General features: G+C 42.7%; 4 protein-coding genes across 13 annotated transcripts in view; 2 read left to right on the top strand and 2 right to left on the bottom strand.

Moving 5' to 3' along the window:
- MUC4 (mucin 4, cell surface associated) overlaps positions 1 to 11,474 on the top strand; it is a 51,883-nt gene extending 40,409 nt beyond the window's left edge. Inside the window, exons 13-22 of the mRNA XM_059388335.1 lie at positions 1 to 162; positions 1,208 to 1,345; positions 2,742 to 2,923; positions 4,604 to 4,763; positions 5,628 to 5,807; positions 6,269 to 6,342; positions 7,449 to 7,513; positions 7,598 to 7,836; positions 9,854 to 10,016; positions 10,884 to 11,474. The exon at positions 1 to 162 is cut by the window's left edge and continues 72 nt beyond it. Of these exons, the coding sequence (XP_059244318.1) occupies positions 1 to 162; positions 1,208 to 1,345; positions 2,742 to 2,923; positions 4,604 to 4,763; positions 5,628 to 5,807; positions 6,269 to 6,342; positions 7,449 to 7,513; positions 7,598 to 7,836; positions 9,854 to 10,016; positions 10,884 to 11,079 (1,559 nt within the window). The 3' untranslated portion in view covers positions 11,080 to 11,474. The remainder of the gene's footprint in view (positions 163 to 1,207; positions 1,346 to 2,741; positions 2,924 to 4,603; positions 4,764 to 5,627; positions 5,808 to 6,268; positions 6,343 to 7,448; positions 7,514 to 7,597; positions 7,837 to 9,853; positions 10,017 to 10,883) is intronic.
- Positions 11,475 to 16,869: 5,395 nt separating this feature from the next.
- Positions 16,870 to 29,438, bottom strand: MUC20 (mucin 20, cell surface associated). The gene is made up of 4 exons (XM_059391158.1): positions 29,279 to 29,438; positions 24,388 to 25,722; positions 22,020 to 22,111; positions 16,870 to 20,339 (listed from the first exon to the last, which is right to left on the bottom strand). The coding sequence occupies exons 1-4, from the start codon at positions 29,373 to 29,375 to the stop codon at positions 20,271 to 20,273; spliced, it is 1,593 nt and encodes a 530-aa protein (XP_059247141.1). The 5' UTR covers positions 29,376 to 29,438; the 3' UTR covers positions 16,870 to 20,270.
- Positions 29,439 to 66,304: 36,866 nt separating this feature from the next.
- RUBCN (rubicon autophagy regulator) lies at positions 66,305 to 121,521 on the bottom strand. 10 transcript variants are annotated; one of them, XM_059391150.1, is made up of 22 exons: positions 121,264 to 121,521; positions 104,608 to 104,761; positions 94,345 to 94,428; positions 92,866 to 93,040; positions 92,132 to 92,238; positions 90,933 to 91,089; positions 89,770 to 90,303; positions 88,404 to 88,448; positions 86,215 to 86,310; positions 85,395 to 85,510; positions 84,470 to 84,680; positions 83,862 to 83,966; positions 81,257 to 81,331; positions 74,994 to 75,054; positions 74,121 to 74,253; positions 73,099 to 73,244; positions 72,458 to 72,522; positions 71,728 to 71,966; positions 71,129 to 71,190; positions 70,506 to 70,659; positions 69,338 to 69,431; positions 66,305 to 69,114 (listed from the first exon to the last, which is right to left on the bottom strand). In XM_059391150.1, exons 1-22 carry the CDS (start codon positions 121,326 to 121,328, stop codon positions 68,936 to 68,938), a joined length of 3,057 nt encoding a protein of 1,018 aa, XP_059247133.1. In that variant the 5' UTR covers positions 121,329 to 121,521; the 3' UTR covers positions 66,305 to 68,935. The 10 variants fall into 10 exon arrangements, with proteins under 10 accessions (XP_059247133.1, XP_059247134.1, XP_059247131.1 ...); XM_059391151.1 differs by having other exon boundaries at positions 83,862 to 83,963; XM_059391148.1 differs by having other exon boundaries at positions 66,306 to 69,114; positions 94,345 to 94,431.
- A 12,207-nt stretch (positions 121,522 to 133,728) lies between these two features.
- FYTTD1 (forty-two-three domain containing 1) overlaps positions 133,729 to 144,179 on the top strand; it is a 32,503-nt gene continuing 22,052 nt past the window's right edge. Inside the window, exons 1-2 of the mRNA XM_059391147.1 lie at positions 133,729 to 133,989; positions 139,522 to 139,650. Of these exons, the coding sequence (XP_059247130.1) occupies positions 133,884 to 133,989; positions 139,522 to 139,650 (235 nt within the window). The 5' untranslated portion in view covers positions 133,729 to 133,883. The remainder of the gene's footprint in view (positions 133,990 to 139,521; positions 139,651 to 144,179) is intronic.

Below are 144,179 nucleotides of genomic sequence, written 5' to 3'. Positions count from 1 at the left end.
TTTCCCAATGGAGGGGAAACGAAACCTTGGATAACAAGCTGGTCTCCGAGTGTGACGGAGACAAACAGTGCATCTATGACAGCCTGGCCACAGGAAGCAGAAGCACTGGCCTAAACACAAAGATCCTCTTCAGAAGGTACCAGAAGATGAACACCACCCTCAGTAAGTGGCATGAAGCAGAGGGAGGTGTTGGCGGGGTCAGCTGACAGATGAGGAGCAACCCCTTCATGACATTCCTTCAAGTTGCACATTCAAAAAAATTAACAGATTCTTTCGCTCTGTTATTCCTCCCATGACTCCCCAGCTCACTGTGATGACTTTCAAAGCCCTTTCCAACATGACCCCAGTAGCAGTTAAACTTCTCCTCTACTTCCCCGTGCCCTGCTCCCTCTACTTCAGCCCCACTGGCTTCTCTGTGCTCTTCAAACACACCAGGCTCACTCTTGACTCCAGACTCCACACACACTGTTTTCTGCCCAATCCCCTTCCTCCAGACCAGCCCCACGCTCACCCCCACCCCCTTCAAGGCTCTGCGCAAATCGAGTCGCCTTCTCAGCAATGCCTTTCTTGGCTAGCCTTCTAAAATTTCACATTTACCCATACTTCCTGTTCACCTTCCCTGCTTTGTTTTTCCTCCTTAGCACTTAAAACTATCTAGCATATTTTCTAATTTTCACAGGTATCTTTTTTTTATTATTTGTTTCCTGCTGTGTCCTCACTACCTAGAACAGAGACAGCCATATAGTAGGTGCTCAATAAAGGTATTAAGTGACTGACTGAATGAATAATGACATGGAAATAGCATTTCCACTGTATTCCTCTATTTCCTGACATCTGGAAATTAACCCATCTGGAGATTAGCCTGACCATTTCCAGCCCTCTCCCAATGGGAAAACTCTGTGGTGGTCTGAATGACACTAGTCTCTGATTCACATTATACCATGCCCAGCATAGCACTCTGATTAGGAAGGAACTTGACCTGACCCCATCTTGTGGGGGGGGGGGGAGATAAAGAAAAGCTAAATAGAACCCCGTCCCGCTCTACAGAGATCTGAAGGCAGGTACATGGAATAATTCCTGCTTCCAGAGGTGGATCAGAGCCCTGAGAACACCTCACACAAACCAGAAGACTAGACAAAGAGAGAGGAGCCCTGTGAGGCAAGAAAGTGTCTTGTCCCAAACCCCGAATCCTCTCTTTGTGTTTCAGATAAGTACCCACCCTCTATCAAGGGTCAGCATGTGCTGGAAGCCTACATGGGGCAGACCATGCGGGTTCAGTACACCAGCCACTCTAAGAGCGTCACATTCACTTTGAGGAACAGCAGCACTGACTTCAGGATCTTTGGTAAGAGCACTTGGCTGCTTAAGAGGTCAGAGTCAAGCTGGAGGTAATTTGGCATCATTACACGCTGGGGAACTTCACGGCACTTTTCCATCGGTATATCTAGGACCAGCATTTCTGAGAATGAGCACTCTGATTCAGATAAGTGTCCCCAGTGAATCACAGTGATGGCCTTCTGGCAATCTGCCCAGCTAGCTATGCTGCTTCAGGGCCCATACAAGTGATTCAAAGGTCATTTCACCTCAAATCCAATGACATGCAATCATCTTTAGCCAGCTTTATGAAATCACCAAATTATTAGAATAAAGTCTAACAATTTAAAAAATACTAATCTACAGCATTTTCAAGTCTCTTAAAAGAAGGATATAAGGTAAAACAGGGTTTAAAGATACAAATACCTTCATCCGGTACATTTCTCATTATTTTTATGTTGGCCAACGATGTTTGCCTCGTGGCTTTTCCGTGCTGGGACCAAGCAAAGCCTCATTCTCCCTGTCAGTAATGGTGTGGCGATCCCCAGTCCTAGAACCATGATCTGGGTCAAAAAGTCAAAGCCCACAGGACGCAACTTACCTTCTGTGGCCAGCACCAATTATGCTACTGACTGATCTTTGCTAAACCAAAGCCATCAGGGACCCTACTTGAAGCTCAGAGCACCCCTCTCCGCCTCATTTTCTTTCTGTGCGTTAGAGGACTTCTTTGTGTGCACCCTCCCTGGTGCTAACCAATGACATCAGGAGATTCTCCTCCTCCCCTGGGCTCCTCTCCTGCAGAGGGACAGCCTGGAAGTTACTCCTGTCTGTCCCCTACTTCCAACAACTCTCAAACCTCTGTGTTAAGGAGACTTGTTTATTTTCTTGGACACTGTAAGTAAGACAGGTTTGGATCAGAAGAGTCCTTGCTGATATGTAGCAATGTTTTCACTGTAGTCTGGTGTCAAAGGTCTACAAAGTGAGATGGGTGGGCAAGAAATCAGGGCAAGGGATGGGGCTGCCGGGAAGGGGAAACCAGTTTCATGTGCAGTGTAGCCTGGAGCAGGGTCAGGAAGATCCTAGCTTTATGGCCTTGTTCTCTGTCCCTCCTGGATGTCCCAGTCTGAGGCAGGCACAGGCATGGTTGCCCTTTGGGGTCTCTTCAGGGGGCAAGTGCCTTCCTCTGTGTGGAGTCCCACCCTACAATCACTTAGTGGGGCTCATGCTACCTCCAGCTTGGCGCGTGACCGGAATCGCTCCAGGAACCTAGCCTAGCTCGAGGAAAAGCCTGATGACATTTGAGGGGTGATCTGAGAGAGGTTCAGGAAGGCCAACAGGAGCACTCAGGCTGTCAGATGCCAAGATGTGTCAGACCGCACAACAGTCAAGGCTCCCAGCTCTCCATGGTCTTGTCTTCCCTGGGGCAGAGAACGGGACACTGCTATGGACGCCAAAGTCGTTGGAACCATTTGCTCTGGAGATTCTAGCCAGAAACGTCGAAGACAACTTGTCCTCTGTACTCCAGCCAAAGACAGTGGTCTGTGCCTGCAGGAAAGAGAGCCAGTGTGTATATAACCTGACCAGCTGGGTGGGCGGTTCCTCCCTGGAGGTGAGTGTTGGGAGGAGCGGGGGAGGGAGGTCTCCTTGTTGAGGAGAGAGGCAGTGGGAACTGAAGGGATGTCATATTTCAGTCCCACTGTGGTAACGTGTGTGTTGGGAGCTGTGGTCAGCAAGGAGTATCAACACCAATCTCAGGTTTTTATCTCCTAGCTCCCATTCTGCTAGGTTTACAGGAAACATCTACCTCAGCATCCTTTAAAACTCCCCAGGGGTTCCCAGCTTCATAGTTCTAAAGACTCATTTATTTATTGAGAGAGAGAGAAAGCAAGTTGGCAGAGGAGCAAAGGGACAGGAAAAGAATCTCAAGCAGACTCCCTGCTGAGCAGGGAGTCCAACCGGGGCCTCGATCTCACGACCCTGAGATCATGACCTGAACCGAAATCGAGAGCTGGGTGCTTAACCGACTGAGTCACTCAGGCACTGCCCCTCCTCCCCCGACCCCAGACAGTTCCATGGTTCTAGAACAAGGCATGGAGAGGTAGGGGCAGAAAGGCATCGTTGTGGTCCCTGGGCATGAGACTACACAGGTCACAGGTTCCATGTTCCCTCCTCTTTGGTCCCAGGGAGGTGCTCTCTGGCGTCTGTGCCCCACTCAGACACAGAAAACCCAAGTTCCCATCTGCCCAGAAGCGCCACACAGCCATTTCTCTCTGGGGTCTCTTCATTATGGTGTTGGGAAGAGAGGGACACGACGAGCCCAAACCCCTTTGTTTTCTCTTTTACTGTCTCCTTCCAGCTAAAAGAAGCATCTCTTCATTTTGGAGAAAATCTTTATTTATACAAGTCTTAACCAAGACAGCTGGCCTCAGTCAATGAATCTTGCCCCCTTTCTTTATTTAAAATTTTGTTTTCTTTTTCTTATTTTGTTTGGGTTGTAAAACAGGAGCCATAAAGGAAAGTGTTTGGCTGGCAGTACCCCTCCACCCCCTTCAGCCCTTACACACAGCCTTCTCCTCAAAATGAGCAAAGAATTCCTGCTTGAATGGGGTAGAGGTAGAGGAGCCCGGTGGTAGAAGATGGGAATTAAGGTTCTGACTGTGAGAAACAGATTAAAATCAATATATTATTTTAGGTATCCCAAAATATCCAGTCTTGGAAGTAGAAAGTGTTGGGGTGTTGCATTTTAGGGAGATTTCTAAAGTCATCTCCGTAGGGGTGCCAGAATAGAGAGGCCAGGGGGCTGGACAAGGTTTGGGGACTCAGTAGCTGTCTGCGCCATTTTCCCGGTTGCTGTGTGTTCTCACAGTGCTTAGCAGTGTGTCTCTGCCTTCTTGGTTGAGGAGTCAGCAAGGGAAGATGGAGCAGGAAACTGAGCTTCTGTAAGATCCAGTTTTCAAGGGATAGTAGAGTATTTATTTAGGCCCTGTCCTACTGTAAAAAGGGCTTCCGGCAAGGAGATATGGTGTGGCTGAGATCCCAGCGCTGGCACCAGGTGGAGGGGCCAGGGGGTAGGGGTGTGGAGGGAGGAAAGGCCTGGGGAGGCCTAGTGGGCTTGGCAAGGATATACAGGACCACAGCCTGGTCAAGAAGGTGCTCAGTAGATGCTGGCAGAATCAAGGTAAGGACTCGAGGTCCATGGGTTCTCAGACCAGAGGGGTCAGTACAGAAACACCCAGAAGCCTTCAGTGGTCCAGCCTCCTGGCTACCCGTAATCAGCACCCCGTTCCAGGTGGCCGGCTGCAAGTGTGACGGGGACACCTTTGGCCACAACTGCGAACGCTCCAAGAACCTCTGTGAGGAGCCTTGCTTCGAGAGTGTGCAGTGCATTCCTGGGAAGGGCTGCGAGGCCTGCCCTCCACACCTGACTGGGGACGGGCGTCACTGTGCAGGTGAGCTGGGGACAGGGCTCCGGCAGGAGGAGACTCTGGGGACAGTGGAGGCCTGGAGGGCCTGGGGCATGAGGCAAAACATCTCTCTCCCTTTTCCAGCAAGCGTTTAGAATACTCAATACAGCTGGTTATGGTAAGAAGGTCAGGATGTCCAGGGAGGTGTGAGGCTGAAGGAGAAGAGATTGTGCACTCCCTGGGGGAGTGGCCGGGGGTGGGCAGGCTGAGGTCCTGATGGGGGAAACTCAGGGCAAGAGACTGAAGATGGCCTGGCAGGGGGCGGGGGAGGGCAAAGCAGACGTCCAGCAGCAGCCCGGGAGCCAGAGCAACCTGGGGCTCCCAGGCTCCTCTCATGTATCTTCAGACACAAAGCTCAGCATCTCCACATCTCAGTTGGGACATCTGGGGGGCTGCCATGGGCATCTGGTGGCAAGGGTGCGTCCTCTCTTTGAGTCTTCCTCCCATCCCCTGTTCCTCGACCTCTGAGCCACTGGAGTCCTGCTGACAGTGGTCACCGGGAAGTCTTCACTAAGCCCCCTGCAGTGCTAGGAGGAATTCTAGAGGCCCCTGTGTCTTCTGAGAGGCCAGAGCGGGTAGACTATAAGGCAGAAGAAGGAATGGAAGTGCAGAAAGCAGATGTGCCGTTCTCTCAGCAGAAGTGGGAGAATGCCGATCTGGCAAAGGAACTTTCTGGAAACGGGGGAAGGATAGTTTAGGGTTCAGAGCAACTCAGAAGCAGAATGTGGACTGAGTGAGCTTTGGGGAGAAAGAAACCAAGCCCATCCTAGAAGGAGCTTTCTGTGGGCTGGGGCCCCCCAACTGCTGTCTGACCTTGTCTGCTGACCCCACCCCCTGCTCCATCCACAGCTCTGGAGACCTCTCCCCTCTGTCAGAACAAGTCCTGCCCTGTGAATTACTGTTACAATCAGGGACACTGCTATGTCTCCCAGGCGCTGGGCTGCCAGCCCGTTTGCACCTGCCCCCCGGCCTTCACAGACACCCGTTGCTTTGTGGCTGGGAACAACTTCACTCCAACCCTCCATCAAGGTAACTCTAGATGCCTTCTGCCTCCACAATTCTCTCACCCTGAGGGGAGACGAGGAACCTGGGTGGGGGAGCAGAGCTCGGTTCCTCCATCTCACAGGGCAGAACCTCAGATATCTCTCAGGTGGGCCCAAGTTTCCAGCTCTGGAAGCAGGTGGCAGTGGGAGGAGAGGGGGAGTCGGGAGGGGGGCAGCTGTCACAGCATGAACCCCAGGCTTCAACAGTGCACTGAGGAAAGACTGGAGGTGGCTTCGTGGCCCAGAGAGTCAAGAGTCAGGAACCCTTGACCACAGTTGGAAGGGCCCTAAGGTGAGGCTCAGCAGACTCAGCCCTTTCTCCTGATTCCTCTGGTGACTTTCTGTCACCGTAGGATGGGTCGGTCTCCCTAACTTGGCCCAATGGCCTTTTCGGGTGAGTCTATGTAAACTGTGAGGTTATTGTGAATCTGCTTCTTCCATTTCCAGACCTTCCCTTAAGAATCATCCAGCTCTGGGTCAGTGAAGAAGAAAATGCCTCTGTGACAGATGTCAATGCCTCGGTCAGTGTGCAGGCCAGCTCTGGATGGGGGAGAGGGCTCTCGGCCAGTTGAGGGCAGAGTCTTAGCCCTCAATGATGTGTTCTGCAGCTAGCCATCCCTCTAGATTCAGTTGCCAGAGGAGGCCAGAGCCTCCTGCCCTGGCGAAGCCTGGGGGTGAGGAAGGCAGGAAACTCCAGGACAGAGATCTCCAAGAGGACTGGAATAACCAGACTAGGGTCTAGGGGGGCCAAGTCCCCCCAGCCTCTCCTTCTAAGTGTTCTTAGAGACCTGCACTGGGGTATCATATGGTAGAAACACAAAAAGGCATTTCACTTCCAGGAAGCCTTCCCAGACTTCCCAGAGGGAACCAGCAGCTCTCTCTTCTTGGCTCCTAGGCCCTTGTCCATTCCTCAACCACAGGCAAAGTCACACAGTAGTTGAATTACTGAGGGTCTTGAATCCTACACACCCAGGTTCAAATCCTTGCTCTACCATTCCCTAGAGCAGATGTAATCATGAGACAAATTATTTGCTGTCTCATCCACAAAGCAGAAATAATAGTAGTACCTATGTCTGCGGGCTGTGTCAAGATTAAAATGATAATGTATGTAAAGAACTCACCACGGTGTCTAAAATACAAGTGTTCAAAAATTATAATAAGAAGTATTATCACTACTGCTACCGTCACAGCACTCTACACTCTGTGAGGTAAAGTCTGCTGTCGCTCGCCTATTGACTCCGCCCCCCAGCTCCTAGCTGTCCCCGAGGTCTGGCTACACATAATCAGTGCTCATTATCCATGTGGGGAGAGAATGAGAGGGTGAACCAGGGAACAGAGGCAAATGTAGGGACCATTCATCTCAGATTTTCCCCTTGTCATTGGACGCAGGAAGGTAGGCCAAGTCCTTCACTCACCAATAAACTCTGACTGAGCAGGGACCCATGCTGGTCAGCAGGCTAGGCTGGGTTGTGGGGCTGCAGAACGGGATGAGAAGCATTCTACTGGTCCTGGTGTTCATGTACAAAGAAGGAGCCAGGCGGGGATAAATAACCACAGTACAGTGGAAGGGGTCTCCTTCTTGGACTGGGCCTCACTCCCGCTTCCCCACCCCCATCCTCTGCCCTAGGTGGCCTATAGATTGCGCAACCTGAATGTGCGGGCCTTTCTCCGGAACAGTGAAGTGGTACCTAGGTAAGTGGGACTGTCCCCACCGGGTCCCCAGGTCTCGTCCCTCCACTTCCACCCTTCGTGCCTCACTGTACCCCTCCCACACAGTGATTCTGAGGCAGCGCCGGAGTCCAAAAGTTTACTCAGACGCTGGAGGGTCATCTCAGAGTTCCAGTACCTCCCTCAGGGTCCTGTCATCGACTTCCTCAACACCCAGCTGCTGGAGGCAGTGGTGGTGGCATTCTTACCCCAGGCCTCATGGAGGCAGCGGAACAGAAGCAAGGAGCCCAGGACCGATGTGAACTTCCACCCCATCTCCAGAGAAGATGTGAAGAGTCTGTTAGCTTGTGAGTCACTGTCCTGGGGATGGTCACAGAGAGAACTGAAGGAGGAGGTACACGGGGAAGGCTATCCCAGATCTTCAGCCCATGCAACCCATGGTGGAATGGTTTTCAGAAAAGCCAGAAGGAAGTAATTTAGGTTTTCTGTTGGTGATTTTTGAGAGAGATTGTTAAACATTTGAGCCCACCAGCTTTCCAGGTTCAAGAGCAGGAGCACAAAATCCTGCTTGATGAATCCCCAGGGAGACAGTTTCACTGAGCTGTGACTCTAATGGCCATCTTCCTGACCATCGCTGCTGATGGCTTTCTTTCTTTTAATAAAATTATTAATGATTTTGTTAAAATACCACTGCACTTTATAAACATAAACAGGGACATCTCTTTTGCTTTTGCCCTCCAGCTAGAGGATATTAAGTAGAAGGCTGGAGACCTGGCCAAGGGACAGAGATTTCCCCTCCTTGAAAGGTATAACCCTGAGCAAAAGTCATCCTCAACCCAAGACTTAACACCCCCACATCTGGAAAATGAGATGGGATTTCTGAGGTCCCCTTTAGCTGGGATGGTCCCTGATTATCCTGGAACAAGAATGAGATCAGTTGGTAAGCACACTAGAGAAGGAAGGGAATAGACCACCCTATTTTGGGAGTGAGGCAGAGAACAGGTCAGTGACCACGCCAAACCCAACAGAAGCCACTGTGTGACTGGAGGGTGGGACCAAGCAAGAATTTCTGCTCAGACCCAGGCTGTGCCTCCTCCCTCCTCGGGACAATCCTCCAACTACTTTGTGTATGTGTAATAAGGCGTTAGGGGTCGGTTTAAGGGAACAACCAAGCCAGACCTGACTATGCCTTTTGTTAAAGAAAACAAACCAAAACCCCCCAATAATTTTTATTATATAAGCATAATGTGCTTCTTGTATAAACTTGAGGAAACACAAATTAACAAAAAGAAAAGAAAAAAATCACCTGTATTTCCAATCCCCAAAGGCAAGTCCATTTTTGCACACAGCCTTCTAAATGTTCTTCTATGCATAGAAATCTCCACACATACCAATATTTTTTGTAATAAAGGGATCAAGTAGGGCAACCCTCTTGGGTACCCTCCCTCTTCAGGAGCTTTGTACTAAGGCTCAAAAAACTGCTTTGTTGCCCACCAAAAAAAGGGGGAGGGGACCAGTAGTACCTATTGTTTGATAACCTCATTGCTTAAGCAATTGTGAACCTATTATTTTTTGTATTGTGTATTGTATTTTGTATTGTGTATGTATTCCCATTTGATATATTATTTTATCATACATTTTAATATAGTATGCTATATTTTATTTAATTTATTTTAAGATTATTTATTTTAGAGAGTGAGCAAGAGCAGGGAGCAACAGAGGGAGAGGGAGAGGGAGAGAATCTCACTGCACACTGAGCCTGATGAGGGGCTCAATCTCACGACCGTGAAATCATGACCTGAGCCAAAATCGAGAGTCAGACGCTTAGCCGACTGCACAACTCAGGCGCCCCTAGTGTGCTGTATTTTAAACAGAATGTTATACCCATTGTGACCATGTATTGAGTGCTCATTGTGTTAAGCAATGTAATGAGTATACTAGTATATATTCTGTCCTTTAGAATGCACAGCAAGATAGGTCCTAAGATTATGATTTCCTTTAAAAGATAAGGAAACTGAAGCTGAAGGAGTTAAGGAATTTCCCCCAAAGCACGCAACTAGTTAGTAGGAGAGTTTGAATTTCAGCTTGGGTCTGGTTTACTTCAAAGCACGGTCTCTTAACCAATGCATTTTCCACCCCATGGTGCTTACCGGTTGTAAAATATCCCTTATTTAACGCAATCCTGCGTATTACACCCATTGCTACTACACACCGTGCTTCTCCAGACTTCCATGAACGCACGCATTGGTGTGCTTTTCCAGTGGCTCCCCAGGATAAATGCCCGAGAACAGAAACCTTGATGGGAGAGGTATCGATTTGGGGTTACTGATTGCTCTGCCCGCTCTCCCGTGTCCTTCCTGGCAGTGAATGTGAGCATGCTGAAGAATTACTTCAACTGCAGCGGCTACAAGGACTACAAACTGGTCTACAGTCCCCAGAGTGGCCTCACCTGCGTGTCCCCGTGCAGTGACGGCTACTGTGAGCATGGAGGCCAGTGCCAGCACCTGCCCCAAGGGCCCCGCTGCACGTGAGTTGGGGAGAGGGCAGGAGAAGCCAAGCTGGTGGACTCCAGCCAGGCAGAGATACTGCAAGGGGCCCCAAAATGACAAGGTCTCAAAGTTAGGTGGGGTCTCAAAGTTAGGGCAGAGCTTCCTTTACAACAGAGAGCCGGGATCATGGAAAAGACAGGTGAGTGCTTACTCTGTGTGGAGAGTTAAGATGCTACATTATCTCTGAAACTCAAACTCAGCCACTGGGTAGGCATTAGTGCCATTTTAGAGAAAAAAACAGGTGAAGAACCCGCCCCACATAGCTGGCAGGTTTGGTAGGGGGATGTGGGTTCCAAAGGCAAACTCTTCCACCCGATTTGGCTTCTGGGGTGAACATTCTGCTGTCTCCTTGTGGGAAAGGCACACACCGCTTTGTGTCTGGCCTGGCCCTGCCCTTCGTTAGGAGCACCTGTCGGGGGAGGCCCTCTCAAACAGGTGTCTGAGGACCCCGTGATTCGTCAGCTGTCTGAGGGCCTCCTGTGAGGGGAGCGCACTGAGTCTACAGGCCAGCTAAGGAGAAGAAGGGCAGTGCTACCCTGGGGCCCTCGAGGCGCATCGGTGCCCTGGGTCTTCCCTCGTGTCCACTACGACCCCAAACTCCTCCCCACCCCCCAACTAGCATTCTCCCCTCCCAGGTCCGAGGAGGGCTGGGAGGAGCTGGGGGTCCTATCTGCACCTGCTCGCCAGCAGCCGGCCCCACCCCGCCGGCCAGGTGCAGCTTCCCAGCCCCGCTACCTGGTAGCCACCCTGTAGGCCCGCCACCTTCCCTACAGGGGAGCCTGGACTGTTGTGGGAAACCTCCTGGGGCCTGCCCACTGCCGATGAGTCCCTGTCCCTGTCCACAGCTGTGTGCCCTTCTCCATCTACACGCCCTGGGGAGAGCGCTGTGAGCACCTGGGCATGAAGCTCGGCGCCTTCTTCGGAATCCTCTTCGGAGCCCTGGGCTTCCTCCTGCTGCTGGGGGCCGGGGTGTTTGTGGTCCTGCGCTTCTGGTGCTATGGCAGGAACCACTACTCCTACCCCCTGGACTCAGAAAGTTGAGGCCTGGCCCCAAAGGGGCAGCAGCGGCCTAGGATACCTCAGGACCCACCCAGCCTCACCCTCACGCCTGCTGGCCATGCTGTTCCTTTGAGAAGACCAGAAAGAAGAAGGTGCTTGAAGGCAACTCAGGATTCTTCAAGGGAATGAATAATAATAAAGACAAGACCACACCTTGTCAGTAGACCCCAGGACAGACAGGAAGGGGTCATAAAGACCACCTAGTTAAAGGATGAATTGTCTCACAAATGTACCCACAAGAAGGACACTGATGCACAAACCCACACACATCAGAGTTAAGAATGGAGTGATAACTCTAAGTTAAAAACCACTTGTATTAAAAACAAACAAACAAACAAACAAACAAAAACCCAACCCTCCAGTTTACTTCTAATTAAAGTCTATTACAGTAAAATCCTTCAGACTTTTTGTGTTCCCAAAGCCATGGGCTCCACTTGGGATTTTCCTCTGGTGGCTGAAGAGCTAGGCACAGGGAGTGGAGGAGCCGAGGTGGGTTCAACCCAGGCCCCTTCAGCCCACAGTTACTCTCTGTGGGGAGGCTTCTTGCTCCAACCCAGGCAGATCCTTGCTTCAGCCTCCACACATCATTTTTGTCCCCTTCCCAGGGAAAGAAACACAAGCCAAAGCCTGGCCTTCTGAGGCCCCCATATGGAGTAGCCTAGACTCACCCAGAAACCCTCGCTGCCTTGCTGGTCTCTGTCCCTCAGTTCCAAAAGGATAAATACACAGTGCCTTTACCTGTCTGGTTCTTGTCCCCACTGTCTGTGCTCCCCAGAGGAGGGATTAAACCATTCCAGCCTCTTTTCCAAGAACCAATCTGAGAACCATGCCACCCACCCCTTCCTTTGACCTGGAGTACCCAATCCCTAATATATTTTATCCTTTCCTGTCCTTTCCTGAACCCCTCTAGAGTCTTCTGAGCCTCTCTACCCCACAGTCCGTTGGCCCCATTCTGCCCATTCCCAGCAACCCGACCAGTTTCCACCTCATCTTCTCTCCTAGCCTACAGAACTTGACACCTCTCTGGTATAACAAGTCCAACCAAAAACTGGTCCACAACTCCTGGGTCTAGAGTACCTCAATTCCAACTCTATGCAGAAACTGGGTAGCTGGCTCTTGGTCCTAAGTCCTAACTGCCTGAAGGGGGACTCTGATTAGCCTAGCTATGTCAGCTGTTCATCACTGGTCCAAACAAGTGTGGCCATAGGGTCGGAAAGCAGGTCCCATGATGTGAACCCGGCGCTCAGTCTCACTCTCGCAGGTGAGCAGGTGGTGTGGGAGGAAGCTCCGGAGAAACATGATCTCTGACCTGAGCAGAGACTCCTAACTGTCTGCATTTCAGAGAGAATGACTACTCCCAGTAGACAAAGCCCCTCCCATATGTGTAAGGTTGTGGCTTTACCCTCAGCTGTCCCAAAGAATAATCAAGTCTCCATAGAAAACCACGTTTATTTAGGGCTCCTGGCTGGTTCAGTTGGTAGAGCATGCAACTCTTGATTTTGGGTCATGAGTTCAAGCCCCATGTTGGGTGTGAAGACTACTTAAGTGACACACATACACACACATTTATTTAATCCTAGCATTCATTTTTTTAAAAGTTCTTCTTAAAGGTTATATTTATTTGTAAGAGAGAGAGCGAGGGAGCACAGGCAGGGGGAGGGGGCAGCAGGCAGAGAGAGAAGCAGACTCCCGCCGAGCAAGGAGCTCCATGCAGGACCCTGGGAGGCTTAACTGACTGAGCCACCCAGGCATTCATAATCCTAGCATTCACTTAACAAGAATTAAGCACGCAGCCCAGATGGATTCACTGGTGAATTCTACCAAACATTTCAGGAAGAAATTCTATCAGTTCTCTGTAATCTCTTTCAGAAGACTGAAGCAGAGAGAATACCTCCTAACTCATTCTAGGAGGCCAGCATTACCCTAAAACTAAAACCAGAAAAAAAAATAATAAAGAAAAAAATTATACAGCAAGATCTCTCATGAACATGGAGGCAAAAATCTTCAAAAAAACATTAGCAAATAAAATCCGACAATGAATAAAAGGAATTACACACCATGGCCAAGTGGCATTTATTCCAGGTATGCAAGACTGATTCAACACTCAAAAATCAATTAATGTAATCTATCACATCAATAGAATAAAGAAGAAAAATCATCTGATTATATCAATAGCTGCAGAAGAAACATTTGACAAATTCAAACACCCAAATTCTTAGAATAGATGGAAACTTCCTCAGCTTGATTTTTAAAAAAAAATCCTACAGCAGGTCTCCTGGGTGGCTCAGTCTGTTAAACACCGGACTCTTGATTTCGGCCTAGGTCATTATCTCAGGATCATGGGATCGAGCCCTACACTGAACTCCACACTGGGCATGGAGTCTGTTTAGGATTCTCTCCCTCCCTCTCCCTCTGTCCGCCCCCTCTCTGACCATGCTTGCATGTGCACACACATAATCTCTCTCTCTCTCTAAAAATAAAATTAAATTAAATTAAAATTTAAAAACTACAGGAATCACACACCAGAGGAAAGTGGTACTGAGGGGTGGGCAAAATTGTGAAGATGAAGAGGTAGAAACTTCAAGTTATAAAATAACTCAAGGGTTGTAATGTACAGCATAGGGAATATAGATAATAATATTATATTAACTATATGGTGACAGATGGTAACTAGACTTATGGTGATCATTTCATAATACGTATAAATGCCAAATTACTATGTTTTATACATGAAATTAATATAATGTTGTATGTCAACTATACTTCACATTCAAAAGAAAAGAATGAATCCTAGTATAAACTGATGACTTTGAGTCATAATGATGTGTCAACATGGGTTCATGGATTGTAACAACGCACTCCAGTGGGGGGTGCTAGTAGTGGGGGAGGTTGTAAGTGTGGGGAATGAAGGGGAGAAATGGGAAGTTTGTACTTCTAATTCAGTTTTGCGAACATAAAAGTACTCCAAAAAATTAGGTTTATTAATTCAAAAGATTGTAAACACTTAAATAAAAAGAACTAAGCACATATGTCTCTAGAGAGAGAGGGATGGCCTGAAGGGCAGTGTCCAGCACTTAGAAAAAAGGAGGTATAAAATGAGGAAGGAGGGGCCACATAAGCATGGTGGACTGGTGAGACAGACTTTACTGGGACCATTGTAATCCCAAAACTAAATTATGCAATGAGGACTTTGTAGTGTGGCTCCAGGTCAGAGAGAGGAAGGCTTGCTTTAAACATGAAGTCCAAAAATTATATCTCATCCTCAACCCAGTGAGGACTCTTGGCAAGGGATTGATCCATGCTGTGCAAGACATGGTTGGTATAGATACCGTGGGTCCTCAAGCATGGGAAGAGGAAGCCTAAAAGAACAAAAGCAAGGTGGCAAACGGGGAGCAAGTCCACCCCAACCCAAAGTCCTTTCCCTCATCTGTCTTCAGTCATTAAGCTTCTTCTCCTGTCACTGGGCAATGGTGGAGGGGTGAAGGTGCGGGAGGACAGAAGAAGTGTTGGAGGACAGAAAAAGATAGCCGAAGCCTAAGAGAGGTTCAGGGGCTTGCTACAGAGAAGGAACCCCACGGACTAGGAAAAAGTTATAAAATAACTCAAAAGAGTTGTAGGAAAAAGAGAAGTAGGGACACTTGTTGAAGAGGAGACCTTCCAAGTAAGGCTGTTGGATTTAGCAAATTTAGTTTTGGAATTTAGTTTCAGATTTAGCAAAATTAATTTCAGTAAAATCACAATGAATTTTTTAGTACAAGATGTCCCATAAAGTGTTTGGGATACCCATATGTTTTTAAAAGTATTCATTGTTTATCTGAAATTATCATTTAACTGTGTGTCCTATATTTTATGTGGCAACCTGGTCAAAATGGCTGAGACACTGAGCATGTAGAGAAAGGGTGTCATAAAAAAGGAAGGAGGCTGGAGAGCTTGGGTGGCTCAGTCGGTTAGGCATCTGACTCTCAATTAAGCTCAGGTCATGATCTCAAGGTTGTGAGGCTGGGCTCCATGTAGGGCTCCCCACTCAGTGGGGCATCTGCTTCTCTTCCATTCCCTCTTTCTCTGCCCTTCTCCCTGCTCTCTCTAAAATAAATTTAAAAAAAAAGAAAAAGTAAGGCGGTGTCTGTGTAGCAAGAAAAGGTCACTTGATGAGTGGTACAGTCAGATCAAGGGCACAACACGAGTCTTCATCAGCCCACCTGCTGGATCTGTGCAATTTGGATTCGGTCACTTATACAACTGGAATAAAGAACTGATGGTAAAAAATAGATAACTGGCATGATATGCAAATGTACATTGATACCAAAAAGTGATGTCCACTCATTTGAATTTGGGGTACACCCGTGGGATCAGTTGCTATTCCCTGCTTTCCACTCACTGGTGGCCAGCCCCCCTACAGGGGCTGAAGGAAGGACTGGCTATGGCAGGAGCTTCAGCCCAAGTCTCTTCGGAATAGATCCCCCTCATGCTGTCCTCATCACGGCCTGTGAGTCACCGGTGACTTTAGACAGGCTCTCTTGTTTGGGTCCACACCCACCTTTGTCTGCATGAAATATGTGGCATTTCCACCTCATAGACACACGCACATTTGAGTCTTATATAACTGGAGAATTTTCCCCAGGCCTTCTGGTTCTTGCTGGTTTGGTAACATTACTTCTGCTAATTCTGGTCATCGCCAGTAATTCTCTCCTCTCTCTCTCTTTCACGCCCTCCCCACATGCATGTGTGTGAGTGCACACGCTCGTACGTATTACACACTTTAATTCCCAAATGCTTCTAACTGGTGGAGCCTGTATTTTACATACTTTTTGGCTTCCAAGAATAGCCATCAGTTTTGAATGTACATGTATGTCCTTATATGCAGGTATTTAAGATGAATTATCCACTTTATCAGGTATCTCTGATTCAAATAAATGCCAAGCAAGAAAAGAAAAGCTATTTAAGAATTGGAATTATGTAATGGGTGTTACATACTTACGCAAACTGCTCTCCACCCATGCCTGTTTATAGTGTGGCTTATTCATAATGATATCATTAGATTTATATTTTGTTTGACTTCAAAAAATTCCATTTTCCCGACTTTCAGAGCCCAGTACCCATATTTCCGGGTCAACTGCACCCGCAGCCACTCCTCTCCGTGGTTCGGCGGACAGTCAAGTGCCGTCTCTGTGCAGGGCTCTGTGCGAGGTTCTGTGGCCACAGCGATGACTCCCTTGCGGTACTTGTCCTGAAACATCTATGACTTAACAAGCTTGGAAGCAAATAAACCAGGATGTAGCGTAGCGTGTTAAGTGTTGTAACAGAAACATAAAGAGACTAAGAAACTAGATCCTCATTAGGGGATTTTCGGAGAGCCACCACAAGGAGGCACTGAGTGAACTGGGCTTTGGAGCATGAATAGAAGTTTTCCAGATGAAGGCACCAGAGAGAGGGGGAAACTTCTGGGGGCAAGAATCATGATATGCAGACTGGATCAAAGGTGGCGTGACTGCAAAGTACTGAGAAATTTCCTGTGGAAGGAACATAGGACATAGGAGATGGGTCTGTAGGACACGGAGTTGAGAAGGTGGCCAAGGCCATATCACAAAGACCCTAATATACAAAGCTGGGAGTTTTATTCCTTTGGTAAGAACAGGACTAACTTTGAATTTGGAAAGGGAACCTCTAGAGACAGTGTGAAAAGTATTTGGGAGCAAACACACACACACACACACACACACACACCCTGTTATTATTAACCAAATGACTACACTGGGATATCCTGTGTTTTGTCTTGACTTTTTCCTTTATTGGCTGTTATAAATGTAATGAATTTATGTACGCTGTAATGAACAGATTATTTATTGTCTTTGCACAGATTCTTAATTATTTCCTTAAGATAAACCGTTTGGGATGGAATTGCTCGGGGAAAGGGATGCACATTTTTAAGGCTTTAGAAAATCAAAATGCCCTCCAGAAAGGCTATACCAGTTTCATTCACGCCAACAGTATTTTAGAGTGTTCTTTCCCCCCACACCCTCCTCATGGAAATTATAATTTTTATAAATCCTTACCTATTAACACAATTAGCAATTAGCAATATCTCATTGTATGACTCCCCCCCCCCTTTTTTTTGCTAGTGAAGTTTCTTTTTCATGGAAAACAGGCACTTATACTCCTGTTTCTGGAAGACATTTATACTCTAACTTTCGTGCAGGCATGTTTGCCATTTTATTGCTTCTTAAGAGCTCTTTGTATATTAAGGAGGTTCTGGTTTTGCCAGAATATGGTGTAAATAAGTTCTTTCAATTTGTAATTGTGTACCTGTCTACCCTCCCCTACTAAGTTTGGCCTGTGGGGAAGAGATGGCTTTGCATCCCCCATGGCATACAACATGTCTCTCTTCTGTTGTGGGTGCTCAGCAAATATGTTGGGAAGAATATTTGCATTATTTTTGTTCAGCCTCCTTTATAAAATCTGTTCTGCTTCCCTCTGCAAGAGACAGGGTATCAGTTAATACACATATTCCCCTTATTCATAGCAATTTTTGAAGTTGTCCTGTTTCCTCCGCTCAACAATATTTCCTGGGCACTTTAAAATTTTTTTTTAATTTTTAAATTTTTTTATAAACATATAATGTATTATTAGCCCCAGGGGTACAAGTCTGTGAATCACCAGGCTTACAGACTTCATGGCACTCACCATAGCACATACCCTCCCCAATGTCCATAGCCCCATTGGGCACTTTTTTTTCAGAATTTCTTTTTTTATTTAGTTATTTAATTGACAGTGAGAGAGGAAGACAAGCAGGGAGAGTGGGAGACGGAGAAGCAGGCTTCTCGCTGAGCAGGGACCCCAATGCGGGACTCAGTCCCAGGATCCCGGGATCATGACCTGAGCCGAAGGCAGATGCTTAAGGACTAAGCCACCCAGGCTCTATTACTGGGCCCTTTTTATTGCCAGGCATTGTGCTAGATGCTAGGGATACGGGAGGGAGCGAAATCTTCCATTCTAGTTGAGGGAGACAGATGAAAGGATAAACCAATAAAATATGTATTATGTTAGGTTGTAATCAGCATTAAGAAGATCAAAACAAGGGGGTGGCCAGGGGGACCCACCGAGATGGTGAAAGAGTTGGAGGTGTTATGGGCTGGATATCTGCAGGAGAAGCCCTCTGAGCAAAGTGACCAACATGTGCAACGGTCCCCAGATAGGAGAATGCATGCAAAGCCTGATGGATTCCTGGAACAGCAAGAAGGTCAGCATTGCTGGAGCGCAGGGAGCAAATTAACGAGGCTGGGGGAGGGGCGCAGGTCGCACACCTCTTTGTCTAAATGAGATGGGAGAGTTTGGAGCCAAGAAGTGGCATTGTCTGACTAACACTGCAGAGCAACAGCCTTGGCTGGTGTGCTGGGGCTACAGTGCGGTTGAGGGGTAAAGGTAGAAAACAGAGAGACCTGCTAAGAGGGTCTGAGTAATCCCGGCAGGAGGCCATGGTGCCTTGCACCAGTTGAGAGCAGCAGCGATGATGAGGAAGCATCAGATTCCGGGCTTATTTTGACAAGAGGAGAGCAACAGCATTCTGCGACAAGTTAGATATAAAGTGAGTGCGAAGGAAATAGGGGAATAAAGACTGGCTTTGAGAATTTGGGCTTGAGCAACAGGAGGATGCAATTAACATAATGAAGTCTCAGGCAGAGCCGGTTTGGGGGAAAGATTAAGACTCTGACTTTGTGGGGTGCCTGGGTGGCTCAGTGGGTTAAAGCCTCTGCCTTCAGCTCCGGTCATGATCCCAGGGTCCTGGGATCGAGCCCCGCATCATCCCCCCACATCATCCTCCGCATCACCCCCCCCCATCATCATCATAATCATTGGGCTCTCTGCTCAGCAGGGAGCCTGCTTCCTCCTCTCTCTGCCTGCTTCTCTGACTACTTGTGATCTTTGTCAAGTAAATAAATAAAATCTTAAAAAAAAAAAAGACTCTGACTTTGCAAATATTGAACGTAAAACATCTCAGACATCTCAGACCAAGTAGAGAGGTTGAGTGTAGACACTAACAATAGTTGTACATAAGAAGTGGGATTTTAGAGATGTTTTTCTTTCTTTACCACTCCTCTTGCTGTTTGTCTTCTTTTCTTGGTCCTTTTGAATTTTTCAAAATCACAAAATCATAAGCAAGGGGTTTTTTTTGTTTGTTTGTTTGTTTTTTGGTTTTTGTTTTACAGTGGAAAAAAGATTAGCTACATGTAATATTTTTAGGGGTAGAGTAGGGGTAGAGGGATAGGGGGAGAGAGAGAGAGAGAGAGAATCTTTAGCAGGCTCCATGCCCAGCACAGAGCCTGAAGCAGGACTTGACCTCACAACTCTGAGCTCATGACCTGGGCCCAAATCAAAAGTCACACACTCAACCGTCTAAGCCATCAGGTAGCTGCATTTAATTTCTTAAAAATAATAGTAATAATTTGACTTAGGAGCTAGAGGGGAGGAATAATCGAGTACTGCAGACCTTCTTGTGATCTGCTTGTATCCAGAACTTGAAAGTCAAGGCAATCCAAAAAACATTCTCTGTGATCCTACTACAGACCAGGCACTCTGCTCAGGTTCAGGGGATGCTGAGATAAATATGGGCCCAGCTCTGAAGGAGCTCAGAGTTCAACAGGCTCTGGGGCCAGCCTCAGTAAGTGCTGGAATCGAGGTCCCAACCAGGAACCAGGGGAGAAGGAGGGAGGGAAGGAGTAAGGAGGGATGCATAAAATCCCCATATCATAAAAATGTCAACACCAAAAAAATCCCATACTGATCAAATAGGTTGCCTCTGGGCCACACTGTGTGCAATTTTAATGGGCTGATGGGAGCACCAAGAGGGTGGAAAGATGGCTGATCAGATCACTCTTTACTGAAACGTAACACAGGTGGCAAAGGAAGTCCAAGGATATCTTTGGAACAAGGGAAGCTCCACTCCCACCCCCCCCCCCCCCTCGCGCGCACACACACACACACACACACACACACACACTGAGGCATATGTGAGCCAGGGTCCCGCTGCCATGGCTGGGTAATGCCTTAGGTTAGCTGACCTCTTGGGAATCTTCCAGGTATATCTTAGCTCGGTAGCTCCAGTCTGTGTATGGGATGAGGGGGTATCCCAGGCCACAGGCAGGCAGCACTGGCCCCTCTGGCACAGCAGATGTTCCTTAGCCCCTCCTGATGCGCAGCAGAGAGACGTGGATGGGAGGTCCATGGGTATGCAGTTCCTGGCAGAGCTGGAGGGCAAAAGAAGCAGGGATCCTTCCAGCCCAAATCTGGCCCATGAGCTCACCACAGGGCATGGACAGGAAGGGACAGTGGGACAGGATGTACGAGGAGGCCAGCAACCCTTCCCGAGCCGCCCACAGACTGGGCATGGACTAGATGCTGCATGCACAGTATGTCATTGGACCTCCCAACAACCCTTATAAAGCAAGTAGTAGTAACTTCATTTTATAAGGGAGGAAAATAATACAGAATAGCTTACCCAAGGTCACACAGTTAGGAGCTGAAATTCACCCCTTGATCTATATGGCTCCAAAGTCTGTTCTTTGTCTGAGCCCAGAACTCTGTGTCTGTGCCCCATTCCCAACAAGAACTCCTACCCAACACCAACACAGCCTGATTCCTGCCCCTCAGCTCTGGACCTGCTCCTTTCTCCCAGGCCTCTTTCTGATCACGGAAATAGTTTCCAGTTTGGGAGCTCAGATCTGACACTATTCTGGGTTCCCTCCTTTTTTTGTTTGTTTGTTTGTTGTTAAGATTTATTTATTTTATAGAGACAGAAAGAGGGCGGGAGGGGCAGAGGAAGAAGGGAGAGAGAGAGAATCTCCAGCCAACTCCACGCTGAGCACAGACCCCAATCGATCTCACAATGCTGAGATCGTAACCTGAGCTGAAACCAAGAGTCTTAACCAACTGAGCCACCCAGATGCCCCTCTGGCTTCCCTCTTTGACTAGGATTCACACTTGCTACTTTGATTATCATGTGCTGTAGGCATTCGTCATTTCTCTGGCTGTCCCATTTCAACCCTGCACCCACCCCAGGGAACTCCTTATGGAGTCCTGATGGGTCCCTTTCAGCTAAGAGAACTTCAAGGGTCCAGATATTCCCTCTTCTTATCTCCTGGCTTCAAGATGTGGGCACAAGAGCTAGGCTGAGCTGACCTAGTCTAACCTTCCAATGATTTGCACCATCCCCAAAAGCTCTGGCCCCAGAATTCCACCACTGGAAGCTTTGCCCAGTGATCTGGGTCTTAGGGGAATTTTCCCAACTTATACAAAAATATCCCAGTCTTGGTCCCCATCGAGAATACACATCATTGGGGTATTTTCTGCCTAGCATTCCTAGTTCCTCTAGGGCCTGTCCTTCTCATTCCATGTGGTTCAGTTTGAGCTGTCAGTTACGGTGGACCTTGCAGGACCATAAGACTAGTCTTTCCCTAGTATAATATGCAGGTATTGGGAGAGGAAAGTACCTGTGACTCTGGGGCTGTCACAGCCACCTTTCCTTACATATGGAGAGAGATTCTGAAGAACAAAATGCTAAGAGAAGTCGAGAAAGAAAATATTGATGATCGTATCTAAGCTGCTGGATCTAGCCATAACTGAAAATGGACAAGTCACTTCTAGGTTTCTCAGTCAATACCTTGCCTTTTTCTGTGTAAGCTCCAATGAGCTGGATTTCTGCTACTTGTAACCCAAAGTCCTGCCCATTCATATAATTGACCTTCCAAGGGCTAGAAGACCTGGCCTTCCGAAGGCCTGAGAAAATTAGGGGTGAGGGAAATCATTTTTTTACAAACACAGAAGAGAATTCCCAACTCAGGAAAAATAGGCAGAAGCTAAGCCAAGAAGATTAGATTTAGTTCCTGTAACTCTCCTCTACTTTCCTGGCCCAGAAAGTTCCCACTCACCTGCTGCATCAGCCTCTCTGCTACTCTGGGGTCAGTGAGGTCTTCTGGGGAGGCCACTCTCAGCTGCAGGAGGAGAAAGCCTCCATCCCCACCTGAAAATTTAGAAAAGCAGGAGATGAACCTATCGGTAAGTCAGTTCAGGAATGGGGACATGACCTGTGCTCCCCACCCTCTGTCCCCCACTCTGCACCTCTGGGCTCACTCTCATGTGTAAATGTGTCCGTGCTCACATGGGATCTTACATCTATTCACTGCAAAGAGAAAAAGGATTCCCTCTTTCCAATAACTAGGCTCCTTGTAGTGCCTTCCCAACAAGAGTGAAGGAAAGGATGTCTAAAGACCCCATCCACATTTGGAGAAGTCAAAAGAATAGTGCAAAGAATGAGAAATGAAAGTGAAATCTAGAATGTTCTCAAGGCCTGGGAGTTCTGGATGAACTGCTGGGAAAGGATCCAGACAGGGAGAGCACCGGTGAGAGGCCAGCTCTCAGAGGGGAAACCTCAGCCAATTTGTCCAGGTCTAAGTTGGCAGAAGCTTCAATCCAGTCTTCCCAATCTAGCCACTCTGGGGGCAAGTTCTGCCTTTGGTGGGGCCCTAACCCCCTTGCCTTCCCCAGCCACCATGGAGTCATTTCTTCCTACCAGAATACTGTTAGATTGCACTTCTATATTTACAGAGATAGAGATAGATACCAGTATTGATACTGTATCAATATCAATATATATCTCTTTCCCCCTTGTTTTGGCCGCCATATGCATATTTCATGGCTGGACTATTCACAAGAAAGTGTGTATGAAGGTAGCTGGGGAACCGCAGTGGGACAGAAACATTTTATACTGATCCCTTTTGTACCTACTGAATTTTAAATCGTGTCAATGTATCATCTAATTGACAAATAATAAAGAAGAGAATTTTATTTTATTTTTTTAAAGATTTTATTTATTTATTTGACAGAGAGCGAGAGATTACAAGTAGGCACAGAGGCACAGAGAGAGGGGGGGAAGCAGAATCCCTGCTGAGCAGAAAGCCCGATTCGGGCCTCGATCCCAAGACTCTGGGATCATGACCTGAGCCGAAGGCAGAGGCTTTAGCCCACTGAGCCACCCGGGCACCCCAAAGAAAAGCATTTTAAAAGAAAAATACATTAATCAGTTGTGCTTTAAAAAAATAAAAAAATAAAAGCCAGGCTCTCTGCTCAGCGGGAGCCTGCTTCCTCCTCTCTCTCTCTCTCTCTCTCTCTCTCTGCCTACTTGTGATCTCTCGCTGTCAAATAAATAATAAAAATCTTAAAAAAAATAATAAATAAAAATAAAAGCACAGTAGGAGACTATGAGATGGAACCAGACTTCCATCTGGAGTCCCACTGCTGTCTTTTCACCATCTTTAAATCTGTTTCCTCACCCGTCAGGTGGGCTACTAACATCCACCTCAGAAGGTGGTTTTGAAGGTTTAACTAGAAGAGAGAACACACGCAAAGCTCTTAGTTCACTGCCTGACGTCAGTGAGAACATTCTGGGGCCAGCACTGCCTGGTGGGGCAATATGTTTCTATCACCTCTGCTGGAATACACATGATGTTTGGTAAGGGGGTTGTGATTAATATTTTTATTTCACCTCCCCACAAAGGCAGGACAGGCTGAGGCCACCACGGGGGTGAGGCCACAAGGACAGTGTTAGGAAGACGAGGTGGAGGCTCCAGGCTGACCAGGAGCTGGGCTGACAGAGCAGCCTCTCACAAGCAGCTTTTTCCCTAAAAAGTATGTTTTCTTAGACATGAAGCTTTAAACCCCAAACCTTCACCCAATTTGTTTGTTTGTTTGTTTCAAGTCATTGTGGCTCCAACCCCAACAGGCACAACCAGTAAGTCCCACTTTCATGGGGTCTCAGCGGTTCAGAGGGCCACAGCTTGAGCCAGATGTTCACATGGTGCCTCTCTGTGTGGCTCTAGCTGTACCAGAAGCTTCAAGAGTATGAGGACTGTGGCTTTTGAATAAAATTTGGGGCCTCGCCTGGTGCATAGTAGTCACTCAACTATTAATATCATGGAAGGATAGAGCCGGAAAGGACCTTATTGTTCACCCATCACAACCCCATTTACTGGTGGAGAAACTGAGGCCAGAGAGCAGAGAGGGATAACCTCCAGATAGAGAGTAGGTGATAGCCCCACAGTTTTCCCATATACCTCTCTAACTCTGCTATATTTCTGACTTTGGCAAGAATTGCTAGAAGATCATGAAGAGCTTCCATCAGGGACTGGACTCGGAATAGGCCCCAGAGCCTTCCTTCCTCCCTACCCCTTATTAAGCACACAGACACCCTGGAAACTCCAAACCCCACATCCCCCAGATCCTAGCCATAGGAGCCTCTACCTGCAGTAGCTTCTGTGGTCCCCCTTGGCTGAGCAGTGGTGGGCAGAGCAGTTGGCGTCTTCCCTCCAGCCTTGCTGGTTGTCTTCAAGGTGGCTAAGGTTGTGGTCTTGACTGAGGTGATGTTTGCCTCAAGGCTTCTATTGGCCATAATCAGGTGGGCAGAAGGAAAAGTGCTCCTGCTGATGGAGACAGACCCATCGATTGTGCTGTCTGTGGTATGAGGCTGTGAGGGGCTGGAGTTCTTGCTAGTGGCTCCGTGGCTGTGGCTGTCAGCCGCAGCAGGGGGAGCCACTTTACCTACCGTTGACCCGGTCTCTGTGGAGATCGCAATCACTCCTGAGACCTCGGTGTGGCTTGTCATCTCTGTAGAGAGGACAGCAGTTTCTTCCCAGGGTCCAATGCTGACTGTCACCAAAGTTGTGCTGGGGGTCATGGGCTCAGCTGCTGTTGTTCCTCCTTCTATGGTGCTATTAGCAGGTAACGGAGTCTCAACTGGGGTATCAGGTGTGACTGGTTCTGTGGCACTGGCTGCTGATGAAATCTCTGTGGAGGTCATGGTCTTGGTGAGGTGTGGTTCTGCTTCGGTGGAATGAAACAAAGCTGACACATCAGGGGAAGATGGGGTCTTTCCTCCTGAGGGGTCGAGAGCTACGTTGGAGGTCCCAAGGCTGGTGGCAGTTGTTAGTATTTCTGTGATGCTGCAGTTGGTAATCTCCATGTCAGTGAGGCTGTAGGCAAGCCAGTCTTTAGCTGAAGCATTCTGGTCAGGTGCCAGGGCCTGTGAGACGGTGATGGCCAGAACTGAGTGGTCTGAGAAGGCGCTGCTATCTGAGGCCAGGCCCTCGTCTTCTGCAGAGGTGTGAGCTGATGTCAAGACATCAATTATGAACCTCTTCACCTCTTCTGAGCTGTCATCAGTACAAAGGGTGTCAAAGACAGCTTCCACAAGATCACTGCCTATGACAGTCTCCACTGTGGTCCTTCCAGTTGCCATGGGCCTGCCACTTGTGGCTGATGCCTCCATAGGAGTGGTGATCATAACCGTGAACTTGGACGGTGTCATTTGTGTGAAGACCCTGGTCTCTGTTGCACGAAAAGTGGTCTTGGTTTTCCTGGTCTCTGCTTCTGAAATGGCACTGGCCAGAATTAAGTTCCTATCAAAGGTCTGGGTGCTCAGGGTTTGAGTTTCCAAAGGGCTATGGCTTGGCACAGAGGTCTCGACAAGGTCAGAGGTCTGGAAGTCTCTCTCTGAATTTGTCCCGATTCCCGGAGTCATGGCAGTCTCTTCTATGTGGTTTGTCATCACCAAAGGACCTGGTCTGCTGGTGCTGGGGCCTGTGTTAGGTAAGACCAACTTTGTAAGCCATGAGCCCCATTGGACTAATTTCACACATGTTCTTGTGTTTATGCCCTGGGTACCCTGGGAGGAGGGTAGGGAGGGGAAGTTGCTTTTATGGCATTTTTCATCTATACATACAAGGAAGAGGGAGGTGGTATCATCAGGAAGACCAGTCCTCTGTGTCAGCCATGGAACTGGGGTTGCCTGTCTAATGTCTCCTTTTTTTTATTTTTTAAAATTTTATTTATTGATTTGACAGACAGAGATTACAAGTAGGCAGAGAGGCAGGCAGAGAGAGGAAGAAGCAGGCTCCCCGCTGAGCAGAGAGCCTGACGTGGGGCTGGATCCCAGGACCCTGGGATCATGCCCCCAGTTGAAGGCAGAGGCCTCAACCCACCGAGCCACATAGGCACCCCAGCCTGTCTAATGTCTTCTGATGACCCTAAGTGCTTTTGAGGCAAGCCTCAGAATCTAGTTGATTATTGGTCTGAAGCCATCAGAGGGAGTGCATGGGGCCAGACTCCAGCTTCAAGGGGGAGCAAAGAAGGCAGAGGTCCAAGTGAGCCAAGAACTACAGAGCAGGGACCACAACTCTCAGAACCTTCTGAAAGAATCCTTGTGACTTTGCCATTGATACTTTTCTCATCCAACAGATGTTTCCCCATGGGAGTAAAAACCCTTCAAACCCAGAAAACAACTGTGGTTTTGTAGTTAGAGGTACCTGGGAGGACGGGGGGAGAGGAACCTCCAGAGAGAGAGTAGGTGATGGTCTCTGCAAAAGAGAAGGGAGCAGGCGGAGTCCTTTGGAAAGGGGCAAGCTTCCCATCCCTACTCATCTGACATGGTGGGGATGGGACCCCAGAACTACTGAAATGATGCACCATCCATGTTCCACAGGTAACAGGGAGCCAAGGGAGGAAAACTTCACCCTTAAAGAGATGCTGCTAGCGTTTCTCCACAGACCAGAACATCTCTGGCCACTCGACAGCCCCTCGGAGGTTGTGTGAGCGGTGGGTGGCACTCCTTTCCTGGGGAGGCTACAGCAGGATCTTTTCATGCACCTACAAGCATACCTCTCCCACCTACGGAGGGGGAAGGGCTCTCTCTGTAAGTGGGCTAACGACCCTTTCAGGGGAGGGTTGCCAGATTTAACAAGTAAAAATACAGGATGCCCAATTAAATTCAAATTTGAAATTCAGATAAACAAGGAATAATTTTAATGACAAATTATGTCTTTAGTATGTGTATTTCTCATGTAATATTTGAGACATACAGAAAAAAAGCTTTGTTTCTTGAAATTCAAATGTAAGGGGATGCCCTGTGGTTTTCCAGTAATCCTACTCTTGGAAGGACAAGAACCCCCTTTTCGGGGTTCCAATGATTTGAGATGGTCTTTACTGAGGTCTACTGACCCAAAAGTACCCAAGCACCCCATGGAATTACAGGAATTACAGCCTCTACCCTGGCTATCAGGACTAGGCCCCAGGTCCTCAGCTTGTCCTCTTGTGTCTCTCCCTGAACGATAAAAGAGCGCTGGGCCAGAAGAACAAAGACTGGGCTCCAACCCTAGGCCTATTGCCTACTAGCTCTGGAGTCCCATGATTGACTGGTTCAAATCCTGACTCTGCCTCCTACTAGCCAAGCCAGTCACTAGACCTCTCCAAGCCTCCCTTGGGAACAAGGGTTACCCTACCTGCCTTGCAGGTGGTAGTGAGGACCAGAGGAGAAGAGGATGGGAAAGTCTTATATACCAAAGCCTGCAAGGGTCACTAAGCATCCCTCCCCAGCCTTGTCCTCTCCAAGAGCCACTTGAGAGCACACAGCCTTCTTTAATGCGGTGAGAATGTCAGGCTGTCCCCATGCGCAGATTTGGAGAGTCATGACATATCCACTCTCATTAGTTGTTCACAAATCATGCTTTTACAGGAATATACTTTCTTCTCCCCACTTCAAAGCCCAAGATATTTCTCTGAGCTTCCTCGGTCTCTGCCCGGTGGAATCAAAGTCTTTCTGTGTCAACCCACGCAGTGGTCTTGGGGTCTGACCACTGACTTCCTCTGAAGTATTTTCTTCCTTTTCCAGGAGCCCCATGATATCATCCTGCTTTGAAACCTCCTTGTGCTTCCCAACCCACAGCCACTTCGTACCCACTGGGACCCTCACACCCCCCACCCAAGTCTCCGACGCACCACAGGTCTGCTCAAGCACAGCAAAGCCGACCCGGCCCTGTGCTCCTGTTGCTGCTTTCCCGGTCATGACTCAAACTGGCAGAGAGGATGGTGTGTGTACTGGGACCCTGAGTTTGAGTCCCTGCTCTGCTTCTTACCAGCCATGGGACCCTGATCAAGCCTCTGGGCTCCAAACCTGCATTTTCTCATCTGTAAAACGGAGCTAAGGGTACATATTTGTTGTACCCTTAGGTTGTAAAGAGTAGATTAAAATAAAACGTAAAACGTGTAGCACAAGCCAGGCAGATCATGAAGGCGTACACGAGACAAAGTTGTCTAGAGGCTAGGTGCTTGCAGAATCAGGTGGCTTTGCAGGTGACTTGTTGAATCCTGGGAAGCCTCAGTCCCATCACCTCTGTGGGCAGGGGTGAGTAGGAATAAGACTCGTGTTTCTCTCTCGGGTCATTGTGAATATTAAAAAGAGCACGGGGGCATATGGGACATAGCTGTACCTTCTTCTCAATTTTGCCATGAAACTAAAACTGCTTTAAAAAATAATCTTTTTTAAAAAAGATAATGCAGAGGACTCCTGGGTGGCTCAGTCATTAAGTGTCTGCCTTTGGCTCAGATCATGATTCCAGGGTCCTGGGATCAAGACCTGATCAGGCTCCCTGCTCGGCAAGAAGCCTGCTTCTCCCTCTCTCACTTCTACTTGTGTTCCCTCTCTCACAGTGTCTCTCTCTGTCAGGTGAGTAAATAAAATCTTAAAAAAAAAAATAATGCAGGATGCTGATAGAAGGGGAGTCCATGTCTAGTGGGTGTACAGAGGTGACATGGGAATTTCGGTATTTTCTGCTCAATTTTGTAGTGAAACCAAAACTGCTCTCCAATAAAAGTCTATTAAAAAAAAGAAAAGACAATGCATGCAACAAGCTTAGCAAGGTTCCTGTTACACCTCTAGGTTAGTTCTCTTCTTCCGTAACAGCCCTGGCCCCCTCAGAATCCACCCTCCCCACGCAGTCAGTAACAGACTTTTCACACACAAAAACTAGTTTTTAAAGGAAATCTGGGCTGGGAAATAACCTTGGAGGAGTTAGAACCTGATCAAGCCACTTTCTTTGGCTTTAGTCAGATTTATCCCCTTCCACCACTCTGCCTCACTTGCCCCCCCAACTCCCACGCGGAAAAACAAACCCACAGTCACAGCACGAGGACGTCACTCATTCTATGGACTGCAGTGTCAGATGCGCGTCAGCTGACACCATGTTTATAAAGGAGTACTTCAGATGCAACTTTATGGTTAATTGTAATTAACCCAAGAGGGCTGCTGGTAGAGCAACTCACACCCAGAGCTCTATTGGGAGAGAAGCCCCCACCTCCTTACCTGCAGAGCTCCTGGGGGCCCCAGCCTCCCAGCAGAAGAAAAGGGACAGGGCCAAGCCCCAGAGAAAGCCCATCCTCAGGGGAGTTCTGGCCACCATCGCCCAGCACGTCTGCCCACTGCCTCACGCTGCCACCTTTTCCTGCTTCCTCAATCTGGGGAGGAGGGCGGGTCACCTGCCTTGGTGTGGCTGGGTAGTTTCCAGAAGGCAGCCAGGTACTCACAAATGCCCCAGTGGAGAGCTAGCAGGGTGCATGTCACGGGCTGTCAGCAAGCTAACCCTCCCACCCACTCCCGGCCCAGCGACCTCTCCTCTCTGGACACTTGGAGGAGTTTGATTGTGAGATGTGGAATCATTTCCACAGTGATATTCACCGCCTCGGTCCTGCAGCCAGGGAGGCCAGGGAAGATGGTGTTTCATGTTTCCCCCTTTTCTACAACCCTTCCTCCTCCCCCCACCTCTGTGCATGGGACTTAGTCTTTTAGTTCAGTAGACCTGGGCTTCATTTCTAATCCTAGCCTTTATTAGCTCTGTGATCCAGGGCAAATGAATGAAGCTTTCTGAGGCTCAACTTCCTGATCTATAAAATGGGCATCGTCCTTACCTTGCTGGGTTGTTTTGTGAGGATTACACGAGAAAGTAAAGTTCTTACACAGCTCCTCCTGCATACTTGTGGCTCATGGAGTACACCTGCACCTGAGCTGTTCAGTATGAGAGCTCTCAGGACGTAAGATAGAGTCCCATGTTGGGCTCTGCATTCAGCACAGTGTCTGCTTAGGACTGGCTCTCCCTCCCCGCCCCACTGAAAATAAAATAAAATAAAATAAAATAAAATCTTAAAATAAGTAAATAAGTGAGAACTCTGGCATCTACCGTGATCCTCAAGCAACAGAGAGAACGGACAGCCCCCCAAGGTCTGCAGGAGGCAGGGCGGAGCGGGACTCTGACCTCTAACGTCTTTCTAATGACTCCTGTGATTCTGCATCCCTGTCAGAGTCAGGATCACGTCCAGAGCCAGACTGGAGTGTGGGATGGGGAAGGCTCACTAGCTGGGAGAAGGGAAAGCATAGGTGTGCAGGTCAGAGTACAGGGCCCCGGGAAGAGGGAAATGTAAGGGTGATGACTAGGAAGCTTATGGGATTTGGTCACAGGAAGGGGAGTGAGGCTGAAGAATATATTTCCAAATGCCCTAGAAAAGAATTTTAGCCCTTCCAGAGGCCAAGGAATGAGCTGTCATGGCCACTACCAGTGGCAGACAAAGTACCTTGGGGATTTCAGGATCAGAGTTTTGTGATGAAAACCACTCTAGAGTAGAGTGGCTCAGCATCGAGAAATCACAAAATCCCACTGCTGGAAGGAACTTCAAAGTGCAATCAGAAAACCTAAGTTCAGTTTCCGGCTCCATCCTTAACTGTGGCCCAAGAATTGTGTAATTTTGGACAAGTTATTTGCCTTCGCTGGGCTTCCATCAATAAGATCCCCTTGGCCACGCAGTCTGAGGTTCTGCATTTGGGTGTGAGACGCTGTCTTCTAGAACTTCACCCTGCGCTGGGATTAAGAACTCTGCTGCCTGGAGGGCGTCATCCCAGAACATGGGGGGAGAAAGACTCTGTGAGAAGAGGCTGAGGGGGTCCACCCAGGACACCGTCCAGCATGCAGTCTGAGATCTTGAAACCCAGTTCCAACTACACCATTGATCTGTAGAGCACTCCGGACAGGCTGAGCCCTTCTACCCTCCCATTCAACCTAAATCCTTCACTTTATCAAATGGGAGGATGGATTTGCCTTTTGGGGGTTTCTGGTGTGGAGGGGAGGCCCCGGGGCCACAGCAATGACCTGAATTCTGTTTGGCCCGTCTAGTAGCATGCATGCGTGTGTGCAATCCACTGTGGGGCTTCACCCTAGAGAAGACGGAAGAAACTCCAGCAAAAACAGAGAACTCTTGAATAAATACAGAGAACAATCCTGTGGTGGCCAGAGGAGAGGCAGATAGGGATGTGGGTAAAGAAGGGAATAAAAAGAAAACACCTCCAGTTACAAATAAATAACTCATTGGAACGAAGAAAGCAAGAGGAAGGAAGGAAGGGAAAAAAAAAAAAAGAAGAAGAAAAGGAAAAAGAAAGAATGCATAGCTCCTTTCTGCTAGTTCCCTCCCCTCCTGGACAGGCTCTCTGCCCCACCCCGGCTGGGAGAAGGAGTTCCTCATTCCAGCAGCCAGTGGCTTAATCCACAGACTGAAGCATGCCAGGTGCCTTTCTCATGCCCATCACAGACTTGTCACCATTTCCTTTCTCTTGCTATCATTTAAACCAACAACTCATCTCCAGCCCAGTTGCCTATGATGGGATCTAACCAGGAACCCACTGGCAGGGAAGCCCCGTTGAATATTTCCCTGAGTTTGCAGGATTTTGTCTGGTCCATCTTCCTCTATGTCTGGGGGGATTTCCAAACCTGAGCACATGACTACTGACCCTGGGGCCATAATAATCAAATCCTGAAAGTTTCTAGACCTTTTTGTTCTTCCCAGCCAAATTCAGCTCTCACCCTGAATGAGCATCAGAAGCTGATTTCATTAACTTAACGAACATATATGGAGCACCCACTATTTGCCAGCCACTCTTCTAGGCATTTAGAATATGTCACGGAGTAAAACAGATCCCTGACCTCATGAAACCAACTTCCTAGTGGAAAGAGATGGCAAACAATAAACACAATAAATAAGTGAACTACGTAGGAATGAATACTATGGGAAAAAGAAGAATCAGGTATTGGGGAGGCAGGGGGGAAGTGCAGTTTGCTGTGTTAAATAGCAAGATCTAAGATCTAAGATCTAAGTGAGATCTAAGTGATGATCTGAAATGGGTGAGACCGTTAGCCAGGTGGATACCTCAGAAAGAGCATTCCAAGCAGTGGGAGCCCAGGGAAAGGTCCAGAGGCCTAAGGCAGGATCAGGTCCAAGGAGCATCAAAGGGCCTTGGACTGGAGCCACGCTAGGGGGCAAAGTGGGGGTGAAGGGGGACAGAGTGATGGGGAGGGTAGATGAAAAAGGGCCTTGTCAGCCTTAGGGTTGATACTCTGAGTGAGATGGGAACCACCCCTGGGAAGTTTTTTAGTAGAGGAGTGATGGGATCTCAGTTTAGAAGGATCACTCTGGCAGCTGGGCTAAGAATGGGATGCTTTTTCCCTAGTCCAGGCAAGAGATGAGGGTGGCCCTAAGAGGACATGGTGGGAGTTGGTCAGATTCTGGATATATTTTGAGAATACTGTCCACATGGTTTCCTGCCAGATTGATGTGGGATGTCAAAGAAACAGAAGTCAAGAATAAGTACAAACTTTTCAGGGTGCCTGGGTGGTTCAGTCGGTTAAGTGTCTGATTCTTGATCTCAGCTCAGGTCTTGAGCTCAGGGTTGTGAGTTCAAGCCCCACACTGGATGAGGAGCCTACTTTAAAAAAAGAAAGAAAGAGAGGGAGAAAGAAAAGAGAAAAAAGTACAAACTTTTCAGCTTGAACAACTGGAAGAATAGAGCTGTCAGTACCTTTTGGGTCTGGCTTTTTCATCAGAGTATTTAGAACCCCTCCCCCCACAATGAAACCAATGCATATTGTAGGGATGAATCTGTTTCAGGACAAGTGTTATCAAGTCAAGTCCTAAGCACCAGTCTGCCAAGAGTCTGATAAAAGAGTCAACTTGGCCAAATATCCTTGAAATATAAGGTTGTAAACCTGCTCGACCACTGAATTATAGGCCACAGCTAGGTTGTTCTGGATTTGTAGGGAGAAAAAGACTTTTGCTCCTCCAACTTGGGTCCAGTGATTGAGGACCCACCAAATAAATGAGAAGAGGCAGATGAACAGGAGAAAAGACCAAGTTTATTGACATGGGCCCCAGGAAGTTGCTCAGTATTGAATAACTCACTGAATAACTAGAGATCAAGATTTGTATATCAAATGTAATGAAGGAGTAGGAGTGAAAGAGGTGGGGGAGGGGTTTAGGGCTTCCCTAGGAAGTTATAGAAAGTTCTATTAGGCAGTCTGTCTCCATGGCAGCTGAATGGGCTAGGAAATCACTCAGAGGAAGATTAATGGCAGCTGTATTTTTGGAAAGTTTTGCTTTAGTCAGTTAAGAGAAGCTCAGATAACATTTCTTTTTACATCTTCTGAAGCTCCAATGTTTCAACTTTATATATCTTTATATCAACTCTGGGGGTCCAAATGTGTTCCTACAAGTTCAAAACATGGAGTATGCATAGAGTGTTTAGATGAGATCCTGTCAGGCAGATTTACCACAGAAAGGGGGATGAGAATCATCTAAATTTGCAAGGACCTTAGAACGGGCCCACCACCCTAACCCCTATTCCTTGGACTATCATACAGGAAACTCCAGGGGGCCCTCTGACCACTTGTTCATTCATCTCTTTATTCGGGAATAACCCACATGGTGTAAACTACATCAATCCTACAATTTAATGCACTTTTACATATGAATACTCTCGGGAGGTATCCACCACTCAGACAGAGATAGAAGATATTTTCAGCATCTCAATAGGTCCCTTCCAGTCAATATCTTCCCGGCAAATCATTCTTAACCTCTATCACCATGGATTAGTTCTGCCTATTTTTGAACTTCATACAAATGGAGTTATGAATACACACTCTTTTGTGTCTGTCTTCTTGTTCTTAACATTATGCCTGTGAAACTCAGCTGTGTTGTTTTGTGTAATAATAGTCCATTCTTGTTTGTTGTTAGATAGTATTCCATTGTATAAAGTATACCACAATTTATTTATTCACTTTCTACTGATGGACATTTGGATTGTTTCCAGTTTTTCACTATTCTTTTTTTTTTTTTTTAAGATTTTATTTATTTATTTGAGAGAGAGTATGAGGAGGGGGGGAAGGGTAAAGGGAGAAGCAGACTAGCCGTTGAGCAGGGATCCCAAAGTGGCGCTTGATCCCAGGACCTCAGGATCATGACCTGAGCCAAAGGCAGATACTTAACAGACTGAGTCACCCAGGTGCCCCAGTTTTCCACTATTCTGAAGAAAGCTGTTGTGAACAGTCTTGCATATGTTTTGGGTATACATACCTAGGAGTGGAATTGCTGAGTCATTGGGCATACATGTGTTTAGATTTTGTGTATCGTATCCAACAGTTTTCCAAATCAAATGTGCCAGCTTCCACTATACCAGTGACATGTGAGAGTTCCAGTTGCCCCATACTCTCCTCAACACCTTGTAATTTTAGAAATTGTACAAGGACAAGAAATTGTCCTTATAATTTTAGAAATTCTTATGAATGTGGATGAATGTGGAATATGAGTTTAATTTTAAGCTGCATCACTAGCTCAGCTTGTAATGCAAGGCCTCTGTTTTCACAGGGCTTTTCCCAGATGATAGGCTGCTGCCAGGGAATTGACTTTCACAGGGAAGGTGTCTAGAAGACACAGGGAGGGAGAATGGAGAGCCAGATAGAAATGAAATATGCATGCACATATGCACACACACGCACGTGCACACACACACACACACATAACTAGAGCGAAATCTGTGCCAGGGCTAGAATATCTCAGAAACTGTCTCTTCAATTTGGATAAACTTAACTATGGGCACTCTAGCTGAGATAAAGGGATGATATAGGAGCAACAAGAGGAGATGGAGTTTTTGAACCTTTGGAAGGAAAATAAGCACTGAGTGAAGAGAGGAGAAAAAGCCCACAAATCAGCATCTTTGGGCTCTCTATGAGACCCACTGGATGATCCCAACGCATTCCACAGAACCTCACCAGAAAAGCACTTCCTAATGAGGAAGAGAGAACCCAGGTTCTGGTTGTATGAGGTGCATTCTTCAAACAGGGCCCAGGGCTGTCCCTTCACCCAGGCTCCTCTGTCCCTGGGCAGGAGTAAAAATCTGTGGTTGGAAGAGCTGGAGCAATAAAGCCTGTGTCCCCAAAAGCCAGGGGGTGGAACACCTTTTGTTCACCATTCAAATCCTTTTGGCCTTGCTTCCTATTCCAGCCTCTGCTACAGTGACTAGCTTTCCCGAAGTGCCTTGCCACGTTCCATTTGCTCTCTCCCAGGTTTTCCCTGACGCTAAGTCTTGGTACGTTTCTGGGAGCTGCTCTGCTCTCACACACCAGCAAGAAAGAACCAAGAGAATTAGCACCCAGTGAAGCAACCTATAAACCATGAGAATGGGAGGTGATGGATAGACGTTTCCTATTTCATCTCCAGGAAAGATGGTTCTCCAAAAACTTTTCATAGGTTGTTTAGAAGTCCCCACAGGATCAAGCTGTCAGCCATGGCTGGGCTAACTGGATAATGCATCTTTGTGCTAGCTCTCCCTTATTCTCTGTGTCACTTCCTGTTTTCCTCACCCCTGCTCTTTGGAATTCTGTTCCCAAATAAATTATTCAGTTTCTGCTTTCAGAGAAACTAAGCTAAAACAGAACCATTGGTGGATAACTGGGCTCTGACAGGGCATCCTTTGCCATAAGCATTTACTTAGAAACCAGTGTAAAGAATGAGCAGGGGCGCCTGGGTGGCTCAGTGGGTTAAGCCTCTGCCTTCGGCTCAGGTCAGGATCTCAGGGTCCTGGGATTGAGCCTCGCATCAGGCTCCCTGCTCAGAGGGGAGCCTGCTTCCCCTCTATCTCTGCCTGCCTCTCTGCCTACTTGTGACCTCTCTCTCTGTGTCAAATAAATAAATAAAATCTTTAAAAAAAAATGAGCAAAAGCCTGGAGGGAGGCATGGACAAGGACAATGGGTCATTCCATTTAGTTGGAACATAGAATTGGGGAAGGGGACTAACAGGAGATAAAGCCAGAAATGTGCCTTGGGCCCCCCCTATGGAGCACTCTGCAGCCATATGTGGGAAGCTAGCCTTTGTTCTGGAGACAATGGGAAGCCAGTGACGGTTGGCAACTCCAGAGCTCTTCTCTGAGCAGTATGATGTGGGTAGAGACCAGTCAGGGGAGAACCCGGGGCAAGAGGACCAGTTAGGATGCTATGACCTTTGGCAGTGAGACTATAGAAGGAAAAGATAAACTGTGTGTGAAGTAGAAGTAGAAAGACTTGGCCCCTTGCAGAAGGAGGCAGGGGCAGAGAGAATTAAAAGAAGATCCTGAGGCCTAGAGAGCAGGCAGCTGAAATGTAGGGATCTATTCATGGAACAGGAGGAGGACGAGGTCTGAGAGAAGGCGAAGGACTCAGCAGACCCCAAAGCCCCTGGTGTCACATCACCCTCCTGGAGCTTTGAAATCCTCACACAAGGGAACTCCCAGGAGGCCAGTGCCAACCCACTGGAGGAAGCTCCCCTTGCTTCTCTTTTCACCCTGGGAAGACAAGTGGGTGTGCATGAGGCCACAGGGCACAGACCAGGCTATCTGGGGACTTAAAGGCAATGACACAGTGCCCGGGAAGGAATATTGAGGAAGGAGGCAGATATCACTTAGCCAAAGGAGTGCTAGTTTGTCATTTGCCACTTTCAAGAAATGTTTGCTATATTCATTGTAACCACCACAAACAATGAATTCCATGAGCCAAATTTATGTTTTATACTCTGTAGGGCTGATTTAAATGTGTTTATGACAATTGCAGATTTCTGTTTTCCTCTGGGTGAGCCAATGTGGAAACATGCAGGATAGAAGCCAAGCACACTGTGTCCAGTGATGAGGCCCCAGCAGGCCTGGCGGTGGGAAAGTGGGGTGGGGGGGCTCGGGACAGGCTTCACAGGGGATATCAGACTCTCTTCTTGATTCCCTTCACGGAGATGGAGAGAGGCATCCCTGGAAAGTTGGTTCGGAGAAGCTGTTGGACCTAAGTGAGCAGGAAAAAAAAAAGACCTATACCCTCTTTAGCTTCTTTGCATGGACCCAAGTAACAGCTAATGTCTTGCTGTATATCGACCAAAGCCCTTTTGCAACAGCTCTACAAGGCAAGCTCTGGGACACAGATGAGGACAGGGTAGTGGGAAGGAGTTACTTCAGGTCACCCAGGTCCCAATTGGTGGAGACAGGGTTTGAACCTAGGTGTTTCTGGCTCTTGAGTCCATGCTCCTTCCATTGTACCATGCTGCCTTCCTTTCTGCCCAAGGCTCACAATATACTCCAGTGCTTAGGAGAAAGCTCTGGACAAGTCAGGGCTGAAGCCAGGGCACAGAAGAAAAACAGAGAATGAAGGGTGATTTAGAGATGATGCTGAGGGCCACCAACCATAATCCGTAGGCCAAATCTGACTTACTACAGATTTTTTGGTTCAGATCACAAGTTAAGCATGTTTTTTACATTTTTAAGTGGTTGAAAAAAGTCAAAAGAATAGTTCATGACACATGAAAATGATACGAAATTCAAGTGTCAGCGTCCATGGTCAGGAACCACGGCTCCTAGCCCGAAAACCATGGTTGCCATGGAGCTCTGCCCCAGCTCATGTCTCTTTTCTCATTTGGTAGTTGGTGCTTGTCTTTAGGGCCTGGAGACCAAGGAGGCAGGAGCAGGCTGTCACCATCCTTTCTGGGAGAACCTCTAGGACACTCACTATGCTCTGCATCCTGTCTAGATTGTGTCTTGCAGGGCGTGGGGGCTTCTCCATCCTCAGAACCATCTGCAGCGCCATCTTGGTAGTCTGAGAAGCTGAGAAACACAAGGTGAAAGCTCCTGTCCTCATTCCTGACTCCCACACCCCTCCTGCTGCCTAACATCCTTAGCTCCTCTCTGTAGACTCCTGTGTTGCCTCAAAAGTCTACATGGGTCAGGTCAAGAGGCATCTATATGGCAAGAGATGGAAGGGCATTTAGGTAGAACCCATCACCCCACTCTCCATCCTGATCCCCAACCACCAACAGCTTAACCTCTCCCTGTGGGGATCTGGTAAAGCAGCTAAGAGGGGAGCAGCAGGTGGTGAGGAAAAGAAGGGGAACAAAGGTGGGAGGAATGTGTGGGCACTTTTGATATGAAATGGACAAAATACAACGATCTTGGGATTGTCGAGGACCTCTTTGGTCTTGGCCCAAGGTACACAGAGAGGGTTGCCTCGGCCCATCACAGCAGCCAGCTCCCCTGTGATGTGAGTTACCTGGGTTGCAGAGGGCATGGTGGTCTGGGCAGCAGTCTGATGCCACATGGCAGAAATCATCACAGTAGCAGCTTCCTCTCTTACAGTGTTGGTCTGTTCCAAGGCAGCAGAGGGGCTGAGGTTGGGAGCAGCTGCCTACAGAAAAAGGGACATTAAAAAGAGACCAATGTAAGGGCACCCGGATGTCTCAGTCAGTTAGGTGCCTGACTCATGGTTTTAGCTCAGGTTATGATCTCAGGGTCGTGGGATCGACCCCCACACTGAGCTACTCACTGAGCAGGAAGTCTGCTTGACGATTCTCTCTCCCCCTTGCCTCTGCCCCTCCACCTGCTCTCTTGCTCACTCTCACTCTCAAATAAATAAATAAACCTTTAAAAAAATAATTCAAAATGGATCACAGATCTGAACATAAGAGTTAAAACTACAAAAGTCTTAGGGACAAACATACATGTATATCATCACGGCCTTGGACTAAGCAATTTTCCAGATATGACCCCAAAAGCACAAGCAACAAAAGAAAAAATACACTGGACTTGATTGAAATTTTAAAGTTTTGTGCTTCTAAGGATAGTATCGAGAAGGTGAAAAGACAATCCATGGAATGAGAGAAAATATCTACAAGTCACACACGTGATATGAGAATTTTATCCAGAATATGTAAAGAACTCTTACAACTTGACAAAAAAAAGACAAATAATCCAATTTTAAATGGGCAAAGGATATATCCAAAGACAATACCAATGGCCAATAGGCACATGAAACTCATAACATTTGTTAGCAAGAATACGCAAATCAAAACCCCAGTGAGATACTGCTTCATACCTATTAAGAAACAAATGTTGGTGAGAATATGGAGAAATTGAACACCCCCTCACCCAACCCTGACACTGCTGGTGAAATTGAAGAATGGTGCAACCACTCTGAAAAACAGAGAAAAACAGTTCGGCAGTTTCTCAGAATGTTTAACATAGAGTGAAAACCATAAAATGCAGCAATCCCATTTCTGGATATATACTTAAGAGAATTGAAAATACATGTTCCCTTAAAAACCTGTACATGAATGTTCATAGGAATATTATTTGTAAGAACCCCAAAGTGGAAACAAATAAAATGTCCATCAACTGATGAATGGATGAAACAAACTATGGTCCACCTACATGATGGGACAGTATTCAGCCATACACAGGAATCAAGTACTGATACACACTACAACATGGAAGAAGTCAGTCACAAATGGCCACATATTGTATGACTCCATTGATGTGAAGTGTCTACAACAGGAAAGTCCATAGAGACAGGAAGTAGAATAATGGCTGCCCAGAGCCAGGCGGAATGGGGAACAGGGAGTGACTGCTGATGGGTACGGGGCCGTTTTGAGGAGTGAAGAAATGCTCTGAAATTAGGCAATGGTGTTGTTTGCACGACTCTGAATACACTAAAACCGCTGAAGTGTACACCTTAAAAGGCTGAATTTTGTTACATTCATTATACCTCAGGAAAGCTGTTATTAAAAAGAGAGACACAGGAATGAGACTGAGCTGAGAGAAAGAAGAACGAGAGAGAAGAGAGAGACAAGAGGAGGAGGTTGGCAGGGGTGGGGCATCAAGGAAGAAAGAGAAGCAATAGAGAAAACAACAGAAGAAGTATGACCAGAGGGACAGAGGAAAACCCCCACAGAGCGGGAGGAAGGTCTCCAGGGTCCCTATTCACAAAACAGTTTCATCAACCCTAATTCCATCCATTCTCTCAGATTGATCAATTCAATTACATCTGACCATTGCCTATCCATTACAAAGCGAGTGGCCTTATCTTCTTTAAGGGAAAGGGAAAGCAAGGCATTGGCAGGTAAGGACGTGACCTAGGTCATCTGCTGAGTCATCGGATCAGGTGGGAATGAGCCCCAGGAGTTCTCAATGGACTCAAAGGACTCTCAATGCTGTTCTCCCCCTATTTTACCTTGACCTACCCAATCACCTCCTGTTAGGTTAGTACCTGTGTGGGGCTTTGTTTAGGGATAAACTTGAGGGCCTTCCAAAGTTGACAAGATCAACATGGAGCAGGACCCTGAGAGGATGGGGGGCTGGCTGTGGCCAACCCAGCCTGTTATGGAAACAGTCCCCAGCAGGTGTCTGGTGAAAGGGAAGCAGTGACCTGGGAGGTCAGACCTCTCAAGGTGATGGCAGGCTAGGCTGGGGTGGCAGCCTCCGAGAGTGGCCTGGCTTCTGCCTCTTGATGAGCTAGAAGCCTCCTGTAAATGATTAGTTCCCCTTTTCACATCCCCTCTTTCCGAGTGCCCGGTTCAGTGTCAGGTTGTCACCAATATCAGGGGTGGTTCAAAGAGGGCTAGAGGTGGAAAAAAGCCCCAGGGACTTTCCAAACAAGAGTTGTAGTCCATTTGTGAGTCAGAAATCAACTTAGTGGTCATGACCAGCATTAATTTTAATGAGATGGAATGGATTGGAATGGAATAGAACAGAACAGATTAGAACAGAAGAGAAAATATCCATATACATTGTATATATAAGTGTAAGTTGTTTGAAGTTCTTTTTGAAAATTTTGTTAGTTTTTATATACATGTATGTATGTACTAAATCACCACGTAAAATGTATTTATTAATGTAGATTGTGGCCACAGAAGTTTGAAAGCCACTGATCTAGAAATGGAAACTTTCCAAAGGTCACGCTTGGGTGGGTGACAGAGCTGGGGGTAGAACCAGGATTCCTGACTTCTTCCCTGCTTTTCCCACCACGCCAAGCTTTTCATTCAAAACGAACTTGCTAGCAGTCTCTGCCCATTTCTAAACACACCACACGCCGCTGCTTTGGAGCCTGTGCTAAAGCTATTTCCTCTGCGTGAAACGCCCTTGCCTCCCATAGCCACTAAAAGAAAACATTCTTATCCTTCAAGGTCATGTTTAAATTCAGTCTTCCCTGGTTGCTAAGGAACAAGCTCATTATTCTGAAAATGAGAAATGAAGAATTAAACATTTATCCAGCCTTTCCATACAAACCAAGGAGCTGACAAGGAAAAAGCATTTATAGAACTCCAGCTAACAATTGCAAGAGGAGTGATAGAATTAGAAAGCCAGCATGTGGCAACCCCTAATTTAAAAAAAAAAAAAAATGGATCTATGCAACAATTGTCAGTGTCGTTAAAGCCATTAGAGAAAGGTTGAGGGGGAAGGTTTATAATGGACCTACACCAGATGCGTCTGGCTGATCAAGTTGAATACAGGAAAATGGGACCACTAAGCTTTGTGTGTCTCCTTCAGGATGCAAGAGGAAATACATAGCCCCATATATGGTGTGTTCTTGACTGAAGAAATGAACCTTAATTACCAGATTTCAGGAAATGCAGGGGACAGAGGCACATCCATATGGGATCAATCATATAAACCCAGAACGTGGGACATTCTATACGACAAATGACCTGGTTTCTTCAATTAAAAAACAGCATGAGAAAAAGAAAAAAGGGACAGAGAGATTTGAAGAGGCTTAAGAAATAGACCAGTTAAATGTAACCTTTGGGTCCTGATTGAATAAGCTGATTACCAGAAGGTCTTTTTGAGAATTGGAGAAATATTGGTATGAAGTGGGGTATCTGGGCGGCTCAGTGGGTTAAGCGGCTGCCTTCAGCTCAGGTCATGATCCTGGGGTCCCGCATCAGGCTCCCTGCTCAGTGGGTAGCCTGCTTCTCCCTTTCCCTCTGCTGTTCCCCCTGCTTGTGTTCATGCTCTCTCTCTCTCAAATAAATAAATAAAATCTTTTTTAAAATGGTAGTAAGTAATTACTTTATTTCAGTTTTCATATGGTATTGTGATTATATTTTTTAATATGGTGGATAAGAATTTGGTCAAAACATTGATAATTTTGAAACTAGCCAATAAGAACATTGGGTTCATTATACGATTCTCTCTCTTTTTGTTCTTATTTGAAAATTTCCATAATAAAAATTTTTTTTAAGAAATTTGATCTATTTCAAAAGACCTCCCTACATTCTCCCAGCTGGGGGGAAAAGGGATTAGTTACATTTATTGTGATTAACTTATTCCTTTTACTCTTAAAACCTATTGATTCTAGCTTTTAACACAGCATTAATCCCTGTCTGGTATTACAGACTTCTTTCTGGAGGTGTGTATCTGCCTTCCCTACCAGCTCATCCAAGGTAAGAAATGTATCACTATAGTGCTGATGTCAAATAATTTAAATTTAATTTAATTTAAAAACTCTGAATTGAACTTGGGCTCCCACAGTGTCCAAGGTCAGGACACAGTTATAGCTCGTAACCAGTGCTGACTGGTTCTATCACAACAATGACAGTATAGGAAGAGACCAAGTACCCATTCATTCATCCATTTTATTCTGTTGAGTGACTCTTAGCCAGATACCATGGTGGATCACAGACATATATTCTAGTGCCCTGCTCCATGAGACCCTGCAAAAGAAAACACTTCCCAGGATCTCAGTCTAGTGAACAGTGGCATCAAACTCTGAGTGACCAGAACACTGCCATACTGTACAATTTGTGCTCTACTCCAGGTAAGAGGAGAGAGCCACAGGATGTGGTGGAGAGGCAGTGAGCCCATCAGGAAATGGCCTCCTATTGAGGAGGCAGAAGTGCAAGTGGCTCTGCGACCATCCTATTGGCTTCAGACCAAGAAGCTAGTGAAAGTGACAAGCCGTGGGGCCCAGACAGGAGTGGATGAAGATCCTAATAATTGAACCTGTGAAGAGCTCGTGCCCTTCCAGAGCAATAATCCTGAAACATCTCTGACAATGTCATAGAGAAGAGAGCAAGTGTACTGGCAAAGGGTGTGGCTAGGGGACACTGGGCAGCCTCTTCCTCCCCTCTGCAGTTCCCAGTGATCCTGCTCCAGCCCCAAACTTACAAATCCCACTCAGCAAAACTGAAGGGTCCCCAGAAGTCCTTTCCACAAAGCAATTTAATAACCTACCTGTTGTTACTATTTAGCATGCCCCTGAAGGCTCCCTTTCCCACAAAAAGTATTCCTACCAATGGCATTTAGTTTTCTCACAAGAGACCATCTAATGACTACAACTTTACCATCCCACCCCATTTCCAGGGATATTTTAGCCAAGCAAATAAGTTGGTGCCTGGCAGTCACTTCTTGAGTCTGCCTATTTCTAGACATAGGCTTGTCACAACACCTTCCTGCCCATCTCCCCCACATTCTAGAGCCCTGTGCTGCCTCTGCTCATAGGAACCTCTTTTGGACACTCCTCTGGGCTCCCCAGCCAAAATAGACCTTCCCAAGCTAATCACCCAAGGACATCTTACACATACGAAGGTGGATGGATCCACAGAGAAGCCACATTAAGCCCAAGTAGGTGCTGAGTAAATGAATTATTTAATTAATGAATTAGTGAACATTAGTCCCCTAGGAGGTGAATCATGCCAGGAACAAAAACTATTGAGTGAATGAATGAAAGAGACTAGAGGCCAGCTTCCTTTGCTCTCACCTGTCTCCTGGTTTGGGGCCACAGGGCTCAGCCACAGCAGGAGGAGGAGAATCAGACACATGGCCGCAGGCACTGAGGAGAGACAGAGTGTTCCAAGGACCAAGGCCTGGGCTTTTAATACTCACCCATCCCAGGAAGCTCATTTGGTGTCTGCATCCTGGGGAGGGGCCAGCTCACTGGGCAGCCACTCTGCCTGGGCAGCCACTGGCAGAAGGCAGGCCTGTGGCACCAAGACAGTGGCACAGGCGTCCCAGCTGCTCAGACTAGTTTGTACAAGCAGGGGTAACACAGGGAAGAAAAAAAATATATTCTTCCCATCTCCTGGGGCTTCCAGACCTGTGGGAGGAGAAGAATCAGAGAAAACAATGAAATCGCTCTCAAAGATGTTGGTGATCATCTAATCTGAATCACATACCCTCTGTCCCCATTTTATAGATAAGGATACTGAGGCCCAGAGAAGGCAAGAAACACAAGTTCACACAGCTCAACTTTCTTAGAGTTGAGATAAGAATCTTGACCTCCTGGCTCAACCAGACTGTAGTGGTATTCAGAGATGCCCGCCTGGAAGGACCCATCGGCCAGGAAATTCAGCTGAACAGCCCTATTCCCCAGAGTTGGTATAAGCTGTCTACACCACAGAGCTACTAGAATGCTGACAGAACCAAAGGTTGGGGCTAAAATTCTAAATTTAAGTGGTGCCCAGGAGGCTCAGTCAGTTAAGTGGGTGACTCTTGATTTTGTCTCAGGTCATGATCCCAGGGTTGTGAGATGGGCTCTGTGTCAGGCTCTGGGCAAGTGAGCTCAGCACTGAGTCGTCTTGGGATTCTCTCTGTGCCTCTCTCTTGGCCCTTCCCCCCCATTCGAGTACTCCCTTTCCTTCTCTTTCTCTCAAAAACAAAACAGAACAAAAAAGAACAGGAGAAGGTTGAGGGATAGACATTCACGGGGCTGTCTACCGCAGGAAGATGAGAAAAGTAAGGTGACCCAATAGGCCCGCTGGGAAGGCCTTACTAAAGTCTGGAACCTGTCACTATCGTTGGCCCAACCAGGCAGGCGTCTGTTGATTCCTTGCAAGTGGCCCAGATCTGCTGTAAGAGCCGGTGAGTGCCTAAGACGGACTCAGTAGCCACTCCTGACCACACCCTGTCACCTTCCACTGTAGGAACAGGAACAATTTACATCTTGCTTTCCAAACCTCCCTTCCTTTGGTCATCAGTGACCTAGTTCTGGCGAGTAAGGCGTAGATGGAGACAGAAATATGCTGGAGAACTTCCGGAGCTCAGCTTTCTTACAAAAGGGACAAGGGAACTTGCTGGTGCTCCCCCTCTCGCTTCTGCCTGTCCCCAGTGTCAAGTGAGGCCATTGCACAGTCATGAGACAACAGTTGCACCAGGATGAAAAGCAACATGTTGTGGATGGAAGAAGCCTGGGCTCCAAAGATAACCCTGATCCAGAGTCAGGGCATCTTGGTACTTGAGGATGATAAACCTCCATTTGTTGGTCACTCTTAGCTGGGGTTTCTGTAACACATAACTGAAAGCATAACCATGTAGCCATCATCTTTAGAAGCGCAGATGAGGCTGCAAGGGAAGGTCTGGTGGAGACTGGCCCTGGTAGAAGGCCAGATAAAATTACTGGCAGAAGTTCTTTCCATCTTAGAGATTCTGGACGCTGGGAAATGGAGAACACCCCTTCCCTTTCTACCAGCCTCCAAATAGTTGCTGCAGGAGACACAGAAAGTCTCAAGAGTTCTCAGGACTCTAAATGCTTTCTGTCACTTTGTCATATTCTTAAAACTCATCAGGTGATTTAATAATACTGTTTAAACACCTATACTCTGCTGATGCTGAGGATCCAACAATGAACAAGATGGACATGGTTCTGCCTTCAAGAAGCTTCAGTGGCCTAGTGGTAAGAGACACACGAATGGGCAATTACAACACAACATTACCGTGAGAGGGAGAAGCAGAGGAGGGGGACCTAACAGGGGCCTGGGAAGTAGGGTGGAAGGGAGGGTGCTGCAAAGACTGCCTTAGGATACTGCTTATCCCAAAACTCAGAAGACGAGTAGGATCTATCCAGGTGAAGCTCTGAACAGAAAGGGAGAGCATTCTAAGCAGAGGGAATGATGTGTGTAAAAGAATTCATGCGATATAATTAATTCTTATTATTCATTTCAATTACTTTACAGAATGGCATTATGAGAGGAATGTAAAATAGTACAGCCATGGTACAAAACAGTACTGTGGTTTTTCAAAAAATAAAAATAGAATTACCATATGATGTAATTTCACTTTTAAGTCTATACCAAAAGAATGGACTCGAACAGATATTTGTACAATAATGCTCACAACAGCATCATTCACAATAGACAAATATTCATCAATAGGGACTGGATAAACAAAATGTGCTAGTTGCACACAGTGGATCAGTCTTAAAAAGGATGGAAATTCTGATACATACTACGACATGGATGGACCTTGAAAACATCACGCTATCAGGAAAGCACAAATCAAAACCACAGTGAGATACCACCGCACACCAGTCAGAACGGCTAAAATTAAGAAGTCGGGAAACGACAGATGTTGGCGAGGATGCTGAGAAGGGAATCCTTCTACACTGTTGGTGGGAATGCAAGCTGGTGCAGCCACTCTGGAAAAGAGTATGGAGGTTCCTCAAAAGTTGAAAATAGAGCTACCCTATGACCCAGCAATCACACTACTGGGTATTTATCCTAAAGATACAAATGTAGTGATCCGAAGGAGCACGTGCATCTGAACATTTATAGCAGCAATGTCCACAATAGCCAAACTATGGGAAGAACCTAGATGCCCATCAACAGATGAATGGATAAAGATGGTGTGGTGTATATATACAATGGAATATTACTCAGCTATCAAAAAAAAAAAAAGAAATCTCCCCATTTGCAATGACATGGATGAGACTAGAGAATATCACGCTAAGCAAAATAAGTCAATCAGAGAAGACAATTATATGATTTCACTCATGTACAGAATTTAAGAAACAAAACTGGATCAGAGAGGAAGAGAAGAAAAAAATAAAACAAGACAAAACCAGAGAGGGAGACAAACCATAAGAGACTCTTAATCATAGAAAACAAACTGAGGGTTGCTGGGGGATTAGGGGGTAGAGGGATGGGGTAACTGAGTGATGGGCATTAAGGAGGGCACGTGATATATAACAAATACCAGGTGTTAGATGCAACTAATGAATCACTGAACTCTACTTCTGAAACTAATAACACACTATATGTTAATTACATGAATTTAAATCAAAAATAAAATAAAAGATATGACAACTAAAAGAAAAAGAAGACATGCTATGTGAAATAACCACATACAAAAAAACAAATACTGTATGACTCCACTTACATGAGGTACAAGGAATGGTCAAATTAGTGAGAAAAAAAGCAGAGCCACAGTTATGAGGGGCTGGGGGGCAAGGGAACAGAGAGCTACCGTTTAATGGGTACAGGGTTTCAGTATGGTGTGATGACAAAGTTCCAGGAATGGATAGTGATGAAGGCTCCAGAACAACGTGAATATATTTAGCACAGGGAATATAGTCAAATGTGTTGAAGGTGACAGATGGTGACCAAACTTAATTGTGGTGAGCATTTTGTCATGTATATACATGTTGAATCATTATGTCGTAGGCTTGAAACCAGTATTATATTGTATGCCAACATATTTCAATTAAAACATAATAAATAAAATGGAATTTTTTGTTATGTATATGTTATCACAATAAAATCTATTGCATTATGAGGGTATTTTTTAAAAAGATTTTATTTATTTTAGAGAGAGAGCGAGCAGGGGGAGGGACAAAGGTAGATAGAGAGAGAGCATCTCCAGCAGACTCATGCCAAGCACAGAGCCCAACACGGGACTTGATCTCATGAACCTATTATCACGACCTCAGCCAAAACCAAGAGCGAGACACTTAACTGACTGAGCCACCCACATGACCCTGTATTATGAGTTTTCAACATTTAGCCATTCTGTTATTGATAGACATTTGGTCTGGTTCCAGTTTTCCATAACTATAAGGAATGATGCTATAAAAATTCCTAGACATTTCTCCTCCTCCACCATCTAGAAATGGAATTATTCAGTCATAGAGGGTACACATCTTCAATACCTAAATGTGATCAAAGATCTTCCAAGTGGTTACAGGGCTCTATCTCCCACAGGCAGTGCCGAAGGATTTCTTGTTGCTCTTCTCTGTATAGTCATCAACACTTGATAATCTCACTTCCCCTCCCTGCAATTTGATGGGTGTGACATCGCAACTAATTCTAGCCTTAATTTGCATTCCCATGACTACTACCAAGTTTGAGATTACTGACCATCGAGGTGTCTCTTCTTCAAATTGTCTATCTGTAGCCTTTGCTCATTTCTATCACTTTGTTTTCATGAATGTATATAAGGTTATCTTTTTCTTACTGAGGATAAGAAACTCTTCTATAAATTCCGGTTACTAGCCCTCAGCAGGTTACAGGTCTTATAAATATCTTCCTCCCTGTGTCTGGCTTGCCTTTTCCTCTTGTTTCTTTGCCATGCAGAAGCTTTATATTTTAATTGAAGGCCAATCTATCAGTCTTTTCTTTTGTGGCTTGTGCTTTCTGCAAGTTGTTTTAAGAAATCTTTGCCTTGAAGGCTTCCATCCCTTTGGGTTCTCCATCAGGGGCAAGCGAGCAGAAGGCACCTTGGAGGCAAAAGTCAGGCCGTGCCTTGATCAAAGGGACCCTGTTCCTTCAAGCTATTCTGAGAGCCATTATGATGGTGAGGTAGACAAAAAGTTAAAGAGGAAAAAGCGAGCTCCAGAAAAACCTGTGAAGAAGCAAGAAATTCGTGAAACTTCAAGAACCCTGTGGGCCCCTGAGCAGAGCAACAGCAATGGCGATGCCAGCATGCTTCCAGTTGGGGGAAATGAGGGACGTCAGCATTCGGGACTTCAGAGGGAGAGTCCTGATGGATAGGAAAGAATATTGGATGGATCCAGAAGGTGAAATGAAACCTGGAAGAACAGGTATTTCTTTAAACCCCGAGCAACGGAACCAGCTGAAGGAACAGACTTCTGACATTGATGATACAGTAGGAAAAATATAAAATCGGTTACATAAAACCTGTACGGTTTTAGTTCTTTCAATCCATCTTTTGACACTGGCTTTTGTTTTCTCAACGTTCTTTTCCAAGCTATTGTATTTTTGGAGTGCAGAAAATCTGTAAGATGAAGACTTTTACTTTTATGTGCGTTATTAAAAGTGTTCTTAGTGAAAATAAAATCTTTCTTTACCTCGAATTTTTTAAGTAAAACTGGGCTTTCTACTAAAGTATTTGTAGGGGTGCCTGCCTACATTTAAGTGTCTGCCTTTGGCTGGGGTCATACTCCCAGGGTCCTGGGATGGAGCTCCATGTCGGGCTCCCTGCTCAGTGGGGAGCCTGCTTCTCCCTCTCCTCTTGTGCTCTCTCTTGCTGTCTCTGTCACTACCTGTCTCTCTCTAACTCTCTCTCTCAAATAAATAAATAAATAAAATCTTTTTTAAAAAGAAGATTTTAAATAAATAAATAAATAAATAAATAAATAAATGTATTCATTACCTAAAGCTGCTGTAACAAATTACCACAAAGTTGGATGGCTGAGAACAAGAAAACTGTGTTCCCTCAGTTCTGGAAGTTCCAGGTCCTGAGAGAGCCAAACTGTCTGATGTTTCTAGGGAAAGGTCCTTCTTTGCCTCTTCTGGTTGGTGGCCGTCCCTGGCCTTCCACAGTTTATAGGTTCATCATTCCAGTTTCTGCTTCTGCTCTCACATGGGGTTCTCCTGGTGGGTCTCTGACTCTCATAAGGATACCTGTCATGATGGACTTAGGACCCAGCCCACTCTAGTGCAAACTTGATTGGACTGTATCTGCAAATACCCTGTTCTCAAAAAGATCATATTCATAGATACAGGGCTTAGGACTTGAGCTCAAATATCTTTCTGGGGGACACAGTTTAAGCCACACCAGTATTAAAAGTTTATTTTCCAAATTTAGGTCTTTAATCTATTTAGAATTAACTTCTGTGTTGATTTGAGGTATGGATCTAAAATGATTTTTTTCATATGAGTAAGCAGCATGACACAGTCATGTACCAAATAATTCATCCCTTTCCCATTAATTTGTGATACCACCTTTGTCATATATCAAATTTCCTTACATGTATGGATCCATTTATGAACTTTCCATTTTGTTTCATTGTTCTAATTTGTCTGTCTTTCTCTGTACAAGTGCCACACTATCTTAATTACAATAGATTTATTTTTTTTTAAGATTTTATTTATTTATTTGACAGAGAGAGATCACAAGTAGGCAGAGAGGCAGGCAGCAGGGGCAGGGAAGCAGACTGCCTGCTGAGCAGAGAGCCAGATGTGGGGCTTCACGACCTGAGCTGAAGGCAGAGACTTTAATCCACTGAGCCACCCAGGAGCCCCATGATAGGTTTAGAATACATTTTGATATCTGTTACAGCAAACTTATTAGAATTTCCTTGGCTAATTTTGGTTCTTTACACTTGCATGTAAATTAATTTTGAATTCTCTTTCATATTGCTCTATTCTCCATAGCTGGGGTACGAATTTTCCCACTGCATCTGCTGATTCTTTCTCATAGTTATTTATAATGTTAATTTTCTTCAATTAAATTATTTATTTTGAGATTACTATAGATGCACATGCAATTGTTAAGAAAGAATACAGAGACAGTCCACATACTTTTACCTAGTTTCCTCAAGGATAACATCTCGTGAAAATTTTAATACAATAGCACAAACAGGATATTAACTGAACATTGCCATGGCAAAGATCCTGCATGTCCTTTTATAGCCATGTTGACTTCCCTCCTACCCCCACCTCTCCTTAACCTCTGGCAACCACTAATCTGTTCTCCATTTCTATAATTTTGTCATTTTCAAGAATGTTATATAAATGGAATCCTGTAGAATGTAACCTTTGGAGATTGGCTTTTTTTCTTTTTTTCTTTATTTTCTTTTAAAGGTTTAATTTATTTTAGAAAGAAAGAGCATGCGTAAGGAGGCGGAGGGGCAGAGGGATAGAGAGAATCCTTGAGCAGACTCACCCTTGAGGAGGGAGCCCCATGGGAGCTTGATCCCAGGACCCCAAGATCATGACCTGAGCTGAAATCAAGAGTTGGTTGTTCAACCAGCTGAGCCACCTAGGCGCTCCTGGGATTGGCTTTTTTCCCTCAGCATAATAATTCTCTGGCGATTCATCCAGTTGTTGTAATGTATTCCTTTTAATTCTAAGTAGTATTCTGAAATATCAGTAATAGTACAGTTTGTTTTACCATTCTGCTATAGAAGGAAGTCTGGGTTGTTTCTAGTTTTTGACTAATAATGTCACCATCAGCATTCACGCACATGTTTTTGGGTGAATATATGCTTTTGCTTCTTTGGGATAAATGTGCAAGTTTGAAATTGGTGGGTTGTATATGAGTTGCATGTTTAGTCTTACAAGAAACTGACAAAATGTTTTCCAGATTGGCTATACTATTTTATATTCCCACCAGCAATGAATGAGTGATAGTTTCTTTGCATCCTTGCCAACCTTTAGAATTCTTACTACTTTCTATTTTAGTGATTCTGATAGATATGCAGTGATATCTTGTAGCTTAAATTTTCATTTCCCTAATGATTAATTATATTGCTATCTTTCCATGTGCTTGTTTTTGTCATCTGTATACCTTTTCCAGTGAAATGTTTCTTCTTATCTTTTGTTTATATTCTAATTGGATTGTTTGTTTTATTTTGTTGAGTTTTTTCTTTAATTCTTTTACCATGGAGATGTAATGACCATACAACATTTATTGTGGAGTTTTGAGAGTACTTTCTAGATAGTAGCTCTTTGTCCCATGTGTGGTTTACAATTATTTTCTCCTAATTTGCAGCTTTGCTTTTTCATCCTTTTTAAATAGGTCTTTTGCAGATCAAAAGTTTTTATTTTGATGAAGTCCAATCTATCAGTTTTTCCCTTTATAAATGGTGCTTTTGGTGTCAAATATAAGAATTCTGTGCCTGGGGGCGCCTGGGTGGCTCAGTGGGTTAAGCCGCTGCCTTCGGCTCGGGTCATGATCCCAGGGTTCTGGGATCGAGCCCCGCATCTGGCTCTCTGCTCAGCAGGGAGCCTGCTTCCTCCTCTCTCTCTGCCTGCCTTTCTGCCTGCTTGTGATCTCTCTCTGTTAAATAAATAAATAAAATCTTTAAAAAAAAAAAAAAAAGAATTCTGTGCCTAACCAGAGATCCTGAGATTTTTTTTTCTAAAAGTTTTATAATTTTACATTTAAGGATGTGATGTATTTTGAATTAATTTCAAGTCAAGGTTCTTCTTTTTTTTTTTTTTTCCTATGGGTTTCCAATTGCTTCAGCACCATTTATGAAAGACTATCTTTCTCCCATTGAATTGCTTTGGCCTCTTTGTCAAAAATCAGGTAGGCAGAATTGTGTGGGTCTATTTCTGGGTTCTCTATTCTGTTCCATTAATCTATATGTCTGTCCCTCCACCAAGGACCATACAGTCCTTGATTACTATAGCTACATAGTAAGTCTTGAAATTGACAGACTGATTCCCACTTTATTCTTTTTCAAAATTATTTTAGTTATTCTTGTTTCTCTGTCTTTTCATATAAAATTTAGTATAATCTTGTTCTTATAGACAAAAAATCTTGCTGGTGTTTTGATAGGAGTTGCCTCAAACCTGTGTATAAATTTGGAGAGAACTGACATCTTCACAATGTTGAGTCTTCCAATCCACAAACATAATCTATCTTTCCATTCATTTAGATCTTTCTTTCATCAGCAATTTGTACTTGCAGCATAGAGATCCTGTATATATTTTTAAAGAGTTTATTTATCTGTAAACATTTATAGACATAGCAGGAGAGGGAACACAAGCAAGGGGAGTGGGAGATGGAACCCGATGTGGTGCTTGATCTCAGGACCTTGGGATCATGACCTGAGCCAAAGGCAGATGCTTAATGACTGAGACACCCAGGCACCCCAATCCTGTACATATTTTGTTTGATCTACACGTAAGTGTTTTGTTTGGGGTTTTTTTAGTGATTATAAATTTGTAATTTTCATGTTCATTGCTAGAATATAGAAAGGCAATTGGGTTTTGTATGATTACTTTATATCCTGCAATATTGGTAAACTCACTTATTACTACTTTTCTTTCTTTTATTTTTTTAAAAATTTATTTGATAAGGGGAGAGAGAGGGAGCCGACAAGAGCAGGGGGAAGGAGAAGCAGGCTCCTCGCTGAGCAGGAAGCCCGATGTGGGGCTCAATCCCAGGACCCTGGGAAGACGACCTGAGCCAAAGGCAGACACTTAGTCAACTGAGCCATCCAGGGCCCCTAAACTAACTCACTTATTATTTCTAACAGTGTTTTAAAAATAGATTTCTTGGAATTTTCTACATAACACTGAAATATGTACACATGAAGTAATATGATGTCTGAGATTTGCTTCAAAATAACCTTGGTAGGAGTAGTGGTTAGGGATATAGATGAAATACAATTGTAACTTGACAATTGCTAAATCTGGATAACAGGTATGCACAGGTTTAGTATACTACTCTCAATATCTTTGTGCATGTTTGCAATTTTCTATCATAAAAAAAAAGTTGTTTGCTGTCACTCCCTATAAACGCTGCAGGGTAAAGTCCTAATGGTTTATAGGTCTTTCAAGACCGCTGATGATCTGACCCCCCCCATCATTATCCAATTGTTCCTTGAACAATTAACAAAGGAAACTCTCTCTGTACTTTCCTAGTTGTCTAAAGGCTATTTTTAGTCCCAGCTCTGTGCTTTCGCTCCTGCTGCACTGACTCCTCTCTTCCCCAAGAGGCTCTTCCCTCTCCTCTTAACATGAAATCCCACTCAGCCTAAGGGAGTCAGCTCCAGAACCAAGAAGTCCTTGAGGCCTCCCCTAGTCACTCTGGCCACATTCATCTCCCCTTTTCTGACCTTCTAGAACTCCATCATGGTCGTTCATTGCAGCATAAGGGAGTGGTGAAGAGTGGGGTTTATGAAGACAGGTTGCCTGTATTTGGGCTCCATCTCCACTGTTTGCTAACAGTGTCACTCTGAGCAGGTTACTTAAACTCTTTGTGCCTTGATTGCTTTTCCCAATGGAAACACTGATGGTATTGACTTTATAGGGTTGTTGGGAGGACAAAATGGGTCATACATATAAAGAACTCAGCAGAATTCTCAACACATAGTAAATATTCCATATCCAATGGTTTCATTTGTGCAGTCCTATTTTTTTTTAAGATTTTATTTATTTATTTGACAGAGAGAGACCACGAGAGAGGGAACATAAGCCTGGGGAGTGGGAGAGGGAGAAGCCAGCTTCCTGGTGAGCAGGACCCTGAGATCATGACTTGAGCTGAAGGCAGACACTTATGGACCGAGCCAACCGATGCCCCTCTGTAGTCCTATTTTATAACAAAAATATGTTCCTAAAGGACAGTAACAGTATCCAAACACTGAGTTATAAACAAAGTAGATGAAAAGAATCACACAGGCATGTCTTGTGACAGCTTATTGAGACCTTTCTTGTTTCTTGAGAAAGGCTTGTATTGCTATATATTTCCCTCTCAGGATTGCCTTTGCTGTGTCCCACAGATTTTGAACCGTTGTGTTTTCATTATCATTTGTTTCCATGAATTTTTTCAATTCCTCTTTACTTTCCTGGTTGACCCATTCATTCTTTAGAAGGATGCTCCTTAGTCTCCATATATTTGGGTTCTTTCCAAATTTCCTCTTGTGATTGAGTTCTAGCTTCAGAGCATTGTGGTCTGAAAATACGCCAGGAATGATCCCAATCTTTTGATACCAGTTGAGACCTGATTTATGACCGAGGATGTGATCTATTCTGGTAAATGTTCCATGTGCACTAGAGAAGAATGAGTATTCTGTTGCTTTGGGAGGGAATGTTCTGAATATATCTGTGATGTCCATCTGGTCCAGTGTGTCATTTAAGGCCTTTATTTCCTTGTTGATCTTTTGCTTGGATGATCTGTCCATTTCAGTGAGGGGAGTGTTAAAGTTCCCTACTATTATTGTATTATTGTCGATGTGTTTCTTTGATTTTGTTATTAATTGGTTTATATGTTGGCTGCTCCCACATTAGTGGCATAGATATTTAAAATTGTTATATATTCTTGTTGGACGGACTCTTTGAGTATGATACAGTGTCCTTCCTCATCTCTTATTATAGTCTTTGGCTTAAAATATAATTTATCTGATATAAGGACTGTCACCCCAGCTTTCTTCTGACGTCCATTAGCATGGTAAATTGTTTTCCAGCCCCTCACTTTAAATCTGGAGGTGTCTTTGGGTCTAAAATGAGTTTCTTGTAGGCAGCATATTAATGGTTTTGTTTTTTTATTCATTCTGATACCCCGTGTCTTTTTTTTTTTAATTTATTTTTTGACAGACAGAGATCAGAAGTAGGCAGAGAGGCAGGCAGAGAGAGAGAGGGAGGAAAGCAGGCTCCCCGCTGAGCAGAGAGCCCAATATGGGGCTCAATCCCAGGACCCTGAGATCATGACCGGAGCCAAAGGCAGAGGCTTAATACGCTGAGCCATCCAGGCGCCCCCGATACCCTGTGTCTTTTGATTGGGGCATTTAGCCCATTTACATTCAGGGTAACTATTGAAAGATATGAATTTAGTGCCATTGTATGAATTAAGGTGACTGTTACTGTATATTGTCTCTGTTCCTTTCTGGTCTACTATTTTTAGGGTCTCTCTTTACTTAGAGGACCCTGTAAGGGCCTATTCAGCCAGAGCGGCCCCACCCCGGTTGAACTGCCATTTTGTTGTAAAACTGAAATTGACCTTGCGCCGTCCCCCCCCCCCCCCCCCACCCAGGAGAACTTACTTTAAAACAAGTCCCGGAAACCAGTCCCAGGTAACAAAGTCCAAGTACAAGGGTGGTCAGGCTAGGTGGAGGTATTCAAACAGTGGGGGTGCATACTGTCTCCTAGCTACCAAGGAGTATGGGCCCCCACCCTTTGGGAGCCTTTTGGCACCAATCCTAACCAAGGTGTGATAGGCTAAATCAAATGTCTACTAGGGTAAATTATAATTCAATTGGTCACCTAGCATGACTGTGCAGCTTTCTCTGTGTGTTACAATCTCATTGGCCACCTGTGCATGGCCAGGCCCAACCACATGGCCTTTGCTTTATAAAAATTAGTCTGGAAAGCAGGGAGGGGTCATCCTCTCTGTAGGGGTGGCCCCAACCGGTCTGTTTGATGGTCGGTCTGATTCCTGATGCTTGGCACAAAATAAAGCTTTGCTTGACCTTCGCTTTGTATCAGTCTCACACCTTTAATCACGGACCCATTATTGGGGTACCCAATTTTGGGGGACCCAACAGACCCCTTTCAATATTTCCTGTAGAGCTGGTTTGGTGTTTGCAAATTCTTTCAGTTTTTGTTTGTCCTGGAAGTTTTTTATCTCTCCTTCTATTTTCAATGATAGCCTAGTTGGATACAGTATTTTTGGATGCATGTTTTTCTCATTTAGTGCTCTGAATATATCATGCCAGTTCTTTCTGATCTGCCAGGTCTCTGTGGATAAGTCCACTGCCAATCTAATATTTTTACCTTTGTATGTTACAGACTTCTTTTCCTGGGCTGCTTTCAGGATTTTCTCCTTGTCACTAAGACTTGTAAATTTTACTATTAGGTGATGGGGTGTGGACCTATTCTTATTGATTTTGAGGGTGGTTTCTCTGAACCTCCTGGATTTTGATGCTTTGTTCCCTTTGCCATATCAGGGAAATTCTCTACAATAATTCTCTCCAATATACCTTCTGTTCCCCTCTTTCTTCTTCTTCTGGAATCCCAATCATTCTAATGTTGTTTGTCTTATGGTGTCACTTATCTCTTGAATTCTCCCTTCATGGTCCCGCATTTGTCTCTCTTTTGCTCAGCTTCTTTATTCTCTGTCATTTGGTCTTCTATATCACTAATTCTTTCTTCTGCCTCATTTATCCTAGCAGTAAGAGCCTCCATTTTTTATTGCACCTCATTAATAGCTTTTTTTTTATTTCAACTTGGTTAGATTTTGGTTCTTTTATTTCTGCAGAAAGGGCTTTTATCTCTCCGGAGAGTGTTTCTCTAATATCTTCCATGCCTTTTTCAAGCCCGGCTAGAACCTTGAGAATCATCACTCTGAACTCTAGATCTGACATATTACCAATATCTGTATTGATTAGGTTCCTAGCCTTCAGTACTGCCTCTTGTACTTTTTTCTTTTTTTGTGGTGAGTTTTTCTGCCTTGTCATTTTGTCCAGATAAGAATATATGAAGGAGCAAATAAAATACTAAAAGACCCCAGGAAAATGTGCTTTATCCAAATCAGAAGAGATTCCAAATCATGGTGGGGAGAAAGGGGATAAAAAGAAATTCAGAAAAAAAAAATTAGAAAAAGAAAACAAATAAATAAAAATATAAAAAAATATATAGATTTATATATTTTTCTTTTATATATATTAATATATATTAATATTAATCAATTATATAAACAATATAGAATTGTATATGATATAATTAATATATAATTAATATATTAATTATATAATTAATACAGTAATATAATATATTACTATATTAATATTTATATATATTATATATAATATATATATAAAAGACTGGTGACTAAAACAGGGCCACCCACTTAATTTTGTGAGGATTTTGGTCTCTCAGAAGAAACTACCTCCTAAAATTTTGAAGAGTGAAAAACATTTATAAGGGTAAACACCATGAAGGGATGGAATGTGCCTATAAAGATGAAAAAAAAATTTTTTTTTAATTTCTAGAAAGGGAGTTGATAAAGTAAGTTGGTTGGGAGAATAAAGAAAAAGAAAGTGGAGAGAATTTACTCAGGCTGGAGATTAGAACAAGCCCGGAGCTAGATTTAGGGTATATTTTGATCTATTAGAAGAAGTTGTACCCCAAATTTATTAGAAGAAAAAACCCATGTGTATACAAAAAATAAAGTTAGATAAAATGTGACTATAATAATGAAGGTTCAAAAAGATTTTTTTCATGAAAGGTATTGTTAAGATAAACTAATTTAAAAAACGTTAAAAAAGGAAAGGGTGAAAGTTAAAAAAAATTAGCAGAAAAAAATAAAATTAATTAATTAACTGCAAGACTGAAGAATCATGGGGAGAAAGCCATGAATTCCATGCTTTGCTTTCTTCTCCTCTGGAATTCCGCTGTTCTTCTTGGTAAGTGAACTTGGTTTTGGCTGGATTTCTTGTTGATCTTCTTGGGGAGGGGCCTGTTGTAGTGATTCTCAAGTGTCTTTGCTCACCCTTATTAGGGGCTGGGCTAAGCTTTCGGGAGCTTTTTTTCCCTGAACTCTTTCCGTAGAGTTCCAGAGGATGGGAATGAAAATGGTGGCCTCCTAATCTCTGGCTCGGGGCCCCACTCTTCAGTGCGCCCACAGAGAAAAGCGCTCAATCACTCCTGTCTCCCTGGCCTCCGGCCATGCTCCAAGCTCACCCAGCCTGTGACCAAACATCTACTGTCTCCGGCACATGGCCCCGCCTAGAGTCTCCAAACCCCACAGATCCCTGAGCTCTTCCAGGTCGGGGTCTCCCCGGGGTCTCCACTCACAGAGCAGTGGCCTGTGCCACAGATTACAGCTCAAGGTACCCCAGAGTTGAGAGCTCACTCCTCGGCTCTGTCTCTGTAGCTGGCTTCCCCACTCTAATACCTGTGAGCTCTGTGACACTCTGACACCCCTGATCCTTCTGTGACCCCGCGGGACCTGGGCCACGCTGACGCTGCATGGGCTTCACCCCGGTTTAGCCTCTGGAGCAATATCCCTTAGTGGAGCTGACTTATAAAAGTTCTGATTTTGTTCTCCATTGCTCTGCCACTTGCCAGGAGCCGGCCCCTCCCCACCACGGTCTATCTTCCCATCGCTTTGTATTCACTTCTCCGCTGTTCCTACCTTTCAGAAAGTGGTTGATTTTCTGTTTCTAGAATTGTTGCTCTTCTTCTCTTTGATCTCCTGTTGGATTTGTAGGTGTTTGGAATGGTTTGAAAAGCTGTCTAGCTGATCTCCTGCTACCTGATGTTGTCTCAGCCTGCTACTTCTCTACCATCTTCGATTTGGAACAGTTTAAATCAGACAAAGTCAGTATTTGATTGCATAATTTGTGGATTATTCCAATCATTGCCTTCTCTTTCACCTGTTCTTTGACAATACCAGGATACTTGGTCAGAAACAGAAACTGCTAACTTAAGAAACAAAGAAATATACTAAAAAGATTTGTAGGGAAAGCTAAAGAATTAGACTCAGAACAGGTTAAGAACCTGGCAGCCCCAGAATCTGAGAGGCAGGCAGACAGTCTTATGGTCATGCTAGACTGAATAAGTGCCCATCCATTTTTTTGGTCTTTGGTTAACTTGTTAAGGTTCATAGTCTAGGGAATGCGTTCAGGCAATCCAGATTGAGCCAGGTACCCACCCCTTGTCAGAGGGTTAAAAACAAAAATCTGGTAAGGTTTTTGTGGGGAAAGATATTAACTAAGGATTAAAAAGAAGCCTTGCTCTGTCTATCTTTTTTCTGGGGCTTCTGAGTTGACTGGTATGTTGTGGAAAGAATGCAGACTGCATAAATATTTGTTTGACTAGTAAACTCTTCATCCTGAGTGTTAAGATTTTACTTCTGTTTGAGTCCAAAGGGGGCATGGTAAGGGCAAGTAAGTGCAAATGAAGGAGTAGTTTCTGCCCATATTAGTTTCTGCTTACGATGAGAGTCATGCCAGAGTCAAATAGTGTTGTTTGTAGTCTGAAATAGCTAGAATCTGATAAGTCTGTGGAAAACTGGTTAGATGAAATTGCCTGGGCCTTCCACTCTAAAACTTGGCAGTAACGGGAACTTTTCTTGCATCCCACTAGTCCTGTCTCTGCCCCTACCTCATCCTGCCCCAGCCTTCACAGGGACCATAATTAGTTGGAACGAACCCAGAAGCCAAAGTTCCTCCAGGATTAAGGTAATGATGGGGACCCTACAAACCATTAAGGATAGAAACCAAGATTTCTAAGTCTGGATGTGCAAATCGTTTTTGGAAACTCCAAGGTGTCCTCTTCCTGGTGTGCTCTCGGGTCAGAAAGCCTAGAGAGAGACACCAGTTCTCAGAGGGACTGGGCAAAAGACTGGAAGATCAAGAAGGGAGGAGGCCTGGATATCTTCTGGGCCAATTTGGGTCACCTTATCTTGTGCTAAAGAATGTTTAGATAGTATTTTAAAGCAACAGCTGCCTTAACTGTCCTTTAATATCTATATACTTTTTGTACATTCCCTCTGCATTTCATGGGAAATAATTATTTTTCCTTAAAATCAAACCAAACCAAACCAAAATTAGCTCTTTACATCCTAAAACATAAAATGACAACTTTGCAAATAATTCAATATGTACACAAAGAGGGAAAAAAATTACTGCAAAATCCCATCATTTCAATAGAAACTCATGTATTTTAGTATTTTTTTTATTTCTTTCCTTCTCTTCCTTTACGTATTTTTTCTTTCCAGGGATATTTTTTCATAGTTGTAATAATGACATATATATATATATTTTTTTAAATTTTATTCAAATTCCAGTTAGTTAACATACAGTGTAATATTTGTTTCACATGTACAATTTAGTGATTCAATATTTCCATACAACACCTGCCTCATCACAAGTGCACTCTTTATATATATTTTTATATATGAATTTATTCTTGAATAATTTTAGACTTACAGAAAGGTTTCAAAGATAGTGTGGGAGTTCTTGAAAATTTCTGTTTTCGTTAATGTTACCATCTTACATTTTTTAACACTAAGAAACCAACATTTTTACATTACATTTAATCAAACTTCAGATTTTACTCAGATTTAACAAGTTTTACTGCTAATGTCCTTTTCCTGTTCCAGGATCTAATTCAGGACAGAACACCGTATTTAATCATGTCTTCTTAGCCTCTTCTGGTGTGCAGCAGTTTCTCAGTCTTGCTTTTCCTGACCTTGCCAGTTTTGAGGAGGAGTACAGGTCAGCTATTTTGTAGAAAGTATTCAAATCGGCTTTGTCTTATGTTTCCCTCTTAACTAGATTGAGGGTATGGGTTTTTGGAAAGAACACCATAGAAGTGACATGCCCTTCCCCTCACATTATATCCAGAATGCATAATATCCATATGTTGTCACTGGTGGTATTAACTTCAATCACTTAATTAAGGTAGTATTGGCTAGGTTTCTCCATTGTAAACTAGCTCTTTTCTATTTCCATACTTTTTTTTTTTTTTTTTTTTTTGAGAAAGAGAGTGTGAGTGGGGTTGGGGGTGGGTGGTGAGGGCAGAGGGAAAGAGATAGAGTCTCCAGCAGGCTCCACATCCAGCATGATGGATGGATGGATGGATGGTTGGTTGGTTGGTTGCTGGTCTGGTGTTCTCCCCACCTTTTAAACAGTGTTCTTGAACTTAGCCTATGCAGATCTCAAGTCTAAGTTAAATGTTGAGAAGAGAAGCTTGAGAACTTGCTGGCTGTCAGGCTTTGACTTTGTGTGAACCACAACTACTTTGCAACAATAAACTATGCTTCTTAGAACAAGTAAGATTTTGTACTATAAGCTATTTTTCTATCTCTAGGTGGAAAATGTTTGGACATTTTAACAGCTTCAGTAGTTTTTCATGTGGCTTTATCATTCTCTCAGCTTACTGTGTAGACTTGAAGATTTTTAAATCCCTAGGGTGTTTTTAGGGAATCTAAATATCATCCTGTCTCCCAGTTTAGTCCCTGGCAAGGAAAGGCTGGCTGTTTAATAATACGGTGAGTAAAGGGCAGTTGGAATGTTACGTTCCCTGATAATAGCTGCTGGACAAAACAACACATGAACAGTTGCAAAGCAGCTGAGGGAAGAGAAGGGATATGAGTATATTTTTATCACTTTAAGATTTAGGAAAGTAACCACCGCAAAGATATGGTCCCAAGGAAAGAAATAAGAGAGCTAAGAGGGGTGGTAGTTGGAGGCAAAGTCAGAACATTCCTGTCCTTTGTCCCACAGTGTACTTCTGGCCATTCTTGTTCCCATGTAGAACAGCCAGTTCCTTACATTCCGATGGCCACCTGGCCATTCATGCTTTCATCCCGTTCATTCACTTGTCCGTTGTGCTTTTAGAGAAAATGCTAAATGACAAGACCGCGTGAGAAGTGTTCTAACAGAGGCCCAGAGACAGTGCTAAGGGCTCTTGGAGGATGGGTAGAGAATAAATCAGAGAAAACCAGGATATAGCTGAATTAGCTCTTCAAAGGAAGAAGGATCAAGGCATAGTTGGGAAATTGCGAGTAGTTCAAGGAATGGCAGGAAGTGACGTTAGGAAGTTAAAGTGTGGCCATGTTATGAAGATCCTGTATGTGCCAGGGTCAGGAACCAAACTTTATCTTGTAGACAGAAATAGTGGTGAGTTTTAGCCAAAGGAGTGTGACCTCACAGTAATGTTTTCCATCCTCTCCCCTGCTCCAATCTCCTCATCCCCACTCTGGAGATCAATTTGACCATATTTACCAAAATTACAAATGCACCTGTATTTTGTGCCAGTTGTTCCACTTTGGAGAATTTATCCTATAAATACCTGCACCCATATAAAATAATGTACGACCAGATTTTTCATTGCAGCATTGTTTGTAACAACAATAGATAGGAAACAACTTAAGTGCTCATCAATAGGTAACTGTTGAACCAAGTATTGTCCAATCATACAATGGAAAATGCGCCGCTATAAGAAAAAATAAGGAAACTCTTTATGTACTGATACAGAAAATTATTTAAGATACTGTTTTTAAAAAAGCAAGGTATTTATATCTATATATAATAGGCCAATTTTTTTTTAAGGGTAAAGGTTAAGGAGTATATATTTTGGGGGCCCCGGGGTGGCTCAGTCAGTTAAATGTCTGCCTTCAGCTCAGGCCATGATGTCAGGGTTCTAGGATCGAGCCCCAAGCCTAGATCCCTGCTCAGCCAGAAGTCTGCTTCTCCCTCTCCTTCTTCCCCCCCCCGCCCCAACTCCACTCATGTTCTCTCTCCCTCACTCTCTTTCTCTCAAATAAATAAAACTTTTTTTTAAAAAAAGTATATATTTGGGTTTTTTTAAAGATTTATTTATTGGGGGGAGGGGCAGAGGGAGAGAATCTTCAAGCAGACTTCCCACTGAGCACAGAGCCCAACATGGGGCTTGATCTCAGCATCCTGAGATCATAACCTGAGCCGAAAACAAGAGTCGGATGCTTAACTAACTGAGCCACCCAGGATCCCCAGAATAAAAAGAATATATTATTTGCTTATTTTTCCATAAAGAAACTCTCTAAGAATAGATGGAAAATTAATGAGGGGCTACTAAAGGGGGTGAGGCAAAAACTGGGCAACATGGATGGCTAGACATAGGAGGCTTTTCACTGTATACTTTTTTGTATACTTTAAGCATGTGAATGTATTGGAAATTATCTAACTATTGAACAAACAAAAGAGAAAGAGAGAGAAGCAGCTCTCTTTCATTCCCTTTTCCTCTGTAGGCTCATTCCTGCTTTTCTCTGTGTCAGGACTTTCTTTTAGGTAGATCTGTAGTTGTGGGGCTTCCAGTGGTTGGTTAAGTCAGAGATTACAAATCTTTTAGTCCATGGCGCAGGGAGACCTATGGCTGGCATCTAGGCTGAATTTCTTTCCTCAGATTTTAAGTGGCAAAGGCTAGGAGGTAAGGAGGGAAAGGAGAGAAAGAACCTTCTACTTGCTTGTCCCCCCACCCCCCTGCCACTTCTAGTGCTGAAGCCGTTGGGGGCTGGCTGTGGAAACAGGGGTTTGGGGGAGAAGCTGGGAGGCTAGCTTCTGTTCCTGCCATGGGCCAGTAGGGTGATAAAGCAAGTTGAGAACTACAAGCATCACTGTTTAAAAGGAAAACAAGTGAGATATTCCCAGGGCAGTGAGAAAAAATGACAGGATGTACCTACAGTGACAAAGTGGCCAAAAAAGATTCCAGGTCATCTGGGCTACACTGCTGGGTCGCAGTCTTGCATCTTACTGGCCTACTGCAGCCTCTCAGAAGGCTGATCCCTAAAACTCCCACCTACCTAAGAACCCTCCCACCACTCAAGATTTATTTTAACCCACTAACCCTCACCTCGCTTGTCTGGTATGAAGACACGGTCATGATATTGGGATAAATGACAGAATCCATGGAAAATTAATGACTAAATCTCTGATGTCCCTCCAAAGCCTCCAGAAGTAGTTCACAGAAAAGAAGGCGGCAAGGGTAACACAGCCTAATGCTCGCCATACTCCTAAAGGAGTAGTGCTAAGCAGATTCTCTTTCCTTGTTAATCACATTCATCTTTGATCCTGAAAACATCAAGCTTGCAATGGGTAAGCGTAGGCCATCTGGCAGCTGCTATCCCTAATATTTTAAGCAAGCATTTGGATATCCTGGAGACTGAATATGGGAGAAGACTGTAGCTGACCAGGGCAGTCAGCAGGATGGGATGGGCAGAGTGATCCCTTTTCCCCACACTCTAAGCCAGAAGTTTATAGGAAAACGGAAGCAAGCTTGGGCCTCACTTTAACCAAGATGCTATAAAAACTATGCCTATTCTGTACCATTAGAGGATAGAGCAAATGTACACACTCCTGGGGCTACAGGGATTGATAACATAGTCAAGGCCCCAATGGACGACTCCCCAACTCATAACTCCCCTTTCTTTTGGATGTGTCCTAATATTTGGGAGTGAGTCCCCAGCACAGTTGTTACCCTTTGGCCTGCCTCACTGGCAGCCAGGCTCAAGCGGTTTGCAAATCCTGCAGCGGAGGTTCCTAGGGTTGTCCTGGTCTCTGTGCTTTCTGACACTTAGTTGCTAATTTTCATGGGTTGTGTCATTTCTCCCAGTATCTTTCCAATCTCTTGATCCTCAGCCTTTCCTTCACTGATTTAAAATGCCCAAGTCATTGTAGAACATTTGGAATGCGTCTTGTTTTCAGAGGTCTGGGGTAATGAGTGGACAGTGATGACAATATTCCACACCCTCGTCCAAATCAACATAATTCCTCTCTTGAGTCACTAGAGCCAACCCTCTAGAAGATCCCACTGCTTCTACTCTTGCTTTACTCTATTTATTCTCTGGAAAGTACACACTGACATTTTAACCAGCTGAGTCACTTCTCTGACTAGAACTCTTCGATGGCTTTCCAGTGTTCTAAGAATAAAAGCTAAAATTTGCAGTTTGGTTCTTCCTGCAGTTCCTTGCCCAAACTCCTCCTGTGTCAGCACCAACACATATGACAGTCCCCATCTGGAATCCTTTTCTCCCTACCCTGCCTCATCAGGGGACTTACTTGTCTCCAATTTAAATTATGATGTTTTTTAATGTAGTAGCATCTACTCGTTTCCTTCACAGCTCTTATTGGAGCTTATAATTACAATATTCATTTTAGTGCCTCCATTTTTCTCCCAGCAATAGCCATAGAGCCTAGTAGAGAAACTGGCAGAGAGCAGGTACCCAAATGTTTGACAGATGATTAAACAGGAAGAGATTGGCATGGCTAGAGATGGTTGAGATATAAGATAAGAACCTAAATTTGTGTGCGAATGATAGGAAAGGACAAGGTAGATTTATTTTCAAGAGAAAAATCAGCAGAACTTGATGACAGGTGGTCGGAAGGAGATAATGCTTTGTTAGCTAAACATGCTAGCTAACTTGGAGAGGAAGGAGTTGAAGAAAACCAAATTTTCAAGCTGGGGTGACTATTGGTTAGATTAGGGGGAATACGATATTTATGTTGGGTTTGGACACATTAGTGGGAGATGGCCAAGGGACGTCAAAGCAGAATTGTTCAGAAAGTTGCAAAGGGGAAGCTGGAGCTCCAGTGGGCCAAGAACATAAGAGAGAAACTCAGAGCAAGTTGTTCACAGAAGTGAGAATCAGAGAAAGATTTACCTCACTTATTGTTAATTTTCTTTTAATAAAATTTGTTATTTTGAAGTACCTTCTGCACCTTGAACCCACCACCCTGAGATCAAGAGTCGCACGCTCCACTGACTGAGCCAGCCAGGTGCCCCTACCTCATTTTAAAATAAGATATTCACATCAAAAGGATGGGTAGGGGGCACACCTCGTGCACTGGTAAGGACTAGCACCCGTATCTTTGATACATGAAGAAACAGAAATCCAGAGAAGCAAAGTGATCTGCTCAAGGTCACACAGCAAGTCAGTGACAACATATTCTCACACCCACTTTTCCTGACTTGGAAGGTCCAGTTTTCTTTGCGTCAGAATTCAGGAAGCTTCTGAATTTTCAAACATGCCTGCTTTACAGTAGACACTCAATACCATTTCCTGATAATCAAAGCAGAAAAATAACAGGCAGGAATTTCATTTCCTTAGTTTATTGAAGATGACAACAGACTGTTAGGCTGTGTATGAATTACAGCGAGTAGAAATCCAGTTCAGAACACAAGTTGTACATGAACAGAACATCTCTATTTAGACTCTTGCTCCTTTTATGTTAATTTAACAGAAGCTCTAAAGCTTTGGCAGAGAAAGTCAATAACAGCCTCATTAAAGTGGAAAATACCTGCCTTCCACTCTTCTGCTATGTCTTGAACCTTGTCTCTACCTTGTAAGCCAACTTATAACTTTTTTCCCTTTATTTATAAAAAAGAACTTCTTCCCTCCCATTTCATTTAGAAGGAATGCTCTTCAGTGCATTCAGACTTTTCCCCACAACAGCTGGGGGTTTTTAGAAACTGCTGTAAGTTGCAAAGTGCTTTCAAAACATCCCATACTTACTCCTCTCTCTCTTTCCTCTCAAATAAATAAATAAATGGGTATTTGGACAATAATGACAGCAGAGTGTCAGGGTCACTAAAACAGCTATGCAATCTAAGAAGATGGAATGGGGAAGGTGGAGAAAAATAAGTGAAAAACCAGGAGGCTGTAAGATCGTTGAGCTCAACTTTGGAAACTGTCAGGGTTTCCATCCTTTGGTCCTCTGCTAATACAAAACAGGTGGGATAATAATGACAGTGCCTCTCTCCTCCAGTGTAGTGACTTAAGACTGAGGAGCTAGATATGTAATGTATACCAAAACTGGACACAGAGCTCAGCTTTTTCTTTAACAAACCCCTGAGTTTGAATCTGAGGCCTAACCCTTAGTAAGACTTGAGTAGTATGGGGCCATTCCCAAAGCTCTTTGAAGGACAACGGAGCTCCTAGTTAGCCCCTCAAAACCGGGCTGGGCTACAGGACTTGGCCTCAGAGCCTTCTCTATGACTTGAAGGGAGAAGAGCCTCAGGGTCTTCTGGCCTGATCCTAAGTCTGAGGAAGAGAGACCAATGCCATGGGTCACTTGTTCCCTTCTCCCTCTGGCCCAGGTGAAGCCTAAGCTCTGGTCATTACCCTACAGCCCCTTCCACTTCCTGTGAGACTCCTGGCTATCTCCAGCTCAGTCACTCATCAGCTTCCGCCGACTGTGTGCTGCTTTCTGTTCAGCTTTCTGGGGCAGCATCCAAACCAAGTTTTTTCTACCAGCAGCCAATTATGGAAATACAGGTATACAAGAAATCAGGCCCAGGGAAAAAGTGCTGTGGGCTCTTGTTCACAGAGCTACCAGCCCTCAGAACAGCAGCCCTGACTGGCATTCTAGGTGGGGGTCGGGGCTACGGCAACGTAAAGAATACCACAGACATATTCACGGTCCCATCAAAATGCAGATTTTAAGAAAAGGTATGTTAAAGGTGTGTTTAAAATTAGTAATATGAAAAGAATGAGTGAACATATGGATATCACCAGACTACAGAACTCAGTGCATAATAAGAACATTCACACTCACACTCACACCCACAAATGGCCAAGTTTTCTCACCCCACTAATGGCAGAAATCTCCCTGCCCCCACCTTGATTTTAACAAAAGAAACTAAGGCAAGAGTTCAGCCACCAAGGAGGGTCCCAGCTCTGATGCAGGGAGGGGATGAGAATGGAGTGGGGCCATACCTTCACTCAGAACCAAAATGACCATCTAACAGAGAACACAGTGGCAAGAGACCCACAACTAAGACGGTGGATGGAGTTTCTGTCTGCAACTTAGGGTGATATCGGGGACTTGCCTGAGCTTGAAAGATCATATCTGCACCAGAGCTAGGATGACTAAAAGAGAGCTTATCACGTAAAAGGAAGCCAACAGCTCCTCTGACTGAATAAATGCTCTCGAAGCAATAGAGCTGCAGCCTCGCTTCTGCCTGGTGGAAGGCCATGAAGGGGCCTGGCTTAAGTAACAGTTATGCTTCTTTGCTTCAACCCCACCGGGGTAAAGAAAGTCAGTCTGTGACACTTCAATGCCTAGACGATATCAAACAAGGAGGTCAAGGTGGCCTCAGGGTCACTGAGGATTCCAGGTAACAATGCTATTTCCACGGCCTCACAAAGACCTATGTAAATTGGACAGGATGCCCACGATGCAGTCCCATTCTCTGCTGCTTCTCCTCAGGGCCCAGTCTGACTCCATTCCAGGACAGAGAGAGAAAACTCCATCCTCCTATTTCAGCAGCAAAGGAGAAGTCAGTTGGTTGCAAAAGGCCTGACTGAGAAGCTCCAGAACTAAAACAAAATAAAACCGGAAATGATACTTGAAATGCAGCTGAAACCAGATCTGGTCCAAGTAGAGAAGGCCACGGATGTCTGAAGAATCAGGTCTCACCGTCCATTCCCGACAGAGGCACTAGAAGCTTCACATAAGGACTCATATGTCAGTTCTGATGGAAATACCCGGTACCTACAAATTGTCACAACAGATTGGACCCCACCAACCTAACAAAGGTTGATTTACATGGACGTTAGACAAGTCATTAAAAAAAAAAAATCATAATGATAAGAATTAAAGGAAAAAAAAAAACCCAAGTGGGGAAAGTCCTTGAAAGGGTGGCTCAGTTCTGCATTACATGTGACCCTGGCCCCTGGAAAGAGGGTTTAATGCGCCTTCTTCAGGTGGCCTCCAGGACGGTGGCCTCTAGGGCCAAGGCTTCCGTGGGTTCCTCCTCGTAGTCTGACATGTAAGACTCCAGGCTCTGTTTGGCCAGCAGTTCCCGCCGGGCCTGCAGCCGCTCACACCGGGGACAGCTTCCAGACTTGAAACAAGCTTTATGGTAACACGCTTTACATTCTATTCGGGTTGGGAAGAGAACAGAGAAAAACTTGTATTATCTCAGGCTGTAAGTAAGTCACTGTCACAGCCACTTCTCACCACCAAGGCTTGGTACGTCCAGGCTGAAAACAGGGAGTTGTGGAGTCAAATTCAACTCCTGTTAACAGGGAAGGCTGAGGGAAATCAATTAGCCTTGGGTTCAGTCTTGTTTGCCCACTCAACAGCGGGCACTGGCCCTTACCTTCACAGGTCCGGCACTTATGGAGCTCAAAAGGAAAGATAATGTCATCCTCATTCTGACAGAACTCACAGATGAAGCCCTTGGCTTGGCAGAGCTGGGGAGGAAAGGGACAGGCAGCAAAATGAGAGGCCTCATACCAGGGACGGGGACCAGGGGATGAACACGTGAGGGAAAGAGCAAAATACAAATAAGACTTGAGTGGGTTCTCAGGGGTTCTCGTGCCAGTTGGACTCGGGAGCCTGAGAGCCAAACTGGGGCCAGGACTGGGCAGTGTGAGACAGAGCTTTAAAGTGGCTATAAGAGAGCTTGAGAAACTCCAGCTACAAGAGTGGTTTGCGACATGGGGACGAAAAGGAAGGAATGGTGCCACAAAGGGCTTCCTGAAGTCAAAATTCCAGTGTGGGTGATGATTCTATTTTGAAATAGGAACCACAGCCAATTAAGATAAAATGTGAAGACAAGGGCACTTCTCCAAAATAACACCCAGCCTTGAGTCAGATTAGAGTGAAGTCTCATTCCCCCTGCTACACAGGATCTCTACATATGCCCTGTTTTAGGCTTTAATTCCGGGACTGTCACAGGAACATACATCAGGCATATTCTAAGATGTGAAATTCTAAAAATGGAACTTCTGAATTTCTGGCACGTTGGGTATATCAAGGACAATAATAACCTGCATCTATAGAACGAAGCGTACAAAATGCTTTCACGTAAATTATGTCATCAGTTCTCAAAAATCCTGAGAGGAAAGGACAAGGGGTATTATTATCTTTGCTTTAAAGACAAGAAAATTGAGGCTTACTGCAGAGAGGGCAACATATTTCCTCTGGTCACACCGATCGAAAATGATAAAGCAGAGGCCCGGTCTAGATTCTAGCTCCAGGTTCTCCTCCCACATGAGGACAATTCTATAGTGAAGGCCCCATTCAGTCCTGCCCATTACCCAGGGGCTATGCCAGCACCTCATCCTCTTCGAATTCCAGGTTCTTCAGATCTGGATGATTTAGCCTTTCCCCAACCCAGGGAATAGCAATCCTGCCCAGTTTCTGTCATAGTGCTGACAGGCCATGTCAACTTCCTAGAGATGCATGGCAAGAACATGAGTCCATCCTACTCTCCATATCCCTAAGGAAGAGCCCAGTTCCGTGCTAAAGGGAGACCATCTCACCATGCATCGCTCTACGTGGGCAGCCCCTGCCTTGGTGAGCTCAGCAAGCCGGGGCCCCAACTCCCCCTTCCTGGTTGCAGTCAAGTCATTCAGTGAGTACAGGTGAAGATCCTCGGTCAGGTGGCCTGGAACTGTGTCAAAGGAATCCAGAAGCCTAAAGGAAGTGAGGGGAAGTAAGCAGGCACAGAAAATGAACATTTTGTGCAGTCCATCAAAACAGAAGGATCCCTATTCAGAAGCAGGACAGGGAAGAGAAGAGTCCCAGGCAGAGGCAATGAGGGTGGGCAACACTCAGCCAGCCTAGGTGTTCTAGACCACCCCAGACCCTCCACACTGCTAGGTATCTGGATAAGAGAAGGGCCTTTTATGCCCTTCTGCAAGTGATTCACGCCAGCTTGCAAAGCGTGGTAGGTCTGCCCTGGATAGAAGAACCAGAGACTCCCCCTTCCAGAGAGAAGAACAGAGACACAGTTCCTGCCATAGGCTTCTTGTTTACCATTTCTGGAGTTGTCTGCAAATCTCTCTATTCTCCCTCTTCACATAATAAGGGACAACTGCTGGGGCATGTCTCTTTCAGAGACATTAACCCAGCAAGAGGCCTCTGGCCTCCACATAAGACTTACTCTTTGGCCAGTCGGCATGTCTTGAACATGTTCTTCATGTGATACAGCTGAATCCGCAGCAGCTGAAGAGGAAGATGTTGTGGTTGAGTGGGGGGTAAGACCAGGTATGGAGACGAGAGAAAAAACCATTAGAATGACCAAGACCCTTGAACCAAGGGGACCCAGAAGCTTTGCATGCAGCAGCCAGAGCCCAACGTTTCTCTATATCTGTAACTCAACAACTTGCTTTAAAATGACCTCCCGTCAGAGAGGCGCCCCCCTCTGCTTGGCTGGGCTCCCAAATCACATACACAACTGAGAGCCACTGAGAAATCCAGAATTTGAATTTCCCAGCTGCTACCCTCTCCTTCCTTGAGTATACGTTCAGTGCAGGGAGAACTCCTGTTTTTGTCACTGAGTGCCATCTACGGCTTCAGAGTGGAGGTGGGGAAGGGCGGGGACTGAGAACGTATGCAGAGAAAGCATGAGTGAGGAGATGGTTCCAGCTCTGACAGGATGACACAGAGGGGTGTGGTGACCTGGGCAAAGCTTGTATGAATAGAGGGAGGGGATGAGGGTTGAGGAGGGTAATCTAGGATGTTGCAATTCAAGGCTCTCACCCGGACTTGATTGAGCAGCTTGACCTTCCTATAGAGGGCACTGTTGATGTCCTGCACATTGAAAAGAGGATCGTTCCAGATCTTAATGAGAAGGTCCTTGGAGAAGTTGCTGACATAGTACTTGCTGAAGTCCCACTTGCGCAGAACCCGGCTGGGGATGACCATCTGGGCATTTTCATGGCAGCACTGACAGAAGTATTTGCCCAAGTACTCACAGTACCGCAGCCGCTTGATATAATCTGGAAAAACCAGAAAATCAAAGGTCAGATGTGGCTTTCCCATCTACAAACCGGTGAGGCAGCACCCCTAGCCCTTTTCAAAGAGCAGGAAGGGATGACCACCTAGCTCCATCCACCTCAGTATGCGCTCCCAAAGCTAGTAGAAACCCACGGAGTGTGGCCTGTGGTTTTTGTGTCCCCCCAAAGGCCACTGAGGACGCAAACCTTGCCAGAGATGGTAAGATCCAACTTCCAAGCACCTGGCCTGAAGTACCCAGTCTTCTTCAGTGCACAATGCTGGTAACGTGCCCACAGAAATAACTTCTCTCTGATTGCCAGTGACCTTGGCTAGACCTACCTTCCAGGTCCAGGCCCCTTCTTTCCCTTTCCTAGTTCTGCTCTGCCGCCTCCCTCTCACTATCTCCCTGACCAGCCCCTCTGCTGAGTGTGTGAGGTGGTACAGCTGCTGGAGGTGGTATGGGGGTCCTAGGGGGGTGGGAGAAGATGCTCACCAGGGTCGGTCCGAATGCCACACCCTGCGCAGCGGTAATTCTGCTTGGCCACCGCAATCTTCCTCCTGAGGAGAGAGGGAGGGGATAGCTTTGGCAGATACCAGCTACATAAGGCCTCTGGCATGTCAAGGATAAGGAGGCAAAGACAGGGCTCCTATTAAGTAAGTATGGGGAGAGGGGGAGCTCACATACTGTGTTTTAGAGTTGGACCCAACATACCCACTGGGAGAACCAATTCAAACTGAGGATTACTAGGTGAGGATTTAGGTCTAGGCAGGGACAGCCCCCAATAATGAACCACACTTCCTGTACAATTATATGAGATGAGAATAGGACACAGGGAAAGAACAAGAGGAAAGAAAAGCATCCATCTTAAGAGAAGAAAACCAAGAAAATCTCACAAAACTACTGGGAGAAAAGCAATAATTGGGAAGGCCAGTGATACCAGACCTCAGACCTTATCTCTGGTTAGCTCTGGGAAGCAACAGGAGGAGCAGGAGTAAGACTTGTGACAAGACGGACAATCCCCTCCCTCTGCTACTGAGTTACGGGTGGAGGCAGAGACAAAAAGGTGAGAAGACTGCCCCAATAACCCAGAGGATGTATCCATTTCCCAAAGGACACAGACACTGGCTACTCACGTCGGAGCTGGATGAACATTAAAAATGATCTGAGGCCGGGGTGGGGCCCACTCCAAGTTGCCACGAACACGAATCCGCAGCTTGTAGATGTCAGCATGCTGCCCGTCATCTGGTGAGATGGGCAGTGAGTCAGGGATGGGCAGGAGCTGCAGGAGAAAAGCACAGGGTGATCAAACACAGATAGTCTGGGGGAACACTGACTTGACCCGTTGGCCATCACAGAAACACAGTTAATGACAGACATTTCAAGAACACTTCAGGTAAAGGTGTTCGAGGAACCTTGGCCCTCAAAACAAACCACGAAGGCACCAGGCTACTAGAAAGGTCGGCCTTGTGTTCCACGAAGCAAAAGGAACAGAAATGGCATTCCAGTGCGGTGGTACCCATTGCTGATGCTGTCCCTGAACCTACCCCAGGGCCCTTGCTATGCTATATGCAACTTGTAGAGCAAAGGAGAATATGAACAGTTCACTTTTTCAGTGTCTCAAAGGTAGTCACAACACAGAACTTCCACCTCTGGGTCTGGTAAGCAGTCATATGGAATAAGGAGAATGAAGGAGCCATTATCTCTTATTTTGAATATTGCCAGGGAAAACCCAGGCAAGCATGTATTCATTCATTCATTCATTCTTTCTTTCACTCAACACACTTGTAACAAATGGCTTCTATGAGTAAGGAAAGAAATATATAGACTCACTCTAGAAGAGGGGTAGGTGACAAAAGAGAACAGCATCAGAAAGGCTCACACCCTCCTGGAGCTGGACAGTGGGAGAAAAAACAGCTGAAGAGGAGTGCCTGGGTGGTACAGTCAGTTAAGCATCTGCCTTCGGCTCAAGTCATGATCCCAGCTCCTGGGATCGAGTCTCACATGGGGCTCCCTGCTCATCAGGGAGTCTGCATCTCCCTCTCCCTCTGACACTCCCTGTGTTCATACTTGCACACACTCTCTCTTTCTGTCAAATAAATAAAATCCTTTGGAAAAAAAAAAAAAGAAGGAAAGAAAAAAAGCTGATGCAGTCTACCTTCTGAGGGGCATCGTGCTCTGGAACTAGCCATTCCAGCTCTGAGGCAGCTGGGAGCTGCATGCCTTCGAACTGCTTCAAGAGTCCCATGGCCACTGCCTCCGCAGATGTGGAGTGAAGAAAGCAGTGAGAGCTGGAAAGGAGATTCAAGGAAGGCTGAGTGTAGAGAAAAGACAGGAAGATGGGAGCCTTCCCTCCAGGATCTGATATTATGCCTTGTGACTTCCAGGCTGAAAACATTGCCAGCACCCCCAGTCGGCTTGGCTTCTTTTCTCATCATCTTCAGACACACGAAGAGAGGAAAATATATTGATCTTATGGTCTGAAGACTTTGGCTCAAATCCCACTTAACAGCATTATACAGCACTGTTAGTTAAGGATTCTATATCACTTCCCTTCTCAAAGCTTCAGTTTCTTTAACTGCAAAATGGGGGTTATAAAACCTGTTTACAAAATCAATAGAGTAAAGCTGCCTTGCGAACAATAAAGGACGATTTGTTGCTCCCAAATGGCCCATTATTTTCCCTAGTTGTATCTACAATGTGAAACCGGTTCAATTAGATTTCATAATCAGAAATCATGATCACTGTTCTCTCTTTGGGGACCTGATCTTCTGGGGGCCTCTGGTATCAGCATCGTCAGCAGAGAAGAAACAATCCATACTGCAAACTTTGCCTCCACCAGAGCCTACTCCGTTTAAACGAATGACCCCAGGGGGCTTGCCACCATCAGGTAGGCCCATCACTTTAACTTTTACCTTGTCTCTTTGTGAATGTGGCTACTTCATCTATGGCCTTTCCCATCCATACACCAAGAACTGGGTTTGTTTCTCCATATACCTAAGGTTTTATTGGGGGTAGGGAGAGTACTTACAAGGATTGAGAAGAAGTGAAGGATTTGCTGTTTGAAGCTGTGCTCCTTCTGATGTCAGCATCTAAATGGAAACCAGAGATAAGGGGAGCAGGAAATGGGAAAGGAGGAGGTAAGGGATAGTAATGGAAACCATGCCAAGCTTTTGCCAGCCCAGCACTCAGGGTAGGGACTACAAGCTACATTCTACACAGGATAAGGAGCAGAGACCAAGTGAAGCTCTACACGTAATTTATAGTTTGGCTCTGTTCAAGTCACAACAAGGCTGAATTAGTGACATTATGCACAGCATGGAGACAGTCAAAATGGCTACAAATCGAGGTGGGAACACAAACTCAGATTTGGTGCAAAACAGTGAATGAGAAAAGGAAGCAACCTAAGGCACACAGGGACACACCCTCTATCAAGCAGAAACACAAAGAAGTTATTCCAATCTCTCCCTCGTTCCCTAAATCTCAAGCCCTCTTAAATGATAAAATCTCAAGATAAGAACTGTCTAGCTCTTTTTTATATCAAAATCGGACTTAATGCAGAAGTTGGATCATGGAGGTAACTCATATGATGTTAGGTGGAACTGGAGCTTTGCTCCTAACGTCTGACTGCTATTGCTACTGCTTCTGAATGTGCGAAGTCTTCTGTATCCTTATAAAAGCTTCATGGAAGGATTTCTTTTCTGTCTGGTGGAACGGGAATAGAACTTCTCTATGACTTGGCAGCTCCTTGGATGCCTGGTAATCAACAAATGTTCACGGAGATACTCAACATGATCTTTTCTATAGAACTCTAAGGCATAATGGCAGAAATCTATGGCAGACTTTCCAAAGCCCATTTCCGCTAAAGGATTTTGAAGAGGATTCCTAATAACAATATGCCTGAACTCCAAGGACCTTGTCTTCCCAAATATGTTTGATGGGGAAAATGTGAAAGAGAACACTCATGTTCAAGAAAGGCAGATAGAGTGTATTCACGTCATGAAAACAAGACTGTTGTGGTAAGTCTCATCCCTCGTTTCCTTTGATGCCCGCTGGAAGGACATTCTTTTCCTAATTAAAGCTACACAATGATCAATTTGCTGCATTTGAGCCCCTCACTAGAGCTTTAGTTGTCACTTGGCAATTGGCCATAAGTAGCTCAACTGTTCTTCATGCTTCTTCTGTATGTATATTTTTATATGCGCCACTAGATCATAAAATCTCCTTGTGAGGAAATGAGAGCTTGTCTAATTCTTCTGCTTGACCCAAAATACTTAGTACAGGGCTCTGTATATACGCCCTGTATACTCAAAGAATATTCCTAACAAATCAATGTTTTCAAAGCTATATACACAAGAGAGAAGAAATGATATCTGTCAATGAATTTTCATATGCTCTCTAAGCACAGAAAAGATTTAAGACAGCAACAAAATTTTTGACTAGTAAATAGCAAATTCTAGTTTATTTAACAAAGTTCACCTATATCACATTTTCTATCTGACTTTATACCACCAAAATCCAGATCTCAATACATTGCTAGTTGCCTATTCCATTCTAAATAGTACTAGTGAAGGAAAAAATAATTCTAGGCAACAGCAGACCTTCACAGACCATTTGGTTTGTAGCATTTATATGAATAATACTTATACTGCTTTGAATTTGTACATAAGTCTTGTCTTGCTCTTATAAGCCTGACTGTTTTGTACATAATAAGTTTTCAGAAAATATTTCCTAAATCGATGATTAACTGGCTAAAAGAAAAAAGCAAATACCAGCCTGCTGGGAGTGACAGAAAGAAAAATGAGAGAAAATCTTAGATATCCTTGAATAACGAGCTAACCAATGTTGCTACTGTATGCCCAGGCTATTAAAGAAAATTCTGCACATCAGAGAGAAGTGGTGATAATTCATGGTTGCTAAGGAAACCATAGTCTTTGAAAAACTATTTAGTAGTTCTTCAACCTCAGAGAAAAGAAATTATTTTTTTCTTTGAGAGGAAAAAAAAAAAATCATTCTCTGCTCTTTGGAATACGCAGTCTAGTCCTACTTTACCACTTTTCTTCTTTTTTACCAGAGGTTATGATGGCTTCCTACCTAATCATGAATACTTCCAAGAGCGTGGAGGACCACACAGGTTTGGCTGTGACACTCTCACCCTGGGAGCAGAGAGCCCCTGACATCAAAAGAGACATCCCACCTGACACTGGCCAAGTACCGCGAAGGCCCTGTGGGTCCTGGGCCTCTGCCGCATTCTGCCGACTCTCTGGTCAGTTCAAGCATGTAATTACATTAATGTGGTTGTACACTAGTTGAAGATCTGGATGAAAATTAAGGATTTTTCCAGGGTCCAAGACAGAAAATTAAGAAGTAAAGAGCAGAGGAGACCATTATGTTAACCTAATTATGAAACTTTTAATTGATTCTTTGAAAAGGATCTGTTCCTAAGAGAACAGATTTCAAACGCACCTGATGCTTTAGATAAGGTTATTACTGCTGACTGAAAAAATTCAAAATGACATGCTATAAGAAATTTTGTATGCCCAGACACTGGTATTGGGATGATCAGGAAAGAACTGGTTAAAACCTCAGCAAAATCTGCAAATTTTTAAACAAAGTGAGGTACAGGAAGAGATTCGACTTCAGAATTTACTGGCCAGTCTGACATTGGTTTCCTTCCTGCTTTCTTTCCAGCAGATAAGGTGATACCCAACGCACTAGAAGGCCTAACTCCATTGAATTTTCTGTAACTGCTGACTAGACAGGAAACATTAAAAATTGGAGAATCACAATTACTCTGCTTTTTAAAAAAGAAAAAAAATATTCAGAAGGGCAGTGTGGGGAGAAGCAACTGATTACCTGAATTGGACATAATTGAAAAACTTGTCAGAAAACATGGTTTATAACTTCTGTCTTTATATATTATGCCAGTTATCAACTTATTGCCTTTCAGCTCCAAACCTGCCCTCCTTTTTGTCTGCTCCATGATGATGGAACCCGACTCACAGAGTGGCCCTCCGCCAGACGGCACCATGTTAAACTTTGTCAGGAGCTGGCACTGTGGGGACATTGAGGAGGAAGGGGTTTCTCTTGCCGAGTCTGCTGTGCTCCTCTAGGCAGACTCCTGCATATAGGACACATGACTTTCCCCTGGGGAAGCACACCTTCATGAAGGTGGCGTTCTACCAGAATGCCACCGGCAGAACTTCTCATAAACAGCTTCCCCCGGCACCTCCTGGGAAAGCTTCAGGCAAGTGCCACAGGCTTGGCACCTCCCATGCACCACCTTCCCCAGCGTCTCTCAGCTCAGTTCTGAGTATCTCGGCACCTCCCTCGTGGCTGCCTCTGCCAGCTCCCCACAGAAGGGTTTTCTGGTGCTGTTGGCCTGGTACAGCATCCCCAGGCCCTCTCTTAGGGCAGCTCTGCAGCCTTAGAGAACGTATCCACCTCTGGATCTCAGCCTTGGGGATGTGGGTATCTTCTACATGTGTTCCTTCCTGGGTGCTCTCCCTCGGGCCCAGGGATACTGACTGCTACCTGTATCTGCTATTCCTGTATTCTTTAGAGTTCTTTTCATGCCTTATGAGCCAGTCTCCTATTACTTCAGTCCCCCATGACAGTTAATAATTCTTATTTTAAATCTTCCCTATTCAAATTACTCTGTGGTTTCTGTTTCCTGATTGGACCATGACCAGATATGTGCATGTGGAAGACTGAAATTCTAGAAGAATCAACAAAGGAAGATAAAGAACAATTGATAAAGCTGTGATAAAAGGGAAGGTGGGATAGAGAACAAAACTCTAAACCTCAAGAGGCTGAAAAGACTGTCTGGCATTGGGAGCTTATGAACAACCTCATACCAGTGTGGCAGATACCATCAGAAGAAAATGATGAAATAAAAGCAGCCAGAAGCAAAAGATCACATGTTGTAGGATCCATTTATAGGAAATGTCCAGAAAAGGCAAATCTATAGAGACTGAAAGATTAACAATGGACTGGGGCTTGGGGTGGGAACAGAAATTAACTGTAAATGGACACAAGTAATCTTACTGGGATGATATAAATATTCTAAAACTGGATTATGGTGATGGATGCACAACTTGGTAAATTTACTAAAAATTACTGAAAGGAGTAGGTTGATGAATATATAGCTTTCTATGAATAAGCTTTCTGTGATCACAAGGTTTATATCTACTTTATTGCTAGGAGGAAGTAATTTCCAAATCTATTTCCTTCAGAAACACTTCTGTTCCATATGCTCTACTCAATGAATCAGGATCTAAGAAATTACCATCCATAATGATGCTTAAGCATTTAAATTTTTCCAAGGGTGTTATAGATTTTAATGACCTTCCTCTGAAAGTATCCTGAGAGGTTCTTCAACAGCATAAATCACTTTGGATGATCAAAAAGATACACATCTGGACGCCTGGGTGGCTCAGTGGGTTAAAGCCTCTGCCTTCAGCTCAGGTCATGATCCCAGGGTCCTGGGATCGAGGCCTGCATCAGGCTCTCTGCTCAGCTGGGAGCCTGCTTCCTCCTCTCTCTCTGCCTGCTTCTCTGCCTACTTGTGATCTCCATCTATCAAATAAATAAATAAAATCTTTAAAAAAAAAAAAAGATACACATCTGTAAACCTCCGAATATAATCAGAAGACTGCTAACGAGAAGTATAATGACACCTTTTAGAAAGAATTTTGTACTGTTAATAAACCAGAAACAGATGAAAAGGAAGAGAAAGCAATAAAGAAGTCTAGAGTAAAGAAAGATGAAATGTAAATGTTATTTTCATAAATAAGAATCCATATGTAGAAAGAAGGTAAAACAAGCTACTGCTTTCGAGAGAACTTGTTCTGATTGCTTTCCCTCTAACTCCCATAATGTGCTAGGATTGCTGAAAAATGTTTCATATATGTAAAATGTATAAATGTATAAAAATGTATGAAAAACTTTAAAGCTCCCAAAATGGGGGAAGAAAAGATGCCAGGAAGACCAAATAAAAGTCTGCCTTATGGCTAAAGCAGACTGAACACGCTCTGACAAATGGCTGGCAGTCAATCAATGCACCCACAAATGGATTGTGGTTGTAAACACATAAGAAACCAGTTAAACAAGTGATAGGATAATTACTTCTCAAGCAACGGAAGATGATGTTGGAATAAATTACAACTGTTTGGGGATAGAGAAAAATGAGCCTAAATACCCTTATTTCTTCAAATCTTTACCTAATCTTACATAAGTATTTCAAATTCTAGTGGCTGACACCATCAACAGTTAAAATGAAATGTTTAGGGACGCCTGGGTGGCTCAGTTGGTTGGACGACGGCCTTTGGCTCAGGTCATGATCCTGGAGTCCCGGGATCGAGTCCCGCATTGGGCTCCCAGCTCCACGGGGAGTCTGTTTTTCTCTCTGACCTTCTTCCCGCTCATGTTCTCTCTCACTGTCTCTCTCTCAAATAAATAAATAAAATCTTAAAAAAAAAAAAAATGAACTGTTTAGGGGCGCCTGGGTGGCTATGGGTTAAAGCCTCTGCCTTCAGCTCAGGTCATGATCCCAGGCTCCTGGGATCAGCCCACATTGGCATCGGCATTGGGCTCTCTGCTCAGCAGGGAGCCTGCTTCCCCCTCTCTCTCTTCCTATTTGTAATCTCTGTCAAATAAATAAATAAAGACTTTTTTTTTTTAATGAGCTGTTTAATAAAAAGTCCTGAGTTTTGCTGGTGTGTGTTTAAAAGCATTTTGAGTTGAAAATTGCTCCTTTCATTTAACCCCACCTACAGAAAGCCTACCCGTTTGAATCATAAAACAATTACTAAGGCGAAACATAAAGCAACAGTAAATCCTAATCATATACAAAATACCAAGAAGAGATAGCTTTCTGCAAACTGATTCTGCAAATTCAAAACTAAAGACACATTCCGCTTCCATACCATTCTGACTTTTGCTGTCTGAACATGTAGCCGTGGCTTAGCTAGTGGTTTGAACTAAAACCTCTTCACCTGACCTTTGCTTTCTAAACTGTCTACTACCTCCATCAGTCGTAATGACCACTCAGTCTATAAATATCACTGTAGGGAAGGATCAACAAGGACGATCTCAGGAGGGAGGATTACTGGGGGTCATACGAAGAAGAAAATGAGCATTTGAAATATTCTTTGCTGGCTCAAGTCTGGTTTTCCCCGACTACTTCTCTAACCCTTACAGACAGGTGTCACAAGATAGAAGATGTACATAAGCTGATGCGAACATTCACACACATGCATGTATGAGCACACCCACACTTCCAGCACAGGCTACCTGAAAACATCGAGGCCATTGACACTGAGAGTCCGTTCTTTGACATGTGAGTCAGGTTAGATCCTTCGCTACCATCTGTGATAATGATTATAAAAGGGGGCCCTTTAGTATTCAGACAGGAGGTAAATTGATGAGAATGACAGTTCTGTACCATATGTTCCTAGAATCAGGACTTGACATTGCTCCAAAAGATGAACTGCTTATAGGATCACATCCACAGGTGGGCACTCAGTATATCCTGGCACACAGTCACTGCAGCTTCCCCAAACCAGCCTGGCCTTAAAGACCTCGAAGACAGTCGTTCTCAATCAGGGGAGATTTTGCACCCTTGCAGATATTTGGGTGCAGGCCGGGGAGGAAGCTAAACATTCTACGATGCATTGGACAGTCTGTTACAACAAAGAATTATCTGGCCTAGAGGTTGAGAGACCCTCCCCTAAAGTCTTTTCCTTTAAGGATTTCCATCCTGAGCTGACCAGTTAGCTGCCTAAACAACTCCTCTGGGGCCACAAGTGCGACAACAGCTTCCCATAGGAATGCATTCCATGCCTCTGCCACAGGCTGTTTCGAATGGGGTTCCTTCCAGACTGAACAGCTTCCCGGGGCTCCCTGCTTTGCTGCAAGGAACACTTAGTAGTCAAGTGGGCTGCTCCACACATAATGAAGCAGTGTTTTGAATTTACCTTAATATTACCCTCGTGAGATTCTGCTGATCCGAGAGATAGGGCAGAACCCTTTATTTTTTTCTAATTTGGAGATCAAGTCAATCACAGATTGTGGTGTAAGAAACAATATAGAGTTGGTCTCTGCTTAGTTTCCGGCATAGAGCTCCTAAAATCTTGGCAATTTCCAGAGTGATACGAATGTCTTTTGTTATTCATAATGAGTTCCTTTCTGTTATATCTGAATTTATGCTAATGAGGTAAGCTTGGGGAGCATCCAGATAACTTCAGGATGGGGCTGGTTGCCAGAAGAAAAACCAACCACCAGGTTAAAGGATTCGAATTTTTAGTCCCTCCCCCATTGCCCCGAAAGGGAGAGGGACTGTAGATTGAGTTCAATCATCAATAACCAATGATTTAAGCACTCATGCCTACTTATGGAATGAAATCTTGATAAAACACTGACACAGTGACTGTCAGTGGGAGAGCTACCTGGTTGGTGAACATACTGATGGACTGGCAGTCTGGCCCACCCTGAGTGCACGGACACAGAGGCTCCTGTGCTTGGGAAACTGGGCCCTTGCCCTAAGTACCTCTCCATCTGACTGCTCATTTGTATCCTCTGTGATAAAAAGTAATCTTAACTATAGTGTTTTCCTGAGTTCTGTAAGTCTATCTAGCAAATTATGGAAAATGGGGGTTGTGGAAAACCCCTGCATTTGTAGTTGGCTAGGGAGAAGAGCAGGTAACCTGGGGACCCCATTTGTGGTTGACATCTGCAATGGGAGTATTCTGTGGGATTGAGCCCTTAAACTGTGGGGTCTATACTACCTCCACGTGTTCATGTCAGAATTAAATTGTAAGATACTCAGTTGGTGTCAGAGAACTGGAGAAATATTGGAAAACCACATAAAAAAAAAAACCCCAAAATGGAGTTTTAAGTGGCGATTATTGTCATGAACAGAAATCAGATATGTTAAAGAGAACAAAGAAGGATGACTACCTAGAGACCTGGAAAAATATGTCTAAAAATTGTATTTCTGAATGGGGAGGAAATCCAAGTACCATCAGGTACTTCCAATACTACTATTGGAAGTCTGTGCAGGTGAAAAGTAAATTACCTCAATTCCCTAGATTGATATAAACAGATCTATAAAAAAAGATCTATTCATCATCATCTTACAATGGGGAATTACAGATACAATTCACCTCTATAAGAAAATAACTCCTGGAGGAAAACTTATGTCCCAGAACTGCTTTTTGGTTTGTTTGTTGCAATGATGAGAACTTGAAGAAATTTATGATTTGCAGTAATGGATTAATCCACTAATCATGGGCTAACCTGATTTAATGCAACTGCTTTCCCAGATTAGACCCCTTCCCCTTCTCTGTGCATATACTTACAACAACTACTACTACGACAATGAGGGTCTGTGATTCTGCTAAGCAAGTAGCACTGATAGAACAGAATAAAGCTCTACTTCCTAAACTTCATTTTTTCCCCCTGTTTTGCTTTCTCCCCCACAATGACTCTTTTTGTCCTTTTCTCTTAGGATTATAACAAAGCTCCTTTTAAACATTTTGGAACAATTTCAATTGTGTTATGGAACACAAGAGAAAAGGATTCTAATTTCAAGCAGGTATGGGCCAGCCCTAGGCTGTGAGCAGGAGAAATCAGAGTGAAAATCCAAGAGAAAGGTGCATCAAGGTGACTCCAGCAGCCAGACCACTCTGAAGCACTTCCTTTCAGTGTTCTCTGCTGCTTAAATTTTACTAGAAGGGTTTTGTTTTTGGCAAAAGAGGCTGTCTCTTATAACCACTGACAACATTCCAAAATGGGCCAAATTGAAGATTCTCTATACTTAGGGAAAGCTTCTCAGTCTATGACTTCAAATTGAAAGAAACAGGTAATGAATGTGGCTTGAAATAGCATCACTCCTTACCTTGGATTTCAAATTCATCAACCTCGTCTGCAGAGCCAGAGTCAGAGAACTGCGTTGAATCACGTGAACTAAACTGGGAGCTGCTAGAAGTGACCCGAAAGCCTGCTATGTTTAAAAAAGAAAGAAAGAAAGGTAGTAAGTTGGACAGAGGGAGGCTACCTATTCCAAGGGTCACAATGAAAGGCACCTGGTATGCCTTCAGCAGCAAAGAAAATAGAACCTTGGCCAGGAGTGATGCTGGGGGAAATGGAAACAGCTCTTCTTGCTGGGTGTCCCCCATTTTATTCCCCAAATTTTGAAAGTTTCACAGAAACAGGAGGTACTACTGTCTCGGAAGTGGCTCTGGGACCAGCAATCTTAGTTCTCATACTAGAAACCTATTTTTTGGAAGATATTTCTGAAGTAGAAAATGGATGAACTCTAGGACTCTGGGTCTGACAGGAAAAAAAAATTAGAACAACATAAAAAAAAAAAAATCTTTCTGTCAGCAGAGGAACCCTTGGCTTGGTTACATCTCAGAGAGAGACAAGAAAGGAAGCGCACGAGGCACCAAGTCTTGGCCTGAAGCCCTGCAGCAGCAGAAATAAGGTGCTCGAAGCCCCACTCACTTCCATGCTCAGTCTCCTGGTACATGGGGAGTAGGTTTTTGGTGCGGATCTGCTGGCGCCTAAGGCGGATCTTCTGCTTCAGTTCCTGGATCTCTCTGTCGCTGTCCTCCTCCTCTTCCTCCTCCTCTTCTAGGCACTGGCTCATCATGTTACACTTCATGAGCTCGATGGCGGCAATCAAGGACTCTGAGATGCTGAAGTGCGCATTCTCCTGGGGGAAGGAGAGCACCAAAGAAGCTGATGAGTGAGGGGCTTGATGTGTTGAACCCCTCACTGGTTGGAATGCTGGAAAGCAGAGCTTCTAACACACACATTGCTTTCATTCAAAACACTCAGGGTGAAAAAACACACCAAAAAACTGTTCTACTTCCTCTTTGCTCTCAAAACTGCCATGCCTGGCCTTTCTGTCCTACTTTCTACATAAAACTATGACAGAGAAGACATCCAAAATTTGGTATCTTTCTTTTTAGGTCTTTCCTAAAACCATACTCCTGTAGACAAAGCATTAAGGTAAATGTAATAGCTCAGGATAAAGTACTTTATAAGTTCTAAAATGCTACAGAGACATTATTCATTACATATCTGAACATATTAGAACAAAAGAGAGAAGCTGATTCTGGAAACAGCTTTGACCTAAGTTCCAGGGTCAAGGAAATGACAACCACGTGGCTAAAATTCAATACTTCCCAAGGCAGCTTCTAACACAAAATTAGTAGTATTTTGGACTCAGTGAGGAGCAGATACCCCTTGAAAAGTTCTCTAGAGATTGAACTTGTTGAGCTCATCTTTACTCTGAACTCACTTTCACCTGTGGTCTTTGCTCATCTTCCTGCTGTGTATCAAAACCTCTTCAGAAATGGCCCCAGAGCCCCTCAGGCCAGATGCCCTAACTCACGAGCTCTTCAGTGTCCCTTAGACTCCTCACCTTTTCCAGGTCTGCACAGCTTCCAAAGTCTTGCTCAGACAGATAGCTGATGAGGGACTGTCCTTCTGATGGTCTTCGGAACATGCCCTCCCCAGAGCACAGGTACTGACCACCCTCTGTGGGAAAACAGAAAGTGGATGTGAAAAGCTCTGACTTGGAAAGCAAATCAGTAACAGACAAGCTTCTTAAGAAGTCTGATCATTTTACCACTAGAGACACTCCCAAGTTCTCCCGGGTAACAGGTTGGAAAGAAGATGTCTACCTTCTAAAGGAATTTCTCTGAATCTCAAAATCCCCAAGCACTAAGCCTCTTGGTTAAAGAATAGAATAAATGAAGAGAGCCCAGAGACAATCCTTTTGCCATCAAAATGTAAAGACGACACACTTGGCCTCTTACCCTACAAAAAAGGAAATAAAAAACCTGTGCTGAGAATCAGACAAGGGAACAAATAGCTTCCTCCTGTGGATGATTTCCATGTGGAGCTTATCTTCTGGTAACTCAGCCTCAACACTCAAAGCTTCTTTTCAAGGTCCCTCTCACCCACTCAGAGAGCCATTCCATCTGGAGCGACAGACATTCATAGTGATAACACCCACAGCCTAAGAGAGGGTGGTACCCCTTATGTCAGAAAGGAGCAAGAGAAATGACAGGGCTGTGTGATTTCTAGCACGGGGGCTATAAATGATGAAAGGAAGGGTGAGACTGTACGGTGCGTACCCTCCACAGAGCCGACGTGAGCCAGACAGCTCAGAGCTTAGCAGGCACGAGGGGAGAGCCGAGGAAAGACACAGCTGCAGCCCTGGCCTTCCTAGTACTCACCATACTCCATGTACAGAGAGCTGGGTGTGCTGACTTCACTGCTTGGGCCAGAGTAAGGCAAGGGGCCTCTCAACTTCGACTTATCATTGCAGGATTCTAGTGTCAGTGACCACCAGGGAGTAAAAACACACATACGAGGTGAGCAACACATACATTCCCAACTTAGGAGTTTCCACATTTAACTGCTCCCATTCCCAATGCCCTCCCACGCAGGAGAGAGGTGGCACACCAATGGGGAACAGTCCAAGAATGCAGGAACACATGGAGGAAAGGAGATGGGGACTCGGTATATTCCAAGAGGAGAAGAGAAAACATGACCCAGAATGCAGCAACACAAAGGTGAAAAACAATCAAATCAAAATGGACTCATGAATTTAGTTCTTTTTCCTTCCACCTTCTTACCAAATGTTCTAGGAATATTGGCCAATTTCCATCCCTTTGACAAGAACCAATGTAGAAAACAGTCCTCATATGGTAAAACAAAGGTAGGTACACTGAAACTTTTCTAATACCTTGACACTGGGATTTTAAACAATCTCAGAAAGGTTACACTAGGAAGACTAGGACACAGCCTCTCTTGAACCGGAAATGAACCTGAAATTTGTCATACCCATGTATTTAACCCGCTTCTGAATTAGAAAAACAAAATAAAATCCAGCAATTTCCTTAAAAGAAACATCAAGAAAACGCTCAAGAAGCCAAGGACAATGGCCCTATATCCAAACGGCTCGGCCACAGGGCTGCACACCCAGCCTTCCTGGAGAAGGAAGGGAGAGGTTTCAAGAGAAGCCTGGCAAAGTAGGAAGTGGCGGGGTAGAAGTTTTTAAGGAACAATGAGAGGTTGGAGTAGAGAAAGAGCAGCAGGCAGGGCTCGCAGGAAATGAGAAAATGATACTCTCCAAAGGAAAACACAAAATTCCCAGCGCTACCTAAGGAAGAGCAGGCAGAAAAGCAGGTGGGTGCCTGGGAAATGAGCAGGATGCTCTGGAGAGAGAATGACTGAGCTGCATCCAACCACATCCCCCACAGATGGTGCCAGCTTGTCAGCTGCTCCTCTTAATTAAAAAAAAAAAAAATGCTACTACGTGATAAGAGGTAACTCTGTGTTTTCCTTGGGTCTCCAAGATTTCTGCTGGTCCTGGCAGTAGGCTCTCCTCCTCACTACTGAAGACAGACCAGCAGTCACCAGGAGGATGCCTTGGTAAGAAACTATGACTTGGAGGGGATCTTTGAGGTGCCCAATAAAATTTAGTGCCCAACACAAACTCCAACACCAGCACCCTATTCTTTACAACATGTAAAGGCCATCCAGCCTTTGTTTCCTGAGCTTACTACCTCCTGATATTGCTCCTTCAAGTGTGCAGCTCTGATTCTTAGTCCTCACCCTCACTTGAGACTTCTTACAATTTCTCAGCTCCTTAAGCACAACAATGATCTTCCAAACAGTGGTCCTATCACCTTCCTCCTCTTTAACTTTCCCCTTTCCAAGCTAATCTACTCTGTGGCTTCCCCAGGAGGCCACAGCTCTCAGCCCTCCCTCCCTATTCTGTCGTGCAGACATATTCTACTACTACTACTATCTCCATGAACCCGGAACTGAACACAATATTTAATTTGAACACCACCGGGAAAACCAAAGAAACAGACTTAAGTCACTAGAAAACACCTGTGCAATAACGGGAATGGGGGTGGGATGGGACTTACGGAGGAAGGAAAATAGGTGAAAGAAAAAGGAAATGGGACTCTGGGAGAGGCAGAAAACATGCATCCACATCCAAGACCACAGAAAGGGGGAAAAACACATTCTGGTGTTAATTCAAGGAAAATAAAGTAATACATAGTAAGTACTCAGTTATTAAAAAAAAAAAAAATTCTCCCACCAATTCATCATGATGCCTTAGACAAATAGCAGGCTTCGGTTTCACCTTTGGGCAAATCAGGATTGATAAATCTTGACTCTGCCTCCCAGAAGCTGTTGGGAGACTGACTGAGGCATCTGGAAGTCATGGGCAGAAAACGTAAGATGCAAAATATCAGGGGCATCTCAGAGACAGGTCCAAGAACCACAGCAGGATTACCCAGCCTTGCCAGACTTGATTTGACACCAGAACGGAAAAGGAGGCTCTGAACTAAGCAAGATGGGCACAGAGGAGGAGGAGGTGGCAGACAGAAAGGACTGGCTCCCAAACCTGCAATGGGATCTTCAACTATAATGGTGATGTTCCTGGGGCCTCCTGTTCGTAGACAGACAGGTGCAGAGAAGAGTCCAAACAGAGGAAATGAGAATAGAGTGAGGAAAAGAGCGTCCTTTTATCTAGCAGAGGTGGGGACTTAACCCCCAGGAGGGGACCGTAGTGCTGAAATCCTCAGCTACTGAATTGAGGCAGCTGACTCACAAGAAGCTACACATGACCCTCTCTTCCTCAGACCCTTTTGCTTAGGTTTTCTCTGGCTCCCCTTTCCAATGCAGGTTACCGTGGTTTCTGGAATCCATGTGGATTCAAGAACGGGGGCAGGGAAGTTTTCCATGCTCAAAGACCAGCGGCCTGGACTACACAGACAGCAGGCCTGCAGCAGGAGATGTGAAGTGAGGAGCTAACCCAAGTACTCTTCACATCTAAGAAAGTTCATGGGAAGACAGGCTTTGATATGAAGATTTTTTTTTTCCTAGAGAGTTCCAATAAGGCAAACTGCATCTTGAGTGGAAAACAGAAAAAAGTTTGTCACTCACAAGTTTCAGATGAGGGCCTCAGATCTCACCTTTCTAGAAATTATAATGAGAAATCAATGGCAGCTCCAATTGCTACAGGAAATCTTCCTCTTTTTAAAATTTTTTTGTATTTTATTTCCGGAGCTTTCCTACCCAGAACTGGCTTTGAGCACAGAGATCCATGTTACACTTGCTGTTATGGAAGTTTTCCTATAAATGAAACCCAACCAAAGCCTGCCAGACACTAACAACCCATGACAGAAGATGGCAGGGAGATGGCAAAAGCAACGAGCCCCGTGTCTCCCATGCTGAGGGTGCCCTCTGCTAGCAGCTGGTGTTTGCGTGAGGATGGGCTCAGTGGCCAGGGCCTCCTTACCAGGCTGCCTTCCAACCTGGATTAGTGATGCAACAGTCAGCCCCCTTAACTGGTTTCCTTAGTCCCATCATCCCACACTCATATATCCTAGTTTTAATGAGGAAACCCCAAGATCATTTTGCTTCTCTCATATTACACCTGACCGCATTTCTCAGGAATCACAGAAAGGGGAGGAATTTAATGGGATTATTTTCAAAGCTCCTAAGAATTTCCCCTCTGTCTGAGAGAAACATTAAAAACTCAAACTGTGACAAGTCGCACTATCCTCTGATGCTAAGGAACTGCCGCAAGACACCAGGGAAATGTTTACTATTTGGCAATGTATAAAGGAACAAACATCAATATTCTCAGAGAGATCTCCTGGGTATTCATATCACACTACCAACTTTCCTCTTTCTTTATAAGCAGGACAGCCCACCGTGTCATCAGAAACCTAACTTACTAAGAAGAGGCTGGTGACAGTCATTACCTGGGGCTCCTCTGGAGGCAATGTTGGTGTCCGAATGGGAGCGAGTGTGGCTCTTCTTTGTTCCGCTGGTGGCAGTGAGTGTCTGCCCCTCTGAGAAGCTGGACCTGCGAAGGATGCTGGACAGCTGGCTCTGCCCACCTCCCTCCTGCTCGCCTAGGGAAGAGGCAGCAGAGTCGGGCTTCTGCGAGCTGCTGGAGGAGAACAAGTTGGAGCTGCTGCTCTCAGCATTGCTGCTGTGACTCTGACAGCTGGCAGTCCGGCCTCGGGGATCCAGGTTGCCAATGGCCAAGTACTCCGGCCCCTCGCTGGCATCGCCTGGAGATTCATTCTGGTTGCTGACCTGGGATGCTTCTAGGGGGCTGGTCAGAGTGCTAGAGCTCATCTCATTTGGGGTTGAGGGGGGATCCCCAGCTAATGAGGAGACTGCAAGCAGGGGGGCTTGGAAGGTCTGATCCCGCGCTGGTGAGACATGCTCTTTGCTTTCTTGAGGTTTCCGGGGAGGGCCAGAGAGTGAAAAGGAAGTGGTTCTTCTTTCTAGGATATAAAAAGGGGAGAAAAAGGTGAGCTGGAAAGCTTTGGTACATAGGAAGGACTTCTCGACAACTAAGGGCCAAACTCCCTATCGTGACTGGGTGCCCGGGACATTAGTATCATCTTAGAAAAGGTGCACCATGCGAAATAAGCAGAAATTGCTTAGAAGCAGGTAAGCTGGGTAAGAGCGTGGGCTCTTGACACAGTGGCTTCGGTGCTTCTTAGTGTACATTTCTCACCTATAAAATGAGCAATGACAACAACATCCATGGCACAGGATTGTTCTGAGGATCAGATGAAGTAATACATATAAACTGATTATAACAGAGCCTGGCATGGGGCAAGCCCTCAGTAAGTGTTAGCTATTATTACTGGAATACCTTCTTGTCAATGGGGATTAGAAATCCAGGAGAATCTAAAAACATCTCTCTTTCCTCTACTACTTTCATGCTTCTGCTAAATTACTTTAGGCTAGTTACTATACAACTTCTTAAGATATCCACTATCAAGACACAGAATGTGACCAAACTGCACCAACCCACAGCTCTATCTAGACCTTTGTGCACCCACAAAGTTTCCTCCTTTCCGGGGCTGGGCATGCATGTACTGACTACCCCTTCCTGCCCCCATACCTGAGCTGTGGTTGGGTGCAGACTGGTGGAGGCTAGAGAAGGACCCAAAGTAGGGATGTTGAGCGTAGCTGGTTGAAGTCGTGCATGTGGATCCAGGCAGAGCTGTCAGGCTCTGGCTCTTGGTTACCAGCAGCGGGCTCTCATGCTTCCGGGCAAACTACAAAACAAACGTGTCTGAGCTGAGGACAGAGGCCCTATGAGGAAGAACATTCGGCCCCACAGAAATGCTGGTAGAAGCTGACCTTTGGCAGCAGGCTTGGAACTACAGCCAGAGCCCGCAGGTTGGACATACAGCCCTTCTGCTCTATTCGAGGACACAACTTTGAAACCTTGAAGTCCTGTGATACAGCACAGCTTCTGAAACTGGAACCCCAGGTGGGACACTGGGAGTGCTTTATCATGGAAGCAATACAACAAAATTCTTCAGACTATGCACATAGAGTCAGAAATCAGATCAGTGTTCATGTCCAGACCCTACTGCTTACCAACTTGGAGCAAGTGACTTACCTGCTCTGTCCCTCAGCTGGCTTCCTTTATAAAATAAAGATTAATGTCTCCCTTATAGAGTTGTGAGAATTCAATGGATGACACATGTGTTCCAGGCACACAGAAAGCATTTAATAGGTGGTAACTAAGAATCAAAATTTTAAAACCACGAAAGAGAGGGCCTCCCTCCTAAAAAGGAGTCGGGATTGTGATTCTATTCTAGCTGAGGCACTGATATTAGTGATGGGGTGAGTGAACTGGACGGTTAACAATAAGCAATATCAAGCAACAAAATTTTCTTTATACTTCAAGGATGAAAATGGACACAGGACCATTCCCGTGTCACACTAGGTCCTACCAGGTAGGACACTCTACAATCCTACTCTGGATTCGATCCTACCCCTCATTCAAAATCATCCTCTTCCTCTGGCTTGTCAAACCTGCCCTTACGGAAGTGCTTACTCAGGCTACAGATTTTAAAAAAGGATTTAAAAAAAATATACACCTCCCTCCTTAAACAGACTTTATGCTTAGACTTTTTACTTCAGTAGATACTTAATGGTACCTCCCCTTCTTCTCCAAGTATTTTTTTTTTTTTTAAACAAAAGCCTTTTAGCTCATAACTGCCTAAGCAAAGAAAGAGTTTGCTACAGAAGGTTCTATCATGGGGAGGCCCAGGGACCCAGCATAGAGATCACTCCTTGCCCCCTTACCATAGATGCATCAAGCTGAGCCAGGAGGCGGGGGTTGTTCTGTTCCACGGCTTCCAGGCATTGTAGCATGGCCGTGACGTGGGCATTGCTTAGCAGGAAAGCAGTGTCTGGGGAGAGAAATGCTACTGTTGCAATGGAGCCCAACAGGGAGATCTTTAGCTTCCCTGTACAGCCTGGGAGAGGCTCAGGGAATGAAAGACACAACAGGTGAAAATGAATTAAGGAGAATCACGCCACTGCAGGGAAAAGAGGAATCAGGGATACATAAGTACAAGAGAGGCTAAGTGATACACACGCAATATAGGAGAGGCCATGCCCAGAGGCTTCAAAGTCACAAAGTCCCAGATTTGAATGCTGGCTGTAGGTGACTTGGCCTCCCCAGGCTCTGCTTCCCTGATCGGAAAACAGGGGTACTAATACCCAGTTCTCAGGGCTGTTGGGAGGGGTGCATGTATAAACAGAACATTACAGTGACTGGCACCTAGGAAACTCGCAGTAAATGGTGGTGGTTCTTATTGATTTGCACCTGTGGGAGTCAGGGAAGACCTTGGCATCCAGCTGGACTGTGTTCTGCACAAGAAGGAGAAGACCAGATGCATCCTTCTGATTAGAATCTCTGTTCCACCAAGTGAAAGTATCGGGCCCTGGGGGGAGAGTCAGCCTCTCTAGGAAGAGTAAAGTGGAAGAGATGGAGAAGAGTGTGTGAGGATCCTGGGTGAGGGGACTCCACGTACCAGTGTAGAATTTTCTGATGTACTGCCTGTCCCCCAGCAGAGGTCGGAGCTGGGCAGAGAGACAGTGCCGCTGCAAACTGTGCTGCAGCCACAGCTCGGCCACAGCGCGCCTGCTGTCACTGTCCCCGCTCTCACCATCCGCACCGCTCTCGCCGTTCTCGTGCAGGCTGATGAACTGGGAGGCAAGGAGGCATGAGTCAAAACATGCATCCTGGTAAAGATGGCAAGACTGAGGCCTAAGGACCCAAGAACTAAATGGAGACAGGGAAGAGGCAACGATCAGAGGGACTCTGCCTCCAGGGAGCATCTAAAAGTTACAGAGGGAGGACAGGGGAGGAAGGGATTAGCGGCCCCATTGCTGGACTAGACCACTGGAGAAGACTGAAGCAGTTGTGACCTGATATGCAGCTCCAGGAGAGGACAAAGCTGCTACATATGTCTCTTTATGCTCTAGATCTGAAGAGACATCTAGCCTGCAGTACTCAGAGGAAGGATAAACTTGACCTCTTGGCCGCTCTCACAGAGTCGTCCATTTCAGGTGGTCTATGGAAAATAATGCAACAAAAACCTGGGGGGAAAGGATCTGGGAAGATGTCACCTAAGATCTGCCACCAAAGAGAAGCCATCTGAGCACCTTGTTTGGCTCTAGTCATAGCATTCTCTATTTGGAAGCTCCTTCTACTTGGCTGTTTCTAAAAGTAAGGTCTCACAGGCAGCTTCTAAGAAGTAACAACCATAGCAATATATTTTAGAAAAGGAAGTTAGCTGGAGGTGAAGGGGAGGGGTGGTAAGAAAAATTATGTGAAGGACAAAGAGAGTCTACATAAGAAAACGCTGGGTTCTGGATTTTTCTCACAAAAAAAAGGCCAGTCTGACACCTTGTGATTTGGTTCCCCAATGTTTTAAAAACAAATTACTCTTCCTGACATCATCTCAGTAATGAACCTGGCAGTGGGTGGGATATACATGAAACAAAACTGGCTAGATATGATAAGTATAACATAGATATTTCAGGGCTCTCTTAATTTGCATATATTTAAAATCTTCCATCATGAAAAGTTAAGTAAATAAATACATACATTAGGCAGTGATTGCTCTGGAACTAGCTGGCCAAGTCACTAACCTCCACGAGCTATTACCCTGATCGGAAACCTCAGTCTCACTTCCCCAACCATTTTCAGGGAACCTCTTGACACTTTCCTAGGCTTTTGAACAGCTTCTTTCTGATCCTAATATGCAGATCTTTTAAAAATAACAAAGCTTTTTCACCCCTTCCCCAGAGGAGAGAAAGTAGGTCTGGGGCAACGGGTCTAATGGGGTTTGTTTTTTAGGGCAAATAATCCTCCCTTCCAAATTAGTCCTACAGGAATAACTTCCTCAGTTAATAGGAACCTTGACACATACCATCTTTCTAGCCTAGCAGACTCTTCAGACAGATCATTAAACAACAAAGCCTTGTGGTTACTTTTCCTTTCTTACCTTTTCCACATGAAGGGCTGAGTGGGGACTGAGCCAGCGGATGTCCTTCACAAACTGCCAGTAATCAGTCTGGCGGCAACAAACCTGCTGTGGGACCATACAAGGTGAAGAAATCATTACCACTTTAGACCAAATCTAGTTCTGGTGTTGACATTCAAAGACAGAAGGGAAAAAAAGCCTAACCTTCCCTGCCTCAACAAAGGTTCTCAGCAGCAATCAGGAGAAAAACACCTGTTCACCCTTTTTTCTTTTTTTTTTTTTAATTTTTTATTTTTTATAAACATATATTTTTATCCCCAGGGGTACAGGTCTGTGAATCACCAGGTTTACACACTTCACAGCACTCACCAAAGCACATGCCCTCCCCAATGTCCATAATCCCACCCCCTTCTCCCAACCCCCCTCCCCCCAGCAATCCTCAGTTTGTTTTGTGAGATTAAGAGTCACTTATGGTTTGTCTTCCTCTGTTCACCCTTTTTAAGGATAATGTTAAAACCATTTTTAAAAAGATTTTATTTATTTATTTGACAGAGACACAGTGATAGAGGGAACACAAACAAGGGAAGTAGGAGAGGGAGAAACAGGCTTCCCATGGAACAGGGAGCCCAGTGCGGGGCTCGATCCCAGGACTCTGGGATCATGACATGAGCCGAAAGCAGATGCTTAAAGACTGAGCCACCCAGGCACCCCCAAAATCATTTTAATTGTTCTTTTGATCAGCTAATGCATGCATATAACATAGAAGGTCACACAATGAAAATAACCTGATTTCTCCCTTATCTCTCCACCATTCAGCCCTAGAAGGCAAGTCTTAAAACTAGTGAAGAGTTTAAGTTATTTGTTAAAAATCAGAGATGTATGTCTTCAGTTATTACTGCAAAACCAAGTAAGGAAAGACCTGCTTTTCCCATGCTATCCAGGTCAGGAAAGGGCTGTATTTAGAGTCAAAGAAATGATCAATGCTAGATAAAATAGTCTCATACTGGAGAAGGCCTGAACTGGAGAAGGCAAATGTTTATAGTAGGAAAATCTACTTCTTATTTTTTGAGAATCCTTTCTAAGATTACTGGGCACAGATTAAAACAAATCTAAATAATTGAGAAGTACAAACCTAGCACAAGCATTAAGAGACAGACTAACCAACATTACAAAACAAACAGCCTAGAAAGAGTCCTTAAATTGGAACTTAATATATGACCCAAAAAGCAACTGAAATGTCATCTCAAATGGGTGGGTTCTCACCTAGACTGGTAAGGCAGAAGTGATAATAAGAGGTGTCAATGTACAGGCTCTTTTGCCAACTAGAGTCATGGAGACCTTTAAGATCTTGGCAGCAGTGTGGCAGTGTTCTGATCTCTGTTCTGTGGCTTAGTGAACACTGAGTGGCCAGGGATGGGCAGCAGTGGAATATCCACTCCAGCATGTCCTCTGGTTAGTTACATCTATGTGAATAGGATCTAAACTTGGTTTCGTTTCTTTAGATAAAATTCTAGGCTAACTCAGAAATAAAACTGGGGATATCACTATAGATATTATGGACGTTACAGAGGAATACTATCAACAACTCTACGGTCACTAGTGTGACAACCTAGGTAAAACAGATCAATTCCTCAAAAGATACAATCTGCCAAATCTTACCAGGAAGAAATAGATAACCTAAGTAGGCCTATATCTCCTAAAATGCAATAAACAATTAATAACTTCCTAAAACCAAAAGCACCAGGACTAGATAGGTTCACTGGTGAAACATTTAATCATGCCAATTCCCTATAGTCCCTTGAAGAAAATACAAGCAGAGGAAAATATTTTTCCAAATCATTCTATGAGGCCAGGATTATCTTAACACCAAGACCAGGGAAAAAAACACAAGAAAATTATGGATCAGTATCTCTCATGAACATAGATGCAAAATTCTCAAAAAAAAAATTAGCAAATCAAATCCAAAATTGTATAGAAAGAATTATACACCATGACCAACCAGGATTTACAAGAAGTATGCAAGGCTGGTTCAACATTCCAAAACCAACACATCAAATCACATCAATGGAATGTGATGGTATTCATTACATCAACAGCTAAATAAGAAAAAAAAATACACATGATCATATCAGTAGATGCAGAAAAAGCATGTGACAAAACCCAACACCCACTTATAATAAAAATCCTCAGTAAACTAGAAATAGAGGGGAACTTTTTCAAATTGATAAAGAGCCTACAAAAACCTACAGCTATCATTATACTTAATGGTGAGAAGCTCAAAGCTTTTCCACTAAGATCAGGAAAAAAGCAAAGGTGTCTTCTCTTTCCACTACTTTTTAACATCTTTCTTTTTTTAAAAGATTTTATTTATTTATTTGACAGACAGAGATCACAAGTAAGCAGAGAGGCAGGCAGAGAGAGAGGGAAGCAGGCTCCCCGTTGAGCAGGGAGCCCAATGCGGGGCTCAATCCCAGAACCTGGGGATCATGACCTAAGCTGAAGGCAGAGGCTTTAACCCACTGAGCCACCCAGGCGCCCCTCCACTACTTTTTAACATCTTAATGGAAGTCCTAACTAATGCATTAAGGGGGGAAAAAAGGACATAAAAGACAAACAGATTGGGAAGGCAGAAATAAAACTGCTTTTTTTCATTGATGACATGATTATCTAAGTAGAAAATTCTAAATAATCAACCCCAAAGTTCCTGGAACTAGTAAGTAATTATAGCCAGATCATAGGATGCAAGGTTAATATGAAAACCAACGACGTTTCTATATATAAGGAATGAGCAAGTGGAATTTGAAATAAGAACACATTACCATTTACTCTACCACTCCCAAAAATGAGATACTTAGATAGAAATCTAACAAAATATGTATAAGATCTGTATGAGGAAAACTATAAAACACTAATAAAAGATAGCAAAGAACTAAATAAATACAGAGATAATCCATGTTCATGGATAGGAAGACTCAATATTGTCAAATGTCAGTTCTTCCCAATTTGATCTATAGATTCAATACAATCCAATCAAAATCCTAGCAAGTTATTTTTTGGATATCAACCAACTCATTGTAAAGTTTATATGGAAAAGCAAAAGACTCAGAATAGCTAAAACAATATTGAAAGACAAGAGCAAAGTTTTTCTTCAAAAAGGACTGACACTATCTGACTTGAAGACTTATATAAAGGCACAGTAATCAAGGCAATGTATTATTGGGAAAAAAACAGAAAAACAGACCATGAAACAGAATAGAGAGCTCAGAAACAGACACATCAATAAAATCAACTAATCTTTGACAAGAGAGCAAAGGCAATACAATGGATCAATGATAGTATTTTCAACATGGTGCTAAAACATTGGATATCCACATGCAAAAAAATGAATCTAGACACAGATCTTACACCTGTCACAAAAATTAAGTCAAAAGGAGTCATAGACCTAAATGTAAAATGCAAAACTATAAATCTCCTAGAAGATAATACAGCTAGAAATCTAGATGACCTTGGGTATGGTAATGACTTTTTTGATACAAGACCAAAAGGATGACCCATGAAACAAAGAACTGATAAGGCAGACTTCCCTAAAATTAAACACTTTTGCTCTGTGACCAACATGCCAAGAGAAGGAAAAGACAAACCACAAACTGGGAGAAAATTTTTGCAAAGCCGCATGTGATAAAGGGATGTTATCCAAAACATAAGAGGAACTCTTAAAAACACAACAATAAGAAAACAAACAATATGACTTAAAAAATGGGCGAAAGACTTTAACAGACACCTTGCCAAAGATATACAGATATATAAATAAGCACATGAAAAGACATGCCACATCATATATCATCAGGGAGATGTAAATTAAAACAACACACTACCACTATATACTTATATTAGAATGGCCCAAAACCAAAACAATGCCAACACTAATTGCTGGTGAGGATGTGGAGCAAAGGAACTCTTATTCATTGCTGGCGACAGTACAAAATGGTACAGCTACTTTGGACTTTTAATTTTTTTTCATTAATTTTTTTATTTGACAGAGGGAGAGAGAGCACAAGTAGGCAGAAGAGCAGGCAGAGAGATGGGGGGGAAGCAGGCTCCCCGCCGAGCAGAGAGTACGATGCGGGGCTCTATCTCAGGACTCTGAGATCATGACCTGGGTTGAAGGCAGAGGCTTAATCCACTGAGCCACCCGGGCAGCCCAGTTCAGCTACGTGGGAAGACAGTTTAGCAGTTTCTTCCAACACTAAACATACTCTTGCTATAGTAAGTACTATTAATTGTGTAAGACTAATGAATCACAGACATGTACCCACGAAACAAATAATACATTATATATTAATTAAAAAAGGAAAAAAATAACTATACTTACCAACTTTGAAAAAAAAAAACAAAACTAAATTAAACTAAACATACTCCTACCATAGGATCCAGCAATTACATTCCTTGGTATTTACCCAAAGGAGCTGAAAATTTATGCCCACAAAAAAACTTCTATAAAAACTTGATGTCAAATTATGTAGACGCAAAATGACTTTCAAAGTCAGAAGGAAAAAAAAACAAAAATGTTGGTTTTATACTCACATTATAGGATCTTTAAATTGCCAGTCCAGAATAAAGAAATTAAAATCATAAGTCCTGTATCACATATTATGAGTACAAGGTATTCGAGAAAGATGATACGAAACTTCATCAGTGGCTCCACACTCCCAGAAAAGGTTTTGGCTCTATTATCTAAAGACTGTTGAACAAATGTAATTTTAGATGTTTTAAAATAAAATAAAATAAAATAAAATAAAATGTGTGAATGACTCCTTAACTGCCCTCACTAATCAGAAAATGATTCAGATCACATTGTATAAGATTTTCCTGTCCTTATCCAAAAATGATGAAGCAGTTAAGAGGTAAATAGAATGACAAATATTTGAATGTCGGGGGAAAAAATCAACATATGTCTTTGTACAAGTGAGGGGCTATTCCTACCATAATGAAAAGCTACAATAATTAAAACTGAGTGGTGATGACACAAAATAGAGAACAAGAGACCATAATAAAAAACCAGAAATAGATCTGTGTGTCAAGAGAATTAAGTATATTCAAAATAAATTACAGATGAAACAGTTTAAATGTAAAAAATTGGGTCATTAATAGAAGAAACCATGGAGAAATGTTTTTAATAATCGTACAGTGGGGAAGCCCTTTTAAAGCATCATACAGAGCCCAGAAGCCCTGAGAGAAATGATCAATTTGACTTACTAAAAATCAGAGAGGTGCCTGGGTGGATCAGTTAAGCGTCCAACTCTTTTTTTTTTTTTTTTTTTTTAAAGATTTTATTTATTTGCTTGTCAGAGAGAGAGAAACAGAGAGAGAGAGAGAGAGCACAAGCAGGGGGAGCTGCAGGCAGAGGAAGAAGCAGACTCCACACACATAGCAAGCAGCCCACTGTGGGACTCAATCCCAGGACTCTGGGATCATGGCCTGAGCTGAAGGCAGCCATTTAACTGACTGAGCCACCCAGGTGTCCCTAAGTGTCCAATTCTTGATTATGGCTCAGGTCATGATCTCAGGATTGTGAGATCAATCCCCCGTGTGGGTATCCATGATCAGTGAGTGGGGAGTCGGCTTGAGATTCTCTCTCTCCCTCTGCACCTCCCCACCACGAGTGCATATGTGTGTGTGCGCTCTCTAAAAATAAATAAATAAATAAATAAATAAAAGATTCTCTCTCCCTCTCCCTCTGCCACCCCTCTCAGATATTTCTGCATATAAAAGCCACCATTTGAAATGGCAAAAGACAAACCAGGAAAAAATATTTGCAATTCACATTACAGACAAAGGATTAATACCATTAATAAAGAACTCTTACAAATCCCTGGGAAAAGACTAACAATCTAAGGAAAAGGGGGGAAAATTGGAAAAAGTTCACAGAAAAGGCTCTCATAAACATCTTTCATAATGAGAGAAATGTAACATTTATCTATCATATTGGGGATAGTTTATAGTTTAATAACACACTATACTGGCGAAGCAAATACTCTTATACCTTGTTGGTGAGGATGTAAATAGGCATAACTTCCTGAAGGGCAATTTAGCAGTATCTATCAGAATTGAAATGCTCATAACCTCTAGCCTAAAAATTCTACTTCTAGGAATATCCTATTGTAAAGGATTTATCCATTATAGCACTGTTACTAACTATAAATGACTGGAAGTAATCTAAAAGTCCATTACCAGGGAACTGGCTACATAAATTATGGCACATACAATGGAATATTATAAAATGATACATGTAAAAAAGAAAAAAAAATGCTTTATATGATGATTTGGAATGAATTACAAGATATATCAAGAGAAAAAAACCAAGGTGCAGAATAGTAATTACAGCATGCTTTTATTTGTGTGAAAAAAATCAGGAAATATAGCAAAGAAAATTATTCATAAAGTCTTTTATAAACATAAAAATTCTCTGGAAAGAAACTGGTAAATAGTAGTTACCTGCAGGACTGGAAGGAAATAAGATATTTCACTGACTATAGTTATATGCTTTTTTAAAACCATATAAAGGTATTGTTTATTTAAAAAATTAAATATTTTAAAGCAAGTTACAGAATGATATGTATAATATAATCTTAATATTTTAAAAAGCACATGAATGTGTAGAAAAAAAATAAGATCTATCAAAATGTTAAGAAGCAATAATACTTGGTGTTGACTTGAAGGTGATATTTACTTTCTTCAAATTCTTTTTTGCTATTTTCCAAATTTTCAACAAATAAAAATATTTAACTAATATATTCAGGAAAAAAAACACACAGAAATCTTTGTGTTGTTATGGTTATTTTTTAAATTAGACCACCAAGAAGAGGCTTCTTCTTGGCAGTGGAAAAGAGGGGAGATCTTTTTATTTCTCGTATTTAGCTGAGGAATCTTAGGGACTGAATGTCTCCACATTTCTAAGCAGTAGATAGGAAAAGATCAAATATGCCTTGCCTTACGGGAAAACTAAAAGGTAGCCCAGATGCAGGCTGTCAAGAAAAATAATCTAAAAATATGATCATGATGTTCTAGCTTTCATAAGGCCCTGAGTGATTTAAAAAATAAAGTTCACATTCCATAACACATCCTTATGAAAGCACAAAATAGATATGACCAGCATGAATCACTGTATCCCTTCCCCCTCTCCAAGGGCACAACACCCAGAATAGCTTCCTGATGACGCAGCAGCCAGAAGCCTTTGAAAGCATTAATCTTTGGGGAGGAAATGAGAGGGAGAAATAAGTCCCTGACACAGCCATTAATTGTTAGGTCTTCACAAGGCAGAAGAGGGTAGCAGTGAAACTGGTATGGATCTTCTGGTCATGATTCTTTCCATTACAGTCTGCAGCTGAAAAGTGTGTTCAAGACAGCTTTGCCTGGTTTACTCTGTTTTCACTTATTAACACTAATGCTTTTCTGCAGATGACCATATACTTTAATATTTTTCATTCTGATAACCACATGCTTTCACAGATATCATTCGTTAATAATTCTAACAAGATACGCTAATATTGTTTTGCATTTACCAAGCATCCTTCATTTGGAATCCCATTACTTTACTATTTCATTATGACATTTTCTCTTTCTGGCACAGATGGGAAAACTGTCTTGTAATATGGGGAAGTGATTACTCTAGACGATGATGTAAAATTAGTAACAGAGCCAAGAAAAGAACCTTTTTGCTATCAAAATGCAAGTGCTTAACCACTAAATGGTAGCGACACTAATCTGGTAGTTATTTTGGTCATCAGCCTGGGAAACTTATATTGAGTTTTTATACAACATGTGGCATGATTCCCAAGGTTCTGGCTTGGCAAGGTCACAAATCAGTGTTAAAAATAGGAGGAAGGGCAATCTAATGAGGAAAATAAGTTTGTTTTGGGTCATGTTCTGCTTGGCCTGTACAACAGACTGCTAGATGATAACGTATAGCAGACAGCTAGTCTTATGGATCTGGAGTTCAGCAGAGGTGTCTGAGCTGGGGGTATTTAGTGCACAGGTGATAGTTAAAACAATGCAAGTGGATGAGGCTGTTTCCGGAAAATGTACAAAGTAAGACAAGATAAGGATGTAGGACAGAATCCCATTAAAAGCTAGAATCCAAGAAGAAGAGATTCCAGAGAAAGAAACTAAGAAGGAATGGTCACAGAGGTAGGAAGACTCTATGACATTAGAAGATAATAATGCTGTATAAGTCAAGGTGTGATGATGATCAACAGTAAAGAACATCAGACAGGGTTCAAAGGAGAAGAAACGTTCATGTATCTGATAACATGGACATCATTTTACCTAAATTTCAGTAGCAGGATCACCAGTGGTATGGCAAAAAACCAGACTGTAGTGGGTTAACTAATTTGTTCTATACATTCCCGTCTTCATAACTATAACTATTTTTTTTCCCATCAGACTACATGTAACTTGAAACTTAAAAAATGAAAGAAACATTTATTATTTCCTGTGTGCCACAAACTGTACTATGCAAATTTTTATGCTAGTTTATTTAACCTTTCCATCAAACATTATGATGTAAATATTATCCTCATTTTTATAGATGAGAAAAACAATGCTCAAAAAATTAATATTACCTAATAGTTAAGATCAACTGTCAATTTCTTATGTTTCTTAAAGCTTTTCATGTATATTATCTCATTCAATTCTCACAATAATCCTATGAGGTAGGTACCAGTGTTATCTCATTTTACAAATGAGTAAACAGAGGCATAAAGCAGTAACTTATCCATACCACATAGTGCTGAAGCTGGGATTAAAATATGAACAGTTCAACTCAGAAATCTGTAACGGTAACTACTATTTCATTTTTTTCCCCAAGGACCCGAGCGTTGTGTCTAGATTTCAATCTGGGTTCTATCTGATTCCAAAGACTTTTATCATTCTACTACACAATGCTGCTTCCAAATTCCTAGAACGGTGTTTGAATAATAGTAACTATTAAGAAACTCTTGAGCCTCTACCTTCCGCTCAGGTCATGATCTCAGGGTCCTGGGATCAAGCCCCGCATCAGGCTCTCTGCTCAGCGGGGAGTCTGCTTCCCCCTCTCTCTCTGCCTGCTTCTCTGCCTACCTGTGATCTGTCTCTCTCTGTCAAATAAATAAGTAAAATCTTTAAAAGAAGAAAAAGAAACCCTTTGAGAGAGCCTCACTTTCAGAACTTATTTTGAATAAAGAAAATCTTACCTAAGCCAACTTCTCCACTGAGTTCTGAAAATATCCAGTAAGAACATTAGTTTAAAGATACTGTTCGGAATATACACATATTTTTAGACGGGAGGGTAGCATATGAATTCCTTAATGCTAATTATTTGATTAGCTCTTTTTCAGTGTGACTGCTAGTCTAGTTGAGAATAAATTCTGATTAAAAAAGAAAAAGACAGCACGCCTGGGTGGCTCAGTGGGGTGAGCCTCTGCCTTTGGCTCAGATCATGATCTCAGGGTCCTGGGATCAAGCCCTGCATTGGGCTCTCTGCTCAGCGGGGAGCCTGCTTCCCCCTTTCTTTCTGCCTGCCTCTCTGCCTACTTGTGATCTCTCTCTCTGTCAAATAAATAAATAAAATCTTTTTTTAAAAAGAGAGATAAAGAAGAAGAAAAAGAAAAAGACAAGCTTGGCTCAAGGGAGAGAGTTCCAGGGAAGAATACTTAGACCCTGACATGGGATGAGCATGAGTGTTTGGGAACACATGATTATGCACATATTTGTGAGGTCTGATTTTTTTTAAAGTAGCATACCAGAGCCAATGACTCACTTGACAATTATACCCAGATATGAACCTTATCTAAAACACTGCAAATGGAGTAACTGCCAAAGACGAAGCAAAACCATTAAGTATTATTACATTCTATTCATTATCAATACTCCAAGTTTATTAGAGTGTTTGAGGATATTACAGAAAAGAACTCAACATTAATAAACTTTATATTTAAAAAAATTAAGCTATAACTTAAACTACCACTCCCAAGAATCAACGAGTTACCTACAAAATGATGCTCAAAGGATATTATAAAAATGACAATATTCTGTAAATACTTCTCCTAGGGTGCTCCTAAGAGAAAAATCCTAGTGATTCGTCATTATTGTCCTTATTGTCCTCCTCATGATCATCATGTTACAGTCCTATCCTCAAGGACTCTCAGACTAGGAGCCTTCATCTTCTCCCTGCCAACACCTTAATGCAATTTTGTCTTTCCAACAAGTGGTGCAGTCAATCTGGAAGAAAAGAAGAAGTTCACATACCTGGTCATGGATGAGCCCATGATAGAGGATGCTTTGCATGTCTCTGCAAAGCCGTTCCAGGCCACCATACTTGGACCAGACATTGGGACTGTTGGCTGACACCAAACCCTCCACGGTAGTCTTCAAATTACCCAGCAACTGCCAGTGCTCCCTCCTGCAAGGGCATCAATTATAATCAATGGTTAGTTAACTTTGTTGTATCTGATCCTAATCATGTCAAAGAAAGTCTAAGCCAAGAAGCCTCCTGCCCTATATCCTAACATTTTATCCCCTATTAATTTTTTACTTGGGCATAAAACCCAATTCTGGAAGAACTTAAGTTGTAAAGAACACTAAGATTAAAAAAAAAAAAAAAGACAAAACAAAGAAAACTCCCTCAATCTTAATGTGGCATATTATGCATCGTAAGGTGATCTTCATCTATTATCTCATTTAATTCTCACATAAATAACCTATAACCCATGTTTCTAGGAGTGTGACCCATTAAGATCCATTTCTGGAAATGATAGTAGTACATGAGCAACATATAAAGAGATGAGGGCATTGCTCAAAACCAGAAATCTTTTTCCAAGTAAAAAAGTAAAAAATGAATTTTTATTCACTATATTTCCATGCACTGAGTACACATACCTGTACACAAGTATTATGGTTAAGAATATAAATTATCCATTACTTCCCCCCATAGTTCTTTAAGCTAAAATAAAGACAAAAATGTTTTGTTTGGGTGGCTCAGTGGGTTAAGCCGCTGCCTTCGGCTCAGGTCATGATCTCGGAGTCCTGGGATCGAGTCCCGCATCGGGCTCTCTGCTCAGCGGGGAGCCTGCTTCCCTCTCTCTCTCTCTGCCTGCCTCTCCATCTACTTGTGATTTCTCTCTGTCAAATAAATAAATAAAATCTTTAAAAAAAAATGTTTTGTTTGCACTAAGTCATTTAGGGACATGCCCCCAAATCAGTCAACTTTTGGCTTATTCTGAACAATCTAAAGTACTGAAGAGGAAAAGTCTGAAAATTGTTATACTGCACACTTTACCTTGCCCTTCCATTTCTCATTAGAATACTACTCTTAATACTTTCCAAGGACAGTCACAGGAATAATTTTTTTCAGGTAACTTTCATCATACTATTTTACATCATTTAAATACCTTTAGAAGCATTCTGAATCTTTTCTATCTGTATTCAAAACTATTTATACAAAAACTATTTATACAAAATTTATATAAATTTATTCAAAACTATTTATACAAAACTATGTATACAAAACTATTTATAACTTATTTGTACACTTTCTGAGTCATTTTTAAAAGTGGATGAGTACAGTAAGACAAAATAAGATGAACAAAGCTAGGTCCAGTATAAAAGTGTCATCTAAAAAGAGAAAGTCAGATGAATCTCAATCTGGTCTTCCGCTCTCAAAACATTAAGACCAAGAATTTATTCAAACTGGGAGACAACCTTACACCATTCAACATTCAAGTCACCAAACTCACTTGAGCCATTTCTTTCTTCCCCACTTTTATTGAGATATGATTGACATATTATATTACTTTAAGGTATATAACATAAGGATTTGATATACATATTATAAAATGATTACCACAATAAAATTAGTTAACATTAATCACCGAACAAAGTTAGAAATTTTTTCTTGTGATGAGAACATTTAGATCTACTTTCTTAGCAACTTTCAAATATATAATACAGTATTGTTAACTATAGTCACCCATGCTGTACATTACATCCCCAGAATTTATTTATCTTATTACTGGAAGTTTGTATCTTTGGACCACCTTCACCCTCATTCCCCACACCCCCACCTCTAGCAACCACCAATCAATCTGTTCTCTGTTTCTATGAGTTTGACTTTTCTAGACTCCACATATAAGTGAGAGCATACAGTATCTGTCTTTCTCGAACTGACTTATTTCATTTAACATAAAGCTCTAAAGGTCCATCCATATTGTCAAAAATGGCAGGATTCCCTTTTTTAGGGCTGAATAATATTCCCGTGTGTGTGTGTGTGTGTGTGTGTGTGTGTGTGTGACATTTTCTTTATCCATTCATCTATCAGTGGATACTAAGGTTGTTTCCATGCCTTGCCTATTATAAATACTGCTTCAGTGAATACTGGGGTACAGATATCTCTTCAGCATCCTGTTTTTGTTTCCTTTGGATACAGACCCAGAAATGAAATTGCTGAATCAAATGTATTTCTATTTTTAATTTTGAGGAATCTCCATACTGTTTTCTACAGTGGCTGCACCACTATATTCCCACCAAAAGTGCACAAGGATTCCCTTTTCTCTACATTCTCACCAACACCTGTCATTCATCTTTTTGATAACGGCCCTTCTAAAAGGTGTGAGGTGATAACTCAAAATAGTTTTGATTTGCATTTCCCTGATGACTGATGATGCTGAGCACCCCTCCATGTACTTGTTGGCCACTTCCCTGTTCTATTTCCATACCAGTCCTTAGCGATATCTCAAATAACTAAGATGCACAAGGGACTTAGATGGCCATTAAAATGCCACTTATTGTTACATTGTGAGAAACTACCATCACAGAGGCCATCTGACTACCAACTTCTGCTTCAGTGATTCTCCAACTCCTATGCTTCCTTAGGGTTAATCTGGTCTGTTCAGATAGACACGGTTTTCACATTTCAACAGGTTACAATCACGTCTTGTAGGCCTGAGAGCAGTTTGTTTACTAAAGCAACTTTGCGTATCTATGTTCTGATTTATTCTGATTTAATCTTTAAAAAAATTTTTTATTTAAACTCAGTTTAGTTAACATATACTATATTATTAGTTTCAGGAGTAGAATTTAGTGATTCATCAGTTGCATATAACACCCAGTGCTCATTATTACATCAGGTGCTCTCCTTGACGCCCATCACCCATTTATCCCATTCCCCAACCCACCTCCCCTCTAGCAACCCTCAGTTTATTTCCTAGAGTTCAGAATCTTTTCTGGTGTGCCTCCCTCTCTGTTTTCATCTTACTTTATTTTTCCTTCCCTTCCCCTATGATCATCTATTTTGTTTCTTAAATTCCACATATGAGTGAAATCATATGGTATTTCTCTTTCTCTGACTTATCTCATTTAGCATAATACCCTCTAGTTTTATTAATGTCATTGAAAATGGCAAGATTTTATTCTTTTTGATGGCTGAGCAATACTTCTGATTTATTCTTGATCTTACAAGCTTAACTGTCAAAGAACTATCGTGATAAATTCTGAAAGCAGACACAAATACCCCATCATCCTACTAGGCTGTGATTCCAAAATTATATAAAGAATCCTGAAATCCAAGAAACCTGAGCATTCAGATCTACTACCAACTTCTGGACAAAGCTAAGGAACTTTCCCTCCCCATACTATAGTGTCCCTAAGGTACCAAAGCTACAAAAGAATGTGGCTCTTATTCTAAGATATACCAAATCACTTACATTTGGTATATGCTCAAAGAAAAGTAAACTTTTAAAATTTTGATTTACATAGTCTATTTAGTATCTTTACCTTTTGAGGTTCCTTTACCCTAATGATACAGTTACCACTTTCAGAGAGTTGAAATGCTAAACTCAACTGAAGCCCATACACAGTGGTGGGACTAATCTATTCATACCTGAATCTTGGATGCAAGTAAACAGATCAGCATGAGAAATCAAATATGACTCTGCATTCTTGAACCACATTTTCAGCAAGTAAGGTCAGTCTTTCTTGGGGCAAACCTGCTTGGTAATAATTATTTGAATAGTATCACCTTGGATTCATATGTAATCTTTACCTGGGCAAAGGTAAGGTCTTTGAAGTATATTAGGTTCAAAGTAGTTCTTTGCAGAGCCACTTTTGCAAGTACACAGAGTGCTCTCCCTTAATCACTGTAAATTAAAAGTCTTTCTAAGCATCTCATCATGTGCCAAGGAAAAATCAGGCCTAAGTGGCAAGGGACAGCATAATCCATCCCTACTCGAATCACTTTCATCAAAAACCTCAGAATAAAGTCCCACATATTTTTGGGGGGGGGGAGAATTTTGACTTCATTCCTCCTTTAAAGAGGAACATAAATTGCTTAAGCAACTCAAATAAGATTATTCAAGGAAAAAGTTTTCCTAAAAGCCAGCTCAGTCTTAAGCTTGTCATGTCATGTCATGTCATGTCATGTCACAATCAGAAGTAATACTCAAGGAACCAGCATTACCGTGATACTAAAACCAGATATGCTACAAAAAAAGAGAGAGAGAGAGAGAGAAAGAGTGAGAGAACTACAGCCCAATGTCTCTGATGAACATGTATATAAAAATCCTCAAAAAATATTAGCAAACCAAAAGCATCAATATGTTACAATAATCATTCACTATCAATCACAATCATTCACTATCATTCACAATCAAGCAGGATTTATTTCTGGGATACAAGAGTGGTTCAATATTCACAAATCAATCAGTATGATATACCACATCAACAAGAGAAAGAATTAAAAAACTATATGATCACTTCAATAGATGCAGAAAAAGCATTTGACAAAGTACAACACCCATTTATTATAAAAACGCTCAGCAAAAAAGATTTAGAGGGAACATACCTCAACATAATAGAGGTCTTATAAGAAAAACACAACAAACATCATACTCAGTGCAGAGCTTTTCCCCTAAGATCAGGAACAAGAGGAACAAAACAAGGATGTCCACTTTCACCCCTTTCTATTCATAGTAGGGCAAGTCCTAGCCACAGCAATCAGACAACAAAAAGAAATAAAAGGCATCCAAATTGATTTAAAAAAAAAAAAGGAGTAAAACTTTCCTTATTTGTAGATGACATGATACTATTTACAGAAAATCCTAAACATTCCACCAAAACACTGTTAGTAGTGATAAATGAATTCAGTAAGATCACAGGATACAAAACCAATATACAGAAATTTGCTGCATTTCTATACACTAATAATGAAGTAGCAGGAAGAGAAATTTTTTAAAAAATCCTATTTACAATTACACCAAAACAATAAAATACCTAGAAATAAACTTAACCAAGTAGGTGAAAGACGTATATTCTGAAAACAATGAAACACTGATGAAAGAAATTGAAGATAACACAAACAAATGGAAAGATATTCCATGCTCATGGACTGGAAAAACAAATACTGTTAAAATGTCCATACTATCCAGAACAATCTACAGATTTAATGCAATCCCTAGCAAAGTATAAATAGCATTCTTCTCAGAACTAAAACAAACAATCCTAAAAATTGCATGGAAACACAAAAGACACCAAATAGCCAAAGCAATCTTGAAAAAGAAGAGCAAAACTGGAAATATCACAAGCCCAGATTTCAAGATACACTACAAAGCTATAGTAATCAAAAACAGGCACAAAAACAGACACACATCAATAGAACACAATGGAGAGCCCAGAAATAAACTCAGGATTATATGGTCAATTAATTTTTGACAAAGGAGGCAAGAAGATGTAACTAGAAAAAGACAGTCTCTTCAAAAAATGGTGTTGTGAAAACCGGACAGCTACATGCGAAAGAATGAAACTGGACCAATTTACATATACACAATATAAACTCAAAATGGATTAAGGACCTAAATGTGAGATCTGAAACCTGAGAGCTCTAGAAGAGAGCACAGGCAGTAATTCTCTGACATTAGCAATATTTTTCTAAATATGTCTCCTGAAGCAAGGGAAACAAAAGCAAAAATAAACTACTGGGACTACATCACAATAAAGCTTCTGCACAGCAAAGGAAACCATCAGCAAAACTAAAAGACAATTATAGAATGGAAGATAATATTTGCAAATGACATATCTGATAAAGGGTTAGTATCCAAAATATATAAAGAACTTCCAAAATTCAACATCAAAAAAATAAATAATCCAATTAAAAAGCAGGCGCAAGACATGAACAGACATTTCTACAAAGAAGACATACAGACAGCCAACAGACACATGAAAAGATGTTCAACCTCACTCATCATGAAGCGAATGCAAATCAAAACCACAATAAGGTATCACTCTACATCTGCCAGAATGGCTGAAATCAAAAACATAAGAAACAGCAAGTGCTGGTGAGGATGTAGAAGAAAAAGGAACCCTCCTGCTCTGTTGGTAGGAATGCAAAGTCGTGCAGTCAATGTGGAAAACAGTGTGGAGTCTCCTCAAAAATTAAAAAAATAGAACTACCCTATGATACAGTAATTCTACTACCCATATTCTTTACGTAATATGAAAATACTAATTTGAAAAGATATACGCAACCTAGCGCAGAGCTGGTGCAGGGCTGGATGTCATGACCCTGACCTCATGACCTGAGCCAAAATCAAGAACTGGATGCTTAACCAACTGAGCCACCCAGGTGCCCCACAAATTTTATCTCTTTAAAACAGTGCAATGCCCCAGGTGATATATGGAAGTGTCCAATCACTATATTGTACACCTGAAAATAATATTACACTATTTAACTAACTGGAATTTAAATGAAAACATAATAAATAAATAAATGAAAAGTGCTATGCCATATAACTAACACATAATCACTAAAAATAAGTGAAATATATGACAAATAATATACACATAATAAGTTATTGTAAAGTGAGATTCAATCCAAGAAATACATATAAGCATATCTTTGATCCCCAGTGCCCTTTTTAGGAAGGACAAGGAAATAGCTTCAACTTATTGGCATACCCCCTCCACAGTGTGCCATTTATCTGCAATTTCAGGTATCTACCTGAAATCAAGACTGTAGGTCAGGTTGTCCCAAGTCAGATTATGATTTGATCCCTGAAATGTGAAGACAGGTATGTGATATCTAAATGATGGAATATCATGAAACCATTAAAATCTTTGATTAGAAAAAGTTCCCAAAGTTAATGATATATTAAAGTATAAAAGGCAGAATATAAAATTGTATTTATGATCTCAGGTAAAAATATTGAGAGAAATGGAGATATGTAATAATAGTTACCTCTAGTTCTGTGAGGGAAATACAGAGGAGAGAAACTGTTTAGCCCTTCCTTCTTTGTAGCTTTTCTTTTTATTTTTAAAGATTTTACTTATTTATTGGTCAGAGAGAGAGAGAGACAGAGCATAGGAGCACACAAGCAGACAGAGTGGCAGGCACAGGGAGAAGTAGGTTCCCTGCCAAGCAGGGAGCCTGATAGGGACTCGATCCCAGGATTCTGGGATCATGACCTGAGCTGAAGGCAGATGCTTAACCAACTGAGCCACCCAGGCATCCCTGTTTAGCCCTTCCTAAACAATTCTAGCAATTAATGAAAGATCAAGAATCTGAACAAAATTAGCTAACAAGAGGCTGGAAAGTACCATCAAGGATTTTTAAATCCCCAAAGTGGGAAGGGCATCTTAGGCTGAAAGATTGTGGTCAGGCAAACACCTGGGACTTTTAATACCAAAAAGCACTCCCTGAAAAGAAGTGATCTTTAAAGTAGAGGAAAACATCGCTAAGTGAAATAATTATTGGTAACACTTAAGTAACAATAGACTACTACATTTAATTTGTTTAATTTTCTTATCTGGCTCCATACTTCCTGGTTTCAATTATATAGTATTTAATGAGTACAGCATGCAGTTAATATTTATGATGTTTTAAAATAAATAATGCTCATAGGAAAAAACATCCTTGACTTTACTGTAGTTTCTCAGCTCTGGGGCACCTGGGAGAACCCAATCATTGGCTAGTTCCATCTCTTTAATGGCTGACAGCAGAATCTTAATGTCTGGGGGGAATAAGTGGTCCTCCTAGGTATGCCTATAATTTCAAATCTATTCAACAAATCCTTCACCAATCACACTACATTTGAATATTAAATTTATTTAATTTAAACAATGAGCAGATTTACCAAAAGTTAAATCCCTTATGTCAGAAACCTAACCATTGATGGTATATAAACTCCTTGGTATGGAATTCAAAAAGTCTCCATCATGTAGCCCCAGTCTAAATACCAACGTTCCCACTCGGTACTCCTCAATTTGAAAACAGTCTCTTTACCCACCACACTCTATTATAACATGCCAACCTCATACCTACTTGCATGGTTTTATTTAACAGATCTTTCCACTTAAAATGCTTCTCCTCTTGTCTCATTCAGGGATTCAGGTTCAGCTCTCGTTCAACATTCTCCTAAGAAGTTCTAAATAATTTGACCAGCTATAACTCCCTTGTTGGAAACCCCATAATATATGCTGTCAATATACCATTCCTCCTGATGATCCTTTTAAAAAAATGCTATTTAATTGTTGTTGTATGTGATTTGTTTTCTTAAGGATAGAAACCGTGTCTTTTCTATTTCTTATGTGCTGTTATTAGAAAGAGGGAGAAAATGTCATGCAGCAGAAAGAGAGCAAGGTTCACAGTCAGGCCAACCTGAATTTGAATCCGAGCTCTCCACAAACTAGTCAAGCAGTCTTAGGTAAGCCATTTAAATTTTCTAAGCTTCAGCTCCCTCAGTGTGATTGATAATCTACAGAAAGCACCATCATAGGGTAGATAATGATATTCCTTTCCTTTTCTCTTTTCTTTTCCCTCTTCGAATTTCCAGTGCATAAATATAGTAAGTCAAACTACATCAGAAGGGGTCCTGAATAAAGCCTTCTTACTCATTCTGCTCAGAAAAAAATCTGCCAAAACTATCCAGGATAGGACCGGCTGTAACACAAATTAAGACTTGTCACTGTGCTCTGCATCTTAAGAATATCTCAACTGATTTTAAACCAGGCTAAATCTCCTCTTCATAAGCATAGATTCCAAGGCCTGATCATGCTCAGGGTACTCTTGCTTAAGCAGGAAAGCTAGGAAGACTTCCTCAGAAGACTCTTGGAAGTATCTTGTATACAACAGAGATTCAAATCTGCTTACTTAATAGAATGGTAGAAACATAGAAGGTTTTATTGTAAAACAGTAAGGTTAATTTCCTGAGTCATAGAAGAAAGCCAATCTCATTACCTTAGAGTCACATCTGGGTAGCACAATGCTTTACAAGCAAGGAGGCACACCACCCCCCACCTTCGAGAGCAAAAGTAGGGGAGGAAAGACAGTGCTTCAGTTGCTTCCAGTTTTAGGGACACTATTTTAAAGTAAAAGCTAATCATCATTACAACTAAAACTAGATTATCTTAAATATTGCCAAGGCAAAGAAAAAGCAAAAGAACATAATAAAAAGTCATTTTTAAAAGATGACAGAATTAAGATAAAATAGACATGAAATAAAAATAAAAGTCAATGAAATAAACACAACTATTTAAAACCAAAGAACCAATCAAGCAAAAAGGTAGGCAGAAATTATGATATTACATCAAGACTGCATTTAAAGCAAAAATCATTTAAAAAGACAAAGAAGCCATAATGAAGATGTAGCTCTCAGTAATTTTAGGTATCTAATAACATGGCCTCAAAATATAAAACAAGGGAGTCTGGGTGGCTCAGTTAGTTAAGTGGCCAACTCTAGATTTCAACTTAGGTCATGATCTCAGAATCATGAGGTCCAGCCCTGCTTTGGGCTCTATGCTCAGCAAGGAGTTGGCTTAAGATTCTCTCTCTCTGGGCGCCTGGGTGGCTCAGTGGGTTGAGCCGCTGCCTTCGGCTCAGGACATGATCCCAGGGTTCTGGGATCAAGTCCTGCATCGGGCTCTCTGCTCAGCAGGAAGCCTGCTTTACCCTCTCTCTCTGCCTGCCACTGCCTGCTTGTGATCTCTCTCTCTGTCAAATAAATAAATAAAAATCTTAAAAAAAAAAAAAAAAAGATTCTCTCTCTCTCTCTCCCCCTCTGCCCCTCCCCATCCTGTGCACTCATGCACTCTCTCTCTCTTTCTCTCTCTCAAATAAATAATCTTTTTTTAAAAAATTTTAAAATTTAAATTTAAAATTTAAAAAAATTTAAATTTTATATTAAATTTTAAATTTTATATGTGCGTACATATCTAAAATGTATATGTATAAAATAGATTGAAATATATTAAATATACATAAATAAAAATATATAATATATAAATTTAAAATATATAAATTATATATTACATATATAATTTTACATATATGTGCATATATATACATATATATATACATATATATATATATATATATATATATAAAACAAAACACACATATGAAGCAAAAACTACAGAAAACATACAAAGAAAATCGAGGGGTGCCTGGTTGGCCCAGTCAGTGGAGAATGAGATTCTTGATCTCAGGGTTGTGGGTTCAAGTCTCACCTTGCATATAGAGATTACTTAAAAATAAAATTTTAAAAAAGTGAAAATAGAAGAGAAAAAACAATGGTAATGGGAGATTAATTATCAGATCATAAAAATCAAAAGTAAAAAAGTGATTAGAAGAGCTGAATAATATTATACATAATAAGGTTGTTCTTTAAATTTAGAAAACTACATCCTGAAGAACACTTTTTTTTAAGCATAGGACAATCAAAATCTAGCCTTGTACTAAAGTACACACAATAAAAAAAAGTTATTCAATCCTCCAAGGCATATTCTCTGTCCACAAAGCAATAAGACAATAAGCAGATAACAGAAGTAGAACAAAGAGGGGAAAAAAAAACTTGGAAAATTTAAAACTGTCAAAGGATTCTCGAGAAGGCAAAAATAAAATCATGGTATTGAAGGGGGTGGAGATGGAATGATGTCATGGCTCTGAATGCTTTCTTCGCCAAAGCATCCAAGTGAGAAAGCTCATAGGGAGACTGTCTTAGAATCTTTTAGAAATTATGGGATCTTGCTATTTTCTAGTAAAAAAAATCATCATCTCTTCACTCCTATGATCTAGCAGGATTTCTGTAAATTTCATGGCCTTACAAAGGAAGTGCCAAGTCCCTATTTAGTCGCTAATAATTTATGATTTCCTTTAATAATCCTCTCTCCTCTCAATCAAGTGTGGGTTAAACTTCAAGTCAGCCTGATGCAGAGGAACTAAAAACATGTAAGCATGACCTAGTTGTTTACTGAAAAACTCAGAATTTAATCTGTAACAGCATTGTTCAATTGAATTTTCTATGATGCTGGAAATGTTCTATATGTGTGCTGTCCAGTATGGCAGACAGTAGCCCCAGGGGCTTGAAATCTGGTTAGTATGATTAAAGAACTGAAATGTTAGATTTTATTTAATTTTAATTATTTAAACTTAAATCACCACATGTGGCCAGTGGCTATTATGTTGGACAGAGCTAGTCTATAACCACCCAGATAGGCAGGCTGGTGAAACTTAGGAAGGAAAGATTACAAAACACACACAAAAAGATTCCATTTAATAAAAGAAGTGATAAAGGAGCTATAAAAAACAGATCAGGGGTGCCAAGGTGGTGCACTCAGTTAACCAGCCGACTCTTAGTTTTGGCTCAGGTCATGATCTCAGGGTCCTGAGATCAAGCCCCAGGTCAGGCTCCACACTTAGCATGATGTCTGCATCAGGATTCTCTCTCTCCCTCTCCCCCCCCCCCCCCCGCCTTTTCTCCTCCCCCCCCCCCCCCCCCCAAAAAAAAGGGAAAAATTTAAAAAAAAAAAAAAAAAAAAAAAGCAGACCAGCTGTGGGGAGGATAGATACTGGGATAAGCTTCAGCTTAGGGTCCCTGCTGTTTGCTGATAGGCCTCCCTCTCCTCTGTTCTGCACAATAGCATTTCCCCCCAAAGCATCAACAATATGTTGTTGGGGTTGGGGGGACAGTGGACAATGGGGGTAGGTATACTAATAACTGGACTAGCAGTATGAATTGCTCAAAAATTATTTGATCCTCCTGCTTTACTACAAGTTCTATATAAACTGTCAACCCCTATCTCAGTCAAAGAAAAAAGAGAAAGGAAGGAAGAAAATAGAAAATGAAGATAAATGTAAAAAAGTGAAAGTGAATAGGGATAAAGGGAAAAAAGAGGCCCTTCCAAAGGCAACAGTACCACTGGCAGCTGCCCAACTATAAGACGCGTGACCAAACTGTTAATGTTTCCATTCCTTGAATAAATACTCACAGAATGTTGATTACATTAGGCACTGGGCGAGGCACTGGGCTTATGGTGGTTAAAGACGAAGAGTCTCTGGGGCGCCTGGGTGGCTCAATGGGTTAAGCCGCTGCCTTCGGCTCAGGTCATGATCTCAGAGTCCTGGGATCGAGTCCCGCATTGGGCTCTCTGCTCAGCAGGGAGCCTGCTTCTCTCTCTCTCTCTCTGTCTGCCTCTCTACCTACCTGTGATCTCTCTCTGTCAAATAAATAAATAAATAAATAAATCTTTAAAAAAAAAAAAAAAAAGACGAAGAGTCTCCATCTCTCAAGGTATTCAGAATGAAATGGGGGAAATGGGCACTTACATAACTATGTTCTGCAGAGAGATATGTTACAAAGAGAGATGGAGAAGGGCAGGTCAGGGATGCCTTCTAAAGGAGCATTATTTAAAAGATGACTAATAGCCTTCCAGGTGAAGGAGGAGGGATTGCAGGGAATGTGGAGACACAAGGATGAGAGTGGTGAAGAAGAACATGTAGGAGGCAGTGAATGCCATGGTTTTGTAACTGGGAATGTCGCAGGGATTAAAGTATGGATTAAATGTCAGGGAGGAGTTTTGACTATTTTCTATTTTTCAAGAAGAAAAGATTAAACATTTCCGAGTAAAATAGTATAATAACTTTGCTTGGCAAAAGATTAAAGTGGTGGCTATGTGGAGACAGTCTGGAATTAGGGCCAGAGTTTAGACTGGAAGGTCAGTTAGGAGGCTACTGAGACGGCCCACAATGAGAGATCATAAAGGGTCCTCGATGAATATATTGGTTATATGTGCCCAGAATTCATGTCCCTTTCTTTTGGTAACAGAACTCTCCTTTTCCACAGGGGAATCACCCCTCTGCCATATACTCGGGTACATGAAGTCCCAAGAAAGTATACCCTTGCCTCAGGATCCAGGGTTGGGCACATAATTTGGGCCTGACAGAGTGGCATATTCCATACCCTGATTATAAGAAGGGGAACATAACTCAGGTCAATCCAAAAATACTCAGCCTCCAAATTTTTGTTTTTGTTATACCTATTAGGATTGCTTTGTTTGTTTGTTTGTTGTTTTGGTTTGATTTGGTTGGGCTTGATTAGGGTTATCCTGTAGAAAAGTCTGAATGAAGACAACACATAGGGAAGAAGAGCCCACAGAGAGGGACAAATTCTTATTTAAGTCTATACTTGGTCAGGCCTGAAGTAATATTACTCCCTGGATTTTTCAGTAATACAAGCAAATATATTTGGAAATGGAGAAAGAAATAAAGCTCCCAGAGAAAAATCAGGAACAAAATTCATAGGACCTGGAAACTACCTTGATAAGGGGAATGAGGAGGAAAGTAAAATGTCACTTTGAGGGAATTTGGGTTTGCTGAGTGGGAAATGCTATTAACTGAGATACAGAACAGAAGATGGAACAGTTTTAACCAATGGACTGAGCTCAGTTTGGAGACACTAAAAAGGATTTCAATACTTCAATTTTGACTCTATCTGGATCACTGCACCAGAAAAACTGCATATAGCTGGGTTTCAAGTTCAGACTGCACAGCCTAAGGCAGTATAGGGTGGCAGAGTAAAGCCAGAAGAACCATTCCTTTCATCGTTTAGTAGTTTCACCGAACAACCTCCAAACGCCTGGCACTTACTACCCAACTAAAGAAAGAGAAGCATTATCCCTAAGCAGTATAGTGTTTTGCTAGAGTGATAAATAGCTAGATGAAAATTAAGGGAACCTACGAAATAACTAAACTCCAAGGATAAAGTGAAAAGCTAGGCTAACACCGCCCCCCATCCTCAGAGTGGAGTGCTGAACTCAGAGGAGCCATGGAAGGAAGAAGAACAAGAAATACAATTGAGAACAACAACCAGAAAAGTACATATCCACCTTATTTCAAGAAAACTGGGGAGGAGACAACAAGTAGACACTTTTTGCACTTAGCACATACCAAGCACCCCATGAAGAGTTTCATGGAAATTATCTTTTCAAAATCTCACAAGTTACCAGTCAGCAGGGCATTATTTTTCCTACTCAGATGCATGAGCCAAATTAAGCAGTAAATCTAGGATTCACAGGCAGGTCTACCTGGTTATAATGCACATTTCACTACCTCAACTGCTTTCAGAAAATATATTGATATTTTCAGAAATATATTGATAAGTTTATCCTTTGTATATAAAAATGATGCCATCTCAGAATGCCTGGATGGTTCAGTTGGTTAAGATCTGACTCTCGATTTCAGCTCTGGTCATGAACTCAGGGTCATGGGATCAAGCCTCACATTGGGCTCTGTGCTCAGCACAGAGTCTGCTTGTCCCTCTCCTTTTGCTCCTCCCCACTAATGCTCTCTCTTTCACTCTATCAAATAAATAATAAAATCTTTCTTTTTAAAAGAAAGATTTTTTTTATTTGACAGAGAGAGACAGGGAGAGAGAGTGGTAGGGGCAGAGGGAGAAGCAGATTCCCCGCCGAGCGGAGAGATGGGAGACGGATGCAGGGATCTGTCTGGGATCATGCCCTGAGCTAAAAGCAGACTCTTAACTGACTAAGCACCCAGGCACCCCATTAAATAAAAAAAAAAAAAAAAAAAAAGATCCCATCTCATCATGAAGATTTTTTCTGAACTGGGTATTTTATTGACCATAGAAAGTTAGGTTAAGAGTGACCCAGCCAAAAAAAAAAAAAAAGAGTGACCCAGCCACAATGCCTCAATTCTCAGGCACCGGTATGTATATGACAGTTGTCTACTTGGAGCTAAGGAGGCCTTGGTGCCATGAAACTTCATCAAACAACACATTCTGAGTTAACTCAGCCACCAACAAAGAGTAGGCTATAGCAACAATACTAGTGACCTTGTGGGGATAGTCCCACTGCAGAAATTAAATTTTGACTAGAGTTGCTTGGTTAAGAGGCAAGCATTAGAGGGGCACCTGGGTGGCTCAGTCAGTTGAGTGACCAACTGGGGTTGCAACTGGGGTTGCAACTGGGCCTAATGTTGGGCTCCACAATCCGCGGGGAGTCTGCTTGGAATTCTCTCCCTCTCTCTCTGCCCCTTCTTGTGCTCTCTCTCTCTCTGGTGAATAAATAAATCTTAAAAAGAAAAAAAGGTAAGCATGGAAAAAATAATAGAGAGAAAAATATACCTGCAAAGGAGCTGTCCCTACTGTCCTGAATGACAGGCAAAGAATGCTATAAAATTCATTATCTTATACATTTCTTTGTCCCACTATATTAACATAATGAGGCAGCATAGCATAAGTATTAAAAGTTCAGACTCCGGAGCCATATTGCCTGGGCTTGAATCCCAGTTCCACCAGGATTCACTGTAGGAAATTGGCAAGTTATTTATCCTGTTCATGTCTCAGCTTCCTCATCTATTAAATGGGGATAATAATAATACCTGTTTTGTTTGGCCATCATGAGAAGTAAATAATACTTGTAAGACTCCTAAGTAGTGCCTGGCATGTGATAAGTGTTTATTTAAATACATCAAATAAATAACTAACCCAGCTAGATGGGGAGGAAATGTGAATTTGAAATTTCCAGCCTAGCCTCTCCCACATGAACCGGTAAAGGAAAAGAAAACTGAACCAAAACCTTATTTAAAATTTATATGGGACCTTTCACACGAAGCATTTCACAGACATCTGGAGGAAGAATAAATAGCCAAATATACACAAGCAGAAACTGAAACGTGGAAAAGGGAAGTAAGATGTTCAATTTCACTGAACTCATCTTTCATACATCTCAGGCAGGAACCCAGGCTTGTCAGTCCACATTTTGTACACAGGCCACAAGTTAACAGTGTACATAAAAGAGGAGTCAAACTTAAAAACAGCCAGGTCTTCACCTGGGCGCATTATCTCATTAATTTTCCCCCTGCTGATGTTTTCTCACTGAAGCAAACACCTAAATATGGGAAGCACCTATACAGAGAACAAGTCACCATTTAATCAAAGTAGTCTGTAAAATCTTAAATCCTCCATTTCTAAAGGGTATGAACAAGATGTCAATAGTTTCGTATAAATAAATGTGAAATTGCTAAATTGCATTGTGGGGAAAGAGAGAAGGGTTGAAGACGAAAAGGAAATGACAGAGAGATCCTGCCACTGACAGAGGCACGCACACAATTTCTAGTTTCATTAGCAAGCCCGCTCCCCCACACCATGGCCATTACAATCGTCCACTTTCATACACAGGCCCTCCTGTCTTCCTCACAGTCATCTCCGCCTAAGCTGCTTTCTAGGCCAGTCATAGTGCCCTAACCTTTGCGCCCAGAAATTCTTACAACACCAACCTTCTTAATATTGGTCTGATATGCTGTCACCTCAAGTTTCACTCAGGCTACCAACATTGTGCCCTACCCCCATCTATAGACTCTCGCCTGCAAAAGTCTCACAAAAGCACCTCTCAATAGCTACCTCCTCTCCTGCTCCCCCTGCCCTCAGCATATCATACCCATATTAAACCCGTTCCCGTCCTATCCACGCCCTGCCAGTCCTTCTTCTCACAATTTCTTCCCAAACAAGTCTCCCAAAGTCCATCACGCCCGATACTTCTGCCGGTGGTCTCGAGCCCTCACAATCCTCCCGGTGGTTCGGTGCACCATCGGCCTTGGACCCCCCCGCGCCCTTCCCAACCCACCTGCTCTCCTCCGGCAGGCGCTCCTCGCAGCCGCCGAGCTCCATTCCCGCGCCCTCCGGCCGCATCCGGGACTACGAGGTCGCCTCCTCTCTGAAGAGAGGCGCCCCTGCCCCTTCGTCCCTAAGGGCTCCCGAAGCCCTAAGAAGCGGAGGAAGGCACCCTCGGTGGGTGGGCTCAGGGTGATGCACTACACTTGGGATGACAGCAGGAGCGGTGATTGCTGTCTCAGCTGCGGTTTCTAGCCCAGCCACCCCCACTTCCGGCTCCAAGAACTACAACTCCCAGTAAGCACTTCGAAGACTCGGCCGCTCCCGGCATGCTCCGCCCGGTCCAATCGGAGGCCGCGCTCGCGGCGAATGTCGCCTCTGGCTGCGTGCTCGCGACCGTACACTAGGCGGGGAATACCAGCGTTAGGTTGTGGAAAACGTATGGGTGCAAATCCTTACACACTCAGGTCGTGCTTCATACTCAGTGCCGCATGGGATCAGAAGTTTAGACTAGGAAATAACGCTGATCTTAATCCAAGTACAGTTAACCCCGCTTCAGCCTACCCGGGTTTAACACCTGTCGGTGATGTTTGGGGACCTCAAGCATTTTAATGAAGAGCTCACAAACTGAAGAGCACAGCTTGCTTTTGGGATCGCAAAGGAAAAGCAGGAGGGAAAGGCTCTGCGGGGAAGTTTTCCTGCAGAACTGATCAGAACAGAATTTTTAAGGATAAGTATGAATTAGCCAGGAGAAGAGAAAGTGGAAACAGTGGCCCGGGCATAAGGAAGCATGCTGGTTTGGGAAGTACTAGTTCTGAGTAGTAATAAGGCCTGGGAAGAGGTGGGGAACAGAATGGTGTTGGTGAGCAAGCACCCTAAATCGTGAAGTGCCATTTTAAAGAATTTGGATTTTATCTTTAAAACAATTAGGAGCAAATTAAGAATATGCAAATCAAGAAGTGGTTTGACCAAACTTGCTTAGAAAACTACTTTTGACAATGTGGAGAGGGAATGGGGAATGTACCATGTTGGAGGTAAGACTGGAAAAATGGATATGAAAGAAAATTGAAAATCCCCATAGAGGCCAAGCAGGTAATGCCAATGAGAAAAGTGAGCTGGTTGTTGGAGAGTGGCAGAAACTCTGAACTGGAAAGCTCGTCCAAGAAGGGAGGTCTTACCTTTTCTACAATTGAATGTTGCAAAATGGGTATATAGGCCTAGAATTGCCTAATACTCTGATTTTGCAATAGAAGCTGGAGTCTGCATTTTTAAGTACAACTTTTAATTTTTAGAAAAAATCGGTAACAATTTTTTTTTTAATTGTAAACATTACACAGTCCAAAAAAAAAAGTTTATAGGCTAAATGTGCCTTTGGATTACTAGTTTGCAAGTTCAGGCCTGAACTGGGGCAGTAGGGAATAAGGAGGTTGGGATTAGTGCAATGGTAAAGCAATAGAATCTGTACTACTCTGTGAGAGGGGTCTCTAGGTAAGCTCCGTGGAAAACTAGTTACTCTATTAAAAATAATATATGACTTAAAGGAATTTTCAAACTTGAGAAAACTTTTTCGTGAATTAAAAGTGAAATGAAGGAGGTTTCTAATGTAAGTTATGATTTTCAACTTCCATTTATATAAGAAATAGACCTCATTCAAACTTTTTCATATTATTCTACTAAAGGGCTATACTTTTTCAGAAAGTGGCAGTGTTAATCACTGGGATTTCACTTCTATTTCTACGAATGTATGAACTTTATTTTTGGCAGGCAGTTTAATCCCAAAATAACGCCACATGATCTTAGCATATTTACATGAAAGACCACTTTATCAGGAAATTCTAGAACTAATATTGTAAAAAGTCTCAGTTCTATAGTAAAAGTTCTGAGAAAGTCTGGGTTTAAACATATTTAAAGCAGTTAATAAATGTGATAATGACTTACATTAGCCATGTGTCCGTCCCCCTGTCCTATCCTTCCGCTTTCCCTCACCCCAGATGGCCATATCCTGAATCCTTGCTTTATGATTTCACTGCTTCCCTTTTTATATAGTTTCTTTGTATCAATTTACATACCTAGAAATTATTATTTTTTTAAATTTTTGTGTTTTAACTTCACAAAAAGTATAGTGAGCTGTATTTATTCTTTGAGGCCTTAGGTTTTTTTTTGCTTAATGTTACATTGATAAGGTTTATTCACATTATCATATGTCACTGTAGTTCATTGATTTTTGACTGCTATATAATAGTTCATTGTGTGAATACAACAGTTTATTCATGCTGTCTTTCATTGATAAGCATTTGGGTTGTTTCTAGGTTTTTGCTATTGTAAACAGTGCTGCTATTAATATTATTTTACTGTACCCTCTTGTATGTAAACAAAGGTTTCTGTTGGGTACAGAAGTGGAATTGCTAGGTCATAGGGCTATTGTTTATTCTAGCTTTTGTTTTGAGTGGTGGGTTTGTAGGTACACAGTTTTCAAAATAACTAATTAGTTATGATGTCATAACTAATTATAAGTGGTTATTTAAAATAACCCAGAAATTGAAATAAAATAAAATAATTAACTAATCAGGGCCCCTGGTTGGCTTAGTCATTAAGCAACTGCCTTTGGCTCAGGTCATGATTCCAGGGTCCTGGGATCAAGCTGCCCATCCAGCTGGCTCCCTGCTCAGCTGGATGGAAGCCTGCTTCTCCCTCCCATGCTCCCCCTGCTTGTGTTCTCGCTCTCGCTCTCGCTCTCGCTCTCTCTTTCTGTCAGATAAAAAAAATCTTAAAAAAAATTAACTAACCAAATAAAAATGGGCCATGCATGGAAGATGATGACCAAAGTATGTCATGAACCAAGGATTGTTAGTACAATATTGTGCTTCTGAGGCCCAAATGCAAAAATTGCCAAATATGCAAAAATATCTAGCATGAGTCTTCAATAAGTCACATAAATGTAATGGTCTTACTTAGAACTGCTTGCTAAGGTAATATTTTAGAAGTCAAAAAACCTGAAGAAGATTGTTTGATTTTGATCAATGTTTTCAAGATGCTAGTTTTATACAAACAGTAATAGGTCCTAGAGTACCAATGGCAGAAGGCCAAATTCACTCAGAATCAATTATTCAGGGCGTGTCTGGGTGGCTCAGTGGGTTAAAGCCTCTGCCTTCGGCTCAGGTCATGATCCCAGGGTCCTGGGATCAAGCCCCACATCAGCCTCTCTGCTCAGCAGGAAGCCTGCTTTCTGTCCTCTCTCTGACTGCCTCTCTGCCTACTTGTGATCTCTGTCAAATAAATAAATAAAATCTTTTTTAAAAAATCAATTATTCAAATAATGGATTTTTAAAGCTCATTACATTTACCAATTTGCTAAATTTTGGTTTCAATGGTCTTTTTTAAATTTTTTAAATTTATATTCAATTTAGTTAACATATACTGTATATTAGTTTTATGGATAGAATTGAGTGATTCATCGTTTGCATATAACATCCTGTGCTTATTACAAGTGTCCTCCTTAATACCCATCACCCAGTTACCCCATCCTCCCACCCATCTCCCCTCCAGCAACCCTTAGTTTGCTTCCTAGAGTTTAGCATCTCTTCTGGTTTGCCTCCCCCTCTGTTTTCATCTCACTTTAAGAAGTAGACTTCTTGGGGCGCTTGGGTGGCTCAGTGGGTTGAGCCACTGCCTTCGGCTCAGGTCATGATCTCAGGGTCCTGGGATCGAGTCCCGCATCGGGCTCTCTGCTCAGCAGGGAGCCTGCTTCCCTCTCTCTCTCTCTGCCTGCCTCTCTGCCTACTTGTGATTTCTCTCTGTCAAATAAATAAATAAAATCTAAAAAAAAAAAAAGAAGAAGAAGTAGACTTCTTAGGGGCTCCTGGGTGGCTTAGTGGGTTAAGTATCTGCCTTTGGCTCGAATCATGATCTCAGGGTCCTGGGATTGAGCCCCGCATTGGGCTCTGCTCAGCAGGGAGACTGCTTCCCCTTCTCTCTCTGCCTGCTGCTCTGCCTGCTCTCGCTCTCTCTCTCTGTGACAAATAAATAGTCTTTAAAAAAAAAAAGTAGTCTTCTTAAATATACTAAATATCAATTAAATTCATGAATATGTTCTTTTCATTATATTCACTAAAATTACTCTTAGCAGCATTTAAAAAAATATTAAAATTTTAAAAGCTAAGGAATGGCTCCCACTGGCCAAGTCAAATGAATTTGAGCATCAAAATGAGTTAATCCATGAAATGTATACATATCCACAATATTTTAAAAGGCAAGCATGGCCCTTACACTCTTTACCCCTTTACTTTTCTTTTTTTCTTTTTTTTTTTTTTTAAAGATTTTATTTATTTGACAGAGAGAGATCACAAGTAGGCAGAGAGGCAGGCAGAGAGAGGAGGAAGCAGGCTCCCTGCTGAGCAGAGAGCCCGATGCGGGACTCGATCCCAGGACTCTGGGATCATGACCTGAGCCGAAGGCAGCGGCTTAACCCACTGAGCCACCCAGGCGCCCCACCCCTTTACTTTTCAAAAGAGAATTTTTGAACACAGGATGAGTCTGAATTTCTATGGAAACTTACATGCATTTATAAATAAGTATGCAAATAATAAATAAATAGAAAAGGGAAGAAAGAAAGGGGGGAAGGAAAAACTATTTTCCGTAGTAGAATGTCAAGTAATGAATGCAGATGAACGATAGACTGAGAAAATCACTATTTTGTAGCCATCACTGTAATAATTGGTTCATTCAAGAATTGTGGATGGATGCTAAAGCCATTAGTGAGTTTGCTCTGAAGTAGGATATTTATACAGTCTCAAAGTATCTCCCCACAGATCATTTACTCACTAGAAATGAGGAAAAGAGGTACCTTTACAATGGAGAAATTGGCAGACATAGCCTTAAGTGATCAAAGTTAAAATTACCCATAAGACAAGATGACATCTTGTGCCTCCTAATGTTAAGTCCTGAGAAGGACACAACATCACATACATAGTAATCGTGATAAAAGTGTATAACCTGAATTTAATCACGGGCTAACAATAAGACAAATTAAAATGGAGGACAGTCTAACAAATGCCTTCAATCTTCAAAAATATAAATATCATACAAAACTAAGAAAAGCTGACAAATTTTATGAGATTAAAGGAGACAAAAGAGGCAGGACAAAGAAATGCAAAATGTGAACCTGGGTTGGATCTTAGTTTGAAAAAAAAAGTTATAAAGGATAATTATTTATTAGAATAATTGGCAAAATTTAAATATAGACTGTACATCAGAGAATAGAATTGCATCAATGTTCTATTTTCTAAATTTGATCATTTTAGCATGGTTATGTAAAAGAATATCCTTAGAGATATATTCTATATGATGTCTGCAATTTACTCTCTTATTGTCAAACAAAAACAAATAAGAATTACAGCCATCTGGGGATGCCTGGGTGACTCAGTCAGTTAAGTGTGTGCCTCAGCTCAGGTCATGATCCTAGGGCCCTGGGATGGAGCCACAAGTCTTTGGACTCCCTGCTCAGCGGGGAGCCTAATTCTCCTTCTCCCTCTGCCCCTCCTCCTGCCCCTGCTCCCTCGCTCTCCCTCTCTCAAATAAATTTTAAAAAATCTTTTTAAAAATTAAAAGAATTACAGCTATCAGTGTATCTGTATACTAATATGCCTCCACTTACAATGGGGTTCCATCCTGATAAATCCATTCTGAAATGAAAATATCATTAATTGAAATTGCACTCAATAGACTTCAACTGGGGCACTTGGGTGGCTCAGTTGGTTAAGCATCTGCCTTCAGCTCAGGTCATGATCTCAGGGTCCTGGTATCAAGACCTGCATCATGTTACCTGATCAACAGGGAGTCTGCTTCTCCCTCTGCCTGCCTCTCCACTCCCTGCTCATGCTCTCTCTCTCAAATAAATAAAATCTTTTTTTAAAAAATGCACTTAACCTACTGAACATCATTGCTTAGGTCAGCTCACCTTAAAAATGCTCAGAACAATGGGATTGGGAGGGAGACAAACCATAAGTGACTCTTAATCTCACAAAACAAACTGAGGGTTGCCGGGGGGAGGGGTTTTGGGAGAAGGGGGTGGGATTATGGACATTGGGGAGGGTATGTGATTTGGTGAGTGCTGTGAAGTGTGTAAACCTGGTGATTCACAGACCTGTACCCCTGGGGATAAAAATATATGTTTATAAAAAATAAAAAATTAAAAAAAAATGCTCAGAACATATCCATTTATTAGCCTACAGCTAGCCAAAATCCTATAACACATTAAGCCTATCTAATAATAAAGGGTTGAATATCCCATGTAATATATTGAATACTGAAAGTGAGAAACTAAATGGCTGTATGAGTGCAGAACAGACGTATATGCATCAGTTGTTTACCCTCCAAGTCACCTAGCTGAAAGGGAGCTGTGCTGCTGCCCAGCACCATGAGAGAGTATCTACTGAGAGTATCAATAGCCTGGGAGAAGATCAAAATTTAGAACACTAAGTTCAGTTTCAACTGAATGCGTATCACTTTCATGCCATCCTAAAGTCAAAAAATTCTGTCAAACCATAAGTTGGGGATTGTCTGTATAGAGAAAGCACATGTGGCTAAGCTTTAATAACTGGTGAATCTTAGTGAAGGATATAGGGGTATTACACTATGTTTACAACATTTTCCTAGATTTGAAAATAAACATGGATTTTAATATGGTTTTGTTTTCTCGTAACTGCATCCTAAAATCAATGTAATTAAAGTTTTAGTATTTCACATGGAAATTTCTTCATTTATAATGATTAATTTTGAATATCTTTCTAAGTTAATTTCCATTTTTCCCACAGTTTAGCATTTTATTTTATTTAGCATTTATTTATTTTAAGAAGTCTTTAGCCGATTTTGCCAAAACCAATACACTGGCTTTACTGAATTTACTGATTTACCAAAATTCTTTTTTTTCCCCCCTCTTCTCTTCTTTAATAAAGCTTACAGGGCTTCCAGGCTGACTGGGTCAGTAAAGCATACTACTCTTCTCAGGGTTGTGAATGCAAGTCCCCCATTGGCTGTGGAGATAACTTTTTTAAAAAGTTTCATTTGATATGAACTGCTATAAGCTTTATTTTTTGGTAAAAATTATATTTTTTTAAAGTAATTTCTACAACTAGTGGTGGGGCTCAAACTCACAACCCTAAGGTCAAGAGTCACATGTTCTACCAACTGAGCCAGCCAGGCACCTCCCAAATGGGATGATTTTTAAAGCTTTTGTAGAATTTTGTGAGGTCTTTATTGACTGGTTCTATTCTGTCTTCACAGCAACTTTTCCACCCACTTTAAGTATTTAGTATTCATTCATTTATTCAATTATATGGGAAAGCGCATTGTCTTCCATGAGTAATACATACAAATTCAGAAATTAAGAAATTACAAAGAAATTTTTAAAAATCTTATTTCAGGGCTAAGGAAATCCTTAACACACTTGAAGAATATTCTATATGTCTCTGTCTCAGCTCTCTGAAACTCTAGCTGAATAAACCTGAGCCAAGAGAATGGATCCTCTCCTGAGGGAAAGTGAAAGTTGAGAGTCCAGCCATGGCTCTTGATCCCAGAAAAAGGAGGCCAAAGTGCAAAGGGAGAAGAAGCATGGGGAGAAGAAAGAATGCCTCAAGGCCTCATGACTCTGGAATCCTGAATTTCTAGAGCCTTCCTAGACCACCAAACTGTCTAGTACAAATCAAGGGTATACTTTTTAAAGGAAACCATGGTGTAAACAAGGAGAAACTGTGACTTACATAAATATGTGTAGCTTTAGAAAATTCCACAACTAGTCATTCAGTGAACTGACTAGAATTCTTGATTGACAGGATGCCTATCCTGCCCAGAGAAGACAAAGCCTAATAAGGAGTGAACCAGAGATCCAACCCATGAGTCCATGAAGAATCCCCCTTCAAGTTCCCCTGCCCGCCTAGATTAAGTTCTCGAGTCAGAGAAAAAAGTGATGGTCAAGGACATGGAGACCAGTGATGCCTTTGGCTATGCCTGAAACCCAGCCTGTGATGTATCTGCTGTTCTACTCTGTTTTCTTACTGTACTGTAGCAGTATTTGGCACATAGTAGGAATTCAAACTCTGAACAAATGAATGAATCCTAAGATTAAAAGGAAGAAGACTAGAACAGCTCGAAAAGCTAGAACAAAGGAAAAGGGCAACACAAGGAGGAACATGAAGCTATAGCAAAATGACAAAGAAAAAGCTACTGCAGCAGAGACAGTGGCAAATGGGGTAGAATAAAAACTGAGCGGCAAAGAGAAGAAAAACTGTACTCTGGATGCAAGTAGATTAAGGGAGTCAGGTATACTGATAATAATTATACCTACCTAATACATACTATACCTATAGGTGATAAAAATTATACCTAACTCACTTAATATGCCAGTGTAATATAAATTTTACAAATTTCCAATAATACAAAAATCCTGTCCTGAAAAGCAAGTGTTGATACCAAAATCAGACAGACATCACAAGGAATGGAAACTATACCTCAGTATCACTCATGAGGGGTGCCCTGGTGGCTCAGTCGGTTGGGTGTCTGCCTTGGGCTCAGGTTATGATCCCAGGGTCCTGGGATCCAGCTCCGTGTCAGGCTGCCTGCACAGCAGGGTATCTGCTTCTCCTTTTCCCTCTGCCCTTCCAGCTCCCACTGCTCTCTCTCAAATACATAAATAAAATCTTTTTTAAAAAATCACTCATGAAAAGAAAAACAATATTCTTGACAAAGCATTAGCAAACCAAATCCAGCAATATATAAAAAGGATAGTACACTATGACCAAGTAGCTTTCTCCTAGAAATGGAAGGGTAGCTCAACATTTGAAAAAAAAAATTTTTTTTAAACCCCATTTGCTCATCTCAATAGGTGCAGAAAAATATAGATAAAATTTGATGTTCACTCATGATTAAAACTCTACAAACCAGGAATAGAAGGAAACTTCTCCAACCTGATAAAGGGCATCTACCAAAAAAACCCCTAACTTACTGGTGAAAGATAATGCTTTCCCCCTGAGGTTTGTCATAAGGGAAAGATTGTCACTTTCACCTCTCCTTTTAAATATGGTACTGGAGGGCACCTGGGTGGCTCAGTCGTATAAGTGCCTGCCTTTAGCTCAGGTCACGTTCTCGGGGTCCTGGGATCGAGCCTTCATCAGTCTCCCTGCTAAGCAGGGCGTCCGCTTTTCCCCCTCTCCCTCCCCACCTACTCATGCTCTTTCTCTCTCTCTCTGTCTCAAATAAATAAATAAAATCTTTAAATAAATAAATAAATATGGTGCTGGAGTCCCCAGTCAGTGCAATCAGGCAAGCAAAAGAATAAAAGTCGTACAGATTGGAAACAATTATGCTGAGTTTAAAAATGCATTTTAGGGGTGCCTGGGTGCCTCAGTGGGTTAAGCTGCTGCCTTCGGCTCGGGTCATGATCTCGGGGTCCTGGGATCAAGTCCCGCATCGGGCTCTCTGCTCAGCAGGGAGCCTGCTTCTCTCTCTCTCTTTCTCTCTCTCTCTACCTGCCTCTCATCTACTTGTGATCTCTCTCTGTCAAATAAATAAATAAAATCTTTTTTAAAAATGCATTTTAATGTATGACTCTACTTATATAAAATTCTAGAAAATGCAAATTAATCTGTGGGATCAGTGGTTGCTTAAGTAGTGGTTGGGGAAAGGATTATAAGGGAGCACAGGAAAACTTCTGGAGATGATAGATATATTTATTATTCTCTTTAAGGTGGTGTTTTTGCAGGTTTATACATCATACGCCCATATATAAACTGCACACTTTAAAAATGTGTCTTTTATTGTCTATCAATTACCCCTCAATTAAACTGAAAAAAGAGGGACTTAGGAGAAATGTAAAACTGATAGAAATTACTTAATGACTGAAACACATGAATTGTGCTTACCTTTGAATAGAATGTAGATTTCCATGCACATTGTGAAAAGAGACTCACAACATGTTGATAGAAAGGTATGATGTTAAGGTTGCTAGATTTAGCGAAAGTAAAAATACAAGACTCTCAGTTAAATTTAAATTTCAGATAAGTAATGAATAATTGTTGAATATAAATATATCCTAAATATTGCATGCAACACACTGTAGTAAAGAAATTTGCTGTTTATTCATTGTTTATCTGAAATTCAAATGTAGCCAATCTTGTAGTTTATCTGACAATCCTAGATGTTGCCTTATGTGTAGTATATGAAATCAAGCCTCTAAAAAGGGTAGTTACTTGAATTCCGTGTTTATTCTGACTTAGATGAAGCTGCTGAGTTAATGTACTCCAGACAATGGCTATATGTTCAGTGTCTGGCACAGTTCTGTACTTATTCCCAGTAGGTGCTCAAAAATTTTTTTGTTTTGCTCTGCAAGCTGTATGAAGATAGGGGCTGAATCCATCTTCACTTACATTTTATCCCCAGAGCCCATTACAATGTCTGGGGCTCAATGTGTATAATTAAATGAATACCTGCCTCTCATGCCCCAGAAAATGCAGGATTGGCCTTTTACCTCCAGCCCTTGTGGCTGGCAGATGAACTTCTTAGACAATCCCCAGTTCCGATTTCTCAGTTTGTCTTCCACTTCACTTTTGCTGCATATGTCTCAGGCTGCTGTTTTGGTTTCTACTATTTTGCGTGTGATCGATCTATCCTTACACAATGCTACTCATTTCCTTATTTTTCCTTTTGGAATCTGGGTGACTGCTCTGAGATTCAGAGCCTCAGCCTGTGGGGGAAATCTCAAAATCTGAAATGCAACAGCTAGGGTTGCTTAATGAAATATTGGAGCATGTTCCCTTTAAAGTTAAGAAGATTTGGAGTTGAGCTTCAGTTTTGGGGAGAAAATCAGGATAAAAGGGAATCTTTATATGAATTGGTGGAGGGTGGGATTTTATACATTTGGGATTTTTCTTATCTGTCTTATCTGAAGTACAAAATGCACCCATATTCTAAATGCATTACTTTTCTTCCACAACATTAAGAACTTAATATTCTTCCCTGTAGATTATTCCCACAAATTAGCAGAGATTACAGAAATTATTTCTAGGGAGAGAATGATAGTGTGAAGAAAAATGTTTCATGCACAGAAGATTTTAGAACCATAAGAAATCCAAGAATAATTACCTATAATGCATGTAGTTAGTATAACTACTTCTTGTTTTGCAGATGAGTATGAGACCCAGCTTCCCAAGTTCGTACAGTGAATGACTGAAGTGAGTGAAAAAGGTACCACTCAGTAAAACCTAGATCTCTCATACTTTTCTCTCTAGAACCCATTTTCCCTGGTTTTCAGTAGTTGGGGGAGGGGTGGTGGCTGTTGGGTGGAATAGTAATAAAATCATGCACATTGTCCTAAGAGCATATATGTTACTCTCCTTGACATGCCAAGTATTGTTCTTGGGATTTTTCATCCAAACTTTCCTCTACCATTAAAGTTTCTTGCACCCCTTCATAGGTGTGTCCTGACCTGATTCACTCTCCTATGGTTATAGATTTGGTTTTGGGGAAAATAATTAAGTACAGGCTACCGTGTTTTGGGGATGCTTAAGGTCATTGGTTCATCTCCATGCAAAAAGAAATTTTAGGAAGAGGACAGGAGGAAGGTGGCAGAGATTTCTAAATGGAGGGAATGCCTGTCCCTGTTTTTTTTTCCTTAGATGCAAATGTCTTAGATAGTTGTAATCTTTTATGAGGGTGGTATAACCTAAATGCTTCCATACAAGCACATTGCTTTGGGGGAAGAGAAAGAGGTAAGAAGAGAGAGAATATCATGTTTTGTAAATAGGAAAAAAAAAAGTTATTATGCAGGAATTCATCAAATATTCAGTTTTCCTACAAGGATGATTAGAAAGAAAAGCGAATCCTATTAATTCCCAACGCAAATGAATTAGAGAAAAATGCAGCCAAACAAGCAGAGGTACTTACCCCTCTCCTAAGGGAAGGTGAAGTGTTATTAAGGTAGCTAGTGCCGTGTCAGGTATTTTGGGAGTGTCAGTTGAGAAGTGGTACAGATGCGGGGGACGTTAGCATTTGCTTTTATTGGTTAGGTGACTGCAGCTTTGCTCTGCATCCAGACGTTAAGACTTCGCATGTTGCAGGTGGAGGAGTTGCCTGGAAGAGGGGAGCTGGGATGTAGTTCTGCATTCTAAGCTGTATGGGGTCTCTCCTGCCTCTGAGGCTGCATTGCAGTGGGGTGTGAAATTTTCGCGTGTACCAAAGCTTAGGGGGCCTTTCTGAAGCAGGACGAATGGAAGGTGTCGGAGGAACACAATCTCATATAGGGTATGCGATCCCGAGGTGCTCAAGGTCCAGTATCCCCCAGTTGGGGCAGAAAGGCGAATAGCTACAATAGCCGCCATTGTAAGCGTCCAGAGCCGCGTGTGCAATGTTTCCTCCTGTCCGGGAAGAGCCGCTAGGAGCAAGCCCGGGCGTGGGGCCGCTCTCGCCGGCCGCTCGTCTCTGTAGCCACTCCCCCCCGGCCGCAGCCGCGGGTGGGAGAGCTAGGGCTCCGCCAGCACGCGTGCGCGCTCCCTCGGTGCAGCTAGTCTGCGTGCGTGAGTGGGAGGTGGCAGGCCTTGGTCTCCGGCCTTCTCCGCTGACTGTTCCAGCGCGACGTCCCCAGCCATGAACCGGTTTGGTACCCGGTTAGTGGGAGCCACGGCGACCCCGCCGCCGCCGCAGCCGAAAGCCCGCAGCAATGAAAATCTTGACAAAATCGATATGTCTTTGGGTAAGGAGCCGAGTTGGACCGAGTTGGAGTGGGGGGAGGGTGTGGGTGGAACCAAGTACCGCGGTTTGTGGGGGAAGGGGCGGTTGGCCGCAGTTGTCGAGTTTTTCCTTGCGGGTGGGCGGAACCAAGTGAGGGCCCGCGGGGACACGGGGAGCGCCACCTGGTGCGGTGCTTGAGCCAGAGGGACCCGGGCGTCCCCTCGGCGGGGCTGTGTTTGAGGAGGGGCGGTGGGAGTGGGCGGTGCTGCGGGCCGGCGGGGTTTGGAGGGTCGAGGGGCGCTACCACTCGCGGACGACCCGGGCTCTTTGTGAGGAAAACTCGGCGGCTTTCCTCTCAAGCGTGTTCGTTCGTTGGCGCTGTCGGGATCGAGGGGAGAGGTCCGACCGAGCCATCCTCGTCCAAGAAGCCCTTGGAGAGCCCGGCTGGGTCTGCGTTCGGTTAGAGTCGCTGTTCAGCGGAGGGCTTAGTTGGGCATTTTGTGCGGCCAGGCCTGGACGCTTGGCGCGGTTCCGGCAGCGCAGAGACGCCCCCGAGAGCTGGCCATTTCTGCGGGGCGTCAGACCTCGGGGCCACCTCGGGCGCCCACCCTGGGCGTTTGTCAGAAAACACAAGGCAAGGGCTTCATCAGATGGTGTTTTATTAGGAGGTACCTAGAAAGGCGAGCTCTCCTTACCTAAGCCTCAAAGTTAGCTAATTAGGAAAAAAGAAAAAACTGAAGCAGAGATTGGCATGGATTAATAGGAAACCGGGTGAAGCATGGGGTCCAGCCCCTGTAAGGAAGAGTGGGGTGGTTTGGGGAGGATTTTGTAAAAGGTAGGAGGGTCGGTGATTCAATTAAGCGTACAGATCTAATCCTAGTGAGGCACTAGCCTCTGGATGAGCTGGTTTAAATTTTTCTTTTTGTCAGGACTCAAGTTACTGTTATCATGTGGGGTTCTCTGCCTGCTGTTTCTGTAAGCATTAGTTTTTAGGATAAGTGTTTGAAAATTACCTGACAGGTGGATACAGAGGTGTTAACTTTTCCAAGGAAGGTATTTTTCTTTTTTGCTGTGGTTTATCTGCGGAGTTTTAAGTAAAATATCAAGAACTCTTGGATTGCTGCGATTACCGCACTTCAGAATCTAATATATGAATTAAGTAAATCATCAGAAATAATAGGTTTGGCCTCAAGTCTTGTCTTACTGATAATCGTGAACTCTAAAGAAATGAGAAATCTTTTCAGCTAAGACCAAGAGGAATTTAATAACGAATATTTATTGGGTGCTTACCATCTTGCAGGCACTGACCTAAACATTTTGTGTGTTAACTCGGTTTAGCTTTGTCATAACTCTGTGAGTTATTAGAGATAACTATGTGCTCCTAGTGATAAAGAGCATGGAATCCAGAACCACACTGTCTTCAGTTCAAATCCTCTGCCATTTAATAGCCATGTGGTTACAGGCAGAGTATTTCTCAGCGCTTCATGTGTAAAAAGTGATAACAGTGCTTGTCTGTCTCAGAAGGTTGCCCTATTAAATGAGTCAAAAGGCACGTATAATCTGCTTAGAACAGTACCTGGTATAGAGTAAACTGTATGTGTGTGTTTGTGTTTATTTCTTTTCAGTGTTCCACAATTCATTGTTTATACACCACACCCAGTGTTCATGCAATACAGGCCCTCCATAATACCCACCACCAGGCTCACCCAACCTCCCACCTGCCTCCCCCCAAACTCCTCGGTTTGCATTATATTTACATGAACATGCTAGATAAAAGCCTTTGCTGTTATTCTTGTTGTATAAAACCTGAGGCATAGAGAAATAACTTGCCCCAAATCATACAAATAAGAAAACCGTATAGATGTTGCAGGGAGTTTTAAACATGAATTATCATAACCAGTACATTTCTTAACCCACTGAGCCACCCAGGCGCCCCAAACCAATACATTTCTTAAGTTTCTAGGTTTTTTTGTATGTATTTTGTTTGGTGGTTAGGATGTTCAAGTGAAGAAAATGGAGGAATAATTGTCCTTGAAGGTAGAAATCAAGCACTATGATAGTTAAAATAGACATTGGTGTCTTTTCTTTCTTCCAATAATATATAGTATTCTTTCAGGTTCCTTTTTTTTATTTTTTATTTTTATTTATTAATTTTAAAAAAAAAGATTTTATTTATTTATTTAACAGACAGAGATCACAAGTAGGCAGGCAGAGAGAGAGAGAGGCGGAAGCAGGCTTCCTGCTAAGCAGAGAGCTCGATGCGGGGCTCAATCCCAGGACCCTGGGATCATGACCTGAGCCGAAGGCAGAGATTTTAACCCACTGAGCCACCCAGGCGCCACGCAGGTTCCTTTTTTTTTTAACGAGAATTTTACAGAAAAGAGATGAAGAAATGGTACCTGTTTCTTTTTAAGTTTATTTATTTATTTTTTTAGTACTTTCTACACCTGACCTGGGGCTCAATTTTTATGACCTTGAGATTAAGAGTTGCATGCTTTTCTGACTGAATCAACCAGTCATGGTTGATTCATGAGATGATACCTATTTTAGGCAGTTATTATGCTTTGTGAATATTCCACTTTATCGTGTCTACAGTGGTTTAGAATCTGATTTTTGTTTGTTTTAAATTGTGGCTGTACAAATATTCATATAGAATATCTACCAAGGTTACCAATAGCTGGCCTCATTGGCTCAGTTTCTTAATTTGAAAATGGGTGTTATAATACTTAATAGAATTATTGTGAGAATTAAATGAGTACTTGTGAGCGCAACACTTCTTAGTTACTACTGTTTTTATTATCATGTATGTATACTCCTAATGTCATGGAAGAAACTTTTTCATAAAATACCTCATCATAATGGTTATTTTGGGTTTTTGTTTGTTTTGTTTTGTTTTTGATACATAATCTGTCTACCTGAGCAGGAGAAAGTCATGTTTTTCTTTTAGATTGGAAGAATGCAGTTGATCATTTAACATGAGGATTTAGATAATAAACATTTAAAAATAAAGCAATTTCATATTTTATATGCTTTGTTACTTTTAGTTTTGTTATGTTTATTCTTTATAAAATGCTGTTTTAAAATTAACCTGATTAGTCAAAATTATATTTTGCCTTTCTTTTTTTTTTAAGATTTTATTTATTTATTTGACAGACGAAGGCCACAAGTGGGCAGAGACAAGCAGAGAGGGGGGGAAGCAGGTTCCCTACTGAGCAGAGAGCCTGATGCAGGGCTTGATCTCAGGACCCTGAGATCATGACCTGAGCCAAAGATAGAGGCTTAACACTGAGCCACCCGGGTGCCCCTGCCCCCCCCCTTTTTTTTAAATTAAAAAAAATGATTCCCAGCAGGGCGCCTGGGTGGCTCAGTGGGTTAAGCCACTACCTTCGGCTCGGGTCATGATCTCAGGGTTCTGGGGTTGAGTCCCGCATCAGGCGCTCTGCTCAGCAGGGGGCCTGCTTCCCTTCCTCTCTCTCTGCCTGCCTCTCTGCCTGCTTGTGATCTCTTTCTGTCAAATAAATAAATAAAATCTTTAAAAAAAAAATGATTCCCAGCAAATTCATTTTTTTGGTGTACTTTCATGGCTCTGAGGTTTCAGACTTCTGGTGAAGAATAAGTAGCACAGGGGCGCCTGGGTGGCTCAGTGGGTTAAAAAGCCTCTGCCTACGGCTTGGGTCATGATGCCAAGTCCTGGGATCGAGCCTCCCCCCACCACTCTCTGCTCAGCAGGGAGTCTGCTTCCCTCTCTCTCTGCCTGTCTCTCTGCTTTCTTGTGATCTCTGTCAAATAAATAAAAATCTTAAAAAAAAAAAAAGAGTAAGTAGCACCTTGTTAGAAGAAAGCAGTGTTTCAGAAGTGTTTAAAAGTATTCCCTTTCTATATACACGTTCATATATCTGACTTCATGAAACCTTTTTTTTTTTTTTAAAGATTTTATTTCTTTATTTTAGAGAGAGAGAGAGGGAGAGTATACAAATGGGGGGTGAGGAGGGGCAAGATCTTGGAGAGGGAGAAGCCGATTCCCCGGTGAGCAGGAAGCCCCATGTGGGGATGGGTCCTGGGACCCTGAGATCATGACCTGAGCTGAAGGCAGACCTTTAACCAACTGAGCCACCCAGGGGCCCCAAAACCCTTTTAAAACAAATCTTTTTGAGTGTCTTTTACTTGGACAAATTTATTTTAGGGGAAGGGCTGACCTCAAGAAGATAACAAAGTACTTTGGGGAGATTTCAGTTATTCTAATGAATATCTGTGTTAAGAGTCTTAAAGATTACTTATGGGTTAGGTAGTGTAATATATAAGAAAGGGGTCCTGTAATATGTAATTACTTCTTTTACTTCAGAAAAGACTAATTATATTAATATAATTGTTAGGTTCTTGTGTTTAGAGCAGTTTGGAAAAAATAATTGAGGTTAATTAGTTTTGTGAAATTTTATTAAGTTGTTGACCAGGCTTATTTTCTTTATCAGTCATCAAAATTAATATTGGAGTTGGGACTGTGGACAGAGTATTTGATATTTCTTAAGTGAGTATTTTTGGCTTCTAGAAATCTTTTAAATTTGTAAATAGAAATCTGAAGTACATTTAGTTTCCTGATCTTAATATTGTTGTGCTGTGGTATTAGAGCAATGTGATGTTTGTAAATTACTTTGGGAGAGTTTAAAAGTGTTTTTGAAAACAATAAGGATTTGAAAGATCAGGTAGAAAGCAAAGTAAGGTAACCCTGAATTATTTTGCTAGAGGAGTGGATTTTTTTTTGTATTATACCTTTATTATGTACTTATTTTATTTCATATTAGCTATTTACTTGTCTGTTTCCATCAATAATTTTAAACTTAACTGAAGATAGGGACCATATTTTACTTTTGTTTGTTTTCACTGTAGCACAGCCTGTCACATACATTCATTGCACACAGGTATGCTCAATACATATTTGCTGAATTGAGGTGGACTTCTTCAGAAGTGTACTCTTAATTGAATGATTTATTTATTTATTTTTTACTGCCTGTGGTTTTATTGGAAGGTGGTCTTTAAAAACTAAACACTTCTGTGATTATGGAAAGTAAATATGAGTAATTTTTGTAAATAGGCTTTTGCTTATTTATGTGCATTAGATAAAGAAATGCTGCGGATAGGGGCGCCTGGGTGGCCCAGTGGGTAAAAGCCTCTGCCTCCGGCTTAGGTCATGATCCCAGGATCCTGGGTGGGGCAGGGAACCTGCTTCCTCCTCTCTCTGTGCTGCCTCTCTGTCTACTCGTGATCTCTGTCTGTCAAATAAATAAATAAAATTAAAAAAATATATACTGTGGATAACAGAAATCTTCATTAATTGGTAGACCTGCTTTGGGTTACTAAATTGAACTTTTCCTATAAAACTTCTTTGGTACTGCAAGTATTTTGGCTGATTTGAGTTTTTATCTTATTTTTTTCTTATAAAAGTGCTTTCAAAGTAGCAAAGAAGTTAGGGACATAGGACTATTAACAAGAAAATGAGACTGAGTAATTGAGTCATTAGGTTAAAATGAAAATAATCATCACATTTCCTATATCACAGATGATATCATCAAATTGAATCGAAAGGAAGGAAAGAAGCAGAATTTTCCGAGACTAAATAGAAAACTCCAACAAAGTAGTGCCCGGCAATTCAGGATGAGAGTACGATGGGGACTCCAACAGAATTCTGGTAAGTTTTACAAGTAAGCTTTAATAAGGAGCTATTCCTTTGGGTCACAGAATGCTATTTTTAGGACATACTTAAAACATGGAGGAAATATGTTAGTACCCTCTGTGATTTGCATTTTTTCTACTCTCAGGTTTTTGTTTAATCTTGAAATCTGGTAAACATTTTAAGTTGCTTTAAGTAGGTGATAGTCCTGTTTCTTAAAAATATTTTTAAGGTACACTCAGTATATAAATAGTATAAATTATATTTAGGGCTACAGATTACAAAGGATTTTACATAGCATGAAGTTTTATCTCCTTCCCTGTTAGGTATTTCTTTAACAGTCTATCTGGTGGGTAATTACATAACTCCAGCATACATATATCTAGTGAATGAGCATACTACTTCATAAGACAACTCCATTATTGGAGACAACTCGATTTACTAGGAAGTTTTCTTAATTTGAATTAAATCTTTCCCAACTGTTAACTCTACATAGAGTTACAGGAAGCAAACTCTCTTTTCTTATAAGAGAACTTTTTAAGTATGTGGAGACAATTCTGCTTCGAAAATACTTTCAGATTCTTTTTATTATCATCTAAGGCTTTAGGATTTGTTAAATATTCCAGAGGTAACACTCAGAATTGGATGCCTCAGATGTGACCTAATGATCTTGGAACTCTTAGTTTGGGCAGTTTGGAGACTTACTTATTTACAGCCATCTTGTTCCAAAGTGGATTTAAGGTGGTAACAGAACCCTATTAATGACTCATTAATTTTTTTAGCAGTTATATCAGTGTTTTAGAATAAACCTTAACTCAAAAAACTCTAGCTCTTTTTTACACATGTAAAAAGTGTTTGATGAACTAGAGCCTAAGTTGACTTTTATCCTGTATGTTAAAAAGCATAAAAAACAATTATCTGTGGGCTGAGGATGATTATAACTAGTTCTATTATCTAATAGTTAATATGCCATCATACCCTCAAAATATGTCTGTAACTGAGGTTAGACCCTACACAAAATTTTATTGTTCTCTAATGTCTTTCTTTAAAAAAAAAAAAAAAAAAAAAAGACGGGGCACCTGGGTGGCTCAGTGGGTTAAAGCCTCTGCTCAGGTCATGATCCCAGGGTCCTGGGATCAAGCCCCACATTGGGCTCTCTGCTCAGTGGGGAGCCTGCTTCTTCCTCTCTCCCTGCCTGCCTCTCTGCCTCCTTGTGATCTCTGTCAAATAAATAAATAAAATCTTTAAAAAAAAAAAGATTTATTCATTTGAGAGAGAGCATACATGTTCTGTGCATGCATGTGTGCACGTGAGTGATAGGAGGGGCAGAGGGAGAGAATCCCAGGCAGACTCCCTGCTGAGCACAGAGCCAGGTGCACAGCCCAACAAGGAACTCCACCCAAGGCTAAACCCCATGTCACATGAGATCATGACCTGAGCTGAAATCAAGAATTGGATGCTCAAGTGACGGAGTCCCCCCAGGCGCCCCTTCTCTAGTAATTTCTTGAACAGCTCAACATGAACAAGTAAATTTTGGAAAGATACTTAGCTATAGCAAATGAATGTTTAATCCCAGTGATTTATATTTAAAGATTCTTAAAACTTACTCAGAATACCATATTTTATACATGATTTGCTTTAAAATAATTTCAGAGTTCACAGAAGCCAGAAATATATTTGTTTACATTAGCCACATGTTAAATACATGATAAATACCCTGAACTGACCAGGTTCTTTGGGTACTTAGAGTTGTGATTCTTTACTTCAAGGAATTTCTAGTAACAGAGATAGGACAAAAAACATGGAGTTGAGAAATGTCATGAGAGAAATTCCAACAGTATTATAGGACTTCAGATAGAATTTTTACTAAGAAAATCAGTGGTGATTATGGATAAGGTGAAATAGGATCTGGTCCATGAAGGATCAGAAAAGCTTTCCTTTTATGGGGGTTATGATAAATGATACCTAGGGGCAGCTTAGGATCTTATAAGATTGAACTTGTGCTTGTTTGTTCTCCAGTTACATGTGGCAGAACACCTGCTTCTGTCACTGAATGTGCAGAGAGATGGAAGATTGTCTCAAACTCTGATTGGTTGAAAGTTCAGATTTCCACATTGTAATGTCAATGAGCATGTTAGCTTGAGGTAAAATAATACATAAGATAGATAGCCTTTAGCAGACTCTCAATAAATTATTTTTATTAATTTATTTATTTATCAAGTTTTTTTTTTTTTTAAGTAATCTCTGCACCCAACTTTGAGGCTTGAACTTACAACCCCGAGATCAAGAGTCCCATGTTCTACTGATTGAGCCAGCCAGGTGCCCCTTTGAGTAAATTATTTTTGATGGCTGAACAAAGAAGTGAATAAAATCTTAAAACTCTTGGCCCAAAATGTAATTTAGTTACTTACTTAAATATTTGTATAAACCTGAATATTCTTCGGTGGTAGAATAGTATACAGTTTTAGTTCTCAAAGTGTTGTCCAGGGATCCTGGGGAGTCCCCAACACTCAAGGGATTCACAAGGTCAAACTATTTTTATAATAGTACTAAGACATTAATTGGGTTTTCACTGTTATTCTCTCACAAATGTTTTCCAGAGTCTACATGACGTGTGATAATTAAATTGAATGCGGCATATATGAGAATCTAGCTGTGTAGACACCAAAGAGATTTGCAAAAGTACAGAACAGTGCTGGTTTTTTTTTTGGAAAGTAATTGTTCTTTTTCTTTAAAAATATGTTATTTGCCCTGTATTGGGTTTATTATTGCTTTAATGAAATAAATAGTTAAATGTTTTAGTTTTCATTTCTAGTATGATAATATCAATAAATATAAACCCACAGAAATAAAAATTCTGGAGTTCTCAATAACTAAGAGTATAAAGGAGTTCTGAGGGTGCCTGGTTGGCTCAGTCAGTTGAGCGGCTGCCTTTGGCTCAGGTCATAATCTCAGGGTCCTGGGATCCAGCCCCACATCAGGTTCCTTGCTCAGTGGGGAGTCTGCTTCTCCCTCTCTTTCTGCCCTTCCCCCTACTTGTGCACTGTCTTTCTCTTTCTCTCTCAAATAAACACATAAAATCTTTAAAAAAAAAAAAAAAAAAAAAAAAAAAAGAGGTCTTGAGACCAAAAAGTTTGAGGATGGGGTTTCTTTTAGAGGTAGAAGAGATTGGGGAATATTTGTATGTTGCTTTGGAAAGGAGCCAGTAATATTGCATTCACTTTGTGATTTGACATTTCCCCAAAACCCCTCAAATCTTTGTGTACGTGATCAGACTCCATAAACTACTGAGGCAAGTTGATAAGTATATGAGAGAAATTCACGAAGGGATTGGGGTAAGGATTAAAACGTAAAATGAAAATACCTGTCTCTAGTTTTTCATTGTCACACCTGTGGAGCTTTATAAACTAGACTGATGTTCTGGCTACACTCTGTTTTTACTGAAGCAGAATCTGCAGAAGTTGGGCCTAGGGATTTTATTTATTTATTTATTTATAAAAGATTTTATTTGTTTATTTGAGAGAGAGACAGTGAGAGAGCATGAGCGAGGAGAAGGTCAGAGAGAGAAGCAGACTCCCCATGGAGCTTGGAGCCCGATGGGGGACTCGATCCCGGGACTCCAGGATCATGACCTGAGCCGAAGGCAGTTGTCCAACCAATTGAATCACCCAGGCGTCCCTAGGGATTTTTTTTAAAGCTCCATACATGGTTCTGATACATGGCTAGGGTTAAACTGCTGCCCTAGTATAGCTGAAAAATGTGAAAGAAAGGGTCTTCATAGTGGTAGTAGTTGAAGTAATAAGAATGAAGATGCTCTGAGAGAACTTTCTAGAGGGGCTGGAATGGATGAAAACTAAGAACAGGTGGGGCTTCTGGCTGGCTGAGTTCATAGAGCATGCTACTCTTTATCTTGGTGTTGTGAGTGCAAGCCCCATGTTGGGCATAGAGCTTACTTAAAAAAAACTAAGAAAGGACTTACTATATTAGATGATGTGTTTAGTACCCTATGATGCTTTTTAGAATATAAGACACAGGAGGTAAGTGGGGAGAGGGGAGAGAATTGGACAGTATGTATAGGTCTGTCTTTATGAAATGTGACACTGAAAGGGTGAAAAATAGAACCATTGCTAAAATTGAGGTACAGCTGGTGAAGTTTGTTTAAAGGTATAAAGGGAGGAAGGGGAAATGGATGATCTAAACTTGCTAGAAGGTAGAGAAGCCACTCATAGAAATAAAAGTGGAAAGGATAATGAGTATGGTAACAGTGACTACAGCAGTCAGAAATAGAAGGCAGTCAGGAATAGAATTCTATCTCTTACTTTCTCCTTTTAATCAGTTTCATTCTTTGTGAGACTTTTCTCATGAGTCTTTCTCATCTAAACTGAAAGCTTTGGTATAATAATGGATTCCTTCTTACTTTCATCTTTCTCTTTGCTAATTCATTCATTCTTTTGAAATAGTTTCAGATTTCTTTGTTCCACTCTGCATTTTTTATCATGTCACATTTGAGTACTATAGTAGCATCTGAAATGGTCTCATTGCCTTCT

This window comes from Mustela nigripes, chromosome 2, assembly GCF_022355385.1.
Source record: "Mustela nigripes isolate SB6536 chromosome 2, MUSNIG.SB6536, whole genome shotgun sequence".
Classification (NCBI taxonomy): domain Eukaryota; kingdom Metazoa; phylum Chordata; class Mammalia; order Carnivora; family Mustelidae; genus Mustela; species Mustela nigripes.
The sequence above is the reverse complement of the archived record's forward strand: the minus strand, read 5'-3'. Positions and strand labels throughout refer to the sequence as shown.

Excerpts from the sequence above, each read along its gene's own strand:
- MUC20 (XM_059391158.1), bottom strand. The coding sequence starts at position 29,375 with ATGGTGGCCAGAACTCCCCTGAGGATGGGCTTTCTCTGGGGCTTGGCC. Across the intron at positions 22,112-24,387 it reads GACCACAGAAGCTACTGCAG|GTGGGGATGGAGGCTTTCTC; the intron begins GTAGAGGCTCCT and ends CTAAATTTTCAG. Across the intron at positions 20,340-22,019 it reads CAGAGAGGCTGATGCAGCAG|CTCTGCCAGGAACTGCATAC; the intron begins GTGAGTGGGAAC and ends TTTGCCCTCCAG.
- RUBCN (XM_059391148.1), bottom strand. The coding sequence starts at position 121,328 with ATGCGGCCGGAGGGCGCGGGAATGGAGCTCGGCGGCTGCGAGGAGCGC. Across the intron at positions 104,762-121,263 it reads CGCCTGCCGGAGGAGAGCAG|GAGGGAGCACTGGCAGTTGC; the intron begins GTGGGTTGGGAA and ends ATGCCCTTGCAG. Across the intron at positions 72,523-73,098 it reads AATGTTCATCCAGCTCCGAC|GAGGAAGATTGCGGTGGCCA; the intron begins GTGAGTAGCCAG and ends CTCTCTCCTCAG.